Source organism: Ischnura elegans, chromosome 2 (genome assembly GCF_921293095.1).
Source record: "Ischnura elegans chromosome 2, ioIscEleg1.1, whole genome shotgun sequence".
In the NCBI taxonomy this organism is placed as follows: Eukaryota; Metazoa; Arthropoda; class Insecta; order Odonata; family Coenagrionidae; genus Ischnura; species Ischnura elegans.
The window spans coordinates 5,094,859-5,216,897 of NC_060247.1; the positions used below are offsets into that span (position 1 = coordinate 5,094,859).

A 122,039-nucleotide genomic window follows, 5' to 3' on the forward strand; every position below is an offset into this window, starting at 1 on the left:
CCATTGAAATAAAGGGTTGTAAAAATATTTTCTAAAATTATTCCTGAAAGTTTTCACCCTCTCCAAAGTACTGTGACATCACCATTGTTTGCATTCGGTACCCTAGTTGCTAACGGATCTTTCTCACGATTCTAAGATAGTTGACTGCATAGACTACTCGCTGTCGATTCCCAAGGTGGTATTTCTAGAGCCACTACCGAGGTCATTGAGAGCCTAGAGGTCAAGGGGTTTGTAATTTCTGAAATGTTTCAGATAGTAGCTGAGATTTCAAGAGTTTTTAAAATGTGGTGCTACAGAAGTATGACGAGGATCAGATGGATTGACCAAGTAAGTAATGAGGAAGTCCTAAGGAGAGTGGGAGAGAAGAGAAGCCTCATGACAACCTTAATAAGAAGACAAAACATCCTAATTGCCATATCTTGATACATGATGGACCAGTGGCATAACTAGGAACATGCGTTGGGGGAGGTCTACCCCCTTCCCCCCCAGACATTGGGGAGTTTAATTTGAAGCAGATGCAGTTATTATAAGTCAAAACTGGACAATATAGTTCATAATTTTTTGTTTCTCTGAGGCTCTGGGGGGGGGGGGGTGAACCATCCCCTCATCCCCTGCCATTGTTACGCCACCATGATGGCCTGATGAAGACAGTGATCAAGGGTCAAAGAGATGGCAAAAATGGATAAGGAAGACCTAGATTAAAATACATGGATCAGATGAAGAAAGATTTGGAAGAGAAGAAATATTATAGTGTTGAAAAGATAATGTGACAGGAGAATTGAGTGGGACAAATCTTAGAGAACAACCCTAAGCAGTGGCGGAGTGAGGGGGGGTTTTGGGGGATAAACCCCCCCAGAGCTTAGAGAAAGTTTTGAGTTTAATCCATTTTACTTAATTGTATTGATATTACTAATAGAGTGGTGTAATAATTAATAAAATATCCCTCATAAAGCCGTAAAACTCAACATTTTGAACCATTTATCTTAATATTCTGCAATTTATTAATAAAAATAAAGCGGTAGGTGCGAATTCGCACCTACCGCTTATCCTGGTGGGTATTCCATACCCCCACACACCTCGGTATTAGGTGCACCTAAATCCTCCCTAGCCTTAATTCCTAGCTGCAATTCCTAGAACAATTAGTCAAACAAATCTTAGAGTTATTCTTCAGCGGTGATAAAGCATTTTCTGCTAACATGGACTTGATGAGCTTTACCCCTGGCAAATGTTATAAAGATGGGTAAAAAGCTCTCCAAACTCCCACCAGGACAGGGACAGCCAATTTTTTTGTCAGCCAACAATATCAGGACTGATAGTGCAGGGGGCGAATTATTGTGGCTGTATGTAGCTGCAGGTCATTTATAATAGGGTGGTTTCCTATTATTTTTTTATTGCTTTAATCGAAAGATTATTACTGCTGGAGTACGTATTTCACGCTTTTAGATTTTTAAATGACAACATCTATTTTTAGCGATTAAATGAAAAGTGAAAATTTTCAAGCGCGCGAAAACGCGACGCTTAAGTATGAATGCCGGGAAATATCTCCGTACGTCGTATTTCTGGTTCCCCCTCCCGCCCGGTGAGGTGACCTTGAGGCGAGGCTTAGCGCTGATACGTCGCAGGATGCTAGCGGATAGCTGAGTACCTTGATGGATGGTAGCGCTTGGCTTAAAAAAGGTTTATTAATACCTTATCAAACGAAGAAAACTTTCCGAACTTAGCCAGTTTTAATAGGTGATTATTAAGACATGTTTCCCTGAGCTCTGCGCCTCATGCATGCATTGGTAACCTCAGACGATGTATAACTCCTATCCTCTCGTGTAGAAACTAGGTCCCTGTGACGTCATGCGGAGTGGAATCGCATGGGCGCCAATCTGGCCTTTTTCAAATGAGGATAAAATTTGACCCTTGCCATTCGTCTAAACCGGTATTTCAAAAACCAAATAATTTGTGTATTATGAATACACTAATGGTGGGTAACGAATCGCAATCAATGCCTTTCGTTTTCTTTGATGAAGGAAACTACCCTATTCTCCCTGTCAGCCCTGAAGCTAGAGGCTGATTGAGTTGTCAAAACATCCCACCCAGGGGCAATCCCGTGAGCATCTATTTGCTGGAAGCACCCAAACATGTCTTCAGTTATCTCTGGCCTGGAGGGATCAATCCCCCAAATTAACCCCAAGAAATTTTAGGGATACAGCCTTGCCCCTGCTTGATGTCACTGCGACCTAAAATCCAGAGGGGAATAACAGCGATGTCAACCCCCTCCTTCTTATCCAATGTACTCCATCCCTTACATCTTACACAAGTAGGTAAGCAGAGATGTTCCTGCCGCTATACCTACAAGAGGAAAACGTTGGCCATGCTAGGAGTAGCATAAGAATATTATAAACCTACAATCTGTACAGAACTCTGTTTTGGGGAGGAGTTGCCCTGGGGTTCTAGTCCCTCTGATTTGGGACCCAACTTAACGGGGCACCTGGCCATAATCCCTGGCCGCTGAACTAAACCCCAATCTTGGCGGGTGACTAACGTTAATTTATTGTGTTGCCTGTTTTTTAAAACAAATATTGCTTTTTATTTTAGATAATTTACTCTTCTATAAGAATAATTATTATTTTCTAGCATTGTGAAATTTATTTATAAAATCGTGATAACTAAGAATAATATGAAGCGGCTAGGAGCAAGAAATAACTCATAGAAGAATTCCAAGCCCAGAATGCATACTATGCGTAAGTAGTGTGAATTCAATGCATCTGAATATTTAATGTAGGCTAAGTTCCATTTCATAGCCCTCAACAAAGGGCCTGTTGAAGTCTCTATTGAACCCCAAAATGTCGGATGTGAAGAAAATTACTTCATCCATTATTCTCAACTGAGAAACGCATCCATAGGTGGATCTAGGGGGGGGGGCACGTGCCCCCCAAGACCCATAAAAATATGCAAGATTTTTTAATACAGTACCGTTATCATTGCATTCATTTTGTATTATGGGGTATCCTTGTGCCCCCCCTCAGAAAAAATACTGGATGAGGCCTTGCTTGTGCCCCCCCCCCAGAAAGAAATCCGCCCCTGAACACATACGTATTTGCTGCACAAAATTGCTGCACCCGCTTCATTCACCGCCAGGCTGAAGCACTAGGAAACAAACTGGCCGATCACCTCTGTCTCATTTCCCAAATTGGCCACCTATGATGTCAGCTACTTTGATTCCTCTGGGTAGGCTTTATAAGATTACTATATGAGCAATTAAAGACCTGAACCATCATTGTCAAAGGTAAGACATCATTATTTGCCATATTTCTACTTACCACTATAAGTAGAATGTAGCCAGAAATGATGGAATGCATGTTAACTTTAGTTGGGCCAAATAATTCAAAGAGAAAATGGCAAAGCAGCCTGATTTACCATCTGCCCCAAGAAAATATCGTGTTTACTGGTTGTTAAACACTTCACGAACAATATCTACTTTTAAAAGTAGACATTCAACCATTTCAGTCATTCAAAGTAGATATTACATATGCTTAACAATCATTTTATTACCCAGTCCACTTATTCTTTGGTGGAAATGAAGAGATAGCTAAGGCATTCATTTTAACTTGCTTCTCGCACGCGCAATGATCACACCGATTACACTAAAACACATCGCCAAGTTGAAATTTTACCGCCAGTTGTCTGTTATCAATACTGCTGCCACTGCTGCAATCACGGTACTGCTGGGTGATTTAGGAATGGTTTGGCAGTACTGTCAATACTGCAAGTGAATTTCGGAACGCGCCCTTGGATGCATACTGAGAGCCATAGAGTTTATATTAGTATTTCTACTTTCAGGTTGCATAATTGAAATTTAAATGAATCTTGGAATGAGCCAGACTAATTAAGAGTGTCCAAATTTTCATAAAATATTGAGTGCTGTGATTTGATGGCCCAATGAAAGGCATGTACTCAAAGCAGACATTTACCTCTCATCGATGAGCATTACACATAAGAGTTGGGGACTGTGACCCTCAATTGAATGAATGAGAAGGATGGAGAACAATCTGCTATAACCCCTTTGGCAGATATCATTTAGGTATTATTGAGAGCAAGGGAATGTGAGTACTACAGGGAACAAATTTCTCTGGAAAATAATGTGAGAATAGGAAGTTCCTGGTGCATTTAGTACTATTATTGACTCTATTGAAGCCAGTCTGCTATGTCACAGAAAGATGTCTTTGAAAGATAGTGTAATGGAAGAAGTGGTAATGGAGTAAGATTGCATAAGAGTGGAAATGGAGTGAGATGGAGCGCCATAATACTTATAAGTGGAGGGGGTCCAGGGTACTGCACAAGGCCTCCACTTGGTATGCATCCTTAGAAAACATTCCAATTTTAATACCGGATCTGACCCGCCCCCAAATGTGCCTAGGTGGTCTGGAAATGCCGTCAACGAGTGCTCTTCTTTAAAAGCCGCGCAGGAACCATTCTTAATTCTCTAAAACAACGGTGACGGAAATTTAAAGGCATGGTTGATATCTTTGTGGGCCCTTTTGTGATTATGTACATTTTCACTACCAGGAAGCTACATAAAATCACGGTTATAGTTATATTTTCGTAGTCAGTTGACACGAACTTAATTTTTAGCAATGAACGATTGAAACTTGGATTCAAATTCGCCGCGTAGCGCGGGCGTATTACGTGTATTGTTTGGGACCAAGGTCGGGGCTTTTACCGACCTTGTTTGGGACTATCGACAGCAGCGCCGCTATTTTGCGACCGGTGGGAATCAATGGAACCATGGCAGTGGAGAATCCTGTGTTGAGTATTTATGACTCTGACGGCTCTGACGCAAACAGTGAAGAGAGCCGGGGGAGGGACAGCGGTGGACGGGGAATCCTTCTGAGAGCCCTCGAGCATAGAGTGTATATTACTGATTGTCAGTGTAGAGAATTTATGACTCAGAATATGGATAGGGAGATGCATAGGTCAGAGTTGGCTCAATACTGCGAAGCGTTATAAGTATTCTAAGGATTGCCATAAAATGAGAGCGTGGAAGATTACATGAATGTAATATAGTATGCATTTCGTCTGTTATACTTTTGCTTCTCGATAAATTTTACAATTCAGACATGAATGATGTTTTTCAGCGGTGTAACTAGGGATATGCTAGGGGGTGGGATGGTGGGTGGGGGTGATGGTGGCGACCCTGGGAAATCGGCGGTTCGTGAAAATTTTTGAGAAGTGACATGCCTGGAAATACATTGTACATCATTTTGGCACTGAAATTTTCAATTTAAGCAGATGTAGTTGCTATACGTCAAAACAAGACAATAGTTATAAATATTTTTTTCTCTGAGGCTTTTGGGGAGGATCTACTCCCTCATCCCCCCATATGGGGGGGAAGGATGGAAAGAGCCTCTATGGATGGAACTATATACTTACGCCACTAATGTTTTTAACTGGAGAGATTGTAGGGTCCGTGTTGTTGATGTTGTCTTTTTCAATTCCTACGAACTTCGCGCCATTGCGCATTGTGTCTTTCAAATACTGCAGTAGAACATTCCCCACCGTTCCGTTTGCTAATAATCGCAAAAAGAAGTGTTGTTATAAGTAATGTGCGCCTCCTGTTTGATTCGTTAACTTTGGATTTATCTTTTAGTAACGGGTTTTAATTACGTAAGGATTATCGTATAACTTCCAATGAATTATCCGTCACCTGCTGATGGAGGACTTCACTCGGATTACAATTCAGATGATGAGTTTGTTGACGCTTCTGTCACTGATGAAGGAGGATACAGTTACAATGAAGCCAGTAGCCTGCGATACATTGCCCGCAGAAGTCTTGTTTCTGACGCCAATAGCACAGGTAAAGCCTGTTGGACTACTGCATCCTCTGGCAATTCAGCTGTGGAGTTGAAGGATGGAGAGCTGGCCCCCGAAGAAGTTAGATGGTTCCATAAAAGTGAAAATGATAAGAGATGGATCGAATTTAGTGGATATGATTCCTTGAGGATTGAACAAACATATCGCCAAAGTTTTTATGAACGGCAAGCTAGACTGCTTCAAGTGCTCGACAATAAGAATAGTTCGGAAGGAGACGATGTCTCCTCCGTACCCAATGGTGTCGGTAAGAATTGTAGTAAATTCAACGACGGTTCGCCGAAAGACAGCTTGCCATCTGCATCGTTGGAAAACCCGTTAGAAATCAGAACAAGTGAGATACCGAAACGTATCGGTGTTAGAGGAGGAATGTATGAAGTGGACTTGGAGTCATGGAAATGTGGTTCCATTTATTGGCCAGGTAAAGTTGATTTCATGTGTGGAAGATGAATTATTTTCATCAACATTTTGTAATGAAAAATTATGTGTTATGTAATTAAAAATTATTTATTTGTAACTCCGGATTGCAGGTGAGGAGTGCCCTATCATGCGGGGAACGTGGTTTTACGATGGAACATGGCAACCATTGGAGACTCCTTACTGCAATACGTTAGAGGCAGAGCACCTCAATCTCTTCTATGGTGACAAGTTATTGGATTCCTCGAGTGATGATCCTTCTAGGGGTAGCAAATCAGGTAAAGGAATAACCACTTGCTATTCTATGTATCATATTCGATAAACGTTTGTCACTGGTTATTATTTTGAAAGATTTCATTGTTGGAATAAAAAGTACTTCCGGGATAGCTTAGTAGAATAAATCATTGTTTTCCAAACTATTCACTTCAAAAGAACTTATGATCGTGGTACTACATAATGGAACTACATCGTTTGTTTCCTAGCAGCAAGTTTTCGTAGTTAGCATCTCCCAGGTTGTGGCTGCATACGTATTTGGTGTAGATCAAAGTTTAGCTGGCTGTCCTGCTGGAATCTTCAGGTGAGGGATGTCGGAAAAGGCTCTTTCCTTCTGCTTTATTTAGGCTGAGTCTTGGTGGTGTACTTTCTGCACTGGTGTTGTGGCCTAACCTGATGATGAATATGTTTGCTACTGAACTTGATGCTTTATTTCCATGTCAGGAAGCTTTGTCAGTTTTCATATTGATATTATTTGGTGATATATGCATGTATATTGATGGCTTGCCTAACTGTCCCTATGAGATATCTGCTTTCTCTAACCATAATTTGGGTTTTGCAAAGTTCACCAAGATTTGTACAGTTTATCCTTTATTGTTCTCTAACGTGCCCATAAAGTGACCAAAATGGCCTTAGATATGTGCACTGAGAGTAATATTCCATGGTGATGGCATACAGGCATATTTTTGTTGCCCATGTATGTCACCATCCACACCGATCATCTGTACAGCACGCATTGGTCATAAACTATTTAAAGTTTACTTCCAAGAATTAAGATGTTCAAGCGTAAGATTAAATATGGAGTAACCATCCCAGACTGAGTATATTTTGTGAGATTCATGATTTTATTTTTAGCAGACTTTGTGTCTGATACCGTGGCATGGACAGCATTTTGTTACTGGTGGCACCTATCTCTATGACCTGCACATTTTTACTGTACATAGTGTTTGCTGCAGGACTTTAATACAAAATATTGCACAATCATGGTTGACTCAAGGAGATTTTTGCCTAGACTTGGACAATATTGAGTCGAAGGGAACCATTCTGAACATCATTGTCATGAAGCCGCCAGGAGGACAAGCCAAAGAAATTGCCATGTGCTAACACTGTGTGCGCACAGAAGCGATAACATGTGCTCTTCAAGATTACACCAAATGTACTCCATCCCGAGAAAACACCTTTTTCCTAGTTTTTTTTAAGTTTATGTTTACTAATTATGTGTTGAGTATTATTTCCAGTAGCTATCTCTATCTTTCCAGGTGCTCTACACACAAAATCATTTCCAGAATTTCATGTCGAGTGGCATACGTCCAGAGAAGTTTATCTTTATAGTGAAGCTACCTCTTCAAAGCTTGTTCGAAGTGTTACTCAGAAGCTAGGATTCCAGAAGAGTAAGTTATCTTTCATCTAGTTTGTGTGAGTTTTTGAGGCTTTTCTGCTTCAGTTTACTCAAATGCTCAAAGTAAGTGCAAGTACATAGATTAGTTTTACAAATATATTCATATGCTCAGCATTCTTTCTTATTTACAAAATAGGGATTTCTCTGTATGATAATTTTATAAGTTTCGTGGATGGTTAAATTTTTAGCCCTTCACTCATTGACTTGCGCACGTTAATGGAATGTGTAACCAGGCACAAAGGTCTATTCCAAAAAGAGGAGAGTGCTGATTATTGATAGCCAATTATGTTGGAGGAGAAGTTGCATGTAGGTACTGCTTGACTCTGAATATAGTCCTCATCCAATTTTGGAGAATAAAGTGTTGAAAAAATTTTCACTTGCACTCAATCATAATCATTATGTATTTATCTTCTTAAGATTTTGTTGGTGTAAACATTGAGAGAATACGGGTTTTCAGTTTTGCAACTTTTCATATGGAGACAGTTGACATCAATTTATTGTGAGAATATTATAATGCTATTGTTATTTAAGATGTATCCTTTGTCTTCAAAATAATGGTAATTAAGTTTTTCATGAAGACATTTTAGAGAGTGTTAAAATCCCATTGCTTTTTGGAGGGCTGTTTCATATTATCTACCTCAAACTGGACTTTTGTGTGATTCATATGGAGAATCTTGATAGTTTTTGTGCCAAAAATCTGAAACACATGACATTGTGTTGAGTATGTGAAAAAGTGTAATATTGCCAACTGACTTGCCTTAAAGTCGCAATCATATTTGAAAATTGTTTCTCAAACTTTCAAAGTGTTTTTATCAGAAAGTCTTTAGTTATGTAAAACTTAATTTTTGAAAAAAGGGACCAGAGACTTTGCTTTTGGGTTTCCTAAAATTGGCAAAAAGAAAAATTGTAATTCAAAGTTTTAAAAATATATACATATTTTGGTAGAAGACTTTGATTGTGGAATCTCGTGAAAAGAGCATTTACTTTTTGCTCTTTCTCAAAGCCATCCACTTTTTATTTTGCTACAAAACAATTTTCTGTTGTGAATATGCACCATAATAATAAAAATTTATGTGTCCAAAGGCCATGTGCACATTAAGTAAGGCACATCACAATATGTACAATGGAAACAATTAGACAATATAACCAAGCATAAAGCATATGGTTGAGAACATTTCTTTATTAATTAAGTTAATTATTTATGTAGATATTCATTTACATTGTAGAATAAGTTTTCATGCAAGAAATTATAAACATTTTTTAAAATGCACAAAGTGGTGGAATGCTATGTATTTGATTGGGAAGTTTATTAAAAAGTTAAATGCCCATTTCCTAAGCTAGATTCTCTGGTCTTATCACTACCTTGATGTAGATGGTTTGAGATTAGCTGAGGCTCATACCTTTCTGTTAGCAGATTAGTGGTGCTGTGAAACCAAGTTTTATTTATGTGTGAATACACTAGTGTGATTAGGCTTTTTCCATTGTTCTACTGGGGAAGTCATGCAATTGAGACTGACTTCCCATAGAAATGTATGTATTTAAGCTGGGTGTACCCACTTTTGTAGTATAACCAAGAGGTTTGCCACTTATTGTGGATCAACTGAGATCCCCCTGTATTTATTTCTCTCATTTCATACCCATCAATCTATATACCTAATCCTCGTGTATGATGACTAATAGTGCTTCTAAAAATGCTTTATTTAATTTTGAAATTGATTATCACTATGACAATTTTGTTGAACATGTATCATTTGTCTTACAGCCACTGGTTATCGCTTGTATCGAGGGTACAAGGTTCCAGCATCTCTCACTGACCGTCCAGTAGACGTAACTCATTTAGTTTTTGTCATCCATGGTATTGGACAAAAGATGGACACTGGAAATATCATACGGAACACTACTGCGTGAGTAACTATTCTGTATATGTACTTAATTGTCAAATGCAGCATAGAAAATAATTTATGTAATGATTTTTTTGCACTTTCTGAAAAATGTATTGCTATGAGTTATTTTTTAATCTCTCTTGCATTTTCCTATAACTATCAAAAAACAAAATGTATAACGCCAAATAGATGAGAATAGGAACTAGGTGCTTATATGCTTAAAACTGGGCTTTATAGTATATAGATTAAAGTATTATGTAAGAATTTAGAAACCTCATTTGCTGTTTAAGTTTGATTGCATGAAGTCAGTACATGAATATACAATCAAACCAAAGTAGAGTCAATAAATTTGCTTTGCTGTATGAAATGATTGTTTTGATTCATGATGGTTATTTATTAAATTCCAATATCACTTTGCATATTTTAAATGAGGCACTGAAGTGCTCTCAGTAATTGAAAAGTTTGAATAAACATAGTGGCAAGTTTCTCTGGATTCTTTTTGTTGTGCATGGTATCTGCTCCCTGCTTAACTTTGTAATTCACGATAAAATTAACATTCAAGTTCAGCATTTTGATTGGTGAGTTAGTTCTTTCAGAACCAACCCAAGAAAATCATTCAGTTTGTAGATGGATTGTTTTGGTGTATGGTATTGTAAGTGCACCCAATGACTTGGCATCTTTCGTCTCATTCCACCTGCCCCATTCCCTGCCTTTCCCATCACCTCTCCCCCACCCTTCCACCCACCCTGCGAGCATTGTCGGTACATGGTCGGCAGGGGGCCTCAAGTCGCTTAGGTGTGAGGTGACTATGAGATGCCGAGCGGCAGTGAAGCACTCTCGAGAACTGGAGGGAGTGTTGGTTGTTGTGTTGTAGGGAGTAGACGAAGAAAGCGAGAAAAATTTTACTCATGTTGGCCTCTTAACTGGTTCCTTGTTGACCCCTCAATGGACCCTGTTCATCTAGCGACTTGTAGTATAATAATTTTTCATTTTACAGTTTCAGGGAATGTGTGTCTTGGTTGAAACAGAAATATTTTCCTTCCTCATCCAATCTTCGGATAGAATTTTTCCCGGTTGAGTGGCGATCATCATTGAAACTTGATGGGGGTAAGACACTGTTTTTAAAAGCCTTATCTAATGTGTCCAACTGACATCCATGTAAAAGAGTTACCTAATACCAGTAATATATTATTTTTAGTACATAGTTTTAATTGCCATAAATAATTTTTTAGTGCATAGATCAGATCATATTGAGAAAGTACCTGCATTTTTGTTGGTAGAATATATTTTATTCATCAGAATCAGAGCGTTAAATTGCAATCGAGAACAGTGAAATCAAAAAACCCCAGCCCATTATACAGTAAACTCTCGTTATTACTAAGTTCATGGGACTGAAAAACCGGACGTTTGTAATAAAAAACTTTGGCAGAGCATTTCTTTTAGGAATCATCGCAATAAAAAACATACCTTCCCAAAATTCCTTGTCTCTTCAATCTCCCGTTCTCATTGTCGCGTTGCGGAGTAGCTTCAGAGTCCGGTGAATGATGTGTGCCATTTTATTATGAAGAAATACTGTAAATCCTCAATATATAAATAAGATGCATTTCGAGGCCTTGTTCGTAAATTGATAAACTTATGCAAGGCATTGTAAAGTGTGGTTGTCCTGCATAATGCAACACTGAATTACATTTTTGCATAAACTCACGTTTGTGAGGCTTTTCGAATGCTCGTCATCTCTGCAAATCGAATGTTCATCAGGAGAAGACTTACTGTACGGGTAATGAGTGGATCACCATGATTCCACAGGAATGAAGCTTATTTTATGATGTTGCGTGCATACTAGAGATGGGTCGAAAAGAACGGAACAGCCAAAACAAACTGTTCACGGAAATGAACCGGTTCAAAAATGAGCAGTTCTCTAAAACTTCGTGTTCCCTGTTCACATCTGCACTGCACAGAGTTGGTGTCTGAACCGCAGCTTACTCCAGCAACTGCGTTGTGATTACAACAGATGGATTGGATGCATTATGTCATGCGGGGATTACTTCTTAACGAATTTAAGTATACCGGGACTAGCCACGGTGATAACTTTACGGGAGTCACCCGCAATGCACAATTGTGCGAAAAATCCACAGAGAAAAAATCATTCGCCTTGACTGGGATTCGAACCCGGATCCCTCGATTTCCGGCCGAGTGCTTTAGCCAGTTAAGCTACCGAGGCGTCATTCTTCCCTGTGGAAATTTGTGGACTATACCGGACATGGTGGTATGGACTGCCGAGCATATTATGCGACGAGCAGTCCAAATCGTGCGCATGGCGCCACAGCCGGAGAGTAAAGCCCGAACTTTGAACACAAGGGGTGTTCTCTCTTGACGAATTTAAGTATACCGGGACTAGCCACGGTGATAACTTTACGGGAGTCACCCGCAATGCACAATTGTGCGAAAAATCCACAGAGAAAAAATCATTCGCCTTGACTGGGATTCGAACCCGGATCCCTCGATTTCCGGCCGAGTGCTTTAGCCAGTTAAGCTACCGAGGCGTCATTCTTCCCTGTGGAAATTTGTGGACTATACCGGACATGGTGGTATGGACTGCCGAGCATATTATGCGACGAGCAGTCCAAATCGTGCGCATGGCGCCACAGCCGGAGAGTAAAGCCCGAACTTTGAACACAAGGGGTGTTCTCTCTTGACGAATTTAAGTATACCGGGACTAGCCACGGTGATAACTTTACGGGAGTCACCCGCAATGCACAATTGTGCGAAAAATCCACAGAGAAAAAATCATTCGCCTTGACCGGGATTCGAACCCGGATCCCTCGATTTCCGGCCGAGTGCTTTAGCCAGTTAAGCTACCGAGGCGTCATTCTTCCCTGTGGAAATTTGTGGACTATACCGGACATGGTGGTATGGACTGCCGAGCATATTATGCGACGAGCAGTCCAAATCGTGCGCATGGCGCCACAGCCGGAGAGTAAAGCCCGAACTTTGAACACAAGGGGTGTTCTCTCTTGACGAATTTAAGTATACCGGGACTAGCCACGGTGATAACTTTACGGGAGTCACCCGCAATGCACAATTGTGCGAATTGTGGAATGATTTTTTCTCTGTGGATTTTTCGCACAATTGTGCATTGCGGGTGACTCCCGTAAAGTTATCACCGTGGCTAGTCCCGGTATACTTAAATTCGTCAAGAGAGAACACCCCTTGTGTTCAAAGTTCGGGCTTTACTCTCCGGCTGTGGCGCCATGCGCACGATTTGGACTGCTCGTCGCATAATATGCTCGGCAGTCCATACCACCATGTCCGGTATAGTCCACAAATTTCCACAGGGAAGAATGACGCCTCGGTAGCTTAACTGGCTAAAGCACTCGGCCGGAAATCGAGGGATCCGGGTTCGAATCCCGGTCAAGGCGAATGATTTTTTCTCTGTGGATTTTTCGCACAATTACTTCTTAAGATATTCTGCTAGGATCTGAGTCCTTTCTTCCACGACTTTGGGTTTACATCACTGGCATCACCAGCAATTATGATGGGAGATAACTTTTTCGTGCTTCGAATTAGTATAACTAACCCTCCGAACTCTCAAAGTTCTCGTTTCTCAATCTATCACTGAAATACTCTGCTTTAGCCTTAAACATAGCCATTAGCAAAGCCTTAAGCCATAAGCCTTTCCCAGTAGTTCCCGCAGACTGAAGTGGGAAAAACCACCCGTACAAACCTTCTTCTTATTCTTCATGATCTGCATTCCTCGGGTGCTTTTTTTTTAATTGTGAAGAGCGAATAGGAAGATAAATTAACTACGCCACTCTTGTATTGCACCATTATTTTCATTTTAAGCGTGTTTTGCATATTTGGCCATGGTGTCTACCTTCAAATGCTCTCTATCCACGCAACTCATGGATGTGCAGGTATTCTGCCGTCTGCTTTCTGCTGTCCTAGGCACAAAAGAAGATCGAGCATTTTCGAATTTGTTTATGCCACAATAATTTCACCAAAATGAACTACTTATTAATTGAAGGATGGTTTACTACATGAATTTGAGACCTAGCAGTCCATGTTGTCTTCATTTCAAACAAATTGCCAGCAATTACAGAGATTAGGGACTCCGGTTGAAGGTTTTCCGGCGATGGAAACCCTCGCTATGGCGAGTGCCAACTCCAATAGGGCCTTGTAAAAATGAATTTTTTTTACATGCTAATCATATGTCAATTAACGGTGCCTCAGATACCTCTCGTAACGGTGGAGGTCTCACGATAGCCCGTACTCGCTTTAACGAGGTTCCACTGTACTATAACATGCTGCTCAAACCATCTGAAATAACAATAAGCTTTCATATACCCTAAACTTTAGCCTGATAAACAGTAATTTCTACCTGAATGATCCTGACCTTTTGCCAGGAACTGAACTGCTCTCTTTTATTTTGAATTTTTTGAACTGTTCTCTTTGGTGAATTGATCGAAGTGAACAGTTCATCAGAATGAACTGTTTAACCCACCTCTAGTGGATACTGAAGTATTCCTATTGAAGAAAGAACCACAAGACACTTTGGGCACAGTTCTCAAGGAGAACTTAAACGTAGTGCAATGATTATGACGCAGCAAAGTGTATATCCACCTGAATGCTGTGTCTTACCCATGAAACTTGGTAATAGAGTTCATTTTATAACTGCCGGGACCAGGGCTGGGGTCTATAATTCTGTTATAACTAAATATTTTGTAATAATTTTTCTTTTACTATAGATTGTACAATCCTTTTCGTTGGGACCAATCATTTACTCTGTAAGAACGAGAACTTTGTAATAAGGTTGTTCGTATTAACAAGAGTCTGCTGTAGTGGCTATTAGACCTCTGGGCTGTATGAAATGGTTTATAAACAATTGACTGAGGTTTAATTGGCTGTAATTTTTCAGTCATGATGATGAGAAAACACAAAACCTTTTTTAATTTTCCACACTTTTTTCAAACTTTTATTGTTGATACCTAGGTCACTATACGTTTAATGAAAGTGTGGAAAATTAAAAAAATTGTGTCAATCTATAAGTCTCATCATAATGTATTATGCTCTCCTATTCGAACCATGTAACCCTAGTCATGAAATTGAATATCTTTGTTAGCTTTCAAATATTTGTGAAAAATTGTGAAATGAGGAATGAAATACCTATAACTTTTTGCATTTACCAGGGATGTGATCTCGAAATACTGTAATGCTTGTTTCAGTATTGTGAAGTTCAAAAGTATTCATTTTGATTCACTTGAGGTACAAATATTTTTATATATTTGTGTAGAATTCCATATTTTAGTTGCTAAGAGCTTTTCATACCACTGCAGACATCATATTGAGGAGGCGAATCATTTCAGATACAAAGATTTTGGATAAAAGAGCTATGACATATGCTGATACGTACATTCGTTCAAAAGAGACTGTGGTAATTGACTCTCAGGATCTTAAAAACTGGTGGGTTTCATTTATGATACTCTTGGGTTTTTTTCTTCAAGTTTACTCATGCTAATACTTGGAATCACCAAAATGGACAGGGGGCAAAGGTTTGGGTACCTTTTTTAGATTCTTCCCTGCAGTGGTTATGCTATGAGTGTAAACAGTGTAATATTCATCCTTAAACGAACATAATTTCAGAGAAATCTTTGTATTGCATCATGTTCCTTTTCAATATTCACTTCCCAAGTCTTCTACTCTATATTTTCATCCCCAGCAGGTGTACCTTTATCTCATGTCCTTTTCCTGAATCTTTCGTTCACTTAAAATTTGTCAATACCTCAGATCTCTCCTTGATTCGTTCTCTAATAATCCTCTTTCTACCTTCATTATGCAGTAAAACTATGATTTTACTCATTTGGAGAGACCAAAACATGGATGCTGGAGCGTTGCTTATTTTTTATATTTTGTCGTAGGTTTTTGGGGTTGACTTGGTTTACCGGGACAGCTACAACATCTCATTATTTGGCTTGCCAAATAATGAGATCCTTAATCTAGCACTTACAGAGAGAGAGAGAGGAGGCAGCAAAGTCGGCACGTTGAGTGGAGAAGAAAAGATATGACGGATATCGCAGCAAGTCTGAATTAAAGAGTAAACAGGAAACTTAGTATGCCTTGTAAAACTAAATCTCTATCGATCTCCTTTTTATCCAATTAAATTGTTGTTAATGATAAATTTTCTTTTAATAAATGATGACATTTTTATCTGCTACGGATTCTATTGATGATACGTCAAGGGAGTCGTCAAAGAAAAGATAGATTGGTTGGGAAATCCTCATTACACTCAAAATTGTACTGACCTTTGATGCCTTGGGCATTGGCACGAGACGAACTGCAAAGGTTATTGTTGCCACTATGTTGTAGTAACAGGGGTTGCTGGCTACTAAAGGAAATATTTACTCATTCATTGAATCAAGTAATTTAAATATTATTTTTCATATTTCGTCATTAAATGATTCTATAAATCTAATGGCCGATTGATGAAAGAAAAACAACATTGGATATTCCAAAACTCATCGGAACTGCTAGTGGGCAGACCACTGCTGCGATTAATCATGACTGTTCGTTTTGGAGTGGAGATTAGCAAACATAATTAAAACATTTTCAATTGATTCAACTAGCATAAATAGAGGTACATAACTGTTTTCATATCTTAGGTTCTCAGAATATCATATTTTTTTGAATTATTAACCTGAAAATTTCTTTTTTATCATATATTAGGTTCGAAGAACAGTGCTGTAGTTATTTTAAAGGATAAACTACTGCAAACACACGGTGTAAAAAACGTCAACATATATTCGGCTCCTCTCTTCTTCCCCCGACTTTCGTTAGGGAAGGCGTGAGGGGTGCAAGGCAAAGATGGTCGCTGACCGTGAAAGCGGCCTGCCAGCAACCAGCTCGCCGTCAGTGAGTGACACGCGGCCATAGCTCGCGTAAAAGTTTTGTATTCCTGGAAAACTGTTGAGCGGATGTAAAAATGGAGCAAATTTTGTTTTTAGAGGGACAAAATTTGCTCCATAAAAATAATCTTTGATTTTATTTAGTTGCACACCCTTCTCATATATTTTATTCACAACTGCCTCTAATGCATAAATGTTTTCTAAATGACCTTCACAAATCTCTTGATGAGCATAGCAAAAACTGTAAAAATGCCACAATGAAATCCCATTCAACTTGGCACTTTCTGTTTTTGAAAGTGACTTATTGTATTCCACATCATAATTATTTTAATTTTCTTCTCAATAGAAAGAGTTTTCCACGTTTTTTTCACTTTAGAAGGTTCGATATTTCTGCAATAGTTTTACCAACAATCAATATTGTCCTTTACCGAATCTTCCTCTGCCTTTTGCTAATAATCAAGAAAATGGGCCAGCAACACAGATGTGCGTATCTGAGGACTACCATTGCTTCGTTTAGAAATGTTGATATGGGTTTTCAGGCTATAAACTTAAGGCACAAAACTAAAGGTAGGTATGGTATTTGGAGGAGGTGACTGACAGCTTAGGTCATTTGCGCCATGAGGGAAGGGTATGGAAGGAAGGGCGGAGAGAAACCCGGCGTCAGCATTAGCCTCCTCTCAACAAAAAGCTCCAAGGGGACCACGGTTTACGTCCCATCGGACGGACGGAGTGTTGCCCTTGAAATGTCCTCCACACAACATTCAAGCAGGGATCGGGCAGTCTCTGAAAATTCTCTGCCACTGCCAGGATTTGAACCCGAGCCCACGGGATGGGAGGCCAACACTCTAGCCACCACACCAACCCGATCCCCTTCCGATATTCACGCTTTCGGCGCCCTTATTTTGTTTTCTCCTCCGTATGCTTTGGATTTGCGACAATAATCAGTGATTGATAAGTTGTGTCGTGGTTGCATCTCCGAGCAAAGATGGATAGCTTTGTTCAAAGCTCATTGTAATGTGAAATGTGCCTATGTTTTGAATCAGTCGAATAAACCAAACAGTAGGCATGTGTAATTCCTTGAGAAACTGAACAATATGTTGATGTAAATGAGATCATAATTATCTTCAATACTGAGGTTGTTCTGTACATAATCAAATGACAACTGCATAAAATCAAGATTAATGGGATCTTTGGGGCTGAGGTTATGCTGTGCAAAATCAAAAAGCTGCGTAAAATCAAGAAAAGATGTGAGATGAAAGTTTTGCCATTGCAATTCCCTATGCTTCCCGGCCTGACTTGAGTGTCGCTGCATGAAAACAAGACTTGATGTAAAATCAAAGTGCATAAAATCTAAGTTTTACTGTATTCTTAAAATTGCTCAAGGAACCTTTGTTATCAGTCATGTCCACAAGTTGCTGACCAGCTTTAATGGCATGCATTAGCTTTCATTATGATTACGTCAGCAATGGGCTTGTTTGCACCTCCTCCCAGACTTGCTTTTCACCCTAAATGCTGCATCCCCACCAAATATCCCAGGTACTCATTTCATTTTTAACTCATCTCGGCACCTGAAACAAACACAATGGTCTCCTAACCCTCCTGAAGTCAGATTTTCAATAACGAGAGGCATGGAATTTTTGCATGCCTTAATAATGTGCCACACTGAAAAATTAAGTTGGTTCCAATAAAATGTTTTGTTATTTTTTCATTTAAAATTTTGTGCATTCCATGAGGAAATCCCTTTTAGTTTGTATTATTTTTGTTGGTTTCATTAGGAGTAAAATTTTTCAGCATTCTAAAGTTCAATACAAAGAAATATCTCTTTTATGCCCCCCAGTCTAAGCCCCCTGTGGTTTGCTTCTGTTCCTTCGAAGTCTTATGAGATTTCTTGATCTCCCTAATATGATGTCTATCCTTAATACAGTCGGATCCGGATTTAACGTCTTCGCATTTAACGTTTTTCCGCATTTAGCGTTTATTTTTTTGGGTCCCGATTCATTCCTTATTAGGACAATGTAAAAATTATCCGTATTTAGTGTTTCCGCATTTTGCGTTTTTCCGCATTTATGGTCGTAAAAATTTGTCCCGCTCAAGATGTTTTTGCTCGATTTAACGTTTTTTCATGACGGTTCATCCAAATCTTCGAATTTATGCTTATCAACAAGAACGGTCTCATGAAAGTTTACCTGGGCTGCTATTCTGGATGGAATAGCATTATGCTATTCTCCGTTATTGCAACCGATGTTGCTATAATATAGCGTATTGCAACGCCTATGCTATTTGGTATTCAGAACGGTTGCAATTCGTGTTTTTACTACACCGGAAGACGTAATTCTCAGAATAGCATAGGCCCGTAGCAATTCACTATTCTGAACGGCGAATTGCAACCGGTAGGCTTGCTATAATATTACGCGGTCTTCGATGCCGAGCAATTCGGTATTGCAACCAGAAAACGTGCGCATTGCGATGTCGAATTGTTTTTCTGAGGTTAAAGTAACCTAATCAAGCATTGAAAAATGGAATAATAGCCAAAAATAAAATGATATCAGCTTTATTTTAATTAAATAATAGTAGCATAAGTGATGAATATTTAACTAGTTAAGTGATTTGGTTAGGAATTAACATTCGAGCTTAATATATGAAGAACAAGCTTGCTTCATCGACAGTACGAAAACAATAACAATTAATGCAAAGAATTACTACCATTAGCCCAAATTTTACGTGTTTTATTCATATTTACAATTCATAATTTTATTTCATCACTTGACTTGCTACTAAAAATATCCTCAATGTAGGCTATCAGGTCGATTCTTGAAAAATTTCAAGCTTGTGTTAACACACTAACTCGCCAATTATATTAATAGTTATAGCTTTCAATGAAAACCATATATTACCATAATAATACCATATACTTTGATCAGCCGTTCATTTCCTCAATTGGACAGTATATACAAATACATGCAACGAGTCGAAATTGTTTTCCCCACTATTCGCTGCCTTCTACAATTAAAACTAAAAATTTACTAAATTTTAAACACGGGCAGTCGACTTGAATTACTTGCTTGAAAACAAAGGATTTCTCCGAACACCAATAAAGTTTCCGAACAAATATGATTCACCACAAACGTTTAATGGAATATCCATGCACTACATCATTAATGCAATATATATCATGTGGAATTGAATACAAATTGTTTCCTCTATAGACAAGTAAGTTATTCACACAATTAAGTTTCAGTTTATCGGCACAGTTCAGGGTCTATCAAAAATTTCAGTGAGCACATAATAAAATCAGCTGATACGAAAACAATGATAACTGACACAACAGCACTTTCCACACGATTCACTTTTTCACAGTTGTTCCATCCATCCTCAAATTCACCATCACATCCCTCTGCTTTTTCCAAATCTGCAGCTGAAATATTGATACTATTCCATCATATTACATGAAAGCACAGCGGTGACGTTGCCACCTACTTCATTTCCTAAACAGAGAATGAATTGAAATTAGGGAGTCATATAATATAAAGCTAGTATTAGAAACGAAAGCTTCTAGTTCATACAGTAAAGCTATATCGTCACGATCAAAGCAATAAAAGTTGGTACATATTTATTTTGACATGCAACGAACAGACAGACTTCGAAGCCTAAGACAATTACGAAGAAAATCAAACATATTTAGGTTTCAATGATTATTTCGCATAACATATATCTCACGATAAAGGACCGATCGGATATAGGTAAATGATTCAATATTTATGCCCGATAAATCATCATTATAACAGTAAAATTATGACCTAACCCACCTGTCTGAAGCCATTGTGATATTATCAAAACAACAACAATCAGCTGATTTCCTAAACGAGATTTTCAAAGCATATTATATAAATCCACGGTTTAATATAATTTTTAAATGCAAATTAAGCAATTATTTGTAATTGCAAGTCAATATTCCATAAAATACAGAAAAATATATAAAATATCTTCTCCCTCATTGGTTGCGCAAACTGTTCAGAAAGTTTTTCATACGGGAAGGGGCGGAGCTTCCAAATAGCTCACGCAAGGAATAGCATGCTGCTATTCCGAACAAAATTATTACTACGCTTCATTCTGAATACGGGGTCGTTGCAATAATGACCCGCAGAATAGCATATGCTATTTTTTGCAACGCTTATCCAGAATAGCAGCCCAAGAGTCGATAGAATCTACCGGGGAACGCTTCTTCAACTGCTTTCTTCCGCGAGCGCAGCGCTGCGACCTTCAACTCGCAAGCTGGGTGATTTGTCTTCTCGTAATGTTTCGCTCCGCTTCTGATCCAAAGACCAGGCACTTTTTGTATCAGATCCGATCTAATGGAGCAAAGTCATCCTTTAATAACCTCAAACTACCTTATCCTTCACTTCTTGATCTTGACTTCGATGATACGTGACGACTGATGACACGAGTTATCCTCCGAGGGCCGCTACAATAATGTTTTCTCGTACCTAATGTTTTCAATTGATGGCTTATGCCCCTTTCAACTCTACTCCCAACGGGCAGTCCATTATTAGCCCAATATTTTTCCAGTCGGCTACTTTCTCTTTTCAAAAGAGGAGGCCCAATATCAATTGCGCAGTTCACTAGAAGATTCTTTCTGTAATCCATTCCAAGGTCAGTTTCCACGGAGGAACAGCGAAAGAGCAGAGGAAGCGTTTCCCCTGTCATGACCGTGAGTTACAGCATTCTTTCCATGCGGAACAACATTATTTTACATCGTAATTTACATATCCCGGAGCCAATTTACCGACATGCGGCTGATTGATATCGATGTCGATTCAAAAATATCTATCTGGTGCTAATTAATGTCAAAAGAGAATGACAATCGGAGTTTTGACGAACTATCACGGTCCATGACTCAAAATAAATCGCTCATACTGGAAAAAAATCACCGCATACTCACGGTAGAATAGATGAGCGCGGAAAAATACGAAAATCCGGCAGGTATCCCTTGGTGGTTGACTTCGACATCATAACCCTGACGAAATTGCCTAACTCCAGAGGCACTGACAATTTTTCTGATGAAATCCAGTTTTGTTGAAGATTAAACCTTTTCACTTAACTTAAAGTTTAGCTAATCGTTATTCAAGGTCCAACCAAATTTCATTAAAAGCTGCAGAGAAACAAGGTGAGTCGGAGTCAAGGTGATCAGCGCGCCGCGTAAACAACTTCTCCTGGTTCCATTCGACCTGCATGAGGCCGCGGATATATGACAACGAATCTGGTGCCATCATCGAGTTGAATCACCATCGCCTTGTACGCATACTAGAAATAAGATTCTCCTTTTTTGGATGACCTCGAAATCCAAAATGTGCGCACGGGAGGCTTTTTAAAGGCTCATAAATCCCTCGTTTCGCCGAGGCAACAGAAAACGCTAAGTTGGTATAATTCCAGAAAATCTCCCTTTTACTAGATATTCGGTAGTTTAGATTTCGGGATTAGCGATCTTCTGCTGTCCCTTTATTTCGCTCATCTTTATAGATGCAATGACGATTTTTCGAGTACCTATACTTACACCTTTTCTTATTATATTAGAAATGCTATAGTCACCTACATGTCACTTTTACGGAAAAAAATTTAAACTTTCATCGAGACCACTGAAATGTACGTAAAATTGGAATCACTAATGTCCATAATAATATTCCGTGTGGGAATGCTTTTCAGTTGATGCATATAAAAATTTTCTTAAAATATTTCTTTAAAACAATAGGGTGGTTTCCTGTTATTTTTTTATTGCCTAAATCGAAAGATTATTACACCTGGAGTACGTATTTCACGCATTTAGATTTTTAAATGACGAAATCTATTTTTTGCGATTAAATGAAAAGTGAAAATTTTCAAGCGCGCGAAAACGCGACGCGTAAGTATGAATGCCGGGAAATCTCTCCGTGAGACTTATTTCTGGTTCCCGCTGCCCCCCTGTGAGGTGACCTTGAGGCGAGGCTTAGCGCTGATACGACGCAGGCTGCTAGCGGGTAGCTGAGTACCCTGCTGGCTGGTAGTGCTTTTCTTAAATAAGGATTATTACCTTATCAAATGAAGAAAACTTTCCGACCTTAGCCAGTTTTAATAAGTGATTATTAAGACATGTTTCCCTGAGCTCTACGCCTCATGCATGCATTGGTAACCTCAGACGATGTATAACTCCCATCTTCTCGTATAGAAACTAAGTCCCTGTGACGTCACGTGGAGTGGCATCGCATAGGCGCCAATCTGGCCCTTTTCAAATGAGGATAAAAATGGACCATTGCCATTCGTCTGAACCGCTATTTCTAATAGGAAATAATTTGTGTATTTTGAATACACTAATGGTGGGTAACGAATCGCAATCAATGCTTTTCGTTTTCTTTGATGAAGGAAACTACCCTATTGTCATCCTCTCATTACTTATTTTTACTACCCATTTTTTTTAGCTGATTCCTGAAAAGTATTATCCAACCTTCATAGGGCTGAAAACACTTAATCAATGAATTTTTTGCTGCATGCAGCACCTTTTAGTTATGTAAAATAATACTTTTTATTCATAAAAAGCCATTCCAATCATTACAGACCCTAAAACCTGAAAAAAATGGCAGGTCCGCATTTAGTGTTTTTCCGCATTTAGTGTTTTAAAGTTTGTCCCCCCTGAAAAACCTTAAATCAGGATTCTACTGTATTACTTACACTCATTGCACTTAATTGTGAACTCAAAACTGATAAATTTAGGGTTGTAAGTATGTAGGTACACTAAACCATGACAAATGATTAGCTAGTGTAGCTTTTTTCATTGCAGACGGTGTAAACATTATTGAATTTTAGGTTACAACCAACTTAAACATTCATCAATCAAAATCAAATGCAAAAATATTAATTTCGAATATTAATTGCAATTCGCTATTTTACCTTTTACATAATTGATATCTTAAATCTTGGGTGTGCTGTTATTGCTGAAGGTGATTACAAAAAATCATTGTGAAGGGGTTTAAGGCAAAATTAATTGCACCGCAGACTTTGTATGAGATCAGTGTTTACCTTTTTCCAACTTGCGCTGTTGGTATTTATTAAGCTCGGTAAAAACTGTGCATTACACTTGTAAATATTCCCCACACTTCTGGAAAAGCTATGAAAATTAAAATTTCAGAGTCTTAGGAACCTGGCCAAGTTTATTTGCATTATTCCATTATTATCTCTTTTGTTCTACCGAATGATCATGTTGTTACTGGCTTCACTAGTATTCATTTTGTGATCTCTCTGGTTTGCTGTCTCAAAATTTCATTACAGTGTGGATTTTATATTGTGATGCACTGAATTGAACCGTAATGAACCAGAGAAACTCTTTCCCAACTCCTTAGTATTGAACAATTGGATTCTCTGAGATGTTTTTACCTAGACTGCTGTCCTCACTTAAGCTATGGTTCCAAATACACTAATGTCATTGTGTAAAGCAAGCGCATCATGCTGTCTATCATCCGACGTATTGTGGCTTGCATATCTGTAAAGCTGCCTCACTACAGACATGGTTGTTGGAATTGCTTTTCCTTTTCATTTTCACATTGGATCACATCTCTGGTATTCTGCTCAGCAATTTGTATAGAGTATTTCTTTTGTCGTATTATGATTCTTATTGTTTGAGAATGTAAGCATTATGGATTTTACTGTGGTTGAAGTTGAGTGTATTAGTCACTGAAAGTGTATATTTTTCAAGGCAATAAATGCAAAGAGTGTGGGATGGATTGCCTTTCCTTGCGTGTATTGGTAATGGATTTAGGTAACTTGTGATTTATGTCTACATAAATATTAATGCTCCAAAAATATCTATTCGTCCTACTTCGCATATAATTTTATGAGTAGTTGTAATTGCAAGAGTATAATTTTATATTTTCAGACATTGTAGAAGCTATTACGCCTCATAAAATTTTGGGTCTTCGGCAAATTCTCAACGAGAGTGCCATGGATGTCATGTATTACACGAGTCCTCTCTACGGTGCTGAGGTGAGTGCCACTTTTCTTTTCTCTCTTCCCATGTCAGTTTATCTAATTCAAATTGGTATGTTTGGGAAATGATGTGCCAAGCGCATAGAAAGTGAGGCTGAGCGAGTCAATTAGTATATTTATTATTTCATTTACAGTCAGATGCTTTTGAGATATGGAAATACATATGTACTTCATTTTAGTCTATATTTTATGTGGAAATTAAAATATGGCATTGGACATAAAATCATATGACTATTAATAACTGTTTGTCTTGATAGTGATGCCATAGCCATTGAAACTACTCGACAGGGAATAAAAAAGTTTGTGGAACAGTACTTGCTTTTTGTGTCACCATGAATATTAATAAGTTGTTAATGAACTTGTACTGAATAAAAGAATTTTTCAAAACAGGAGCAGTCTTATTAAGCAGAGCCCTCACTGTAAATCACAAAAGCACCTACAAATAGCTATAAAGCTAGTTTATAAATGCCATATTATATGCATGGAATTTATCAAAATTTCATAACATTATTTGATGATAATAAATACCTTTTTCAATTTGTTTAATGCGTGGGATGAACTGAATCTGGTCTACAATCTTTCAAGGCTAAGGGGAGAAGTTCTAGCAAAATGGCAGAAACTAGTGTTTCTTTTGTTAGCATTAGCACTATTGGACACAAACAACTTCAGTTGCATCAAAAGTTTGATAATCAATAAAAAAAAACTATAAGCCAAATTATGAGATAATTCAATCCAAGGGAATAACGTATGTGTACGAAATACGTACTTTCCATTGAGGAGTAGATATTCAAATGAAATGTGCAAAGTGCTGTTATCTCTTTACCTGGACACTCTCTATAAACAACACAGTTAGGAGGAGGATCCACTCTCATAAAGGGTGTTCCCCTGTACTTTTGCGAGCTTTTGGGAGTGAGGTAGAATTTATTTTCCCTCTATGCAACTTAAGTTGCTCGTTCACTTTTTAAGTTAATGCTCGCCATGTGGACCGAAAAGATATTTTCTCATTATATAATATATATTTTCATCCTATTTTCTTCTTATGTTAATGATATTTTCTTATTTAGGTAAGGAAAGGCCTCCTTGATGAGTTGAATCGGCTATACTCCATGTTCTCCCGACACAATGAGAATTTTGAGAAGAACAACGGGAAGGTATCCGTGCTAGCCCATTCCCTTGGCTGTGTGATCCTGTATGACATAGTTACCGGATGGCCTCAGCTAGATGACATCATTGAGCCATCACGTCCTCCATCAGTAAACGCATTTGTTATTTTCTGTTTCTTTACCATATTTCGTATCCAGTTATCCATAAATAAGTGTGATATCCTCTCTTTCAGGCACTTTCTCCTGTGGAAGAAATAAATAGCAGCAAAGAGGCTGGAAGTCCAGCAGAGAAAAATTCTCCTCAGTTTGGAAAATCAAGTCTTTTGTTTGAGGTATTGATATCATTTCCTGTGTCATATGCACTGGTATTATTTAGGGATGGTCGGATCGGATACATCAGATCCAAATACCTGGAAATATTGCCGTTCACCAGATTTATTTGATCCAAAGTCGCTGAAGACATCAAATCTGGATCAGAAATTTTTTATTAAAGCTTCAGTGAATGCAATACTTCGTCTCTATCAAGTAGTTTCATGATGGCTTTTGTAATGGTTCTTCTTACAATCCTGACTCTTTTGTTATTGCAAGATGCCATGCACCTCCTTCTGCATTATTAAACCTTGGGCAAAAACCGCTATTGAAACAGAAAAAAACAATCGGCCCATCTATTGCACGCTAGGCACCAGGTGTTGTCAATATCTTTTCCCCACCTTGGGGAGAAGGAAATAGCTGGCCAGTTCACCTCATCATGGTAGGGGCCTTTTACTGGCCAAACCTTACCATGTAAGAGAAATATGTTCACCTCATCATGGTAGGGGCCTTTTACTGGCCAAACCTTACCATGTAAGAGAAATATCGTCTTCTACTACATCTGTCTCTTAATTATGGGGAACCTTAATTGGTGTCTTTCTTGCACTTAGAAGTCACAGGGAGGTGGGTATAGTAAAGGAATTGAGTTTGAGAGAATGGATTGCATGAAGGTTATCAGCTCTGAGGTTGATTGGAGTGGTCATTAGACCAAGGTGTAAGGGACACAAGAGAATGTAGATGACATTATTATAAGTGCAGGTGGGAGATCGAGGGAAAGGAAGCAGAAGTGCATGACATTTTTTTATTTTGGGTGTTGAGGTGATGAGAATAGCACTGGTTTTGCAACGGCATGGGGCAGGTGAAGATTTAAAATGGGTGGTGATTCTTGGAAGTGGTTCCGAGGATAGAGAGAGATTTGGTGGCCATCAGAAGGCTGGAGATGGGCAATTTGGGAATATTTTGCAGCGGTAAGGCTGTTGGAAGGAGAGGATTTTCTTTTGTAGGAGGTGATCTTGATATCTTGGTTGGAGAAGAGATTGGTGAAGATTTTTTTACAAAATTTTCTGGGAATTCAGGGTTATTTGTGATTCAATGGCCTTGCATGGTGAGAGAGGAAGGACGGGCTTGTCTGGTGTGTAGATGGATGACTGCTATTGGAGTTCAACACATTCAGGCTTCAATTGGTGGAAGTTAGACATACCGTATAAGCTCGTGTAAGAGACGCACCTTTTTTCCCAGATATTGCAGCCGAAAATGGGGGTGCGCCTCTTACACAAACTTCTTATCTTCCCCCCCCCCCCCCCCCTTCACCGGTTGCAAGTTCAAGGGGAACTGAGTGGCCTTGGTTTTCAGCGTGAGTCAGTCATCTGAAACCCTGGGTCAAAATCAAGCGGCAGGTAGGGGAGTTTCTCCCTTAGTGACGTATTTTTAAAATGCTCCTGTTTGAATTTTTTGCAAGCATCGCGCCGTCACGTCGGTACCCCAGAGGTGAACATTGAAAAGATCGCGCGGGGTGATTCGCTCCGGAGCGCGCGCTAAATTTATTGCCGCGAGTGGGCATCCCGCGGCATTTATACTGCATATAGTAATATTGGTGTCAAAACCTGCGGTTGAAAAAATTCGAACGAGTGTGCTCACTGTTGGACTTAATGGTGGATAGAAGAAATCCGAAATGCTTATAAGTGAAGAGCGCTGAAGGAGAGGTCGAGGGGAAGAGGGCTCCCTCCCCTCCGTATTTAAAGCTACGAGCGAAGGAGAAAGGGAAGAACACGTCCGATCTTGCATGTGACGTCGTTGCCTTTAAAGCGAAGGGGCGAAGGCACAGCAATGTGATATACGCAGTTTGCGTTGCCTGAGTTTCCAGTCCGTCTCGTCTTGTTTAAATGCGCTTATGCTACGCTTGTTTCTTCCGAAATTGTGCTGTTTGGACTATGTTGAATATAAATAGCCTTATTTTAGCTATAAATCTTTGTGTCAATCAATTAGAGCTCAAAAAACTTAAATGCTCTAAGATATACGTCGCGTTAGGTCTAATTCTTTTTAGAACCACGTGCGTGTCATACAATTGCTGAAAGATATCGAGATATCTTCGAGCTCAGAAGGCGACTCACGTAGCATTTGACCTCCAGAAACTCGGGGAATCGAACCTGGTAGACCGAAAAAGGTCAGTTGGTGGAATGGGGTAGGGATGAAACACGTTTCCATTGTTCCCCTGCAACTTGATATTTTCCTGTGGAGTCTCGGAAAGGAAAAAAACGGCAGAGGCATTAGCTGATGGAGAGCCGAGTGTAGTTCCGTTAGGCCCCTTGCACACACACCGATTTTGGACGGCCGGTAAAATATTGGCCGATATTTTACCGGCGAAGCGATGCTTGCACACACGCCGGATTTTTACCGGTCAAACGATACGTTGCTAAGTTTTTGAGCCGGCGCCGGCGATCCACAGTGACAATAGCCGGCAGCTAAACGGCATTTTACCGGTGCCGGCGTGTGGTCGGTACGTGTGCAAGCTCCAATGCTCTCCCATTGTTCACCATTGGAATGTGGACGGCCGATATTTTACCGGCCGTCCAAAATCGGTGTGTGTGCAAGGGGCCTTAAATCTACGACGTGGTTATTATCCTACGGCGCTGAGATTACCCCGATTGTTGTTCAATCTCTTGGGAAAGCTCATGCCATTTACCTGTCGTGTTTTGCCTTAAAATTTTCCACGGCTGCAATTCTATTGCAATACTCCTGCGAGAGCTTTTAAACAAAATTGTTCGTGAGTAGGACAAGCAATGTAGAGCGATGGCGTATGCAAAGAGAGGATCGGAACTCTTTCTACTCCCTCTTATGCCGCCGCAGTTATCAAAATTTCCTTTTTCAAATAGTACTGAAAGAGGACATTTCGATAACTGTCGAAATTCCAGGCATACGTTTGCAACACCGCACGATAGGACAATTTTTTCTTTACAGCTTCGATCCTCAAAATAGGGGTGCGCCTCTTACACGTGTGCGCCTCTTATACAAGCTTATACGGTATTTAAATAAATAAAAGATCATAGCACTCTTCCACAAGATTTTTCAATGCGTACAACTCGTTTAGGCTCACTGAGCCATCATCTGATACAAGACACTACGAAACATTTGAAAATCTCCTTTATACCCTTGAGAAAGGGGGAGAAGTTGGGGAGGATTGAACATCTTTGAAGAAGGGGGTGGGAACGGGTGTACAGAGTAGAGACAGTGGGAAAAGATACAACTACGGGATGTGGGGAACCCACGTTGGAAGGAGGACTCTAGTCATAACTGTAAAATAACGACACATGGGGAAGAACCATAGAAAAACGGGAGGGGGGTTGAGAAGAGTGAACAAAGGGGAGGGGGGTTAGGGTAAAAAGAGAGGCCGTATGTCTTTAGAAAGGGAGAGGAGGTAGTAGCAATGCAGGAAAAGAGGTGGGGGTGAGGAGTCCCTATTGTAGTGCAAGTATTGCTGATTGTTCATGGGCGTACCTAGCGAGGGGGCAGCTGCCCCCCCCCCCCTAGAAGCAAAAATCACAAAAGTCTTTAAGGAAAATCTGGACAGGAATTGAAACGAAGGTTTTCAACAAATTTTCTTTAAACCGACAAATAATGATATTAGTATAGGATAAGTAACTAAAATAATTTTTAAGCAAATAATTTTAGAAATAATAAAGCGCTGTAATAGTCTTATTGAAATGTTGGTTTCATTTACCTTTTCCTTGTTAAAACTGGAACAACCATAGCTTGCCCCTTCCCCCTCCTCCCCCCTAGTTTTGGTCTTGGGTACGCCCTTGAGTTTGTTTGTGAGTTTTACATGTACTGAAGTGTTGACATTTTAATTTTGTAGGTACATAAATGGAATTACACATCTAGAAATGTTATTCTGGAGGAGGATTGATGGATAGTGTGCAGAAGTCATTAAGTGCCCGAGTGAATGAGTCTCCCCCATGAGTCCAGAGAAAGAAAATGTCGTCATTGAAGCGGAGCCAGAAGTGGGCAGTAGGATAGGAAAGGATTCTTCCAGAAGGCTAAGAAATAAATTTCCATATGAATGGCTAAATATTCTTCTCATGGTGCAACCTTTGACCTGTTGATATTGTTTGTCAATACATGAGAAGGCATTGTGAGGGAGACCTAATTAAAAATCAGTGCTTGTCCAGAAAGTGCCGAAGGCAGGCAAGGTCTTTGTCATGAGGCATGGAAGTACATGAGGATGTTACGTCAATGGTGGCCATTATGTCGTCTTTGTCAACAGGAAGAGAGGAGGAATGCGATTGAGAAAATGATGAGCTTGATACATCCTCTGCCGAAGCAGTAGGAGATTGTCTTGTTCCTCCTTGCACTCTGGGTTTATGTTTGGGGAGGAAGGAAGTGTGGGTTGTCGGATGATGGCAAGTTTTCGTGTACGGACATAGGTGGATGAGGTATGTGACCGTAGCGATTCTTTTATAGGGACATTTAAGCAATAATCGAACTGATAGTGATATATTCTGCAGTGAATGGGGACAGGGAAATTGGAAGAGAGGTCTTTCATGGTAGTTGATTCGTATGTTGAGGGGAGTACCTAGTATCTACGTTCCGCCTTAGGAAAGGTGGACGAGAGACAGTGGTACTGGATGTGCACAACATTTTGAGAGTCACACGAACGTGTGGATCTCACCGTGTTGGGTATCTTTGAGTGTCAGCGATGGAAGGAGGAGAGAGGATGGAGCGAAGGGAAAGTTTTGCTGTGGCGTTTACCGCAACCCAGCGAAATGACGATATGAGATGGAGCAGCTTCGTTTGACCCAAGGGTAGGATTGGAGCAGAGGTGAGGAAGGTTGGGTGGAAGTCAAAAGTACATGGAAATATTACGCTCTAGATGGGCTGGCAAACAGTTTTGTGATAGAATTAAAAACAAATCTTTGAGTATAGTTTTGAATTTGTGAATGCCAGTAAATTATATGTTGGAAGAAGTTTATTTTTTTCAAGGTTTGAAGTTGGAGGGACCAGAAAGGATTTGTTTATTTGATACAATTACTAGAGTAGATCAAGATATCTTTTTTGATGTATAATTTAACTTTTCAAGGTAGACTTGGATTTTGGATTCAGAATTGCAAATGCAGTGACACCTAATGGTCAGTGAATATGAGATGGAGTGCTTGGTTTGTTTTGGATGATAGCTATCTTAGTGGAGTTGGAGTTTTATATTGGTCGGTTTGATGTGCACTGTTGTTTCAAAGGTGCCATTCGGGTAAGAACTATCAAGATGTTAGAAGGGTTACAAGAGAGGAGGAAGTCCAAGATGCTAGGTTGGGACAAGTCAGGAAAGTCAGGAAAGTCAGGAAATAGTCAGGAAAAAAAGTTTTGGTCAGGAAAATCAGGAAATCGTCAGGATGAGCGCCCGAAGAGTCAGGATGGATCGGATTGTGTGCCTTTTGCTGTGCCGCCGGCCACCGCACGCCGCACTGGCGGCAAGCGACAGCCGCAAGATGAGCCGAGAACGCCCGCGCCGCGCTGTCTCACCGCCTCCCTTCCCCTCGTGCTAACCCGTGCCGAACTGGGCTGCCGCCTTCACCGCCGAAGCAAGGAGTGCTGGCGTCGCTCTGCCTGCCGCTGCATGGCAAGGTTCTCGCATGTGTTCTAGCAATTCACCGCTTTACACGACGCAATTTTGATTGCGCCTTCGCACGTACGTCAGACTGCGCAATTCCGTGTACCGTGTAAAACGGCCTTTAGACACTCTTAACCCTCTCATGCATGCATGCATGCATGAAATCCTTTGGAGTAATCAAAAAATAAAATAAACATGTGACGAGTGCAAAAAGTGAAAAGGGTTGAAATTTTACATCGCTTGCTGCAGCGGTTCCAATTAGGCAAACGTTTAGCAAATAATTTAGACTATTGAAAAGGAACCAACTTCAATATTGAGCTCAGAGAGAATTCAGAAGAGTCAAAGCATTTTTAGAAAATTTCTAGAAAACATTCAGCAATGTGAGTCACTTAAAAATAACGATCATTGATTATAAAATAAATTTTGAAATTACCGATTGCTAATTCAGATGCACTATAATTGAATTCATATGCCTACTTTTAAAGCTCCTCTCGATCACCCGTCAGGTATGCTATCAGCTAAATAAAACTAAAACACATATATGCATATGCTTTTCACTAAGGATGACCATGTCATTGCAAAACGCTATTTTCTCACCATGCGTCTTGTCGTTCATTATCATGCTCTGGAAAAATTAGTTGATAATTGAGAATAGAGAAAAGTATAAAGTCTGAACGCAATGAAGATTACCAATAAATCTGGAGCAAAGTATCAATACCTGAATTAATGACTTTTGATCGGATAACCAGGCTAAAATCTCAAAAGTAAAAAGAATCCTTCACTTGGAAGAGGTTCTGATTCAATACAGTTGCAAGTACATATGACGTGAAAAGAAAAAAAATTGAAACGGTTTATCCTAATTTACCTTAGAAGTTTAGCAAGACTACCAATTTATAGCTTGTTCGAGTGAAGGAATAATTACCATAAAAAATATAGGTTTCTATCATGCGATTTACGATCTTTCCCGTGATGCCTGAGAAATATTTTTAATGCGCTAAAATATTTTTGAACTTCAATTATCACATGTTATGGGTTATTCTGCTCAGCCATTGCCTGGAAAATTGCTCTGTATTATTTAATGGCGTACAAAATAATAAAATTACAACTAGTTTTTAGTCTCACGTCTAGAAATGAGGTTGAATGATTTCTTACAATGGGGATACAGTGGAGGTCATGCCTTTCGGGTTGATGATGTAAAAACATAATTGTCTTTGCACGAATAAGTATGTTAGGTAATTTATCTCAAAAGTGGAAAAAAATCTAGCTTATCACATGTGATAGGAGCATCGCAAATCTTGTACATCACTTCTTTGGTATATATACATATTAATTTTGACCGATTCACTTTCAGCGATATTTTTTTAACGTGTGAGGGGTATTAAGAGGTTGTTGGTGCCGATTTGTATATCCATGAAATAAAAGGATTCCTAAATTCAAGTGCCCACGTGTAGTATGAGACGTTTCGTCCAGCTTTCTTCGTTTCTGACAGTTTGAGCACGTCGCCACTGTATAGCGGGAGGCCGGCATACACGGCAGTGTAACGCGCTCTTCTTCCACAAAAAGTCATTTTATCATTTGTGGACTACTGAGACCATTAACGGAGAAAGCGCAGGAAATATTGACTACATTGTGTTGAACGCATGGCGACGCAGCGTCTCAGGAACCTTAAATGAATTCTGTACTACCATACGACAATGCAATAGCAAAGTTGCATTGGGTCGTCTGTGACATAGTAGCGGCTTGGTAGGCTCATGCGCAGAAGCGAGTGAGGCAACCTTAGGCTCTAAACCTTGGCTCCACGGTCGCTCCTTTTCCGCGCCTTTCCCCCCACACCCCCCGCCATCCCACGCGCTCCCCGGGTCTACGCCCGCGGCGGGTCAACAATAACAGTGCGACGGTGACGAGTCCGGACGAGTCGGTGTGCCTGGAGAGCAGCGGAGGTTGCGTTTTCTTCATTGAAGGTAGGCTGTCACGAATATTAGCAAACTCACTGTCGTGTTATTTTATCCACTCCATTCGACTATTCATTGAAACTTAATGGTGCTGTAGTTCAAAATGAGATTGTATTATTTTCAGACCCGAATGCTGAGGCCCATTTCGTCTCTAGTCATGGTCGGGGGAAAGCAGACGTATTGGAACGAGGATTGGTCAAAGGAGCTTCATTTCAGCTGCTTCTCACCAAAGACTTCGACTGCATTAAAGCATGGATTGCCAGAAGGAAAACCAACTTCTTTCTACTGCTCGGTGTGCTGCAAGACGAATCAACTCGGCAACATGGGTCGCGGTGCCCTGACTAAACACCTGTCATCAACCCACCACAATACTGCCGTCGAGAACAAGAAGAGCTGTTACGGGATCAAGATATTTTGTTTGCCTTCCGCTAAGAAGGTAAGTGATGGTGAGTTATTTGTAAAATCTTCGGGGTTTTCTGGTTCTCTACCCCAGCCTGATTTTTGTAGGTGACTACAGCAACTCCCTCTACCTCTACATCCGCGTCGGTGAACCCCACGGCGGCGGCACCTGGTTCCTCAGCATCGGGTGGGACTGCAGAAGACCCTCGGGACGATCCCGATGACCCCACACCAGCTTCACCTGCCTGCACATGTTCATGCCCATGTGCGCGATGTACCAACGAAGTTATCGCCGTCCCGAAGACTGCTGGTTTGCAAGGTCTTAACACCTGGTTAATGAAGCAAGATACTACCAAAGCTGAGATTTTGTGGTGTATCTATTGTGTAACGAGCCATACTTCTTTGTCTTCTGGGGGCAAGGCAGTGCAGTTATTTCCCACAATGTTCCCAGATAGTATGATTGCTGCAAAAATGGAATTGGGTCGGAACAAAATCGCCTATTCACTTGTACATGGTTTAGCCCCACATTTCCATGATGTTATCACATCTAAGTTAACCAAACTGGATTTTGTGGTAGTTTTATTTGACGAGAGTCTCAATAAGTGTAGCCAGAAGACTCAAATGGATCTTGCCATTAAATTTTGGTGTGATGATCAAAATGAAACGGTGACGAAATATTATGATTCAGTGTTCCTGGGTCGCTCAAGGGCGACTGATCTCATATCGGCATACTGCACAGCAATTCCTAGAAGTGTGCAGTCTCATGTGCTTATGGTTGGCATGGATGGCCCGAATGTTAATGTCAAGTTCCTGAAAGATCTCCAGATTTATATGAAAACAGAGTTTGGTGAGGATGAGCCACTGCTGCTGCTCATGGGGTCCTGTGGTTTGCACGTAGTTCATAATTCCTTCAAAGAGGGGGTTAGTAAGTGTGGCTGGAATATTGTCATGTTTCTCAGGGCCTTATACAATATATTTAAGAATGTGCCTGCCCGTCGCAGTAAGTATACAGAGTGGACAGGCTCTACTACTTTCCCAAATAAGTATTGTGCAGTGAGGTGGTTGAATAATGCACCTGGTGCCGATAATTGCATCAAAATATTGCCAAACGTAAAAACTTTTATTGAAAAAGTGAGAACTGGACCTGAAGAGGATAAAATAAAATCTGCCGGCTTCTTGTATGTTGCAAAAGCTGTTGAAGATAAGATGTTGGGGCCTAAGTTAGCCTTCTTCTCATATGTTGCAAGACTTGTTGAGCCATTCTTGACTACTTATCAAACCAATGACCCAATGGCGCCGTTCTTGCACACGGACCTGTCGAACTTAGTGTCGAACCTGCTTAGACATTTTGTCAAGAATGATTATGTAAATCGAAAGTCAGATGTATGTAAAGTTGACATTACCAATGAAGACAATCTGATTCCTGTGAAGAACTTCAATTTTAGTTTTTCTGTAAAGGACGCTCTCAAAAAAGTACAAGTATCTACTCCAGAAATGCTGAAGTTCAAGGAGGAGTGTGTGCTCCTGCTGAAGGCTATGGTTAGTAAAATTCTTGAAAAGGCTCCCTTGAATTACAAACTCTGCAGAGCCATAACTTTTTGTGACCCAGAACTGATTTCACATTCCAAAACTGCCGTTTCTACTCGACTGAACGGCTTCTTGGAACAACTGCACAGCCGCAATTGGCTTCCTGCAAGTGAGTGCGACACTATTTTGTCTGACTTTAAGGTGCTCTGTGACAAACAAGTATTTGCTAACGCCTGTCAAGAATATGATCGTCAGAGGCAGAGACTAGATCATTTCTGGAGAGGTATCTGGGATCGTTATAAGTGCTCAGATGGTTTAGTGAAAGTGATTAAAATGGCTCTGATCATAAGCCATGGCCAAGCTTTCATCGAGCGTGGCTTCTCCATCAATAAGGAGATAATAGTAGAGAACCAATTAGATATGTCTTTGGTGGCTCAGCGCCAAGTGTACGACTCAGTCAACGCTGCTGGTGGCGTAGAAAACATAAAAATATCTGCTGAAATGATCAACAGATTTCGGCACGCGCGCTCCGAGTATGAAGAAGCAAAGAAGCAGCGCCGATCTGAGGACGCTGAGGTCGAAAAAAAAAGGACCCATGAGAAGATGATTGGAACTGAAGTTAAGGAGCTTCAAGCCAAAAAGATGAAAGTGTTAGCATCAAGCCAGAAGGAGGCTGATGCCATTGATGAAGAAATAAAAAAGTTGACTGGTACTTTCTAACTTAACAATGGAGTTTCTAACTTAGACAATTTGTGAAGTGCACTTTAAATTAATAGTGATTTTTTTGTTCACCAAGTTTTTTTTACTGTTTTGACTAATGATTAAGTCACAGTGATTGCTAGTCCAAAGTGGCCATATTTTGTTTGGAAAGTCAATATGAAAGAACTATGATAATTTGTGAAGTGTACTTAAAATGAGGAAATAGTGATTTTTTTGTTCACCTTGTTTTTTTTACTGTTTTGACTAATGATTAAGTCACAGTGATTGCTAGTCCACAGTGGCCATTTTTTGTTTGGAAAGTCACTATGAAAGAACTATTATTATGTGTGAAGTGTACTTAAAATAAGTAAATTGTGATTGTTTTGTTCACCTTGTTTTTTACGGTTTTGACTAATGATTAAGTCACAATGATTGCTAGTCCACGGTGGCCATATTTTGTTTGGAAAGTCACTATGAAAGAACTATGATAATTTGTGAAGTGTACTTAAAATAAGGAAATAGTGATTTTTTTGTTCACCTTGTTTTTTTTTTACTGTTTTGACTAATGATTAAGTCACAGTGATTGCTAGTCCACAGTGGCCATTTTTTGTTTGGAAAGTCACTATGAAAGAACTATTATTATGTGTGAAGTGTACTTAAAATAAGTAAATTGTGATTGTTTTGTTCACCTTGTTTTTTTTACTGTTTTGACTAATGATTAAGTCACAATGATTGCTAGTCCACAGTGGCCATATTTTGTTTGGAAAGTACCAAAGTACCTAACGTGTAGTACTGTACAGTAGTAACATTTCTTGTAAGTTTTTCTGATATTACAATTAAAAAATACTGAAGTGTTGCATATTTTGAGCTATTTCCTTGTATATGACCTCTTATGACATCTTTCTTCATGCGTTAAAACTTATGGCGAACGCTAGAAAAAGTCAGGATATATCAAGATTTTGGTCAGGAAAAAGTCAGGAAAAGTCAGGATGGGAGGAAATTGAGATCTTGTCCCAACCTAGAAGATGTGAATTTTGTGGAGGGGAGCTCATTTAGTGCTCTGGTGAAAGTGATGAGAGACTGTCCAAATCAGTCTGAGGATATATCATCAGTGAACCTCACACAGAGATCTAGTTTTTCTTTCTGGGTCAAGAGAAAGTCTTCACTTCTGGGCTGACTTTCCCTCATGAATTAAAAACTAGGGTGAGAGCAGAAATATAATTGATGATAGTAGCTGGTGACAAAACTACTGTAAAAATTTGAGTTGGTAGTTGTCATTTTCAAAATTTTCTGCATTATTTGACGTGGAATGACCCCTCTCTCAGTTGTAAATAACCTATTTCTTTTTCTGTCCTTGATTTCCCATACCTCTGCTTCTCATACACTTATACTCACACTTACTACTACGTTTTGTTTCATATTTCTTTTGCTTCTATGTCAATATCCCAGAGAACAGAATTTAGAGCTTTATCCATGTGAAATCTTCAGTTAATCGATTCAACAATTTTAGAGCTGTAGTGATCGTTTTTCCATTCATTATTCTGTCTGTTGTCAATCTCTTGTTACTATGTCTGCTTCTGAACAATACATATCTACTATAAGTATGTACATACTTAGCGATTAAGTTGCTGTCAAGCTACTTTACATTATAAGGCATTTCTTCTTTTAAATGTGGCACTGTCAAATGAGCTATAGGAGAGAGCTCTGTACAAAGTAAGAAATTTGCATTGTGGTTAGGAGGACCAGTTACTTTCCTTGGACCTCCCTATTCTTTGTTTTTGTTCTTCCAAAGGCTTCATTTGGGATTTGAACTGAGGACCCTTTGACCCTTCTGCAGCCAAGAGCTATACCCACTCAGCTCCCACTCATTTACACATATTTAAAACCATGTTTTCAAAATTGACGCCTAATATTTCTTTTTTTGCTTTCAGATTGACAACTTCTTTTGCCTTGGCTCTCCTCTGGCTGTGTTCCTTGCCCTTCGTTGGAAATATCCCAGAGATTCTTCATGTCAACCCGAAATCATTCCTCCGTCATTGTGCCATAGATTATTTAATATATATCATCCTTCTGATCCTGTTGCTTACAGGTTTGTTGAAGTTATTTTTCATTTGTTTTATTATTACCTACATTGAAATCAATGTGAAATTTTCCATCGGCCAGAAAAACATCAGGAATTCATATAAGTGTTTTACTGTATTTGTACAAACCTAATGTGAGGTTTTTATCACTCCTAACCCTTGCAGAAAATACATAAGACTGCCTGGCAATCGGATGCAAAAGTCTATCTAGACTTGAAAATGTTGGTTGCATAATCTGTTACAGGCTACATAACCTAATTTATGGATAACTGAATTTGCCATATGATAGCTTTGCAGCCAAAACCAACATTAAAAATAGAAGTACCATAATTAATATTATTTTCTGCTAAATTATAAAACAAAAAACATCTTTTGGCTGCTGATTCATCTGGTACTTCCAGGAGGAGCACACTACTTAATGTCCACACTACTTAATGTCCTTGGGTTTGGCTTGCAAGGGGAGACCACGAAACTTGCCCCACCTTCTTCAATGCTGTATTTTTTATGGCCTTCGGAATGGTGAACACATCCCTGAACTAGTAGTGGCTCTGTTGAATGGGCCTTAGTTTGGCTGTAATTAATTAATTTTCATGCAGTACTTTTCACAAGCCGCCTATAGTTCCATAATATCACGCCACTCAGCCGACGGGTCAGGTGGGGTAGAGGTATCATTTACGGCTACCACCCAGGGGACCAGGGTTTGGGGCTTTGTAATGGCTGTATATTTTGTTGTCTTCATTGTGATCATACGGCGTCAACTTTTTCATTAATATTAATTGCGACAAGCATAGACATGAGACTATTTTTTTATCATCATAATGGCGTTTAGGTATTTAAGCAGTGCCATTTCCAACATGGAGAAGTGAAGGCTCCACTTTCTACTCCCCTCAAAAACATACCGAAAGATTAACAGGGGACTAAAACAGTGACTTTATTCATGCAGGTAGTTGAGTGTTATAAAAAGATTGCTAGTGCTGAAATCAAAGTGACTTCAAATTTACATGGTATTAGCATTATCAAGTCTGAAATTAATATGATAGGATGATCTGTAAATTAATGAATAATTGTACATATTAATGTGTATATTGGAAAGTGTTACTACAATGTACACACAGTAGACTCTCATTAACACGAACAACTTTATAACGCAGTCCTCGTTATTACAAAATTCTCGTTATTACGAAATTGCGAATATCAGTCCCAGTCCCGGAAGTAACAAAATGAACTATATCACGAAGTTCTGCGAAAAAGCAACGGCATTTAAGTGGATATACTCTACACTGCGTAATCATCATTTATCTATGTTTAAGTTCTCTTCTTCTACTGTGCTTAAGAGCGTCGATTTTGGTTCTTTCTTCATTAGGAGACACTGTATTATGCACGCAACATCATATAACAAGCTTCATTCCTGGGTAATTATGGTTAACCACTCATTAACGCTCGTAAATTTGACGTGCAGTTAGTTCTTCCTACTCACATTGGATTTACGATTTATCAGAGGTACAAACATCCAAAAAATTCAAGTGCGCCAGAAATTTCTAATTAGGCGTCTTTGGAATTTGCCAATGCGACAAAACGTGGGGTAGAGGAAGTCGCACTTCGGACATAATCTGAACAATTTATCATTTAATCCAGTGTGAGGTCAGAAACTGTTCAGTGTTTCACATATTCTTTCTTCCCGCGGACAGCGATTTTTTTTCGGCTCCGGCTATGTTGCAGGCTAGATCGGTTTGTCACAATTGTGATTAACCTTTTCGCGCCGAGCTCCTTTACGGGAAGTTGCTTTTGGCTCTACGAAGGGTTTGAGAATTTATTTTTCGCCCCGTACAGAGTTTTTTCACGGCTTGGGACTGTGCAGGTAGTCGCTTCCTCCCCTTAATGACCTTTCCTAGCGGGGTCCCGGACCCTTTCCCCGGCAACTGGGCAAATATAATCCTCGACCCTTTTCCCCGAAGGCAGCCCATCCCGGCGTACTTTTGCGGTCAGTTTATTGTTGCCAGTGCAATTTTAATTTTTTTAATTGTTACTGTTGCATTAAATGGCGGTTCATCAATGTATTCCTTTCATTTTGCAATGCCTGTAGAACTTTTAAACGAAGATCTACGGTTATTTTTAGGGTTTTCAGCAAAACTGCGCTATATCATAGCCAAATGAGCTTTTCCGAGAATAGTGAGGTTACCATCTTCCACGTACATATTTCAGTAGGAGAATACTTACACCAATATACTCTTGGGTGTTCCAGTTGGAGGATAATAAGTTTTTCCTAGAAAAAATTAACGCTCTAATGTATCCTGAAATAAGCCCGTGAGGGGCACAGGGCAGACCACCTTAATGGATCCTGACCAGAGAACCAAGATATGAGAGTAATTACCTGGGTAAAGCAGTTCTTATTCTTGCAATGGTATGGAATGCTTCTCACAACATGTGTCTACGTAAAACATTCCCTATTGGTACATTAAATTTACGAATTTTTAGGATATGCATTAATCAGTATTTATAGCAAAATTTGTTTATAATACCTTTTTATTCAAAGGTTGGTAAGAGGTTATTAAAAATAGCCTCTGTAATGTGATTTTGGCTCACGACAAAGAACTGAGAGAATCATATTTTATTACATTATGAGGGCTTTTTTTCATAGAAGTTAAATCGGATATTCTATCGAATTTCACCGCAAATGTACACTTAGAATGTAGCTAACAGAGTAACGTATATTTTTAGATGTAAATCATTACAATATCGCTCCTATAAACTTGGTAGTAAGTTATAAAAATAACAATTAAACATCTAACCTTAGTGTCTCCAAAAATTGTTCTAGGTGATGATCAACTCCGTTAATATGAACGCTAGAATTCTGTTTAAAATTTGGAACCAATCAGCAGAACATACAGAATGTAATTCCTCGCATTGATTTTCAATAAATGCAACATGAACGTTTTTAGTTATTTTAACTTATAAACAAATAAGTGACCACGAGCACCTTCCTTGAGTTGGACACTGAGAGCCAGAATGGGCCGAGGTAATCCCCACACGGACAATAGGAAAGGGTCGGACCTCTCGCGCCGAGGGACCCTAATGGCGGTTGGGACCCACTTGGCATTCTTGACCGCGAAATCGTGAAAACACGGCCTTTGGCCTTTTGCTTCGAAAAATTCAAGCCGTGAAAAGCCGGCCTTCCTTCTTTAGCATCAGAAAATTCAGGCCGTGAAATCATGCCCTGCGTAGGGAAGAGGTTAACGCATGATTGTGATGCAGTGTTGCATTCTGAAGGATAACCACTCTCCTCGATGCCTTGTTTAGGTTTATCAACTTTCGAGCAAGGTCTCGGAATGCATCTTCCTCATATCTCGAGGGCTTGGGCATAATTTAAGCACGAGTACATATTATACACTTGACTCTGAAGATTATGAGTGTGGGAGATTGAAGAGACTAGAAATTTCGACAAAGGGTGCTTCCCATTCATGCGACTCACGCCTCGACTCTCAGAAAATCTTTTCCAATTTTGGCGTGTAATCGTTTGTTGACTTGTGTCACGACAGTCAGCGACACACATAGAATGGAACACGAAAACCGTGATGCAAGTTGACTTGTGTCGGCGTATGTCAATGAATGGAAAGCACCCAAAGTATGTTTTTTTCTTCTATCAATGATTCCTAAGAGAAACGTTCATACGAACTTTGTTATTACAAATCTCCAGTGTTTCAGTCCCATGAACTTTGTAATAACGAGAGTCTTCTGTGTATAGTAAAATGAGTGGATAAAACTTGCATAAATATATGTATTTCCAAGTACAGTGAAACCTCGATATAACGACACCCCAATGTGCACTAATAAACACTCGCTATAGCGAATTGTCGCTTTACCGGAGGTGGAGCAAATAATAGCCAATATACCTGTTGCGAACAGATATACAGGAACAGGAGTGGTGCGGGGACAGATAAACATCTATCCGATAAACGTAAGCATAAATCCAGACGAAAGGCGATGTTTTTTTTATCACTAAATTTCCTTACTCAAATAACGACTAACTATTCAAACAATTTATAAGCGCCGCACTGAATAAAAATCATGCAAAGCATTGTTTCGTCATCATTATATTTATCGAACGACAGTTTACCACATAAATTTAAGACTGAGCACTCCATTAACTTCATTTCTAACAGATCGCTAGCAATTACAGAGGTTAAGGAGTCTTCATGAAAGTCTTCCGGCGGTGAAACCCTCGCTATGGCGAGAGCCAACACCGAAAGGGTCTCGTAAAAACGAATTCTTTAACATGCTTATTATAGGGTAAATTGACGGTGCATCGGCTATCTCTCGTAATAGCGGGGGTGTCGCTATAGCCCGTACTCGCTTTAACGAGGTTCCACTGTAATGAAGATGTGGCAAGGTAATGGAAGAAAATAGCAATCATACAAAAATTTGCTGTATTTACATTTTTCTCATTGAGTTATTGGCTATTTAAAGGAAAAAATCCTATGTTATGTTAATTCAAATGTATCAACTTCAAGTTGACATTCAGACTGTTACTAGCTGCTGTAATTCTTGTTGTGCTCATGACAGCCTATGGAAGCTCCGCTTAATGCGAAAACATGTCTGACAAGAACCATGCAATGTTGGATTTTTTCATGCAAGTGTTATGGCCAATGGACTGTGGAGGAGGGCTTTTCAAACTTATTGTGGTCAAACTCTCATTGTATTCCTACTTTTGCTTCGGAGTTAATGTTATTTTATTGTATTGGTGAAGAAGAGAGATTTATTACATTGAAAGCTTAGATAATTGAAAATTGTCCTAAGTTAAATGTAATTGAATTATGAGATTCTGTTTGAATATTTAAATATTCTAAAATGCTATTTACTAATTTTAACTATTAATTTTTCTATGCAAGTTATCCTGTGAAAGTTAATTGATTGTACTTCTCTTTATTCAGGAGAGCTGTCTGCATTCAGGGCTAAGTTTTTTAGTTTTATATTATTTTATTATATTAGTATTATTATTTTTAATAACGAAACGTTATTGTACTTTTCCACACGATTTAATTAATACGACCGGTTTCGTCGCAGAGGCGACATCATCAGGTACAGAAACCGTTATAATAACCGTTATAATAACCGTTATAATCGTGTGGAAAAGTACAATAACGTTTTATTATTAACCCTCCGGAACACGCGCTGAGCCTGACAGGCTCACATTGTTGATATTTTCTTAATAGTTCTTGACAAATTCTCAATAATGCGCTTACATTTTCTCTACCTTTTCCTTACTCTTTTGGCTACGTTTTATTTGCCCAGAATATCCCGATCAACCTATCATAAGGTTGGAATATGATAATTTTGCTTCGTATGCACGCGGTGTGAGACCCTCAGGCTCAACGCGAGTGCTCACGTTACATTTTTGGTTCTCACCCTTAGCCTATTATTTTACTCTGATTGCCTGTATAGACACAATGTAGGCTGTTATGGATAACCTCTAACACTATACTCCTAGTAAAGGTTCTTTTTCTGCCAAATGGGCTTGATATTTTGAAAGTCAAAACTATTTACATGGGAGTATGTCTGAGAAGCCATTGTTGCTCGTCCTACTGTAATTACAAGCGCGCTATAGTTGACACAAAGTAAGCTACTTGTATTGATTTCACACAATGCTATAAGTTACGGCTCGTTATAATTACACCTCTTTTCGAAAAGTGTATTCACTTCGCCACTCGGCGGCCATAAAATTCGGAGGACACGGTCATTCTGACTAGAGAGTGCACAGATATTGGAGGTGCTCTTCTCGCTGAAGTTTCAACTGCGCCAGTTCCGCCACAAAACCGTGAGTGTACTGTTTCAGCATGCTGGCAGTGATTTTTTGCTTGAAAAAATTATAGAAAATACAAATACATAATAACAGCAAAGAAGACAAAAAATGTTAGGATAGCTGTTTTCATGAGATATTTGAAAAATTTGACAATCGCAAAAGTTCTTACATTATTGGTGAATACACAACTATTTATGAGAAAATTGTGAATTTTCGAGGTCTTTTCGCATTCCAGCAATAAATACCAAGTATGCCCAACAAATAAGCGATAAAAAATTTTGCCTTGCTAGGTAGTTTATACTTCGATCTTTGAAGTGTATGCTGGTAAACCACCTGATAGATCGTTTTCGGTCAACAACAGCCCTTCTGATATCGTGAAGAGTTTATGCTTCCCATCAGCAGTACTGGTAGAAATATTTGGATTTCAATTTATTTGCCAGCTTATGTTTAGTAAATGAACTCTTGAAATTCCGACTTGCCGTGATTGGAACAATTCGGAAAAATAAGCGGGAATTGCCTACTTTTTTTCGTAGAAACAAAAAAATAAGAAATCCAGTTCATTTGATTTCTCCAAGAACTGTTTTTTTGCGCTATACACTCCAAGAAAGAATAAATTTGTGTTTATGATATCAACCATGAACTATAACAAAAAAATGATGAATGTAGTGGAGATGAAAGAAAGCCAGAAATGATACCTTTTTATGACATGACAAAATCGGGAGTAGATACACTAGATCAGTTATGCATGGCATACAATGTATCAAGAAATTTGTCCTATGACAAGTATTTACGTTATGCTAAATATTGCTGTGGTAAATTCCTACATTTTTGTTTACCTCGGAAACAAAAACTTAGAAGTGAAATCTTGGAGAGCGTTATTTAGGCAGTTGTCAGCTGGGCTCGTAGATGAACACGCGTAAAGAAGGGGAACCATAAAATCGCTCCCCAAAGAGTTAGGGCTAAATATAAGACGAGCCTATCAAGACTAATAGAATAGTTTAACCAAAGGCAACTTAAAAAACAGAGAACCCAAAGTTCACTGAAATTTGAAAAATGTGTGCAGACTGTGGATACACGAAAAATATATTTACCGGGTATGTCTGCGAAAATAGTGGAAAGTGTATTTGTCTCGAGCATACACATTTATTGTATGGTGCATGCTTGCAGAATAATGATAATAGCTAATTTTGCCTTATAATATTCTTTCTGCCTTAATATTAACACTGTGTAGTGGTTTTACGAGTCAATAAATCAATAACAAGTAATGGTAATCTATTTTATATCACACTCGATATGAAGAAATAATTACATATTTTATCAGACGAAAATGGACTTGATTTTCATGAAATGGACCATTTCAACATTATTAGTAACATTTAAACAAAAGATGAGGAAAAATAATTGACTTTAATAGGTGAGGACTTGAAAAAGAAAATTGAGCCTGACAGGCTCAGCGCGAGTACTCGCGTTCCAAAAAGGGGCGCGAGTCCTGCAGGGTTAAGAATGGATTTTCACAAAGTAAAGCCAGAAACAATCGAGTTTATTATTATTTTTATTATTAATCTAATAAAATTGTTATTGCATTCAAATTCCATTGTTAATTTTAGCTTATTAATATATCATTAGTTATGATTCACGATGTAATAAATACGCCTCCTTTCCTAATCCAATTTTTCCTTTGGATTTTTCCAGAATGGAGCCCCTTCTTATTAGAGGATATGAAAGGATTGCTCCTTTGCAAATACAGCCATACAATGCTGCTGTGAAAGTGCCATACAGCAAAGTACCTCTCGAGCCATTAATATTGTTGGATCCTCGATTAGCAAAGAAGGAGGGAGATTCGGAATGTAGCAGCAACGAAGGAACTGCCCCAAACACTCCCATCAAAGGTTAGCATTTGTTTATTTCTGGATAATGGCTGTGCACTATGTATTGTATAGGCAGGGTTCCCACTCAACCGTGAAAACCTTAAAACCGTGAATTAGCCGTGAATTTCCTCTACCGTGAAAAAACCGGGAAATAGCCGTGAATCTCGTCTTAAAACCTTAAAAATCTCTCAATCTTGATAATAATACCTTACCAGAAATTTTCATCTTCGTTCGTAGCTAGCGCACTTCTATTCATTGTGGCGAGCATCGTCGCATGCGGTCGCATGGGTCAGAAAAGCGTGGGAACGAATGTTGCCTGAAGAAAAAAACATCTTTCCCCAGCGCAGGCCTTTTCTCTCCCCCTCCTGAAATATGACACCACTTCTCATCAGCTTGTTTACTTTCCTCAAATGGCTTGGTTTCCCCTCCCTCGGTCACTGCTTAGTCCCCCTTCAACCCAATTAGCTTTCCCACTGGCTGCAGCGACCACTTTCGAAACTAAATCTAGATGGCCATTGTGTCGAAAAATTTGAACGTTTATTCAACACCCTCAATCCTATGACTGGAAGACCGCTAGCCTTGACAACCTGCCATGCGCTGTGGACACTACGCTCCCTGCGTTTGAACCGGGTGACAGCGAGCTTTCGGCGTGACGTTACTAATTCTCGCGCATTGCGGTCCTGAAAACGAGAGAAGATTTCCGCTTATGGCAACACAGCATTACACGATTGTCGCATGCGTCGACCTGGAACTTGCCAGTTTTACGTCGCAACCGGAAAGTTAGTGTGGAGTTATTTACTGTCGGTGGTGATCCAGTTCCTCCGCTTTCTGCTATCTAAGGTAATGCTGTTTGTTTGTGTCGTTAAAGCCTCAATACCGTCGCGATATAAACTGCTACATAGTCTCACGAATACAAGGATCAAGAACTTTGCTATTTCCTTGATCCTTGTATTCGTGATATTATGGATTTCCACCAAGTTACGCCCTCTACGATTAATTGTGCTACATAGTCGTTCCATTTTTCCCAGAGCAACGGTAAGAAGGGAACATGATTTGCCTCTGATTAGAGAGATCGATTCAGTTTTGGTTTCAGAGTATTACAATAGCAGAGAAAAGAAGTCATTACACTGCCGCTTTCAAAAGAAAGTTATGCGGCGGAACCTCGATCTATCGTTCCCGCATTGATCGTTCGCCGTTTCTGGTCCCAAATAAAGTTCCTTATAGACAATTTAATTTTTTCCCGCATCTATCGTTCCCCGAAGTATCGTTTCTCGCATTGATCGTTTGAAGATCGCGGTTCCGACGCAGAATTTTCCCGCATCCATCGTTTGACGAAAATGAGACGAAATAAAGACAATGTGTCATTTATGGCTAATAACGACAAGCACGTAGTTGGAATCCTCTCCAAGAGATGGAACTACCATTGGGAGAAGCTCAGTGCCGTGGGAAAGTAACATTAGCGCATTTCCCAAGAACCTTTATCCCCCTCCATTCACCATTCGCCTACCCCCTTCTGACGCTTTCCTCTTCTTCAAAATAAAAACAGGTCCCAGCTCGCGCAGGGATCTTATTACGAAGACCTTAGCTTCGAAAAAATATCGAGTTACACGAGAACAATAGAAACGTGTTTCGCGCTCCCCCCTCTTCTCACCAACTGACCTTTTTCAGCCTAACTGCTTCGAAGTTCCCAGTTTATGGAGGTCAACTGCTGCATGAATCACCTATTAGCCCAAAAGGTATCTAACAATGATATTCAGTAATTGCTATTATGCTTTTATTAGATTGAAATGTTAGTAATTTGCACGTTAAAAAAAACGAGACCACACATGACGTATTTTAAGCAAGGAAATAGATGGAAAAATACGATGGTGATTTTTGGCGAAACGCGATATCCTCGTAGCTGAGCTTACGGCAGTTAATTCGGCATTTTGTTCCGAAAACATGATACCAGGTTGTTATCAGTTATCAATTTACGAGCTATACTACTACTAGTAGTCTCACTTGTCAGAGTTACTGACGAAGGGATATCTTCTCAGGATTTTTGTTTCTCCCCACTAACAATCCGAATTCATCTGATCATCTGGCGCTACGCTAATTAGAAAAGAATGGGCATCTTTAGGGTAAAAAATTTCATGGCGCAGTCCTATGGTCACGCTTCGCCCTCTGCAGTGTGCTCTGCGTACCCCCGTACGCGATAGCATCAGTTCCGAACTTTACCTCGTACGAGTGGTTCCCTACTTTCCGGGGTGGCTGGACTTCGAACCACCGAGTGTTTTCCATGTGAGTTTAATAGAGTCATTTTCACTAGTTTAATTTTAGTCGTCTTCCGACCATGGCCCCTCCGAAGAAACTATTGAGAACTTTAAGAGATGGACTGAAAATAATTGAACATGAAGAAAAGAATCCGGGCTAGATGCGCGTGAATATTGCAGAGCGCCTTGGGTTGTCCGCTAGCACATGACGGTAGGGGTGGGGGTAGAGTGAGCTACCTGGAGAAAACAAGTAGAGATATGAAGGCGAAGATCCAGGTGGGCGTGCCGCTGACGATTAACGCAACATTGTTCACGCTTTACACACTACCTCAATTGTATTAAAAATATATTCATTAGACAGGAACAATTCAAGTAATTGACTATTTTTGGCCTTCGTGATCCATCTCACAACCAGTCACTGCACCGGCGAATGCGGTTGTTTTAGGCACAACATGCACATTGCTCTCGTGAATACGTGTACTGGAAATGGTGTTTGATGGATAAGAATTTTTACATCTGACTGAAATCCATAATAGCAGTGTAAATGCCGAGTGGAGAGCAAACATTCAGAATTTTGAAAGAGATATGGGTCGAATCAACAATATGACGTATGTGTCTTGATAAAGTACTACTATTCCTGTTATTATCTAAAATATTGTTTTGAAACCTTAAATGAATTTCTTAATTACTCGCCAAAATCCTGCGTTTCCTGGGACATAGGCAATCTAGCAAAAAAATTAAGCAATGATCGTTTTTCCGCATTCATTTTATAATCGTATCGTTATTAATAAAGAAAAATTGTCCCCTAGTGGAGTTCCAAAAAAGGAGGGTAGTCTTAGAATCGTGTTCGTCTTAGATTCGTGCTAATACGGTGCATGAAATTGTTTTTCGATTTATTATGTTCTATTAACAATTTTCATAAAATATTTTCCGCTGAATAAGAAAGAATCAATTTATTATATTCTATAAACAATTTAAATAAAATATTTTCCGTTAAATAAGAAATATTGGGGTGGGGGAAATTCGGTTACTGTGCAGTAATAACAACGTGCGCAAAAAACAATCTCTCAGCGAGGAATTAAAAAAGTACCTCGAGTGTCCGGACGGAAGAAGGGCCGAAGGGTATTCGGCGTCCGGGCAAGAGCGCGGTTGGGCTGGTCCTTTAGTCGGCCCTGAATTTTGCAAACGATAGATCACGTCATAACAGATATCACTTTTCATTGCGGCGTTAACATTCACGGCGTTTTTCGCGTACGTTAATTTTCTGTTGATATACGGCCAGTGATTTTCTTATTGTTGGCTTATTAACGGACCGTGAATTCAGCAAAATTGAGACCGTGAAAACCTTAAAAAAACCGTGAAAACGTGAAAAATAACCGTGAAAACCTGGAAAAAGCCGTGAATTTCATTGTTCAGGTAGAGTGGGAACCCTGATAGGTGATTACTATCTGTTGCAAAATTCTCTCTCTGGATTTGAAGGCTATTTGCTCAAAAGTCGTCCATTTGATTTTAAAACAAGGTACATCATATTATAACCCTTTAACTTCTGCATTGACTGATGGTATGCAAACTTCAGCGGAAATACGTTATAACAAGTATTTCCTATTGTAAGAGTGTGGTGACCACAGATTTTGGCGCAAAATATTTGTGCCGTCTAAATTCAGTCATGGAAGTGTTATTGCAAATTCGAGCAGGTGGCTAGGCGAAGGGAGGAGGACAGCTTAAGGCAAGGAAAGCGAAATACGGCACACAAATATACTTTAAGGAGGAAAACAGGAAGATGGACACCTCAACGCCTGGAGTAGTCGTAACAAACACTCCACTTCCTAGAGCCCCATGTACTCCTGTAGGTGAACTAGTATGGGGATGAGACCTGGGGGTAAGGGGGGGGGGGGCAAGATTTTGAATATAAAAACCTTCAAAATCGAAGGGAAGTCAGTTGGTGTTGGGGAGTGACCGCTGGGGTGTAAACCGCGAGCAGTGGTTAAGAGGGAAAATCAGAAGTCTCCCGTCTTCTCCTGTGCCGTATTTTGCTACTCTGTTGGCAGGGGTGCCTTTTTGCCCAGGGTGCAATCCTCCTAGGACAGGCACGAGAACCTTACTAAGTCCATCCGAACGTCCGCCGTCTATCTGCCTCCGTGATCTTCGCGCATTTAGCCACCCGAAAGAGCTTCTCATGGAGACCCGAAAGTAAAGTGCCTTTTTCTCTTTTTATTACCGAGTACAGCTGGAATTAATTCATTGCCCCTGACACCCAAAGGCAAGAACCCACATGGCCAAAGGCGAGTTTGATCCCCGTCTCACGAGTGAGAATTGGGGTGGACACTACAAGGGTAGTGATGTAGCAAGTGTTCTTTTATTTGTGGTGGATGCTGCATGTGGAAAAGCATTGGGAAAGAAATCATCTGCCTGTAATGAGGACTCCTTTTGCGCTAGCCCTGTAACGATTCCATCCCACTGATTATGTCATTAGGGGTGCATAACGGTAGGGATAACCCAGTGCTGACCTTGGGCTTCAGCATGGTTGTAAGTTCATTTAAGGGGTGTGTCACCAAGGTAACCTATCATTGTGACAGGCAAATGAAACTCAATCGTCTCCTCTGCAAGTTATTGATACATACCATCATCAGCTACGCATACATCTTATTTCCCAGCCAGGGAAATGCCGCTAAGCTAAATTCTGTTGATAAGAAATTGCTCCTGAGTGCTGAGCATATTGCTGCACTGTTGCTCGCATAGTCATTAGATGAGGTTTTTACGGCAATTATTCGTGTTTTAAGAGACTCATGCCTTCTCTCTCAAACACACGCAAATGACGTGTGGTGAACCCCCTTTACATGGTGCTTGTCAGTTGGTGTTCATCCTCTGTGACTGTGGAAATGGTGCTGGACAGCCAATCCTGCCTGTGCATTCATATTTTTCTAATATGCATCATAATAAGTAGGGATGGTCTGATCGGATACCTTGGATCCAAATATCCACGGATGTTGCCCTTCACTTGATATTTCAGATCCAAATTCGTTGAAGACATCGGATCTGGATCAGAAATTTTAACCCTAGAAGGGCACACTGGGGTCCAGTGGACCCCAGGAGTTTTTTTCTTTGCTGTAACTTTTGTAATGCACAAAATATTGAAAGCTCATACCAATGTAAATTTCCTTTTATATCTTAGTAAAAGTTTCATGTGTGTGGTGAATTTTTCGACGCGCTTATTGCTTTATAATTTAATGTTGGAAATGGTCTGGGGTCCATTGGACCCCAGTGTGCACTTCATGAAATTTTTTTGAAATTGCGAAAAAAATTAACACATTTGTTTATTGCCTTTTTTGCTGCAAATACATTTGTTATAATCGTATTTATACGTTTATAGTAATTAAAATGTCATTTATCATTTTTTATCACTTTGGGATATTTGAGGACATCAACTTTTTTTGTGAAATATCTTGCAAGATGGTTTCCTCTTTTGCAAATAATTTAGGAACTTCGGAGTGAAAGACGTACGAACAAACTTCAATGGAACTGATTGTAGAGCAATAGTTTTGAACATATATTACTCATAATAGTAAACTATTCATCAAACATTGACGTTTGAAAGCATTTGGAGATCGAAAGAGAGAGCGAAATTTGGTTTCGGATCTGCCTGGATCAAAAGGAGCAGCGCGCGACGTCAAAACTCCCCGGCAAGCTTGGGAATTACTGTTGGATAGCGCTTTACGAAATAAAATAATGACGCATACAAATGAGGAAGTACAACGGCAGCGTCAAAATGTCACAATTCCTCAATCGTACCACGGTGATGTAGATGTTGAGGAGATTGAGGCTTTTTTTGGACTTCCATATTTTTCTGGGGTGCAGAAGACGTGCCACACAAATTTGTATGAACTGTGGTCAACTGAGTTTGGATCTACGTTGTATCAATGCACCATGTCTCTTCACCGATTCCTGTTTTTGCTGTCAACCTTGCGTTTTGATGATAAAAACACGAGAATGCAGCACAGAACGATCGATAAATTTGCGCAACTTCGTGAAATTTGGGAAGGGTTTGTAGATAATTGCAAGAAATGTTACACTCCTGATGAGTATTGTACAGTAGATGAACAACTTCTCGGTTTTTGAGGCCGTTGCCCCTTTCGGATATATATGAAAGGAAAGCCAGATAAATATGGCATAAAAATTGTAATGATGAATGATGCAAAAACGTTTTACATGGTAAATGCCTATCCTTACATAGGAAAAGTAGTTACCAATCCAGATGAAACTGTTCCGACATATTATGTACGGACATTGTCAACACCAATTCATGGCACGAATAGAAATATTACGTGCGACAATTGGTTCACTTCTGTTGAGCTTGTAAAGAAGATGCTATAAGATTATTCAATAACGATGGTGGGCACCATTCGTAAAAACAAGCGTCAAATTCCAGTGGATTTTACAAGAAGCTGTTGTTCAATCTTCACGAATTGCCTTTGACCCTGACATGACCCTGGTGTCTTTCACACCGAAAAGAAATAAAATAGTGCTTTTGTTGCCATCTTTTCATTCGGATGGAGCTATAAACGAAGACAATGGAAAGCCCGAGATTATTTGCATGTATAATGCCACTTAAGGAGGAACAGACACATTTGATCAACTGTGTCATGAATATACAACAGCCAGAAAAACCCTTCGATGGCCAATGCGGATTTTCTATGGCATGCTAGACCAAGCTGGTATGAACGCAATGGTTCTTTACTCTCATATTGATAGTAATGAAAAAATAAATCGGAGAAAATTTTTGAAAAACTTGGCTTTGTCACTCATCAAACCTCATTTGCATCAACGGATTTTGAAAAAAAACTTGTGTTCTTCAATCAGGAATACCATTGCGGAAATTTTAAAAATTGAAATATCAGCAATTGATATGAAATCCTGAAATCCTTCAAAGCAAAATACGATGCAGCTTCTGCCCACAGAAAAACAAGAATTATATCGTGCCGCGCTCCGATGTGTGACGAGCACCGAAGTTATCTGTGTACTACCTGTACTGGAGTGAGAAATTAACAACAAGGAATTTTTTCTAAAAATTTATATTTTACCTGTAAAATAAATAATAGTAATGTGCATTTTGGAGCAATAGGAAGTCCTAATGAAATTTGTGAAAAAAAATATAAAAAAAATACACTGGTAAATTTAGTTGTTTTCAATTGTTAAAATTAATACGTTTTATGGAAAGAAAAAATATGAAACATTTTTTTACATGAACTACACAATGTAATACTTAAGCTGTTAAAACTATTTGTCTGTACATCTAAAACATTCGTAAGAGTAAATAAAAGTAGGATTGATGACTTTCTTAAAGAATTTTTATGTCTTTAGAATGAAAAATATTGTTTTATTTTCATTTTAATATGTTTAAATAACTTATATTTACATATTTGTGTAAGAGACACTTCTATTATTGATATTTACTATATTAATAGTAAAAAAATTTCAGGGGGTTGAAATTAAAAAAATTTAAAGTTATGGGGTCCGCTGGACCCCAGTGTGCACTTTATGATTGAAAAAATAAGTGTGCACTTCTAGGGTTAAATTAATGCTTCAGTGAATGCAGCATTCTATACGAGGGAGTGGAAAGAGTTCTGGTCCTCTCTTCGCATGCGCCATCGCACAACAATGCTTGTCCTACTCATAAACCATTTTGTTTAAATTCTCCCTTAGGGGTTATGCTATAAAATTTCAGGTGTGGAAAATTTTAAGGCAGCATGTAACAGGTAAATTGTGTGACTCTCCCCAAGAGATTGAACAACCTTCGGGAGAATCTCAGTGCCATAGGATAGAAACCACGTCAAAAGTGACTACGTCGCAGATTAAAAAAAAACAACCTTGGCCCTCCATCACACTGTGCCTCTGATACTTTTTAAATTTTTTTATTATACAATTTTTAGAGTGCTGTTGGTTATGGGGAGGTGTCGGTTGGGCTCAGTGCTTGAGTAGGCGTCATTAGTGGTAGATGTCTACGGAAACTGGAAACAGAAATAAATGAAGCCCAGTATACCAGCTCAATAATCCTGATTTCTGTGGCTGTCAGGAATTAGTAATGATATGATAATGTTTTATTTGTGCAGAGATCAAGTAATACAAGAGCTTACAATGATATAGGGCACGTCAGGTTCATCAAGAGGTAACACATCAGGTTACACACAGATAACACATATGGTTAAAGAATCATTATACAATATGTACAAAGATACAATGGATACGAGATATGTCAAACTTGGTTTAGAAATTCATCAATAGAATAATAAATTTTTAGTTTCTGATATTTTAGGAGGTTGGTCTTAAAAACAGTATCACTTATTGGTGCCCTAAGCTCAACCGGCAATTTATTATAGAATTGAAGGCCCATACGGTTTGGAACAGCACCTGTATTCCTAGTGCACACATAAGAAACAAGCAGCTGATCAACTTGTCTGGTAGAATGATGGTGAACATCACGGTTCTTAACATAATGGGATAGATTTCTTTTAGTATAGACAAGTAAATGAAAAATATATACTCATGGCCCTGGTAATATATCCAGTTTTTTGAACAGGGGACGGCAAGGGGCATTACGTTTGGAAAAAGTCATTAGCTGCATGGCTCCTTTCAGAATGCTGAAAATGGACTAGGCCCCTTGCCACCAATTATTTGCCAAATTTTGATCCAAGTATAGAAAATGTTGAAATGACAAATACATTCTTTCGTACGTGATGTCCCAAGTAGTAGATTGAGGGCGAGACAAAGTGGCACATCAGGGTACATACCAGCATTATCTGAACTGAGACTAACATGAGTTCAGCCAGATGAACCCCAAAAAATTATGCTGTAGGCTATGTGGGAATAAAATTCTCCAGAGTATAGTTCCCGAAGGACTTCAACAGAAACAGTAGGTCTAATGGATCTAATTAAATGTGTAGCAGGCTGAGCTTAACTTAAAAGCTAAAGTATCTATATGCTCATCCAAACAAATTTGAAAATTGACATTAAAGCCCAGAAATTTGGTATTTTTTACCTGTGGGATCACCTTCCCATCGACTTCAATGGGAAGGACTTTACTTGCTTTATTTTTATTTGCAAAGTAAATTTAGTGAGACTTTCCTACGTTTAAATCTAGAAAATTTTGATGACACCGGGTGAGTAAAGTATGGCTCACCTGTTTACATTTATCTTTCAATTCTTCAAAAGTAGGTGCTGTGAGAGCAATTTTGATGTCATCAGCATATAATATGGGGTAGCACCATTCATGCTTTGAAAACTTTTTACAAGATCATTAATGTAGGAAATAAACAAAACTGGCCCAAGGACAGAGCCTTGAGGAACACCTCGAATTGGGATCTTACCCGGGGAAACAAATTTGCACCATTTTCCAAGAGAACATCATGTTGAGTTCTGTCTGAAAGGTAGGATTCAACCCAAGCATTAGGTACACCTCGAATACCCTTCCTGGTAAGTTTCTTGAGGAGCAATTGATGGTCCACACTGTCAAAAGCTTTTGAAAAATCGAAAAACATTGGAGCTACTTCCATTTTGTTATCTAGTGCATTAAATCACTGAATGGTAATATTTATAGTTATCAAAACCCTAGAACTTCCTTGCAAGATCACTAGAAATCAGGAAAACTTCAGCCTATAGAGGACTTGGCAATTAATGGTGGGAATGTGTTCACATTGATAGAAAAGGGATAACTGAAGGGTACCAAAAAGTTTCGACTGAAACTTGAAAGGGTTAAAAAGAGGAGTGCATAATCGTTACCCAGATGCCAGAGATTACCAATGCATGCATGAGGCACAGAGCTCAGGGAAGCATCTCTTAGTAATCACCTATTAAAATTGCCCATGGTCAGAAAGTTTCCTTCGTTTGATAGGATATTAATAGTCCTTATTTAAGCTAAGCACTACATACCTGCTAGCAGAGTACTCTACGCTACTGCCATGCTCGGCAACAAGCAGCCTTCATCTTAGCGGCGTTCATAGCCTCGCACCAAGGTGGCCTCACATAGCAGCAGCCAGACGTCACATGGGCTTTTCCCAGCATTCATACTTAGCCAGCCATCACGTTTTCACGTGCTTAAAAATTTTCACTTTTAATTTAATCGCAAATAATAGATTTCGTCATTTAAAAATCTGAAAGCGTGAAATATGTACTCCAGGAGTAATAATCTTTCGGTTTAGACAATTAAAAAAAATAGGAAACCACCCTATTATGTATATCAAGCTGGGGTTGCACCAGTGTGAGCTAGAAAAATGTCGCGACTAGGGACCCCTTCCCACTTCCCTTGGGTGCATCACGTGTTTGGGTAATGTGCCTCCAGCCACTTTGGATTGGGAGAAAGTAAATCCAGTGTTGGGTTTTCTCAACACCAATGCAAGCAGCCTGTTGTCCTTACATCAAAAGATTACCAAAACATGATTCATTCAGAGAAGCTATTGAAGAAAATATTTTCCTCCTCCTCTCTCCGCATCACAACTGCGCTTAATAACGACCGCTGAAATTATTTTATTGTTTCAAATAGTATGTTTGGTCAGTAATAAAATTTGGTATTTTAAGTCATGAATGAATTATGAAAGAATCTCGTTCAAGACCCTGGCGTGACGTCATCTTGAAGACTATGCATTGCATTGCTGGCGTGGGCACAAAATTCAAGTCCTCACCACTGCTCCATGCCAATTCTTAAGTGCGGCTTTAGGCAGTCGGTTCTTCATGCCAGTTATAAGGGCCAAGAAGTGTCAGTAACAAGGGCCTGGTACCGAAACTAACCCATCTCTAGTTGTGATTCAATTTTGAGCAGTGAGGGCTGGAACCAGTCGTCCATTTCGCTGGAGTAGAGGTTTAGGATTGTGTTTCTCTCCGTGTGTCTCATCCCCTTCGCTTGTCCTCCCCTCTTTTTGTCACCATCCTCTGAAATATTTACAATGTGACTTAGATGTGACCTTCAACTTTTTGTTTTTGCCAAATTTTGTTCAAACCATTTTTGTTATACAAATTGAGGTTCTAATGTATTTAACTATGTTTTTCTTTCTTTAAAAGCACCTACCATAGATAAGTAATAAAATACGAGATAGTATGTGGTAAATTTCAAGCCTGCCACGTTAAGGGTTGTGAAATTCATATTGATTGTCTTGCAAAACAATTCCCTTGATTGGGAATCCAGCCGTGGGCATTGTGTGCATGGAAAAGAGGGAGTTGCATGAGTAAAATATTCTGTATGTTTTTACGTTTTTTTATCTGCGCCTTTTTAGACAGGAGCCGAGGGATCTGGAACCTGGTTCGCGGGGGCCTCCGTGGAGATTCAGAGTGTGGCTCCCCGAGAAACGCAGGGCACGACTCATCTCCTCCCACCCCTGGCCTAGAACACCGAATTGACTATATACTTCGCGAGGGTAACCTAGGAGCCACATATCTTTCAGCACTGACTTCCCATACTGCCTATTGGTCAAACTATGACACTGCATACTTTATTCTCACTCATCTAATCCCAGAACTGAAAGCTGAACATTCACCACAGGAGTCAGCAGGGATAGCTGATGTGGAAAATTCTCCATGAACAGGGTGAGTAGTAGCCAAAGCAAATCAACTCCTTCAAATACCTTCTTATTTGGCTAGAGGCCTTCAAAGGGGCACACACACTATGGCACTAGCACTGGCCAGGATACGTGTAACAGATTGGCAGAAAAACCCCTTTTCCACTTATATTTATGTTGCAAACATTTCGAGGCATCCAGACTGGTATGATTACCCCTTGCCACCAATTATTTGCCAAATTTTGATCCAAGTATAGAAAATGTTGAAATGACAAATACATTCTTTTGTACGTGATGTCCCAAGTAGTAGATTGGGGGCGAGACAAACTGGCACATCAGGGTACATACCAACATTATCTGAACTGAGACTAACATGAGTTCAGCCAAACTAGGGAGTGGGACAGGGATTGACTGGACATAAATTACTTAATTCCCAATATAATGAAGGCCTCTGCCTCAGGCATGACTCATTTTGATTCTTTATGATAAATAGTTGCTGGTTGCTGGATAGTGCATGCTCAATGTTTATTTCTAGCGTCCTGTCTTTGTGTATGCACCTGTGATACTTGCATTTATAAAGCTTGTTTCTTCAGTTCTTTTCAATAAAATACATATTTGGAATGTGTATGTGCTAATGTGTCTGATAACTTTGGAAAACCTCGAGCTTTTTATCATTTATGCAGTATTGGGACTCAACATCATTTTTTAGCCCAGTAAAAATCATTTCTATTTTTAATTGACTGACAATGTGATTTTTCAATTTTTAATATTTTGGAACAAATGACCTTGAAATGAAGATTTTTTTGGGGGGAAAAAATTCATATCCAAAGAAATGTTAGCTTTTATCTAGAATGACTGCAAGCAGTCTAATGACCGTTTTTGTATTTGACACTGTAATTTAGCTCTCTTTGCCGATCCTTGGTGTAAATTTCGTCGAATAGGTATCACTTTAACGCACATGAATACTACTCAAATTTGACTCTCATATCATTAAAACAGTTTTTACTCATGATTTTACTGTTTATGTGAAGGAGAGACACATTAGCAAAACCAAGGTACATATGTTGCGTTGTAAAGAGTCACCACTAAGCCTACTAAGCTTTCTATGGGCAGAGATGAAATTCATTTAGCTGAAATTCATTGTTGCGTTCATGCATAGCAGCTGCTAACCAAGCCAGATGATGCCGCACCCCCGCTTCTCCTCTGCACAGTGGAGCTGCCCGTGAGCGCCCGGGGAATACCCTTTCGCCAACGTGTTACAACTTGCATGCCAGTCACTGTCTCGTCATTGATACTGGAGTCACTCATTCCCGTATTTCAGTCCACACCGTGGTCATCAGGTTTACCAGAACTGGTGATATTCTCCTAGATCCTCCGATATAAACTATATCTTTTGAAGAAATTCGGTGAAAACTTTTTTTATGCTCAGGTTATTAGAAGAATGAATTTTATTTCAAATGCGATAAAGATTAAACTATTTTCCTAGATTGTGGTAGTTTAAATTTTCACTGGTTGTGGCACAAAGGTGTGTGTTGTATTTTCTTCCCCGAAATTGAGGCAGTCTGTCGCTCAGAGGCATTTCTGGTGATCTTTGTCAGGGTCAAATAATCGATCATGGATATTTCCGACCACTTCGTCAACACGTTCACTTTCACGGTATCTTACATTCCCTTTGGTCGTCACTTCTTCTGATGGTTACCTTCAATATTCATCTGCTCTGCGCGTTCCATAGATATTTTCTATTACGCGCTCATTGAATGTGTTTGAATATATTTCTGGGTCGATCGGCACTCCCTAAGTCAATCTCATTCTCCCTTCACACTTGGTCTCTAGAAGATTTCGTACTAAGATGCTAAAGTTTAATCACAAACTCAGAGGATCGATAAAATGAAATGCATAACGGCACATTCCGAAAGTGTTCTCTTCTATCTCCTTGAGATTCAAATACGCATCAAATTCCACAATTTCAGTCACTTTATCGAAGCGCTGTCTCTTTTACTGTCTCGTAGTTTACCGTGGCAGTCTTGATTCATTGATTTTTCGGGTTTTCACTGTGTTTTTCAATTTCACCTGGATTCCATTAGGTGTCCTCAGAAGTGCCGATATTGGCATTTTGCATCTCCTTTGTACCAAGGTTTCTGACCTAGAAAAATCCCACATTTTTTATTTACATGTGCAAAAATTAATGTTTTTCGATGTTCCAGGAAAATTATTTCATTTTAACACTGATGTTGATGTGTGTCTCCTAAATACGTGTGTGGATGTTGTGAACATAATCAGAAAATTTGCAAAGGTGCTAAGAGAGTAAACAAATACATACCTGGAGACAGAATTTATAATGCTTCATCTTTATCCTTTTTTTATTTTTTTCTCTGATATGTTTTTAACCAAGAAAACTACAAAAAATAATGTGTTTTAAATGCTACCTGTATTTAAAACACATGACATATTATATTTGGACTATGGAAATGAGACATTTTTATTTTACAATAAAAGTTTTTTAGATGCATTTAATATTTTTTTGCAAAGTTGTATTGTTTTCATAACACTATACTTGTCAGGTAAAAATAAGGAGGGAAAACAAATGAAAGAGCACAAGAAAAGAGCGAACGGTCAATCGACAGCTGGTGGTCATTATAAGTACAGTAAAACTTTGATTTTATGTCGTTGGAGGGACCGAAATATGGGCACTGTGTAAATTCAAAGTGTGTAAAAATCAAGGGTTGGTATTTAGGAGGAGTATAGTTTTCAGGATAACACTTGCTCCTTATTTTTAGAAGGCTTAGTCATACACTTTTGTATAGTTCTGGTTTAAGCCAGATCCGGAACCAGAAAAAGTCTCTTATGTGAGGTTTTATGGTAAAAGAGCATGGAATCCTCTTCAATCGTGTCAGATATATGTTTCCCGGATTCAATTACTCATTTGGAAGCAAAAAAATGAAGCCTAATAATCTTATTTACTCACAAGCAACAGCACGGATGACGTGTTACCTTAAGAGAAACAACGTTGCATTCCTGAACAATGTTTCCCCTGGTTGAATTGACAGCATTTCTGGCACTGAGATTACTTCTGTTACCCAGGAGAAATTTCGGAATGGTGACACTAAATACTCGCAGAGAAGCTAATTTTTAAAAATATTCTCATTAAAAGCAGTTTTCAGGATATCCGTTTCACCACCTGCAGACAAACAAAGATTGGAGATTGAAGAAATGAGGTATATGAGAATAGTCATCCAAATTAACCTCATTAACAAGGAGCAAAATTTCGCCAATACATCACAAAGGCTTCACACCCTGTGGGCCTAGGTTCATGTCCTAGCAGTAGCAGAAACTTGTCAGAGATTGCCCTATCCCTACTTGAGTGTAATGTGCACCACTCTGTCCAGCAGATGGGACGTTAAGTCCTGGTCCCTTTGGAGCCTATCATTACAACCTGGCTAATGCCAACATAGGGTTCCTATCCCCCCAGCCCTTACTTCATGGCGCTAATGACCCCAGCTGTCAGTTACCTCCTTTCAAATAGCATACCATAGATAATACGGAGCACACAGGACCCGGGATATTCGGTAATTTAGATTTTTCCGGTGTTCAGATCACTTTTTTTAAGTGAGCTACATATTTAAATAACCGTGCAACTGCCGCTTCTTAACTTAACTTAACTTCTAAGCGTTTATTCTTAACTGCAACTTCCGTTAAGAATAAACGCTTGCCACCTAGCAGAGCTAAGCTAATAGCTATTCAAGTTCCAATCATGTTTCATTTAAACCCAATGACAATTAGATACAAATCGAGTCAGTTCTGATGAGTGCGCCGGGCAAGTAACTTTCCCTCGCCTCCATTCGTCCTGCAGATGTGGGGTTAGCCCATGGAATGAGCCAATGCATGCTGCTTTTACCATTGTGTTGAATCACCATTGACTTATGTCCATACTAGAAGTACGACTATCTTTTTTGAATCACCTTGGAAGCCAAAATTTTGGCATGGGAGGATTTTTAACGGCTCATTTCGCCATTATATTTGGCTGGGGCGAAGGAAAACGTAGCGTTGGCAAAATTCTAGAAAACCTTCTGCTAGGGATAGATATTCCATAGTTCATAATTCCGAATTAACGACCATCTACTGTAATTACAATAAATATATTATAAACAGCGTCGATCAATAAGTCGAATAATAAACGAAAGGTGATACTGTTAATATCTCCGGCAATCATCTGCCTTAATAACGCATACACGGCGATTGCCGTATATTTTAGGTTTCGATATCCTTCTTCAGCAAATTTGAACTAAGAGCAATATTCGCATTCGTAAAGGAGCCTGAAATATTACTGAGAGGGCACAGGGGGAAGCATTAAGTAGATTCGCGATGTTTCTAGTTTCACGCTCAACAGCGCGACGTCATTTCAACCGTTCCTGTATTCATTTTTGCAACTCATTGAGACGAATAAATAACCTAACTTCATATTGCTCCAGTCGGGATTTTCAAAACAAGTCCAAAGACAACTGCGTAAAATCAAGATTAGCGGCCTCTTTGGGGATGGGGTTATGCTGCACAAAATCAAAGAACTGCGTAAAATCAAGAAAAGATGTAAAATCGAAGTTTCACCATTGCAATTCCCTATGCTTTCCGGCCGGACTTGTGTGTCGCTGTGTAAAACGAGACTTGATGTAAAATCAAAGTGCGTAAAATCGAAGTTTTACTGTATCTGGCTTACCCCGGTCATTCTTTTGTTAAGTAACGTAGTGTTTCTTAAATCTGAGGAAATGTGAAGAAAGATCTGAGGCTTTCCCAGCGTATGATGATGATGAAGTTGTTCCTCTCCATCTCTTCCTGAGATGGAGAGCCTCACCCGGTGGGAAACCCGAAACAACTTCAACTGAGGAAATGTGCTGAAAATTGTAGGTCATACATCACAAGTCAACTCCAGAATTCTTTCACTTGTGTGTGTCTATTTTTAGGGCTATGTATCATTTTTTGCAGCCAATGTTTTTAATGCGAGTTTAGCTTTTTTTATTCTTAAATATTGCCTAATTTAATGTTTGGCTGTTAGAAAGAGTAATATGTGTTATGGCTAATTACTTTTAAATTTCTTTCATCTTTTATCATGAATAAGCTTGTAGATTTTTGTACTCTGTTTAGCACCCAAAGCTGTTTAGAAAATAACTCCGGGGTAAGTTATGAATTAGAATTTGATTTGTAACTATTATAATAAATGCATGCCTCTCTTTATTGCTATTTTAATTTTTAATGTAATAATTAATAAATTAATTTTTTAATTTAATTTTTAAGACACCAAACTTATAATTCCAGGCAAATGAAAAATATAAAAAATAATTATCGTGCAGTGAGTCTCCAACGTAAGTTTTTAATAATACATAGTATTATTGCTAAAAACTTACATTGGAGACCCACTACATGATAATCAATTTTTTTATTTTTCATTTGCCTGGAATTAAAAGTGTAGTGTCATAAAAAATAAAATATGTAAGTACTTATATATTTTTTTCTTCAAGACACTACACTTTTAATTCCAGGCAAATGGAAAATTAAAAAAAATAATAATCATGTAGTAGGTCTCCAAAGTAAGTTTTTAACAAAAATATTACTATCAAAAACGTACATCGAAGAAAAAATATAAGTACTTTATCCTGCGGCAGAAAGAAAAAAAAAAAATAACATCAGGGAGAACCGAACTTACGACTTATGTATCCGACGCTCTGTATGCTAACTGCTACACCACGGCAACTGACAAATGTGAGGGGCGTAGTTACCACTTTAAGTCCAGTTATGTAGAAAAACTTGGCTGGCAGGTGCATGAAAAACTAAAATTATTCAGGGTCCACACAATATCACATTCATGAATTTTAATTTATGGTCTGATAACCCGATTAATAGAATATATATATTAGAGATTCCTTCCAGCATTTTTATATTACTCTAAGTCGCTATTCTTGTGAAATTATGTGTTTTTCCTACGACCGTCATTTCGTCATCAGTTCATAAATGTGAATGATTTTCAAATAATGGCCATATGATGTTATTCCTACTCATATTATAGAAGTGCCAAGAATGGAAAAATTATTCTTATACATAAATCCCTTAACTCTAAAATGATGGAATAAAAGCAACATCTGCTGAAGTGCTGAAAGTTTAGCATCAGTTTTGTCATTACTCTGGATGTTTGTCGGCCTGGCCGCAAGAAACCCATAACAAGCTTACTTGATAAGCGCCTTCCTAATTATCCTTTCCCCTTACCTCATTGACTTATAATATGCTAGCTGTGTATGTTTGTGCTGATGGGAATGCCAAAAATTATTTACATGTTTACCCCAGTTGACGAGTGCGAGCGATGAGTTTTGTGTGTTTGATAGAAAGGAATTTCTGCAACGCTTGGATAGACTGGCTTTGTCATTCTTGTTTTCCGTTAGAGACGCGTGGCCAAAGCTGTGAACACTTGCAAGAAAGGTTCCCTAGGAGCAGGATTGTCCACATAACAGATTTTGCTGTTTTTTACAAAAATCAAACTGTTTAGAGAGCGGTTAAACGTAAATTATCGCCATGCATATTTTATTTAATGCAAGTGATTCATTTCTGTCTAAATTTCTTGAGTGCTCTTGGCATTCATTTGGCATAGTCAGGTTGTATTCTATTGAGTGTCGGATCTCTTAATTCTCATAATCTTCATGGAAATCTTCGGACATTCCTAACCTTAATAAATAATGCAAACAATAACTGCACCACACTTTTCATTTGAGTGACTTTATCTACAAGTTTGGCTATAATGAGTTTTTGGATGCCTTTACTCACATATATTAATTCATCATTTTGTGATTGTGCTACCTTTAGCGAAGTAGTTAGTTAAAGAGAAAATAGTTAATGGTAATTAAGTTGGTTGCATTATCCCGCGTAGTTTGGATTAATCATTCTAGTTTTATCATAGCATTTGGTCTTACAAGGGGAATACACGACGGCCGTGTATTCCCCATGTTAGCCTCATGCATTCAAGTACAAGAATGATGTGTCGATGAATTTTGTATCAATATTATAGATATTTTCTGAAGTGTTGCCGTAATTGTCTATGAAAATCAATCATTCACTAGTCATCCTTTGTACTAAACTTAATAATCATAATCAAGTTACATATTTGTGTTGATGATTATTGCAGTCATCAAGTTACGAACATATTCATGAAATTCCCCATGGATTCACTTCAATGTCTCCTTTCTCATATGAACATGCCTGTCGTATAAAATTTGATGTGCATTTCATGTCATTTTGACCAGAGGTCCAATCTAATATGAATTAATTCAATCAAGTTTCAATTAATATGGATGCCAAAAATCCATGGCAGAATGAGTGAATCCAAGTAATAATGAACAATGAAGGTAGCAGTAACTTGAATTCCTCTGGAAAGTACATAAGTATTCCACCTCGTAGTGAACCCTCCCAAAATGTAATTCCCATCCTTCAAAACCTTCTGTAATTTTTTTATCACTACGGCCTTGTGAACAATTGTCAAGTAAATAATCCTTCCTTTGTACTGTGCAACTGACACTCTAAAAGCTGTAATTTCATATGGAATACTTATGGATGTTTAGATAATTGGTGAGTGAGTACATGTGTAAAGTAAATTGTCTAGTGATCAATTCATTCCGGTGCAGTGAGATTTGTTAAGTTGAATGCCAAGGTATGGGATTATTGTTGAGGATGGCTAATGTTATTATTCTTTGATTCTTACTTCTAGCTCGCTTTAACTTCTGCAGCGATGGATTGCAGCAAGTCAGTTTTTTAAAGAGACGTTAGATAATATCAGGTTGTTTTTATAAGATTGTGAGACCATGTTAAATTGTTGAATTGTTATATTTTATAAGTGACTCTAATGTCTAATTACAGTTATATTATATCCATAGCAGTAGTTATTTCTTATAATGGAATATAATGGCTATGTTAAAGTAGATAATATTATTCATGTGGTATGGTCCTCCGTTGTCCATATTGCATTGGCATCCCTCCCCAGTTTTTGGAAGACTTGGGAATATCCATCCATATACTGACAATATACTGTCATCCATATACTGACAATACATATTGATGGCCTGCCATTTAATTATATAATCGCTGGGTTGTGATCAAATTTTTCTTCCGTACTTACATGAAATATGTAAAACCTTGTGTATTCTTGAGAGTGGTAAATTTTATAGATTTTTTCTGATATAGACAGTATTAAAAATCAATAGTTAGTTAGATAAAAAATATCTTTGTATTAATTGTGCTCCTTAGCTATGTTAACTTATCACATATCCATCCATATCTAATATCAACTAGTAGTCAGCAACTTAATATTTAAGTTCTTCTGTAATCTGGTACTTTTTGCCATGAAAAGTGGCTCTACTGCACCAAGCTAGTCGTCTCCGTTTATGTATTGCTGAAAATCTTATCATAAGGGTTTGTACAGTTGGCAGCCATAAATGGTTCACTACTAGCTAATGAGTCATTACACCATTTTTATTTTATTTGTCATTGCTAAACGTTGGTTAATGCACATTTAAATATGTATATCTTTTATTTGGAGTAAAATGACTATTTGATGTTTATCATAGTCTTTCTGACCTACGTATGTATCTGGATGCCTAATGAGCATTTTGAATATGCAATAAAAAAAGAAAGGCATGCATATAGTAAGTAAAATGCTGATCTGGCATCCCTTTGTAATCATTATAACTAAGGGTTTTTTAAATTTTTAGGAGCCATAATGCTTTCAGCTAATTAGATAATCTATGCACTTAATAATATTGTTAGGATTGGTGAGTCTTTCAATATTCTTGATGATTTTTCATGATTTAACTCTTCACGTACGAAATGTTTTTGATTTTGCTTTTCATGACTTGAAAGTATGAATTTTTTTTTGGAATGGTGTTGCCGTATATGTCTGAATGTAGTCCCCCTTGTGGTAAAAGTAAAGGGGGGGACAATATTCAAACACATTTTTTTAACTTTTCCCGAAACTGAATCCTCAAAATTAGGGTGGGGGGAATATATTCTGAGGGGGACTATATTCCGAGAAATAGGGTACGTATATGATGCATGCATGCTCAATTTTAATGCTCTCTTTTTCTGGCAGTAGCGTGAGTCTAGCGACTCATTTCTACCTTCCAAGGTCATGGCTTTGCTCCTATGTAAAATTTTAACTAAAGTAAATCTAATCAATTTAGGGAATTCTTGTCTGAATTTGGTTCTATCGCACATTACGATTATGAATGCATTATTTAGTTATTTGTAAGCTTAACGTCATTTATGTTCTATAATAGTGTAAAGATTGTTACTTATGTGTATGTCAAACTTCTCGCCATAATTATATATAATTATTTGCTAAAAGGTGTGGTAAATATGGATAGAATTTTGAATGGTATTCTGTGTTTAGGTAATTAAGGTGAGAATATTTTTTAAAATGATCGAAATCAGTGAATTTCATGTTATCAATCAATGACTAATGTATCATTCTCTTGCGCTCTATCAAAATGAATGCTTTTTTCCCTGTTCTATCATTAGTAATTACTTAAAGCCATTTACAAACACTATAGCTGTGCTATCTTCCATCGCATGTAATCGCGTGAGGCTTCATGTGGTGGAAATGCGATATGTACATCAATGATAAAATATAAGCAACACAAATGATAAATAATTTTCACACTTCTATAAATGACTCCCCTACCGACCACTGTTTTGACAACACTCTCAAGTGATTGTCAAGGTGATGAAAGGGACTCTTTCTCATGCATTTCTACCAGATTGAAGGCAGATGGAATTGGCATCAGGGGAGGGGGGACGAATGGGTCAAGGCTGATATGTGAGAGGAAACAGACAAAAAGAGGGGCGTGAGTGTAGGTCAAGTCAAGGAAGAGGAGAAATATGTACCATGGTAATCATTTGCAAATGAGGTTGTGCACCAATAGCATTTGCTAATCTGTTACCAATACCTGTAATATTTCTAACCCTGCCGTGTGAACGGCGGTGAAATATACAACAATAGCCATGAGAAAAAATTCCTATGTACCGGGAATCAAACCACGGACCTTTGGCTTTCCGGGCCAATGCGCAGACCACTACGCTATCCAGGTTCTTTAACTCCCATGGCAATTATACCGAGGCTCATGGTTAGGGGCACCGAATTTTCGCGAACCGCGAAACGCGAATTATAACGCGAAATTTCCAAGGCTGCGCGAAATTCACTTGGTTCCACGAAATTTCGCGTTTAAGCACTTTTTCTGCGAATTTGGCGCGATATTTTGTACCATTGCCGATAAAAAATACCCCGTCACTTCAAGGTCTATTTATAAACCGGTATCAAGAACCGATCGCATAAAGTAGGTGCTTTGCAACCGGCTCGGAACGTAGCGAGGATTTGAATTTGGCGCCCAAATCCGAAATGGTCTGCAGCGTATTCATGGCCAAAAAGTGAAAAAAAAGTCTTAAAAACGCATACATATATTACTTTCCGATTTTATGGCGTCCATGTTTTTTTTTCTTTTGCGAGTTGCTTGCTAACTCGCGCATTTAAAGGTTCGTCAGTTTGTCGCTCTCGCCAACATCGTAACATTCTGTAGCCGCGGCCACGTAGGCCGCTTTTAAACAATCTGACTTATCGCCTGCCGCCGTCCTCAGCACGGTGACGTTCTCTCAATTGACTATAGGCCTCTATGGATGTCTCCAAACGAGTCGAATCGCGCCGTCGACGACACGGCGCCCATTTCAATCCGGCCCGGTGATGCGCCGTCTACGAGGTGAAATATACACTATGCTACATTGAGGCCGCTTTCAGACGAAACGACCTTTCGCCGGCCGCCGTTCACGTGAAATTCAGGCGGCTTTCTGACGAGACGACTCTCTGCAACGCCGTGTGCCATGCCATGGACGGCGCCCGCGGAAAAGCGTTTCGTCTGAGAGTGGTCTTAAGATTGATTCATGTATATATACAGTAATTCTTCAACATACGAGCAAAATGCGTTTCGAGAGCCAACTCGTAATTTGATAAACCTATGCAAGGCGTCGAAAAGGGTGGTTATCCTGCATAATGCAACACCGCATTACAATTTTGCGTTAATTCATGGCCGCTCAGTTTATCCAGTGTCGCTGTACCGGCGTGTTGAGCAGTTTATTGTTTAGGTTATAAGAACTGTGACAGTGAAGCATGCAAATAAGTTGCCAATTAAAGTAACAATTTAAGCTAGCCACATCACAGAATGTATTTTGATCTGACTTACAAGTTACAACAAAAAACCTGGTGAAAGAACCAGTGGCTGCCTGATGTAATGAGACACATTGGTCGATCATGCATTCTTAACAACGTGTTATTTTACTTGGCAAATAAAATTATGGAGGCATTTTTTTACAGAGCTTTCCTGCTGATTAACATCTTTCGTGAAATTATTTTCATTCACTTCTTGAGGTTGTTCATTTAAATTTGCCATTAATTCAGATAATTAGAACTAAGTATCGAGAATCAGTGGGGGAGAGCCAGACCTGTATCTATCGAGAATTGAATTCCTTTACCCTAGTCAGCAATGCACAGTTTGGAAAAGAAAATGAATCTTCTCTTAATAGCCTCAACATAATCTGTGCAACTTTTCATGTGTGAGGTCCTGAAGCAAATAGGTTTAAAGACTAATATGAAGTTGTCATTCCTTGTATACAGTGACCCAGGGAGGAACATTATTACAGCCATGGGAAGATTATTCAACACAAGGTGTATATCGACAGCTGATGTGATGGACTTACGCACACTCGTTGCTAATGTCCCCATATTATCATTAACAGAAACTCATGAACTTCTTGGCTATTCTACTTTGAAGGATTCTGTTAGATCAGTTCAGGAAGAAGGAAAAGAATTTTCAGTACTTCCACTAATTCTTGCCCTTTAAAATGATTTTCCCCATTTTGTAGAAAATTGTGTGAAAACCCTGTGGATACCTGTGGCAAATGTAGATGCAGAAAGTGGTTTTTCCATGTATGGAAATATAAATAAAAGAACCACTGAACTTCCAAAAAATTCAGAATTAAAGTCAAGTTTGACCAATGGATCTCAATTCCAGTAAAAGAAGGATTCAGCCAATTTTAAATTCCAGAGTGTGCATAATTTCAGGTGGCATATTCCAAAAAACTTTTATAGATAGAAGCAACCCATTAGTAGATAAATACACATTTGCAAGTGTTGATATAATTTTTTTGTGTTAGACCTTAAAGACATTTGTTATCAATGTAATAAGTGAAAACCATAGGCGGATCCAGAGGGGGGGGGGGGCACAGGGGCACGTGCTCCCCCCCAGACCCTCAAAAATGTGCAAGACTGTAATATGGTCATTATCATTGCGTTGTTATTGTAATTATTGTTGAAATTATTGTTCTTGGGATAAAAAAGAATATTTATGACGAGTGAATTTTTATAACGAAACTATTTTTTGTGACGAAATGGTATTTTTTTGTGATGAAATTGAAATTTTATGACAAAATTTTAAACCGAAATTGACAGATTTTTATGACGAAATTCACAGTTTTTATTCACCGATAATCTTTGCCTCTACTCATGGTGCAAGGTGTTTGGCCCTCGTGGTCCATCGAGGACAGCAATGCAGCAATGAAAGGACTTCCAAGAAGCCACAACCGGTTGAGAGCCTCAAACCTGCGCTAAAGCCGTGCAAAGCATTATGTGTAGTATTTCCAAGTCGTATATGTAATATGTACCATGAGCCTCGGTATAATTGCCATGGGAGTTAAAGAACCTGGATAGCGTAGTGGTCTGCGCATTGGCCCGGAAAGCCAAAGGTCCGTGGTTCGCTTCCCGGTCCAGGGGAATTTTTTCTCATGGCAATTTTTGTATATTTCACCGCCGTTCACGCGGCAGGGTTAGAAATACTGTAAAAGCGTGTGTAAGAGGCGCACCCCTATTTTGAGCATCGAAGCTATGAAGAAAAAAATTTTGCGGCATTTTTTTAATACTATCGCGCGGTGTTGCAGACGTATATTCGATAACTGTCGAAATTCCAGTACGCCTTGAATTTCGACAGTACGCCTTGAATTTCGACAGTTATCGAATTTTCCTCTCTCAATATTAATTTAAAGAGGAAATTTTGATAACTGCGGCGGTAATAGCGGCATAAGAGGGAGTAGAAAGAATTCTGATCCTCTCTTCGCATACGCCGTTGCTCTACGATGCTTGTCCTATTCACGAACAATTTCGTTTAAATGCTCTCGCAGGAGTATTGCAATAGAATTGCAGCCATGGAAAATTTTAAGGCAATACACGACAGGCACAGAGCATGAACCTTCCCAAGAGCTTGGACAACAATCGGGGCAATCTCAGCACCGTAGGATAATAACCACGTCGTAGATTTAATGGAACCACCCTCGGCCCTCCATCAGCCAATGCCTCTGCCGTTTTTTTTCCTTTCCGAGACCCCACAGGAAAATAGGAAAACATCAAGTTACAGGGGAACAATGGAAACGTGTTTCATCCCTACCCCGTCTCACCAACTGACCTTGATCGATTTCTCAGTTTATGGAGGCCAAATGCTAGGTGAGTCATCTACTGAGCCCAAAGATATCTCGATAGCTTTCAATAATTGTAAGACACGCATGAGGTTACAAAAAAGAAAGAGATGTAACGCGACGCATATCTGACAGAATTTAAGTTTTTTAAGCTCTAATTGTTTGACACAAAGATTTATAGTTACAACAAGGCCACTAATATTCAAAATGGTCCAAACAGGACAATTTCGGAAGAAACAAGCGTAGCATAAGCGCATTTAAACAAGACGAGACGGACTGGAAACTTTAGGCAACGCAAACTGTGTATATCACATTGCTGCGCCTTCGCTTTGAAGGCAACGACGTCACATGCAAGATCGGACGTGTTCTTCCCGTGCTCCTTCACTCATAGCCTCCTAGCTTGAAATACGGAGGGGAGGGATTGCGCTCCTTCCCCTGGACCTCTCCTTCCGCGCTCTTCACTTATAAGTATTTCTGATTTCTTCCATCCACAATTTAGTCCAACAATGAACACACTCGTTCGAATTTTTTAAAGCGCAAGTTTTGATACCAATATAATTTTCAGTTGCAATAATCCTCATATTAGCGTCTGAAGACGATTTTTGGAAAATCAGGTCCTCAGCGTAATGGAATTTACTCGGCAAGACAGAAATTGACTATTAACCAGGTATGTCCTTCAAAATTACGCATTTCTCTACGTTTGATAAGCGATTACTATATGCAGTATAAATGCCGTGGGATGCGCACTCGTGGCAGTAAATTTAGCACGCCCCCTGTAGTGAAAAACCCTGTGCGATCTCCCATGTTCACCTCTGGGGTACCGACGTGACGGCGCGATGCTTACAAGAAAAGCAAACAGGGGCATTTTAAAAATACGTCACTAAGGGAGAAACTCCCCTGCCTGCCGCTTGTTTTTGACCTAGGGTTTCAGATGACTGACACTCACACTGGAAACCAAGGCCACTCAGTTCCCCTTAGACTTGCGACCGGTGAAGGGGAGGGGGGGAAGATAGGAAGTTTGTGTAAGAGGTGCACCCTCATTTTCGGCTGCAATTTCTGGGAAAAAAGGTGTGCCTCTTACACGCGCTTATACGGTATTACACATACCGCTTCGCCAGTCCAGGGGAATTTTTCTCACGGCAATTTTTGTATGTTACCTATACCTTTGCTCTATGGAAACCAGACAATGTCAAGGGCCTTCAAACTTGTGGTTTGCCAAATTTTAAGATTTTTATCAGTAATAAATTTCAGATTTGAAATCATGCAACCACATCTTATCAGGTTTTTTGAGAGACATTCATCAGTGGGATCATTCTGCTTAACTATTAATTCTGCCTTTGTGTTGTTTGGCTGTCTGGATAATTTTATTCAGCAGCTTTCAATTTTTCCTTTGTATCTGAGTGTGAACGCTGCATTTTTACTTAGTTGTTGAATTTAGGTTTGTGTTAATTTGCTCCCTCCAAGGAATGAGTGCAGAAGGCTTGTCGCCTATCCACCACATTGAAGTGGCGTGGTTCTTCTGGCCACTACTACATACGTATGTATTGCCATCGTGAGTGAGACAGTTGCATTGCATATACGGGATACAAGTAGACTCTTTCATTCTCACTTTTTGTCAGAAAAACCTCTCAGCCTTTGCTATCCATCCCCAAGGCGTAATGTGCTATTTCACTGCAATGTTGTGGCTTTTAGCAGAGGTCCAGGGCTTAAATGAGGTCATGCTGGATGAGCCCCTCAAGTGTTAGCCCTTACCATTGGCATCAATTTGAGTTCTAAGTGGTGCAATAGAGTGAGCTTGAGCTCTTTTTCCTTCTGCACTCTGTTATCGTATGAAACTTCTGAAAAGATTTTATGAAGGTTCTTATCATTGTCAAAATGCCTCAAGAAAATATTTCATGTAGGCTTCAAAGAATGACGTAAGGGAATGGGTAGCCCTTAAGTGTTGATGAATGTGGTAGCTGTTCATAGGTAGATAGCAATTATGTGAGTGATTTCTGTCAATGTCAATTGGGATGACCAAGAGCAGAGGTTCCTCTCTGCTGGCAGGCCACTGGAATGTGAATTTCACGTGGCAGGGTAGCGTAGCTGGGTCCTTGTCGTGGGCCTCCTTTTTCTGCAGAATGGACAATTCAGCTATGTAACTATTGAGTGAATGGCAGATATTTGGTGCTGTACCACTTATCGTAAATCATGAGCTGCTGGTTTAATGCCATGATTGTGTTTTTCATGGGAATAATGTTTAAGTAGTGATTGCCTATTTGCAGTCTTTAGTTGAGTGCGCTGGGTTGATATGTGGCCCTGGTTTCCATGTACATTTGTACATACATACATATTTATGTATTAAATGTTGTTTTTTTTCTCTCTCTCTCTCTCTCTCTCTCCTCTCTATGTTGCATGATATCATGTGTGAGAATAAGTTTTTTCCTTTTATTTCCATTAGATATTTATGCATAAGGTACCTTAACTACAACTCGGTAGTATATTATGAATCATTGTAAGCCCAAAGATCCTGAATCTTTTCATTATTTTACATATTTAGATATATTCTCGGGACTTCAGTATTCCATGCATGTGTTGGATTCAGGTTAGGGACAAGAAGGGGACCCCCACTACTGCTAAGAGGTTACCCCTCCCCCCCACTGCATGTGCATGGTGCAGCTGTATTTATGTTTATTTTTTGAAATAACACTTTTGTCGTGTATGTACACAGTCCTTATTTTTTGAATTTTTGGATTTATTTCGGGACACCCCCTCATTTTATGCCAATTGGTGTAAAAACATATCCTGTAAAATATTAATGCAATTAGATAACGGGAAGACACATCGCACTCCAAGTTGAGAAATTTTGGCATTTTTGGCTGTATTTGGGATGTGAATGGCGATAAGAAGGCGCTGGTATTTTTCAACTGATTTTCTATGGTAACCAACGATACATTGGACATTTTACATGATGTGTCTGAAATATTTTCTATTTGTGACCGGTGGTTCTCGAGATTAGGCCCCAAGAGTGAGGGCGTGCCAAACTTCATCGATATAACCTTGAATGCTATATTTGTCACTGTTTATTGCCAAAACGGGCTAGTAATTGGGCTAAGTGATTTATTCTCTATAGGTTTTGAAATATTTAAAACAGAGCAACATTAGTGTCTGAAGACTTCCCAAACTTTGTGTCCAAGACACTTTTTGAAGCAGTTGGCTATAGGTAATGCTCAAAGGGCTGGCTGTATGACTCCACAAAGGTTTTCATTTACCCATATTGAAATCTAACTGTGGGAAATAGTTAAAGTATGCTATTAATTCGTACTTAAGTCTGCAAAAATGTAACACTATTTTATTCCAACTGTTTACTGAAACTTTAAAAAATATTTATCTTGATCGAGTATCTAAAATCAGCTTGCCTGTGCCTACTGTGATAAGTGTTACGCAATCACATGACTTAAGAGGCACAATTTTTGTTGTATGCATGAGAGTAATAGACCCCATCTATGCAAGAATACCTAATCATAGAAATCACAGAGAAATGCACTTCTTGCAGCTTGCACTTGCTGGTGCTCTTTTGTATTGTGGGCCTTAAAACTTTTTAACTATGTGGTTGCCCTCATTTAATTTTACAAATCCATGGTAGAAAACAATTTCCTGTAATTTGAATGCATGAAAAATTTCTGTCAGTTAGTTATGTCCCTTTGAGTGCAGCGCATGTCAACTCGCGAGGTATGTCTGCATTGCAGAATAATGGAGTACACAATTTGTTGTTCATTTCAGAAGTCATAGTCAGTCAATTATGCACTTACTTCTGGAACACCCCTAATGATAGGTACCTTTTGTTACCCTAGGCAAAGTGACCATGCTATCTCTTCTCGTGTGCTTGAGCATGTAATGTAGTTATATAATCAAGTGCAAGTGAGTAAAATAGTTATACTTATTTATGTCATCATGAACATTTTCCTCGTCATTAATAGCTTACCTTACAACAATTTTTGTTGGGTATCGATTGTACCCTTTGGCACACATTGCAGCATGGTTATGTGTCGGCCTATATCAGATAAAGATGTAGTCTGTAGTATTCTTCATGTCATATGTTTGTGCTTCTTATCTGCATCATTGTATTATCTTGTTCATTGTTGGATGCTCAGCTTCAGTGTTGAAAAGGAAATTGCAACTTTTTCATATTTTAGTGGAAATTACTGTTTATTCAATAATTCCTTAAAATGCATGTTGCAAATAAGCTTTATCAAGAAATCTCTCCTGCTGTACAATCCTTCATGTGATTCATTGCATTCTTTATTGTGACTGTGGATAAGTCTTCTCATTATCACTCTCAAGGATGCTGATTTGTTGGGTTTATTATTCCTCACACTCATGAAATGTACTACAAGCATCATTCAATCACTCAAGGCAGTTTAATTTATTTCTGAACTTGTGTTCAAATCCCATAATTTTCTGCATGCTCAAACTACCTAATTTGATTTTGTCAGTACCTACTCATTGCCAGGTTAAGGGAAGCATTTATAAATACTATCTATATCTCTTGTTGAGGAGCTTCCCAACCCAAAGCAAGATTGCTGGCCTCATATTCACTCTGCCATACTGTGTAAAAACTTGGAAATTATAATTTTCTTCGTGAATATCATTCTTCCAGTCAAGAAATGTTTCCATTCAGAAATACAGTAAAATAGTTGTAGTTGTATCGTGAAACCTCATGTTCTTTGTGAAGGAATTTTTTTTAATTCATCTGTCATCTCTTGTAACTCCTTTTGATAGATCTTGCAGAGCCTCATCCGTAGCCCACAAATGACATCTACATCCATAGTATTCAGATCAGGCAGTCAGTCAGTCACATTTAATCATCTTCAGGGAAACAGATACGTGCTTGTAGATATCATATCATAAAAGGTAAATTATATGTTTTGTTGACTACCAAAATGTGATGGACTTTATTTGTGAGCGATTTATGGCTGTGAGTATGGACACCAAAATTCACTAATTGTGAATTGATATCGTTTAGGACAAATGTGCCTTTTGAGATGTGAGGCACTTCCAGAATGAAATTGTGGACAAGCATCATACGTATCTTGTTGTTGTTTTCAGTATGCACAATGATTGTGTAACCCTTGGCGAGTGTGAATTGGTGCTTAAAACTTATTATAAAGTGGAGTTGAGTTTTTATTGCCAGGTGTATGTGCTTGATACACTTATGCAGCAAAAATTTATCTAGTATAATTAGCTCTGCTTTCAAAACCTCAGGAATGCTGAAAAATAAAAGCAGACAACGAAATTTGGTTTATTTTCAACATCCATCTAAGGTAGTACATGAGAACATGTGTGTCCGTGCTAGTCATACAGAATCTGTTTCTGTCACCACTGACATTGTTTCAACAGTTTGCATTCACACATATCATGTCTAAATTCGCCAAAGTCCCTGCATGATGTACTTCATTCTAAGTTCTGAGAAGATTTAAAAATTTAGTCCACCACTCAGATTTCTTTAAGTATTCACCTATCATGGAATGACAAACAATTCACTAAGTCCAACAAAATCTTGAGCCATAGTATTTACTGCAATTTTAAACAAGCTAGTTGCTTCAATACCTTATGTGTATGTGTTTGGTGAAATGCAAAGATACCAAGTGCTTAACGAGGTTCATGTGATATATAATGAATAAAATGCTACCCTTCCATAGATGAATTTTCCAGAAAATCATTGTCTTAGCTAGAATTGTAAATATTTGGAAGACATACATCCTGTTTGTATATGAAAGTATTAGTGTCTTGAAAGAGAATCTCTTGGAACCAATGACAGGAGTGTATGAAATATAGATTGAGATTGGTGTTATAGGTATTTCATAGAAACACCTAGGATTTATTTGTAACCAGATTCTATGAACAAATTTTTCCCTATATATTTTTATAAATGTTTTAAGTGAAAAAAGAAGAAATGCATTGGTAGGGCCTAAGCCTTCTTGACACTACTGGATATGTATGTGGTGTGTCAGTGTCCCCTGACTGAGGCTTGGAATATGAAATGCTAACACTTCCTGCTTCCCATTTACAGCCTGTGGGAAATAGTTAATCTGCCCTAACCAGCTAGATTTTATAAATCTTTTACTTGTGATGCCAACTTATGTAAGTTTTCATTGTAGTCTTGTAGTACCTCGTATTGCTGTTCCAACCCATAATAATATGTGTTGTGTTCATTGTGTAACATTCTTCTTTTACTAGTGGTTGCTTGCTGATGAGCTAACTTGTCCAGGAATTTCATGATCTCCACATTTAATAGCAAACCCTTAGATTTATACTTCTTGTAATGCAGCCACAATTCCAGTGTGTACATTTTTTCTTTGATCATTTAAAGTGGCTAGTTTTAGATTGGTAATTTTTTACCCTTGTGGAAAGACATGGCTTTGAGTCATATGACGTTCAATGGGATAATTAGCAAAGGCAAGAAGGCATGCATTTTTTCTTAATGGAATGGAGTGGGTTTAGGAAGAATTTGGTCTTAGCGTGAGTTTTTACAAGGTGTAACTGGGTGTTACATATGGTAATGTATCCTTCTTAAATGAAAAGGTACATGTGTAATTGAGCAAAAATTTTCAGAAAGGTGTACTCATTTTGATTCTATACTCAATTCTTCATTTATTACTTTTACTGTGTATATAGAACAATGTTTTTTGACTGTATTCTTAGAACTGTTGTCATAATTGAAATTAATTTCTTGTGTAATTATTTTCAACACTAATACTCACTATTGTTTCAAATACTATGTTTTCTACTTGTTGGTCCTCCATTACTTTGGGCATTGTGTTTCAATCTGTGATGGTTCACCTTGATTCTTCAATTCTACAACTTAATTAGGTGCAAACAAATCAATTTTCATTCCTATTATAGGTACTTAAGACCATGATGTGTGTTTATGATTATTTACATGTTGCTGCTAGATAGTTAGAAGGGGAAAAATACATGAATCAGTCTAATTTGATATCATCGACTTATTTTTCAAGTTTCAGCAAATGTTTGTGACAGCATTGTTGCTTTTTTGGGATAAATCTCTCATGTAAGAAATGCTAGGTCTGTAATTGAGCATGTACTTTCTATTTTTCTGGCCATTAATGGTTTCAGAGAGTTATATCAGGGATGGTTATTTTGTAGCTGTTTAAGTATGGAGCATAAGAGAAGAATTCATTTATAACAATCAAATCAGAGTGAAAATTAGTAATCCAGGATCAGTGAAAATTTGGAATTAGGTCATCACTAATTTTAATCGTTGCATATGAAAATGTTTCTGTGGATGTGTGTAATTGGTTGTGAACCCTTGATGGGAAAGGGTATTATTATTTTCTTATTTTGAGCTGTTTGCTTACTCTCATTACCATTGATAAAGCTGTTTTGCTTAAAGAATCAAATTGGCATTGTGACCAACATATCAGTCACAAATAACTTAGTCTGTAAGAAGTGGCTCAATCATATCCGATTATCCTACCTTATTGTTGAGGTGCAATTTTGTATTTTTTCTGATGAACATTTATCAACCAGTTGTATAAATTCTTAATTATCACAATTAAATAATATTTAAATTCATTACTTGTTACTAACTGTAAAATCTAGGTATCACATTATATATATTGTGTTGACTTTACTGTGGTATACTATCTATTATCCTTTGAAACAGTGAAAATACATGCATACAATTGAAATTGTTCCTATTTTTTTAATCCTTCTAAAGGCTTTCAACCAATGACCAACTTAATCTATACCTCCTCCTTGAGTACTCCTCACTTGAGTCAATCATCGAGATAGGGTTCAGGATTAGGCTATGCCTAATTTCTGAGGGCAGACTGAGCTTAAGTAAATTCCTAGATGTTTTGGATTTTCCTTCTATTTTCCTCTTGGTTTTTAGCCGTATTTATTTTGAGCAATATATGAATGATTTATCAGTGTGGAGTCAAAAGCACCCAACATTCTCTCTACATGATATCTCAATTGAATTTCAGTGTGACAAAAGTTATCGCAGTTTATCACTGCGTTCTGTCCACTTGAAATGTGTTATTAATTAAACACTTCTTATTTGCCTATTGTGATTTAATGTGTAGAAATTGAGCGTCCTTTAGTGGCTTGGTTCATTGCCATCTTCCTTTCCTCCGTCTCTCTGGCTACAAAGTTGAGTTGAGTGTTTTTCTTCCCTTCTATCCTCCTCTAATACCTGTTTAATGATTACCTTAGCTATTACATATGCTCCCTCTGCACTAGGGTGGTGCAAAAAAAAACTCAAGTTACAAATTTCGAGTCACTGTAGCTCATTAGTTACAATACGTTAGTATGTACTAGAAAAGAAAAAAAAGGATTATTTAAATCGGATGTTGTCTTCCAATCCTGCAAAGCATCTAAGAAAATTATGTAAATGAAAATTACTACTTCTTTGGTAATATAAAAAACAAAATTTAATATTTATTTTTTTTAACACTGCAGCAAAAAATTATCGTATTCCTCTGAATATGGTCCCCCTCTGAATATAGTCCCCCCCCCCCCCCATAATTTTGAGACTTGAGTTTCGGGAAAAATTAAAAAAAATGGGTTTGAATATAGTCCCCCCCTTAACTTTCATCACAGGCATTTTTGAAAAAAAAGGGGGGACTATATTCAGACATATACGGTATTACAAATAGTATAGGTTATTATAAATATATGTACAATGTACATGTTTTAAAAAAGTTATTTCCGATCATACAAGATCATTAAAAATGCATAAAAGTTTGCAATTTAGCTGATTTTTCAGAGTTGTGTAATAATTAATTGAGGTAAATTTTAGTGAAGTTTTAGTTAGCCCTGTAGATCGAAAATAGAAGAAAACTGACCACTAGAATTGAAAGGCAAAACTGCAATTTGAAAAGGCAGCATGTCAACCCTGTTTAAACTGAAAGTGAAGATGTTGAGGTTTTAAATGAAGCAATGCTAAGTTAATCAATCAAAGTGCAATGTAGTGACCATGAAAATCATTCACTTCTGAGGTCATTCACCTGTACAAAATTAAAAGGGGAAAAGAGAAGTACTTTAAGCAATTTACAGCAAAACCATCTTGATTTAGGTGAACTATATATGTACATTGGTTATACATTGACGTAAGGGTAGACGATACCCTAGTGATAGAAATGATTGAATTGAAGTACTGTCGGACAGTTAAAGAGGATTACCATTCTCTAACAAAATAACTGGGTTCTGTGTGTGTAAGTCATGTTTCCCCAAGCTCCAGGTCTGCGAAAGAAGCTGTGGTCTCCAAATTATTTCTTATCTCTCTGATCAAGGGGTATCATTAGAATACATTAAAATCCTGATTTAACATTTTTCAGGGGAGACAAAATTTGAAACACTAAATGGGGAAAAAACTAAATGAGGACCAGCCATTTTTTTCAGGTTTTAGGGTCTAAATGATTGGAAAGGCTTACTATTAGGTAATAAATAATATATTTTTAAGACACTAAAAGGTGCCACACAATGGAGTAGCCAGGAATGTCGTTTGGGGGGGGAGGGGTCAAAACCAGGCTGTGAGGGAAAAATTAAAAAAAAAGGTTAGAGATTAGAGGGTCTTAAACTAATTTTTAACACTTTTTATGACGGAAACAACAATATTATATTTTCTTAAATGAAGAAGCAAAGTAGTTGAGTTTTCATATTTGGGTGGGGGAGAATTCCAGACCCCACCCAAATGTTCTTATCCCGCTAAGGTGGTTTCATAACAATTTTCAGGAAAGAGGTAATAAAATTGGGAAGTAAAATAAAGCAATGAGTGGATTATATTTTAAGAAAATTATAATATACATTAACTTAAGAGCATTTCCACATAGACTATCACTATGATCTTGATTCCATTTTAATTCATTTTTTAGTGATCATGATGAATTAAAAAAAACTTATTCCGTGTATAAGAGTGACATGTTGCTGACTATTTAGCAAGTCTAAAATTATATGAATATGTGTAATTCCCCAAAAACGCCTCGTCATTGTATCATTACAGACAAGTGAAATATAGAGAAAGTAGAAGATTGTTAATCTGTAATTCTTTATTCACTACGGAATATCTATTTAATGGAAGTTTATCTGGAATCTTGCCTCAGCAAATGAGGGCCAAATGAGCCGTTAAAAATCCTCACATTTTGCACATATTGGATTCCGAGATCATCCGAAATCAGTGAATCTTATTTTGAGTATGCATACAAGTTAAAGGTGATTAAAATCGATGGTAACACCTGATTTGTTGTCATATATCCATGGCCTCATGCAGGTCGAATGGAGCCAGAAAAAGTTGCTTATGCAGCGTGCTGATCACCTTGTTTCTCACCAGTTATTAATAAAACATGGTTGGACTTGGAGTAACAATTAGCTAATTCTGCACACTGAAAAGATTTAATCTTCAACAGAAATTGAGCTAATGTGAAAAATTGTCACTGCCTCTGGAGTTTGGCAATTTTGTCAGAGTTATGATGTCGAAGTCAACCACCACCTGCTGGATTTTTGTATTTTTCCATGCTCATCAATTTTACCATAATTATGAGGTGTTTTTTTCCAGTGTGAGCGATTTATTTAGAGTCATGGGCTGTGATACATTCGTCAAAACTCTGATTGCCATTCTCTTTTGACATTTAAATAGTAGCATATCTTTGAATTGACATTGATTGTTGCCATCCGCATGTTGCGAATGGGCTCCGGGATGTCTAAATACAATGTTTTTCCGCAGAGAAAAATGCTCTCACCCACCATCATGTTCTGCAAGGACGTCTTTGGGGGTGGCTTTTTACAATGTATTTCTTTATTACTTTCATTTTATATTGCAGAAAACAGTTATATATTCTCACAATTGTTCTTATACCTTAAAAAAAAACTTTTACAAATATTCAAAGCGAAATAATGAAAAGATACTTTTGCATTTGACGAGGATAGGTAATTACTTTATTACAAGGTATTTTATCTTTCTTTATGACTTTTAACGCAATGATTAGATTGTGTTTATTTAATTGGTTTTATAAGAAGGAATACAATTATTTTTCCCTTGTTGTTATTTTCATTTTTAACGTCAATTAACGCTATCGTGGTAAATTGCTTAGCTGGTTGCCTAATTTCGGACATACTCCAGGTATGTGTATTTTTATCCTCACGATAATAATAAATGCTTCCGTTCTTATACTTTTAAAGTTTCCGAGTGAATTTTATTTGCTATGATTTCATCATGGCAAAATTTGTTGCTATCCCTTTGTTTATTTGCTGCTATGCATGAAATAATAAGTATATTTGCATAAATTTTACAATAACTTCAGTAAATTCCTGGTTCCACATTGCAATTTATTTTTACTATATACATTTCATGCACAATAGCTAAACTTCCCCATCCTTATGTTCACTAGCATTTGAATTAGAGACTCCTTACTTGATTTTTTCCATAATATCCGAAATACTTAAAAGCATTCTATTTGGCATCCTCCCCAACAAAAAAATGCCTAAGAGAACAATTTCCACTAACCCATTCGCATGCCGCCGAACTCAGAGAAACTGATCTGGCCCGAGGATATATACATCCGAGGATATAAAATGGGCAATACGTGTCCTGAAGGAAATTTACTAGATGGGAATATTTAACAATAGAAGAATTTCCCCACTTTTTGGCCTTATTTTTCGTATTAGAATTACACTGAACAACAAATTTGAGGTGAAAGTGTGTAAATTGCATGATTTTGAGTTAGTTATGTTTCTTTCAGTATAAAATGATACAAAATCATCATTTTCATAAATACTTAGCTCTAGTATTTCAAAAAAAGTAATCTACATTTTTGTATAAATAACTCACTAACTAAATATGCATTCATGTTCCAAGATTCAGCATAATAAATTTTAAGTGAATAATTACTTAAATTCTTTTATGTGTTAAGCATTGATGAGTTTCAGTGCCATTCTGGAAGTACAAAAGTAAAATATTAAGAAAAAATGAAGATAATATTACATGAATGAAAATACTTTGTAAGTCTACTTTGTACCAAAAATGTGTGAAGCACAAAATGAAATATATAAATTAACTGGTCACAAATGTATATAAAGGATTACAAATGTTAAATGTCCATATGTACAGTATATACTATTACATATTTTGTTCAGAGATAAATTCAGAAGATGAGCATTTTCGCTTGGCTTGACGTTTATACACATACTCGGGAACATCCCTTATGACAGTCCAGCAGTAATCTGCTAAAATAGTAGGGCTCCACTTTCCGGCATACCTCTTCTCAAATGTGGCAATATCTTGATGAAATCGCTCCCCATGTTCATCACTTACTGCACCACAATCTTTGGGGAAGAAATCAAGATGGCTATGTAAGAAATGCATTTTCAATGACATGTTGCAACCAAGTTTTTCATAAGATGACAACATGTTATCTACAATTTCCTTATAATTTATTGCTCGAGTGTTCCCCGAAAACTGTAAACACACTGTCTTAAAACATTCCCATGCATGCTTCTCATCACCTTGTATGATTCCATCAACTGTATGGTCTCTGAAAAGCTCTCGAATCTGTGGGCCTACAAAGATGCCCTTCTTTACTTTGGCATCACTTAAGTAAGAGAATGTTTGCCTCAAATACTTAAATGCGTCACCATCTTTGTTCATTCCCTTAACAAAGTTTTTCATGAGACCCAACTTGATGTGCAAGGGCGGGAGCAGAATCTTTTTAGGGTCTACAAGAGGTTCACTCTTAATGTTCTTTATACCAGGTTGAAGAGATTTTCTGGTGGGCCATTCGTGTTTACTGTAATGAGATGCATGAGCTCTGCTATCCCATTCACAGAGAAAGCAGCAATACATATTTAGTATATCCTAACTGCATTCCAAATAGTAGTGCTACCACTTTCAAGTCACCACTGAGAGTCATTATACTTGATGGCTTCTAGTAAAATTTTCATATTTTGGTATGACTCTTTCATATGCACACTATGCCCAACTGGAATAGAAGGAAGTTTATTACCAATATGTAAAAGCACTGCTTTTAGGCTTAACATTGACGAATCAATAAAGAGTCTCCACTCATCAGGGTTGTAATTAATTCTGAGAGCCTTCATAAGACCAGTTATGTCTACACATGCCACAAGACTATCTTGCATGTTAAAAAAAGGAGTGAATTGTTGCTCTCTTCTGCGGTAAAATGAAACATTTACATTGCTTTCCAGAAAATTGCGCTGCTGCAGTCTTGATGCTAAAATCTCAGCCTTAGCTTTAGAGAGCTCCAAGTCTCTAATGAGATCGCTTAACTCATTTTGAGACAATTTTTGTGGCTCATCAGTTGATGATATATTTGGAATGAACTCTAGATCTTGTGATGTACATGGTTCAGGACAATCAGAATCCCCCTCAGAAGTAATGTCGTACTCTGTCGGTGGATCAGGTATTGGCAATCCTTCCCCATGTAGAACTGGAAGTATGGCAGATGGAATGTTAGGATAGATCACTGTGTGCTTCTTCTTCTTAGACATTCCCTTTTTGATTGGAGGAACCATGCAAAAGTAGCAGTCACTGACATGGTTAGTTGGCTCACGCCAGATCATGGGCACTGCAAAGGGCATTGAACGTCCTTTCCCATGCATCCAGTTCCTGAGGTTGCTTGCACAAGTGTTGCATATCACATGTGGAGCCCAGGGTTTATCCTGATCACCTATTTTGCACCCAAAATAACAACTGTAAGCTTTTTTAATCAATGGAGTTATTTGCTGTTTTTGTGAAGCAAATGTCACTTCTCCACACACATAGCAAAATGTGTCACTACTGTTAACACAAACTCGAGGCATTTTTGTTCACTTCAATAGCAGTCAACTTGAACAGCTGGTAGTTAATCTGGAAACAAATGTGCAAAAATTATTACATGCATTAATAAAGTCACTGAAGGAGGGAGACAAAAATATCACTAAAATTGGTATCAAAATATTTATATCCAAAATATTACACACAAGTAAGACCAGAAATAATAATATAATCCATTGTTACTAGTTACTGACTTTGAGAAACCATTGTAATATATGATTTTAAAGTTAACATAAAAATACGTGTATAATTATCTCACCATAATAACACAGTGTAAAATGAAAACTAGAGCTAATTTCGAATTTTCTTTGTGATATTCGCGATCAGCACATTAGAACGGATAGGAATTGGCTGCTTTCATTCGATTTACATTTTCATTGTTGAACAGTGTTATCCAAATCTCCCGTATCTCCAGTAATTGAAAAGCTTGATCTTTATATGACTTGCATTGCTTCAGGAGAGAGAAGTCGCTTGATCAATTCATGTCAATTCTCCAAGCCCTTCAAATCAACAAGAACCTATCTACGTTCTCTGACTCTAACACTCCTCTGGCCCACCGATTATTCAAAATTATCCCCATATAGACGCATTCAAGGAATCAATGGAAAATGTAGTGACCCGCTCACGTGACCTAAGTTTGGAAGATTCTATGGTTCCATGGAGAGCTAGGCTGGGATATAGTGATTATGTGAGGGGAAAGCGCTACTGGTACGCAATAAAGTTGTATATATTGACGGAAGCAAAGGGTTTGGCGCTGCAGGTCCTCCAACTCAGAAGTGTCTGGAAAAGGGCATTCGGAGAGGATGGTAAATAAATAATGGAGGATCATTTAGACTGAGGCTAATCCTTTTATATTGATAACTTTTATAACAGTGTAGCCAGTTCTAGATTTCATCCAAATGGGAAACCTAACTTGACGGGGACACTGAGGAGAGGCAAGAAAGTTATTCCTCTTTTGGTGCTCTGCTACAAAATAAAGAAAGGTGAGGTGGTGGAGGCCTTTCATGAGGATAAAATCGGTATCCTAAGGTGGACGGATGAGAGGGAAGTGCGGATGATCATCGCTGAATTGAGTGCAAAAAATGAACGAATCTACGAAAAAACGAGGGTGCATGCTGAGAAAGCCACATGCGGTGGTTGAACATAGCAATTACAATTGTGGCCTCTATCATTGGAATCAAATGGTATCTGACTTTCCCATGGAAAGAAAATTCATCAAATGGTACTAAAAATTGGGAATCCACCAACTGAAATCACTGTTGCTGAAACGTAATTTTTATTCAAAGAAATTTTTTGTAAAATTCCTCTCATCGACTTTCTAATTCCAGTTATAGAATCCTATATGATCTGAATCGGTACCTTCGATCCATTTGAGGCGATAAGTCATCCTAGCCTGTCTCAACCAAAACCAAGGGCTTATTAGGACATTTCCCCGATTATATGAAAAACACGATAGACAGAAAAGGCGAAAACAGAAGAGATGTAGGCAGTGCTTCAAGAAGAATGTCCACCAGGATACATCATATTATAGCCCCACCTGCCCATCTGATCCTCGATTGTGTGTTGACTGTTTCCAGAAGTATCACAAGAATTTGTGATGCAGAAAATGATTTGCCCAGCGGAAAAAAATTATTTTTTAATGTTTACCTTTTATATTTTCTATTTCAATATTTATTTAAAAAGATATTATTTTATGCAAAGTATTTAGTAACTGAAAAATTATTCTAAAAATACTGGTCAATTTTTGATTTGTAAAACAATATGTTTCATTGCAGCAATTCTTTGTTTATACAAATTTTCCCTTTCATTTATAAACCAATGTATATCATTATAAAATCTTATCCAGAGGATATCATATCGTTCATTATAATTTTTCCACCAAAGGGAGCAACACTTTTGCTGGAAATATTGGTTATACTCGCAATATTTTCTTTTGAGCAATAGAACATTTAAAATCGTATTTGAATGTATCATTTCCAGATTATAAAAATAATGTTTGCTGTATTACTATTTCCATTAGTTTTTTCCAGAAAGTGATAAAGTTTGAACGGTTTTTCGCTACAGTACTGACAAAGAGCAAAGAAATGTGGGAAACATGTAGGTGTGTTGCGGGAAGGTATCAAAAGTTTGACAGGATACTTAGAAAATTTAAATTTCAAATTTTTAACAAATGAAGGGTTATTTTTTTAAAAAAAGGGCGAAAACATGTAGCAGGCATCACAAATCATAAGATCACGTCGTTAAAATAATAATAAAAAATACAAATTTTTGCCTAAAAGTCAGCCACAGGGCATTTTCTTCAAAAAACGGTCAGCACGGAATGTGTTAAGGGATGACTTAACTCCATTAGATTGAATTTGAAACAAAAAGTGTTTGGATAAGAAGGGGAATGAAACATCATGTGAAGAAAAATAACCCGGCTCGCAAGTTGAAGGTCCCAGCACCACATTCGTGAGAGAATGCTTATGAAGAAGCATTTCTGGGTAGATTCAATTGACTCTTGCTAAAATTTCATGAGAATTTTCTTGTTGTTGATTCAAAGATTTTGATAATCATTTGAATCAACCATAGTGAAAAAACAGTAAATCGGACAAAAAAATCTTGTGCAGGAAATTTTTTATGACCATAATTGCGGAAAAACTCTGAATGCGGAAACACTAAATGAGGATAACTTTTATATTGCTTGCATAGGGAATGAATCGGGACCCCAAAAAATAAATAATAAATACGGAAAATCATTAAATGTGAAAACCTAATATCTTGATCCGAATTAGTTTGTTTTTTAGTCTGTTTAGATTTAGTTTGCTGAGATCGCACGAACGCCAACATTGGATGGAAAGGTAGCCTAGTAGACAGCTCGTGGAACATATTGGACATCTGCTGCAGTGGGCAGTTTAGATGAATTCATTGAATTTCCTTTCCGCAATCTTTTCCAGTATTCAAATGGTGAAACAAGTGGCCCAAATCTTTTCTGGGCTTACTGGGCAGCTATGCTATATGTAATCATTTTTTTTAAAGCGTTAAAAAATATACATTCAACTGTCTTCTTTTACTGCAAACAAAAAACAATTGTATTCATTTTTGTCATATTTTAAAGTGCCTTGCAGGATTGGAAGACGACAGCCACTATCAAAGACACCTTATCGACGTAATCACTAGTGGTGACTTTCCAAATGACTTAGCAAAGCGTGATCCTGTACCAATGGCACATGCTAGATGGTTTACCTTTTCAAATCGAGTTCTCCGACTTTAAATGAGTACCGAAAACACATCTGATGCTTTTAAATATTTAGTTACTTTTATTGTGAATCTTAAATGCCTGTTTGGTTTGAAATAAAATGTAGGAAGTACGCACCAACTGTCTTTGTACAGCGCAATAGTTTCTAGTCTCTCTGTACATTACTGAAGAATTTAAAAAAAGTAGTATTCCCTGTTATTGAACGGAACTCTTACTTTGTTCGCCAAGAGAACGTATTGGTGGCGATGGTTTTTGATGACAGAAGGCATATTAGAAAGCTAGTGCTAAGAAGAGCATTAAAATCCAGACGGACTAAATCAAAAGGCAAAACTATCAGAAACTTTATTACACACATACTCCCACCATGAACTTCGAAGCAACTGACTATAATTGATTGACGAAAATGTAGTCGAACTATCTACGCCTCCTCCTCTTCAGATAATTACTAACAAAGAAATAGCTTCTTTCATTGAATCAGGCGGTACACCAGATGGGGATATTAAAAACTTCCAATGTCACTCTCAAGCAGTGGAGCGGTGTGTGAAATTGTTAACGGAGGCATCCCTTAAGGTTTGTGGTCATCAATCCAGAGATGGATTTATTAAGGCTGCACTGAAATCAATGTCCATCATAACAGGCTTCACTACCAAATTGCAGTACAAATTAGTGTTCAAAAAATAAAATTTAAAAGGGAGACAACAAATGTAAATGTAGTAAATAGCATTAACCCCAGTGAAAATTTTGTATACAATTGTATACAATTTCATACAGGATTTCCTGTATAAACCTGTACACAATTGTATACAAAATGTGTACATTGTATACAAATTTGGCTTCATACAATTGTATACAGTGTATACAATTTACACATTTTCATACACTGTATACAATTGTATGAAATGTATACAATTGTATGAAATGTATACAATTGTATGAAATGTATACAATTGTATGAAATGTATACAATTGTATGAAATGTATACAACTGTATGAAATGTATACAATTGTATGAAATGTATACAAATGTATGAAACGTATACAATTGTATGAAATGTATACAATTGTATACAGTGTATGAAAATGTGTAAATTGTATACACTCTATACAATTGTATGAAGCCAAATTTGTATACAATGTACACATTTTGTATACAATTGTGTACAGTTTTATACAGGAAATCCTGTATAAAATTGTATACATTTGTATTTAGAACTTTAGCTTCCTGTGATGAACAATGTTAGCTGATGGACTCTTCAGTGAGCTGGCAATTAGATTACTCTTTTGAGTTCTTAATTTGTGTTCCCGTTGATAATTGGTGATACCTTTATCTTCTTGTTGGTGGACAATATTAGTTCATCGACTCTTCAGTGAGCTGGCAATTGAAATATTGTTCTGAGTTCTTTATGTGTGTTAACATTGATCCCAGATAGCATGCTAAACTTGCTGCAAGCTTGTCACGACATAGTTGTAAGTTTGCAGAAAGCTTGTCATGACAAGCCTGCAAGCTTGAATCAAACCGCCTTGTTATGCTTTTTCAAACATGCAGCACACTTGTCGCATCAAACTTGCAGCAAACTTGTCGCATCAAACTTGTCACATCACACCTGCTGAAAATGTGTAGTGTCACATTGCTACATACTAGGAAAACTAGTTCCACACCTACCATTTCTGTAGTGACACTTGCTGAGGAAAAACTGACTTAAAATTTCTGCTTTTAAAATGCTCTCCTAAATAATGATTAATTTAGAACAACAAAATTTAAAATTTTCCACTCTATCAATTGTTAGTCATTTCACATGCACAGAATTTGGGAGCTAAATTTATTTAATAAAATGGGCAACAAATAAATGCTGAAGAATTTATTTTTCTCATTAATTATGTACATGCTGAGGCAGCGGTGGACATACCGAAAGTAGATATCTAGTCATCGATAGTTAATCATTATTAATGAAGTGAGTGAAATACTTACAAACTGAATAGGAAACATCAAAGACAGAAACACTTTAAAAAATTTATGACCCCCTAGGCCACACATGGTAATAACTAAAATACAGAAATCTTCAAAAGGTAAAAACATATTGCTCGAATTTCATCAAAACATTCACAAGTATGCTGATTGGCTGTGAGAATGTAAAATTAAAACTTCATTCTTTTGAATTCTTGTTTAGTTATGGGAGTACAAGGTTGCGCATGGAACTTACATGGTTACATACTTATAGATCGTTACTGATGAACTTATTAAGCAAAATTATTGTCTTCATCAGCCTGATCCTCAGTCTGTTTATCCTGCCAATCCCTGAAGAGAAAATAGTAATTACTCCATGTGAAATGATATATCATGGAACATTATAGTGTATACCTATTGTAAGAGGGAATGGAAAATATGAAGAAAATGTCTGGGATGATCGAATTAGTGTGGCAGAGAAATGAGAAGCAACTACTTACTATCTTATTTTCCCGACTTTAGCCTGGTTGAGCCAATTACTCAGACACCCTTTCAGCTCCACATCTGATGCATCACGGTCGACCCTTCTGCATACACCTATAAAATTATAAAAAACATTGTTAATATCACTTAATGTAATAAGTTAAAAGTTCATTTCAATGATCAATTATTATAATAATCTTAGAATATCTTGTTGGATGCACTCACAAAAAATAACAGGACACACTGGAGTGCTATAAAATGATTTCTTAACCGAATTCTTCTGAAGTTTGCCTGTAAGGGCTTACAGCTCTGGTACATTGTCATTCTAAGACGACGCAACATATTTTGTAGAAGTGCTCATTCAACTGCTACCAAACATTGCATCTAGAGATAAAAAAGACCAAATCAATGAAGAGTTAACAGCTAATACAAGAATAATAAAAATCATGTTTTCAGCCAGAAGAAAAATTCACCAATGAAATTAACACAGTTGTCATGGTTAGTATGCACATGTAGTATGTGTGCACAAGTGCATATGAAATAACAAAAATCCAATCATACCATAATTTTTTAATATTTCATTGGACATTAATCCATACCCACTTCAAAATTATGTTGTACTTGAGTATTTTTATAGCAGTTGGAATTCCAAGCACCTACGAATGTCTGGCGAGCTCAAGATATACTTCTGAAACTTTCTTACAAATGAAACTCTTATGAAACTTTCTTACAAAAACTTAATTGTTCTTTCATTTAAAAAATCATACATTATTTGAATCAGGATGGCAGCACACAAATTATCATTATTCACTTACCACCTTTGGCTCAAATGAGGGATCTTCACTTATCCTACGGCAGAGTTTGATGAAATCCTCATCTGATGTCAATGGCAATTGGCTGAATTTCATCTCCTCCACAGCAGCACCCTTTTGCTTTGGGTCACAAGCCAATAAAGCACCTACTTTCCTCTCCAAGTGAGAAAACCCAGGTGCCATTCCTCCCATCCACATGAGGCACTGGCTATTATGTTGTTTTAATTTACTGCAGCCTGTAAATATAAAATTGTTATAAATACACTAATACCAATTGATTTGCTTACATTATACTTCCTTAGCAGACTTGGTACTTAATCATCATAAATCCTGCCTACATGCTTATCAAACAGGTGATAACCATAGATTTTAATATACCACTAATTTTTCTATCAACAAACACGAGTAATTGATTACATAACAAAAATTTTAAGGATTGCAATCTTATTGTACAGAAACAACTTAGAAACGTGTTACTTATGCCCTTGAGTGCAATATGTAATAATAAAAATATCTTTATTGTTCCATGGGTCAAACATGTGACATAGAACATTGTCAGGGAGACATAGAACAGACATAGAACATGTGACATAGAACATCAAAACATACATGTTGTCATACACTATCAGACAAGAATTCATTTACATTATAATAACCCTTAGGCTGTAAAAATTTTTTAAATTCTGTCTTAAAAACATTAATATTTGAAATATGTTTTATACTCGTAGGCAATTTGTTAAAAATAAGCGAGGCAGAGTGATGTGGACCTCTTTTGGCACATAATTGTTGTAAAATATGTATATTTTCACTCCCACGGGTCAGATAGGCATGAACCGAGGAGTTTGGTAAAAATAAGGTAGGGTTCTTTTTTACAAATAATGCACAGTAAAAAATGTACATACTTGGTAGTGTCATTATATTATATTTTAGAAATAATGGCTTTCCAGGAGACCTGATGGACACATTTGCCATAACTTTCAAGGCTCTTTTTTGCATAGAGAATGCTCTAGCAGCAGCACTTGTGTTTCCCCATAAAACTACACAATAAGCCAAGTGTATTGTCTGTTAAAATGTACTAAAGCACAAATCAATGCCTAAATTATAACGATCGGAGAGAGTTCAACTGATGGCTATGTTTAGAACAGCTTATTAATTGCTATTATTCCTCGACATATTCCAAATAGTTACTCATTTTCAAGATAAATCATTCATAAATGAGTTAATTGAGGTTGAGACTAATGTCATAAAGAACTGTTAACAAAGTGGATTCTACTGCGAGAACCCTGATATTTCAACTTTAACCGTCTGAATGGATTCTTTTCACTATGCCAGCGAAAGTAAAGACCATGCTAAATTGTAATTACCCTGAGAATAAAATAATGAGTAATCTTAAATAATTAATGGATAGTAATTGGCGGTTCATTAATCATACATAAGTATCGAATGGAAAAAAAATGTTCCATTTACTTACATTAACATGCAGCACAGCAGAGATGGGTTGATGCTGACAATGGCAACTTCTTAAATCTCTTCGTGATGCTAAAAGCCACTGTTTCCGGGAATTCAAAAACTTATTCAGGCGTTGATTCAATTGTGCATGAAACAGTATTCTTTCAATCCCTTTTTGTCAGTATTCACTACGAAGCACGGATTATTTTCTTCTTTCACAGCATACTTCAACGTATATTTGCTACTAATCAATAATTTTCATCACAGCTAAATTCGCCATCACAAAATAACGGTAACAAAAGATGGGCAAAGAAATCGATTGTACGTAATAATCGATTATTTGCTTTCGATTATTGCGATTATTGAATCGATTATGGACATCCGATTATTTTGCATAATCGATTATTTGAATATAATCGGCGGGAATAAGAAGCGTGCTCACTTGCGAGATTTTATGCGAGAAATTATTTTTTTACATTTTCACCCCTTCTATAGTTTCAGAACAACAAATGAATGCTATTTTGAAGTTAACTATTGTTTATAACAATTAACTAAGTTTAAACAAAGTTAGCAACAATGCTAATAACATTTACCAGCATTAACGATTTCTTCATACCTTACGGGTTACAAAACAGCAAATTAATAACTTATTAATCTACATTGTTCATAAGAAAATGTAAAGTTTAAATAAAGCTAGCATTTTTTAAAAATGTAACAATTTCCGCATGTTGTATGGTTGAGAAGAGTTGGCTGAGCCTTTTTGTTGATTATAACAATTACTTAAATGTAAACAAATTTAGCAACTTTTACAAAAATTAAGAATTCCCACATTTTATACGGTTGAGAAACGTGGAATGAGTGATACTCTTATTCTATTATGTTTATAACGATTACTAATGTTTAAACCAAGTTAGCAACAATTTTAGAAACATTTTCAAAATATTACAATTTCTTTAATTTAATTCGGTTAACCAACAATAAAGGAATGGTTTATTGGAACTCTTTGGTGTTTATAATAATTTCTTAAGTTTAAAAATAATTAGCAACAATTTTAACACCATTTTTTAAAGTAAAAATGCGTTACGGTGTAAAGAATAGAAAATGAGCATAGTTGTGGTGCTTTAACTCCCAAACCCAGATATTTACACATTGATGTACGCATACCTTTACATTGTATAAAATGTACAAATTTTATACAGCCTACACAACTGTATAAATTTTCATAAAATGTATAAAATTTATACAAAGTAAACATTTTATACAGCTTTATACAAATTCATACAAAATTTGCACATTGTACACATTCTGTATAAAATTGTATACATAGTATACAATTTACACATTTTATGCATTCTATACAGCTGTATACAATTGTATACTAAATGTGCACATTGTACACATTCTGTATAAAATTGTATACATTGTGTACAATTTACACATTTTATACATTCTATACAGCTGTATACAATTGTATACAAAATGTGTACATTGTATACATCCTGTATAGAAATTGTATACAAAATTTTCACTGGGGAAGCGTCGTTGGTTGGATGGAGGGAAGGGTGTGGGTGGAACTCAAAGTGCAGCCACCTCCCCCTGGTGAGTTCTGGGTTGTTTAAATATTATTAAAAGATATCTAAACAAGGGAAGAGCTGCACAATCACACACGTTTTATTTTAGACTAAAATATTACCTTAACCTGGATCCGCCCAATGTAACAAAAATGTCACACCCTGTATCGCTCCACTGTAATGACTCTTGCATCGCTCGAGCTCGGTACTTTGTTATGTTATATACTTTATTAGAAAGAGGAAGCTATGTGCTTCAATGCAGGGTAAGAATTGTCTAGTGAGAGTGAAGACCTATCCTTTAAGTACCCCTGGTACTTAGGCACCTTCCCTAGACACTAAAAATGGACGTTCGCTTTGTGTATTTAATTTTTTCATTAACAATATGCGCTACGGCGACAATTTTTGGTATGTATCAACATAATGATGCAAAATTACTAATAGTACTTTAGCATGTTTGGTATTGCTTTTCATTTCTGTAATATTCTCTGATAAATGGTACTGTGACATAAATGTCACATTGGGCGGATCCCTATACAAATCTTCTAAGTTGCAAATTATATGTTCTAGTCAGAATTTATTGCAATTTCAACGTGTTTTCCTTCACATTCTCGCCAAAAGATTTATATTTATCAATTAATCGATAAATTTGCATTTATTAACTTTTATTCCGGTAATTACGTTTGAATTAAAAATTTTTTTCTTTGTGATATCGATAGCTCAGAGATATTACACTGCGTGAAGCCAAAGAGCCCCCCAAGGAAAACGAAGACTTTGACGAAGTGTACCCAATATACCTTGAGCCGCCAGAAGCAGCAGTTGTCTCTGATGAGGACATTGCAGATGACCAGACTGGTGGACTTGTGGAAAATGGAACGGGAAGACAACCCAGGGCAAGAGTGTAGATTGTTTTGCGGCTTGATAATGATAATTCTTAAGAATTTCAAGAGAAGTCCGGAAGAATATCGGTACCAGTTACGCATAAGGAAAAGGATTCGAAGTCAACGAAGCCTAAAACACTTCTCCAACGGAAAAAAAGTAAAAAGAGAAGCAGCCAATTTGCGACGGGAAGGTCATTTTGGAAGAAATATGTTATTCTCTGAAATTGATCTTCCTGAATAGAGGGATAAAACAAGTGTAGACATTTTTGAAATAGTTTTTTCGGATGACATAATTTTTTTATAACGGAATAATCAGATAATTATGCTACGTCTATTGTTTTTTCATCTCGTAGCATCAGTAAATAGGAGATGAAAATTTCCATTGGAATTTAACTGTTATGAGGTAGTAACAGGTTTACATCCAAGTGATGCTCTTGGGAAGATTCTGGGAATATTCACAACTCAATGGTTAGCATAACGAAGGAATAGGTCCCTTGTGATAGTAGATACCTTCATTGTGCAGACAATACGATGCCTGACATGAAAGACAAATTGTGGGAAGTCAATCCGTTTTGGTGGTGGTGGTGGACTATTTTTTCTTGGCTTTTGGGTGTAGCTGTTCACAAGCGGAAATCTGGGCATTGCATGTCACAATTAAGAGTTCAGGCATGTAATAGTGCAAACGTAACCGGCTATATATCGGTGTGAAGCCAAGAAGCCACACTTCATTTTCATCAGAGGCAGGCAAAGAAGTATGTTATGATGCTAATGATCATTTAGTCCCTGTTATACTAAATAAAAGATAGCGTCGCCGTGCTGAAGAATATTTTGCTTTCGTCAACCTCACTGCATGCGATACATGAAATGTGGACAAATTTTCTTATCTGCTTACCACTCAAAATAGTATGTATTCAACTCTAAATCAATCTTTAGTTTATTTGAAACAAATTGATTCATATTTCTTTCAATTTTTTGCTATATTACACTCTCTTGTGATGTGAGAATATTTTTCAAATATGTATTTATTCGATATATTTTCCGAAATTAGGGTAATGCATTTTCAACTGTTTTACAGTGCAACCTCGATATAACGACACCCCACGGTGTACTAATAGACACTCGCTATAGCGAATTGTCGCTTTACCGGAGGTGGAGCAAATAATAGCCAATATACCTGTTGCGAACAGATATACAGGAACAGGAGTGGTGCGGCGACAGATAAACATTTACCCGATAAACGTAAGCATAAATGCAGACGAAATGCGATGTTTTTTTGCATCACTAAATTTCCTTACTCAAACAACGACTAACTATTCAAACAATTTATAAGCGCCGCACTGAATAAAAATCATGGAAAGCATTGTTTCGTCAATCATTATGCCAATGCACAACCGACGAAGCCATTTTTCTATGCACTTAATTAGTTCATTTACGTGATCATTCTATTATTTTGGTATTTTACACTGAAAATTCAAAAATTAACTGATAAAACAGTATCGCGGTTATTTAATGCCTCAAATGTTTCCATTGGTGTATGTTTATTGTTTCTGTACGTTAAGCGGCAGTGAAGTGAAATAACGCATTACATTTGTTTCTACAAGCGAAAACGGTGGAAGGTTGTATAACGTTCCCGCCTTTGAAGACTTTTTCTATCAGATAATGTAATACCTACATCATCTACGGTAAAAAGTTTGCTAAGCTTGAAAAATTATGTGATTAAAATTGCCGTTTTTGAAAAAGTTTCTTTTTGAGTGTTACGCTCGCGACGTATTTGAAGTAACACACCGAGTTTACCACGGCACTGCAAACGAGAGTTAGTTATTCTGTGAGTTCTTCCAGCTGCCACCAGGGGATGCTCGGCTACCCACGTGACAAAAGAGAGCGCCAGTACGACTCCGACCACTGACGCGAATAGTTCACCCATGTAAATCCGCAACGGAGAATAAATACGTCCATCCGGACAATTCACGCTGAGTATCATTGCTTCGTACATCCTACATCATCGCTAAGGCGCACTACCTACCTTTAGAGGTTTCATTGCAAGAAATACCTCATACTGCAAGGGTTTTGTCGGGGAGTTGTATGTAAAAAAGTTCCGTTTCGTCTATGTTATATGACGCGGGGAATACTTCTAAAGATACTTATGATCGGAGTCCTTTCTTCCACGACTTCGGGTTTACACCGCTGGCATGACCAGCAATTATGAGGGGAGATAACGCTTTGGTGTTTCGCATTAGTATAATCAACCTCCTGCACTCTTAAAATTCTCGATTCGCAATCTATCCCTGAAATATTCCGCTTTAGGCTTGGGCGTAGCCCCTTTCTCAGAAGTTCCCGCAGATTTGAATGGGCAAAACCACCCGAACAAAGCTCCTTATAACTATTCATCGTCTGCATTCCTTGGGCGCTTCTGTTTTTTTATAATTTTGCAGAGCGAATAGGAAGATAAATTAATTTCGACACTCATATTACTCCTTTATTTTTATTTTCTCGCTTAGACGTGTTAGGTGTTTTTTTGGCTATGGTGACTGCCATCAAATGCTTTCTATTCACGCAAGTCACGGGCGTGCGGGTATGCTGCCGACTGCTTTCTGCCGTCCTAGGAACAAAAGAAGATGAAGCATTCGCGAATGCTAATGCCACAATATTTTCACCAAAATTAACTACTTATTTATCGAACGACAGTTTACCACATAAATTTGAGACTGAGCACTCCATTAAATTCATTTCTAACAGATCGCTAGAAATTACAGAGGTTAAGGAGTCTTGATGAAAGTCTTCCGGCGGTGAAACCCTCGCTATGGCGAGAGCTAGCACCAAAAGGGTGTCGTAAAAACGAATTGTGTCGTAAACACGCTTATTATAGGGTCAATTGACGGTGCATCGGCTATCTCTCGTTATAGCGGGAGTGTCGCTATAGCCCGTACTCGCTTTAACGAGGTTCCACTGTACTTATTCGCCATGTAAAAAACATTATTTAAATGTACCTTCAACAAATGCATTGATTGTGTCATATTCAAGATTCCGTAATTTCATAACACTCGTGACGAAAACTTTGCTTAAATTTAATATAATTTTTATTCGTATGTATTTGAAAAGTTTATAATAAAAACATTATAAATTTAAATATACCACACAGTTGTGAAATAAAATTGAAAAAATCAAGAAAATTTAATCACTTTTAAAACATTACAATTTACATAGAAAAATTTATGAATTGCACCCAATGAAACACTGAAAATTATTGCTAAATATTCAATAATTTACTTCAAATATAAACAAAAGATTGGCAGTAGTGCACATAAATAATAATATGTGAAACATAAATGTTTTGTTAGTGTTTTTTATCATTTAAATGAAATGTGCAGCTCAAATGCGAAAAACATTTGCTTTAAATGGGGAAATATTACCTTGCACCAAAAGACAACAGATCCGCCCAATGTGACATTTATGTCACAGCCTGTATCTCGGAAACTACACAACCGATCAATGTAATATTTTCAGAACATAGTAAAAATGAGACCCCTGGCATTTCCCTAGATTATCAATTATTAATCTCAAAAAAAATATTTTGGGCGGATTCAGGTTAAGTAATTATTACACAGCTCTGAAAAATCTACTAAAATGCAAATTTTATGCATTTTTAATGATCTTGCACAATCAGAATTAACTGTTTAAAACCATGTATAAGTTTATATTAATAATAATCATGCTATATGTAATCATTTTTTGTTATAGCGTTAAAACATATACATTTAACTGTCTTCTTTTACTATTAAAAAAAATTGTATTCATTTTTATCATATTTTAAAGTGCTTGGCAGGACTGGAAGAGGACGTCCACTATTAATAGTTCTTTATTATTCTTGCAATAACGTGTCGCAACTTTTCCTACTTTATAATGACATGAAATTTGTAACTCGAGTTTTTTTGCACCGCTCTGGTCTGTACTCGGATATAGATTTTAAATGAATTGTCCCCTCATCTTTTCCTCTTTCTTTCAACTGGTAATGAACATTTCAACTTTTAAAGGAATATCTTTGGAATTGGTCGCATGATTGTGGGAGGATCTGCTCCAGAGTACATATGTACAGCAAAATTCAACTAGTATGTACGTAGAATTTTGTTTGTGTAGTGAGTGCAAAATTTTCAGAGCAGAGCCCTATAGGTGAGAGGTGAATCTAGGTTTAAGTCATTTAGAGCTCTAGAGTAAATACGGATAAAAGTGATTGTGTGCACGCGACCTGCACTGATGTGCTTGAATCCCATGAGGCTTTGTGGGGGTGATTAGCTGAATCCGACTGTACATATGTACCTACTTCGCTAGCATATTATTCTTTTTTGTTGGAAATTCCTTTGAAATAACTTTTGAATTGTGATATTGATACTCTCATTTGAACGTACCATCCATCTTATGTTTGGGGAGGGCTCTGCAGTCAGCCAGTAAATGCCTCCCTCCTTGCATTCAGTTGGGTTTACTAAAGTCACCACTTGTGATGCTCACGGCAGAGCAATCCCAATTGCACTAAGGGGAAATAAGTTATGATTGCTCTGCAATGTGTGATTATTTATCGATTTGATAACTTTTCAATGTTATTCCAATTCGTAAATTCAGAGAGCAGCTCAATTGCAATTATTGGGAAAGAATGGATGGCTCTGCTGTGGACAATTTTGAAAAGCGATAATCAAGCGAACCAAGTGGCGTTGACACAGACGAAGACGGTCTGCATTGCACATATTCAATATTTTTGACTTTGAATCGAGAGTGCAGTGTGGAGCAAATGGTGGATCCCTTGGGTCCCTTTCCTCACTTGATCTGAACATGAACTTGAAATCCACTAAACGTGTGCGAGCTCTAACCTCACCTATCCAAATCAACACCTTTACCCAAGTGTTTCTTTTTAACCAGGGTGAAATGGGTTCACGAACACGATGTCTGTCTGCCGATAGTTGAGCCTATTCCCATGGGTGCACTCCACCGAGACTGCACTTCCAGGTGTGCATATATCGAGAATTCCTCTCTCTCTCTCTCTCCTCCCTTTCTCACTTGTTCCATCTTCCTCTCCCTTTTGCTGGAGCAGCCACCCTGCTCATCGTCTGTCGTCTGTTTGTTGTGCCCCATCGTGTGTCCCATTTGGCAGTAGCACCCCCTGCCACCCTCTAGCTATTTTTTGAAGCACCCTCAACCTCTGTATCCCAAGTACGGAAATTTTTGGCTGTAAAGATATCTCTGGTTTCACGCGGCATAATATTTTCTATATATCCTTCCAACGTTTCAATGAGAGAATCGCCTCCCAAGTACCAAAAGAATGTTGAAAATGATCATTAAATTATTGCTAATCTCTTCAATTCACATAACTTCCCTTTCATTCTATCTAAAAATTCTTAGACTTCTTCTTATACTAAAAATTTAGGCGCATCATTCGATTACTTATTGAGTTACTAGCAAAATAATCTTGTGATTGAAACAAATTAATCTTAGGTACAGTCGGATTTAAAAGCATTGCAACAAATGGAGTGGCACCACTGTCGCCGCAATTTTGATGTTGAGTTTCGGTATTTTCTATTGCACCAGTGGGAGGGAAATTTGAACAACATTCCCACTTCCCGCAATATTTTTATAACAACATCATTAAAGGGAAATGTATGCGGGATATGTGCAGTGTTTAATACCACATAAACTTTGCAGCTCATGTTAGATAATAAATCTACGTCCAGAACGTCACTTTACTTCCTCTCGTAAGTTTGCCGATCCGTCGAAGTATATTGTCTTACAATAGGGTGGTTTCCTATTATTTTTTTATTGCCTAAATCGAAAGATTATTACTCCTGGAGTACGTATTTCACGCTTTTAGATTTTTAAATGACAATATCTATTTTTCGCGATTAAATGAAAAGTGAAAAATTTCAAGCGCGCGAAAACGCGACGGCTAAGTATGAATGCCGGGAAATCTCTCCGTACGTCGTATTTCTGGTTCCCCCTCCCGCCCGGTGAGGTGACCTTGAGGCGAGGCTTCGTGCTGATACGTCGCAGGCTGCTAGCGGGTAGCTGAGTACCCTGCTGGCTGGCAGCGCTTGGCTTAAATAAGGATTATTGATACCTTATCAAACGAGGAAAACTTTCCGACCTTAGCCAGTTTTAATAAGTGATTATTAAGACATGTTTCCCTGAGCTCTGTGCCTCATGCATGCATTGGTAACCTCAGACGATGCATAACTCCTATCTTCTCCTATAGAAACTAGGTCCCTGTGACGTCACGTGGAGTGGCATCGCATGGGCGCCAATCTGGTCCTTTTCAAATGAGGATAAAAATGGACCATTGCCATTCGTTTAAACCGGCATTTCTAAAACGAAATAATTTGTATATTATGAATACACTAATGGTTGGTAACGAATCTCAATTATTGCCTTTTGTTTTCTTTGATGAAGGAAACTACCCTATTAACGCTGAAGCTTTTCGATCAGCGATAGCGAACAAAACATACACATGAAATATCTGCCGCAATATCACAGCAAATTATGCCTCTGAGTGTTCAAATTCAGTTTCATTTAGTGACACTAGAAGACTGGTTCATTCCCTTTCCTAACAAAGATCGTAATGAATCCCCTTCAGAGTTAACGAGTGAGATGGAGTAGTGGTTAAGGAGAAGACATACTACGGTAGTAATCCGAAGTTGGTGTTTCGAGCCTCTCTGCAATATTTTTTTTCAGTTACATGGTATGGCAGTGACAATTTTTTAAATCCCCTTTAACGTGTATTAACTTAATTAAACACTGCTGTTATTATAAAATTTTTAATGGAGAAAATTCTCTTTTTGCTTTCTGCAGATATCATTTCATTCGTTTCAACCGAAATATCAATGCACCAATAATGTGGAAAGTATTTCAGTCAGGTAAACTGTTTCATCAAGTCCTATTTCGTATTACCCGAATATTCTATCATTTTCAATAATATGTAGACACTCACGAGACCCGCTTAACCCGGTAACGCCTGAATTAAAAATTTTCTGTGATTTTAGTGGTAATCATACGTTTTAATACGAATGAAATTCTGAGTCATTCAGTGCAAGTTTTATTCTTTTATCTCTAATAGTTTCCGAGATACAGCCTGGTACCATATGGTACCGCTAGGCGTTTAAGGGGTCAAAAAATCGAAATTTGAAAAAGTTTTCGGAAATCGCATTTTTAAGCCAAACACGTTTAATATTTATTATTTTCCGGAAAATAGATTCATTTTCATCCAAAATTACGCTAAAATATCGATAATATTCAATTAATTATTAAATATTATTGTTTATAAAATAGAAGTTATGTATAATCGACGTTGAAATTAAGAATAACATGATTTTAGCGTTTTCACTCAGTCGTTGCCGCTTATGGAAATGAACAAAGCAGTCACTGCATTGCATTTCAAGCATTCTGTTCTTATTTTACTGATTCAGTTTTCAGTAGCACACCGTCCCCGCTTGGGCTTGGATTTTATTTGTTGATTGTTCCCGTCGAACCTATCAGGGGCGCTGGAAAGAAGATAGGCCGCTGTCAGTTGAATGCGATCTTTGAGACATGAATCAATTACAAGTCTATTTCTTTAGCCAAGTACCCCATTCCAGTCGCACTTCTGGTAAATTGAGCACGTCCTTGATATTTTAGGGGATCCTTGTATCCAGCTGTGATTACACTACTGGCCATCGGAACTCTAGCTGAGTTATGTTTTTCAGGATTTCCGCATCAGCACCCATGCGTTGGGCGTCATTGCATCCAGAATCCAAGTAAAAATGGGCCACGACCATTTTGTCGCCCCCCATCTTTCCCAATTCCTTTTTCGTAAGCTTTCACATTCCTGAGTTTTACGAAGTAGCTATCTGAGCTATTGATGCACTGCACTTTCTAGACAAACCTTATTAGCTTCCCCCGCATGAATTGCTAACAGCTATGTCTTCCAAAAGAGAACAATATCGACTCATTGAAACTCAAGGACTGCTTTCCTCTGAAATATCCGCCGAATCTTTCTTTTGCCATACCCATAAAAGGGCGCATTTTCCACGTCTTATCTGATTTATCCATAGCGGTGTAATCACCGCAATGAATAAACCTACGAAGTTGTAGAAATCTTTTACGTCTCATTGTGTAATAAACAAGATTATTTCTGGCGTTTAGTGCTGCCTCACAATAGTGCCTTTTACTGGGAGTCGTTTTATGCCAACTTATAAAAAGAATTGCAACAAATATTTTCAGTACCTCATGTGTTATATTTGGGTCATAACAGTTGCAGAATTGTACACACCTATTCGACTTTAACACTTAGTGTGTAAGGACATTTTCGTCAAAGAACAGTTCAAATATACTGGTTGGGGATGCTTCATGAATCAGTGAGTTGGTAATCAGAATTACGAGAAATCCTTTCGTGCTTTACGATCTCTTCATCATCAAAAACGCGTCCTTCCTCCCTATTTTTATACCTTTTGGGTGCTTTACTGCTACGTCCAGTTTCACTACACTTTTGAAAATTCTCAGGCATTTCTTGGGATAAACTCAGCTGATTGCCCACCTTTTCGAACAACAACTTCAAATTCGGGCAAAATTGGCGTCCACTCGTTATTCCATTTTCCTCAGTCAGAAGGAAGGTATTCATCCTCTCTTTGCAGCAGTACATGCTATATTATAAGCAGTATGTGTAAGTTATTTCGGTTTTACTAGCACATGAAAGTGTGAAAAGTATCGGAGTGTGATTGAGATACGTTAGACAAAAATTAGGATTAGGCTGCTCTTGTCGAAGTGATGCCTGTCGCGTGGTCGTCTCTTGCCGCCAGCCGTCATTGAATTTTCCCCTTAGCAAGCCCCCTTATTCCCCATCATACCCCCTTCCTAATTGAGTACACGGATACTCTTCCTATTCATGTTTTTCTAAATAGGATTCAGGTATGCAATTATACCTCCCACTCCTTGAGCCCTCGTGAGGGTACGAGATTCTGAAAAAATGCGGACAATTTAGGGCCTAATGTATGTACTAGGATGACGTCCTTATAACAAAAAAATTAATTTATGTACACATTTTATATGTGTTATAACATTTAAATAACGCAAAGTTTATAGTATAAATGATGAAAAATAAATAAATGTAAAATAAATAACTGTTAGAAAACGAAAACAACATAAATGTCCGTATTTGACGACGTTCTTTGACGAAAACATGGTAGTGCAAGCGCCTAGCCGTACCATATGGTACCACCAAAATGTTTTGCATCATAACATCCCAAATATTAGGCTCACATACAAAAACCATACTTTATATGAAATGCACATGTTATAACAATCATAATTACAGAAAAACATCTTCGTATTATGAGTACATAAGACGTAAGTAAAGAAAATCGAAATGCTTGCCCTAAAAATTCCGTTTTTTTCGCATAGCTGAAAATTCTCAATTTTCAAACGGCTCTAAATACGTTAATTTCAGCTTTAAAAAAGCAAACTTTTCGGGAAAATGTAAATAAAAACTTTCTCAATATGTTTATCCTCTCAAAAATCCAAATAAATTACTCTTTCAGCATAACGCCATTAACTCCATTAATAATAAATCACAGTTAGACACCATTTTCCTGGATTTTTTCAAAGCTTTTGACTCTATCAATCATAGCCTCCTCCTCCAAAAATTAGGTGAACGATTTAATATTTCTGGTAATTTCATTGGTCTCCTAACTAGCTTCCTCAACAACCGAACTCAAAGGGTTATTCTTTCTGGCTCATCTTCTCCTTGGTCTCCTCTGACATCTGGGGTTCCTCAGGGGAGTTTCCTTGGTCCTTATCTGTTTAACTTGTATATTGATGATCTTGCCTCTTTGCTACCTTCTTCCCAAGCTCAAACTCTCCTTTATGCTGACGATTGTAAATTGTTCAAGGAAATTCAAAAACCATCTGATTGCCAAGACCTACAAGATGCCTTACGTCAGACATCGAATTGGTGTAATGTCTGGAATCTTGCATTAAACCCAGATAAATGTAGTGTGATGTCCATTTCCCTAAAGAAGATAACTCATCAATTTGACTACAGTATTTTTAATCACTCTCTGAAACGTGTATCAAAATCTAAGGACCTAGGCATTATCACTGACGATAAATTAAATTTTTCTCCGCACATGCAATCCATCAAGTCTAAAGCTATGTCCCTCTTAGGACTCCTGTTCCGTTTCACTGAAATTAAAGACCACCAAGCTCTTCGAACTTTTTTTCATCTATCATTCTTCCAATTCTTACCTACTATTGTGCCATCTGGTCTATCTCTTCACAAACCAACCTCTCATACCTGGACTGTGTCTGCAATTTCTTTGCCAATATAGTAAAAAATAGAATACCGCATTTACGCAACATGTCCACTAATGCTATTCTCTCCTCCCTCTTCATCCCTAATCTCACTATACATAGGCTCACAGCTGATTTAAAACTTATTTTATAAGATTCTCAATTCCACCATCGACTGCCCTGCATTGCTCTCTTTTATCAATTTTAAAGTTCCACCCCGCCCTACCCGTTCTCATCCCCTAATCCACATGCCCATTCCTAGACTTTCACTCACTAAACGTTCGTTTTTCTACCGCATTACTTCTGTGTTGAACTCACTCCCTCCACACATCGACCCCTTTGCACTTCCATTGAAATCCTTCATAAGCCTTTCCCTATCCTATCTGTCACCGAAGTAGTCTGTCACTGCAGTTTCTTGTTGTCCTTTTGTTTTTGTAAATGTAATTATTGTTTTCTACATGTTATATTGCGTCTTCGTCCTCTAATTTATGTATTGTTACCTGGCCACTATAAAATGGCAAGTATATGCTGTATGTAGTTATATTTCTTTAAAATAAAAAAATAAATAAAAAATAAGTGACAAAAAAGTTATGTTTAGCATTGCGCTACCGGCTGGTACCATGTGGTACCGCTAGGCGTTAACGGGTTAATTCATGTGGCCGGGTCAGTGAAAACTTGGAATGTTGGCTCGTGAAGTAACCTGCATTCTTTGTCTTCGTGGCGAGCCGACGGACATGGACGCGACTGAGCAACTGAACGTGGAGTCAAACTCCAGGAGCAACTGCCCAATCGGAATTAAGATTAGCAGATGGAATGCATTGAGGCAACTCACGTCCCCGTAGACGTTGGGCCGTCGGAGTGTTCTCTTTCGGTCTCCGTGGCAAGGTTTTTCCCATCTTTGGATTCATATTTGGACTAACCATTTACCTCCTACCAATACGTGGCTCCGTAGCTGAGTGGGTCTATACTGTGCGCTGTAACTTCATGTGAATCCTGCGAGGGATCAAGTCCGAAGTAATCAATTTTTTTTTTCATTTTTTAAACATGATATATGCAAGAGAATGCAATTTATTTTATCAACGAGGCCTTACGAGAGATCTGTGGTCCAGGTGTGGTCCTTATGTGGTGCACAGTGGAATGGAATGTCTGCCTGGTTGCACCTCCAGGATGAATCGCATTAGGGAACTCTACTGTGATACTTGTTTCCACTGCATACGGCCTTTATTTGGGGGAGAGGGTATGGGTTTTTTGGGGTAGCTACCTTACCCTACTAAGAAGTGACAATATATATATCTTGAAAGGAAAAAAAGAAAAGGTGGAAAGCCTTTTGGGATACACAGAAAGAACTTAATACTCCAATTCCTCCCCATAGTGCCCTTTCCAGGTTTCGACCACCCTCGACCCATGAACCTAAACCTCTCCCAACCGGCCACCCAATTGAAATTTTTATAGATCTGCTGCTTTCAAAAGTCTGCAACCATTCTTTCCTAAAATCTCTTCAGCCCAAACCCAACCTTTCTCAATCGGAGAACATTGCCCTCCGAAAACTCATCCACAATCCTGATATAGTCATAACCTCAGCTGATAAAGGATCCACAGTAGTTCTCCTGAACACTTCTGATTACATTAAGGAAGCTGAAAGACAACTGACTGATACCTCCTCATACACACTCATGCCTCATGACCCTAACCCCACCTTCCAGGAAAATATCAAGTCTTTTCTCAAGGAACATGCCCCACCGGAAGGCCTCTCTTCGTCTGACATCTCCATCCTTTCGCCCCCCAAACCCACATACTCCACATTTTTACATTTTGCCAAAAATACATAAACCCAACCACCCTGGCCGTCCTATTGTCTCATCTTGCAACTCACCCACGGAAAGAATATCCGCTTTCATTGACTATTACCTCCAACCACTAGTTTTGTCTCTACCATCCCATATCAAAGACACATATAACTTCCTAGACCGTCTCCAATCCACCCAAATTCCTCCTGACACCCAAATTACCATGGCCACCATAGATGTCACTTCTCTCTACACATCAATTCCTCATTCTGAAGGTCTTTCCTCCCTCCGCCACTTCCTTTCCCAACGCCCAACTCCTCATACCTCTAGCACCGACTTCCTCTTAGACCTAACTAATATCGTCCTAACGCACAATTCGTTCTCATTTAATAATAAGCATTATATACAGATCAAAGGTTGCTCAATGGGTAGTAGATTCAGTCCTCCTACGCAAACCTCTACCTAGGCCACTTTGAACAAATTTTCCTTTCCCAATATCCATTGAAACCCCTCCTTTGGCTCAGATTTATTGATGACATATTCCTCCTATGGCCACATGGTAATGATTCCCTCGAAAATTTTATTGCTACTCTCAATTCCTCATCCTCTCTTTCTTTCACCTCAACCATTTCTAATTCCCAGATTACCTTCCTTGATGTCAATATCTCTCTTGTCAACAACAAATTTCTCACCTCTGTCCGTGTAAAACCCACGAATAAGCAGCAGTACCTTCATTTCAGCAGTTGTCATCCTTCCCACACTAAACGCTCCCTTCCCTATACCCTTTCCATTCGAGGCCACCGTATCTGTAATAATCCTGATGCCTTAAATAATTTTCTTCACAACCTTCACCGTTCCCTCCTCCAGAGAGGCTACCCAGAGTCCCTCCTACGTAAAAAAAATCTCAAACACAAATGCCCCCCAGAACCGTGCAATAGAAACAAACCACGAGACCTTTCCCTCTGCACCACTTACTTTCCTGGAATACAATCCCTGCAATCTATCCTTAAAGACCTCTTCCCTATTCTAAAAAACAATAAGGCGACAGCCAATCTTTTTGCCAAACCCCCTACTGTCACATTCAGACGACCTGCAAACCTTTTAAATTTATTCCGCTCAACTAACCCCTTACAGAAGTCACCCACTACTCCCATCAGCACACCTTCGCCCTGCGGTCGTCCTAGATGTAAGACCTGCCCAATTTTTACCCCTCCTTCTATCCCCAGTCATCTCGTCTCCTACCTACCACCACCTCCTGCGGCCTCCTGTACTTCAAAAAATGTAGTTTACCTTATTCAATGCAAGCACTGTCCCCCCTTTAAATAGGCAAATCCTCAACTCCCCTTAACCTTAGAATCAATAACCACAGAACATCATGCTCTTCCTCTGACTTTGCATCCTTCCCGGTGGCGAAACATGCGGCCACTCATCAGCGTCAATTCAATGATTGCTACAATGTTTCAGTTTTAGCCTCCCTTCCCCCCACAGACCACCCACTCAAACTTAATTCTATTGAATTAAGTTACATTTGGCTATTCAAAGCATTTCTTCCTCCCGGCTTAAACATCCACCGCTAATCCCTTAATTGCCTCAACCCACTTCTTTCCCCCCCTCTTTGGACCCTACCTCCCCTCTATTTCCCCTTCCCTCAGCTATCCTTTACCCTCTACCTACAGTCTTTTACCTAACTCCGAGGAAGGTGGTAATGCCACCGAAAATTTAGTGAGTGTGAGTTTATAATCTTTTTCGTGTGTGTTCTGATACTGCCCATCCTAGGGTTTTTTATGTTAATATATATAACTAATGACTTACCATCAAAGGTGGATCTAGAGGGGGGCATGGGGGCTTGTGCCCCCCCAGATCCCCAAAAAAATGCAATATTTTTAATTCGGTCCCATTATCATTATGTTCGCTTTGTATTACGAAGTATCGTTGTGCCCCCTAGAACAATATCCTGGATACGGTCGCACTTTTGCCCCCCCCCCCCAGAAAGAAATCCTGGATCCGCCCCTGCTTACCATTATATGTATAAATACTTCAGAAAATTTCTCTATGAGGTGTATAACACAAAAATGTCCCAGGTTGGGCGCACACAGTAAAATACACACTCAAAGATGAAAAAAAATAAATTTTCAGGGCCACCTACCACCGTCCTCAAGAGTTAGGAAAGAGTTTTATTTAATGGTCTTGCACTGTGTATGCCCAACCTGGAATATTTTCATCTTGTGTGCATAAATATTGGAGGCTGACATCCCAAAGCCCCTTCCCCTCCTTCTTACTGTCTAACAGTGTTATATATTTAAAAAAAACACAATGCAAATTAGCTATGCAAATGAGGCTCTAATTTTCATGGTTGAACTGACCAGGTAGATCGCTGCTGAGTTCTCAGTCAGCCACATAGCCAGAAAGGTATGAGGAGTTTCGGTGTTATGTGGTTCGCCTGCACTGATACTCTTTTGTCATCGCTTTGGAGGTATCAGACAACGATACACTGATTACTAACTTTTCAGCTACTTAACGATGAAATAATCTTTCAGTATTATAACAATTCATTGATTACTGGAAGACATAACAATATGTAATCACATAATTTGATAATAGGGTAATTTCCTTCATCAAAGAAAACGAAAGTCAATGATTGCGATTCGTTACCCACCATTAATGTATTCATAATATAAAAATTATTTCGTTTTAGAAATACCGATTTAGACGAATGGCAATGGTCCATTTTTATCCTCATTTGAAAAGGGCCAGATTGGCGCCCATGCGATGCCACTCCACGTGACGTCACAGGGACGTAGTTTCTAAAGGAGAAGATAGGAGTGTTCGGGCCGGAACAGCCTTATGCCTTCTTTTCTTCCATTTGAATTTCCCTCTTTTCTTCTTTTTCCCGCCTGCCTTGGTTTTTTTGTTTTGTGCCGTACTTTTTTGCCTAAAGAGAGCTTGAGCAGCACCGGAAGAACCGGAAGAACGGTGCTGGCCTGCGGCACCGGTATTCATTCATTCGCTTGGGTCCGGGCGAAGACGACAGCTTTCGTTCGCCTGAGTTCAAGGCGAAGAGCGTTTATCTCGTCGAAGCTCTGACGAGAATCAAGTGGTGGACGGACGCATGGGGTGGAGAGTTCGGGCGGAAGCCAAGGTAAGGCGGGATTCCCTTCCTTATTTTCTTCCACCCCCGTCATTTCTTCCTTTCACTGTATTTAAATTTTGGTTTCCAGTCCCTCATTTCTCTTTTCTTATTATTTTCGTCGTAAATGTAAGGCTAGTTCCGGCCCTGCATGCATTGCATTTCGGGCGGAGCACAACGGCCCCGTGACGCGACATTTTTTGGTGCCGAAACCCGGGAAAGATTTGGAAATCATTAGGCTTTATTTTATTTTAATTTATTTAGTGCGTTTAGTGCAATCATGCCAGAAAGTGAAATAACCACGAGACAGAATTTCGAATCGCGTCTATCCCTTCTGCGATTCAAACGGGACCAGTTCAAGGCCACTCTTTCGGTCGCGCATGATTTGGCACGTCAGTTGAGTGAATACCAGGGGCGAGTCAGGGAGCATCCTAATTTTGGCGTATTTTCTGCCAGGTGTTCTAATCTAAAGGAAGTTTATCGTGGTTTTTTAGATGAAAATTTGGCAATTTTTGAGCACTGCAATAATTGCAATCGCGCGGACGTGTATAAGATAGATTCCGTTTTGGCAAAGGAGTTCGAGGAGAAGTATTATTTTATTTTGTCTGTTTCTGATGGATTGAGGGCGTCCACGAGCGATGTGGACGGGGAAGCCCCTGTGCAATCTCAAAAATGTAAACTCCCAGCCATTGATGTTCCGAAGTTTTCGGGGTTGTTTTCTGAATGGCCCGCTTTTCGCGATATATTTAAATCGGTGGTGCATTACCGGAATGATATATCCGCCATTGAAAAATTTTCCTATCTTAAATCTTCTCTCCAAGGTAAGGCATTGGCAATAATTGCCTCTGTGCCTTTTGGCGAAGCTCATTATCCATCCGCCTGGAGAGAATTAAACGATTTTTATGATAATCCTCGCATTCTTGGATTTTCATTTTTGGACAAAATGTTGTCGTTTCCAGAAATTTCTAGTAATCAAGCAGAGTTACAACAATTCGTGACAACGTTTGCAGAAATGTATGCGGCCTTAGGGACCCTAAATATTCCAGATTTGGGAGAATTTATTTTATTCCGCTTAGCCGCTCGAGTTTTGAATTCTGAGATATTATCCCAGTTTGAAGGATCGCTGAGTGGAAACATGTTCCCTTCTGTAACAAATCTAATTGATTTTGTAAAGAAAAGAATTAAAATTCTGCAAACATCAAGCGGATCGGTTTCTAAATTTACCTCCACGAATTCTCGAGGTAGATTTAAATTTTCTCTGCCAGTTTCAGCCAACGAAGCCTCTTCAAGGATGTCTAATTATTCAGAGAAACGTGATAATTGCCCATTGTGTTCCTCCTTGCATCCTTTATTTAAATGTCCACGTTACATTGAAATGAGTTGTAATCAACGTTCAACTTTTGTGCGTTCAAAAGGGCTGTGTCTCAATTGCCTAAGGCCGGGTCATTGGGCTCCCAAGTGTCAAGCAAGAGGTATGCGCTGTCAAAGATGTAAACGCTATCACCACACGTCTTTACATAATTCTGCCGAAGATGGGAACTCAGTCGGCGCGAATGACGCAGGAAAGGTTTCCACCGGATTGCGTGACGATAGTCAAGAGGGTATTTCCTTGTCAAAAACATCTACCACTTCATCCATGCCCCCTGCTATCATATCGTCATGCACTCGGAGTGATCGGCAGCATTCGACTATTCTAGGCACAGCGGTTGCCTTGATTCAGGCTAGTAATGGGGCGTGGGAGCGTATCAGAGTTCTAATAGATCCGGGCTCGCAGTTATCCATTATTTCGTCCTCGGCGGTAAGGCGATTATCTTTGCCCATCTCCGCTTACGAGGGCGAGCTATTTGGCTTAGCGCATGTTCCCCTGCAGCAACCCAACGGTCAGGTTTTATGCTCTTTATCTCCAAGACATACGTCATCCCCCGTATTGACCACGAGGTCGGTTGTAGTATCGGAGGTCTTAAATGAACTTCCAACAACTCCTATCCCACTCTATCTTTTCAAAAAATTTGCACATTTGCGTCTCGCAGATCCCGAGTTCGATAGACCGGCCCCCGTAGAAATGTTATTGGGCATGGATTTATTTCCTAGGATTCTTCTTGGTGGGCGGAAATCATTGTCTTACGCAAATGTGATAGCTATGAATTCTGTGTTCGGTTGGGTTATAATGGGAAGTTATCCAACCATTTCCCCCCAGAATCCTTCTCAGGTAATTTCGCTGGCTATTGGTAAGAGGGAGACACTTCTTCTCAATCAACTGAAAAGGTTTTGGGAAGTGGAAGAAGTGGAGGTCGAAATTCTACCGAGACCTGAAGACGTGCAATGCGAAGTAGGGTTTCAAAATACGCATCGGCGTATGCCTGACGGTAGATATCAAGTTATGTTGCCATTTAGGGCATGTCCTCCCACTCTGGGAGATTCTCATGGATATGCTATCACGCGCTGGATGAACACGGAGCGCAGATTGTCAAGGAACTCGCGTTTAAAAGGCGAGTACCATAAATTCATGAGCGAGTACGAGTCGCTGGGACATATGTCCAGGTCTACGAGTCCCGGATCGTATTATCTGCCCCATCATGCCGTGTTTAAGGATGCTTCTCAGTGCGGTCAAATACGTGTTGTTTTCGATGCCTCGGCGAAGACATCACTCGGTAATTCACTAAATGACGTCTTAGAAACTGGTCCCAAACTTCAAAAGGACATTTTTGACCTTTTAATTGGATTTAGGACGCATAAGGTCGCGTTTATTACCGACATTGTGAAAATGTATCGACAAATATCGTTACATCCCGACCATCGCACCTATCAACACGTTGTCTTCCGAGAGGATCCATCGTCCTCATTATTGGATTATGAATTGAATACGGTGACCTACGGAGTTGTTTCTTCACCTTTTCTAGCGATTAGAACTCTACATCAGCTCGCCAGTGATGAAGGACAAAATTTCCCGTTAGCCTCAAAGGTGCTTCTTCATGACACATATGTTGATGATATCGTCACGGGAGCGAGCTCGATTGCAGAGGCACTAAATTTGCAAAAGCAATTAATTTCCTTGCTTTTATCAGGAGGCTTTTCTCTTGGAAAATGGGCAAGCAATGCTCCGGAATTGTTAAGTCATATTCCCGAGGAGAAACGGGTATCAATTTTAAATTTTGATTCGAGCGATGTTTGCCTTTTAAAAGTTTTGGGAATGTACTGGTCACCAAAATCCGATACTTTTTCCTATCATGTCAATTTTGATACGGTGGTCAATTCAAAAGGAAAGCTGCTTTCGAACATTGCCAGAATTTTTGACCCGATTGGGGCTTTGTCTCCCGTAACATTATGGGCTAAAGTTTTGATGCAATCCCTGTGGAATGAAAAATTATCTTGGGATGATTCCCTTCCAGAAGTCATTAAGAATCAATGGGATAATTTTGTCTCGCAGAGTCAGTTGTTGCAGCAGATAAAGTTTCCTCGATATATATTTCCACGGTCTTCTTCAGAGGCGCAACTGATCGGATTCTGTGATGCATCGGAGCGCGGCTACGTTGCGGTGGTGTATATAAGAACGATCGTAGAATCAGAAATTAATGTTCATCTAGTTGCAGCTAAAAGTAAAGTTGCTCCCTTGAAAACTTTATCTATTCCAAGGCTTGAGTTAATGGGAGCGTACTTGTTATCTCAGCTTCTATCCCGTTTGTCATCTTTTTTGGACAAAAGACTTCAGATCCTCAAAATATATGCCTGGACCGATTCTCAGATTGTGTTGGCGTGGTTGCGAATGTCACCTCATTTATTAAAGACCTTTGTTGCTAACAGAATCACTAACATTACGGCTTCAATTCCCAGTTCTTCGTGGAGACATATTGAATCATCCAACAATCCAGCGGATTGTGTTTCGAGGGGAATGATGCCAAATCAGTTGCTGCTATGTGACTTATATTGGTCAGGTCCGGAATTTCTAAGGGAGGATGAATCAAAGTGGCCATCTATACCTTCGGAAAGTAAATATGCAAATGATCTACCGGAGGTTAAGATTCAAGCGCAATGGGCAGGGGCCATCCAAGATGAAAAGGGATGTTCATGTCATTGGATGAAGGCGTACTCCTGCTACTTGAAATTAATACGAATAGTTGTATTTGTGCGTAGATTCATCTCTGGTTGTAAGGGAGTGCAGCGACCATCCAATCTTCTTATTTTGGAATCTGAATGGACCGAATCTCTTAACCTCATCATAAAACTGGTTCAGAAATGTCATTTCAAGAATGTCCTCCATTCTATCTCTAGAAACAAGTGTCTTCATTCTACTTTTGCTCGTTTATCTCCTATTATTGATGATCAAGGGATCCTCAGGGTGGGCGGCAGGCTCATTAATTCTGCATTGCCTCAATCACAAAAACAACCTGTTTTGTTGCCTAAAGAGAGTCATCTCTCTAGATTGATTGTGCGACATTATCACTTTGCATCTCTGCACGGGGGACCTCGAATGGTAGAGGCATTAATAGTCAGAAAATTTTGGATTATATCTGGTAGAGCACTTGTGAGATCGGACGTAAGATTTTCTTTTTTTTTCGCTAGTTGCGCGTTAGTTTCGTTTTTAACATTCTTATTCCTTCTAATTCCCTATCCACGGCCTAACCTGAGTCCTGTAGTAAGTCTTCCAGATGGGCCTCTGGAAGTGAAGCTATAGTATCCCAAACCCAACTCTTAGGATAGGACTAAGAACGCAGCTTATTTCAGTTTTCGTTATAAAGAGGTGAATTTTTGCTAAATTCAGGTGGGCGGTATGTTCGGGCCGGAACAGCCTTATGCCTTCTTTTCTTCCATTTGATTTTCCCTCTTTTCTTCTTTTTCCCGCCTGCCTTGGTTTTTTTGTTTTGTGCCGTACTTTTTTGCCTAAAGAGGGCTTGAGCAGCACCGGAAGAACCGGAAGAACGGTGCTGGCCTGCGGCACCGGTATTCATTCATTCGCTTGGGTCCGGGCGAAGACGACAGCTTTCGTTCGCCTGAGTTCAAGGCGAAGAGCGTTTATCTCGTCGAAGCTCTGACGAGAATCAAGTGGTGGACGGACGCATGGGGTGGAGAGTTCGGGCGGAAGCCAAGGTAAGGCGGGATTCCCTTCCTTATTTTCTTCCACCCCCGTCATTTCTTCCTTTCACTGTATTTAAATTTTGGTTTCCAGTCCCTCATTTCTCTTTTCTTATTATTTTCGTCGTAAATGTAAGGCTAGTTCCGGCCCTGCATGCATTGCATTTCGGGCGGAGCACAACGGCCCCGTGACGCGACAAGGAGTTATACGTCGTCTGAGGTTACCAATGCATGCATGAGGCGCAGAGCTCAGGGAAACATGTCTTAATAATCACTTATTAAAACTGGCTAAGGTCGGAAAGTTTTCTTCATTTGATAAGGTATTAATAATCCTTATTTAAGCCAAGCGCTACCAGCCAGCAGGGTACTCAGCTACCCGCTAGCAGCCTGCGTCGTATCAGCGCTCAACTCGCCTCAAGGTCACCTCACAAGGCGGCAGCGGGAACCAAAAATACGTCACACGGAGAGATTTCCCTACATTCATACTTACGCGTCGCGTTTTCGCGCGCTAGAAAATTTTCACTTTTCATTTAATCGCGAAAAATGGATATCGTCATTTAAAAATCTGAAAGCGTGAAATACGTACTCCAGGAGTAATAATCTTTCGATTTGGGCAATGAAAAAGTAATAGGAAACCACCGTATTGGAGTGCTGGAGGGCTTGTGGTCTTCTCAGCAGATGCATTGCTGGTAGTCACCTCCAGGGGAAAAATATGGGGGATGTTTATGCCCCCAAAACACCCCTATTATGGTTATAAAAAATTAAAACGTACATAATTAAAAAAAACAAAATACTGATCAATCATTGCCAGTACTATTACACTTATTCACAAAATCACATTCATCCAATGTTATCCAATCCATTGTTAAAGCCCTACCTAACTAAATACCTGAACATGCACGCCTGAATTAATCTAACCCCCTAATATGGACTCATTGTCACGATGTCCGAAGGCCTGCCTAGTCTGAGCTATTTATAATCGACAGCATAATATAATTAATATATAACCCATATTCTCCTGTTCCAAATCTAAACTGTTGCCGGAAAAATACATTTTCCTAATCTTTTTGTGCAACAATGTCATATTATCATTAAGTACCAAAAATGAATTAACAATGCTAAAAGTTGCCTATTTGCAGACAATTGAATGAATGAAAATAATATTATGCACACAATATATGCCCACTTAAACTGCACCTTGATGGATGCTTTCTGAATATGTTCAGTTTATTCAGGTTAATTGTCAACTGACGAATGGGCCATTTCATCTCAAGTCAGGCAGATAGAGCAAAATCATGTCAGGTGACCATCACCGATTTCTCTGAAATTTATAAATGTGAAAGCAGTCTCTTTATGATGAATAATGATGACTTTATTTCAGCTCAGAACTGAACTGTTAAAAAGTTACCATCCTTTGAACATTGCAGAGTCAGGCCTCAGAGTAAAAAATGAAAAATCACATTAATGCTGATTACTAAGGAACCATGGCTTGTTAAGCGGTGGTTATTGTTTCATTTTGAAGAGAATTCATTTATGCACATTCTGGCATAACTTGTAAGTCATTTGAAGCAATAATAAACAAATAGAACTTGTTTTAACAATAAAAATTAGTCATTATTTAACAATTTATTACTAAAAAAGGCACTTTTTATTTTCTTTAAAATTTCTTTGTGGGTAGTTTAAATTTTCTGCTTTCAATTGAAAAAATAAAAAAAGGTAGTATTTTTATACTTTTGTTTTTAAGACGTCAAATTTAGGCATGTTTTAAACTCTTTTACACCAAGATTGCATACCTTCAAGGGGGAATAAAATGAAGTTTCCTCCTACTTAGCATTTATAACAATGAAAAGTTCATATCTGAATGATTGGTTATATCTATTGAGTGAAAGCAAGTTCAATCTTGTTTACTTCCATGGCATCCAATGTGTGCAAACACCCACTGCAACTGACTGGAAACTGTGAATGAGTCGCAATTTGCACTGAGTCTTTTTCAATGGCAATTCATATAAGTCTTCTACTTTGGGCCCTGTGTAATGTTTTGATGGACCACGTGGATGCATAAATGAGGCACTAATGTCATTCTCTTCTGAACAAACTGCAGTGGTTTTAGAAATTCACCAGGCTTTTCGGAAACACACAATGAAGTCATTCATGGTGAGATTTTGAGTACTGTATGTCTTTATATCTGAATTTGCTAGTGTCACAGCCTGTTTGATGGTGTGGCTTGCAGAGCAAGCTATAGTTGTCGCGTGTCTGTTAACTACCAAGACATGAAACTGTTGATCCCATGTACAGATCCCTGGATCACAGACTCCTCGATGAGCAAAGTTGCGCGTAAAAAAATCTTTTTCAAAAACTACGTCATCACTCGCACAATAACGGCTTGGGAAAATAGTACGTAAAGATAAGAAATAAACTATGTATATGTGTCCGTAATGCGGCTAACTCCTATTACAAGAAACAATTGGGCAAAGTAAATCGAAATAAGAAGAAATAGTGGAGTATCTTCAAGGAATTAACGGGAGCGAAGCAAACTTCGAATTCATGAACTTAGACAAGGAAATCGGACCTTAAATGACCCAGTTATTATTGATATTGACTTCAAGGAGGAGTGCATAAGCACATTTGAGTCTCCTAAATTGTATCCATTTGTAAAAAATAATTCAATGATTGATAATAGGGCAGTTTCCTTCATCAAAGAAAACGAAATGCACTGATTGCGATTCCTTACCCACCATGCGTGTATTCGTAATATACAAAATTATTTTGTTTCAGAAATCCCAGTTTAGACGAATGGCAATGGTCAATTCTTACCTCATTTGAAAAAGGCCAGATTGGCGCCCATGCGATTCCACTCCACGTGACGTCACAGGGACCTAGTTTCTATACGAGTATATAGGAGTTATACATTGTCTGAGATTACCAATGCATGCATGAGGCACAGAGCTCAGGGAAACATGTCTGAATAATCACCCACCTTTAAAATTACCTAAGTTTGGAAACTTTCCTTCGTTTGATAGGGCATTATTAATCCTTATTTAAGCCAAGCGCTACCTGCTAGCAGGATACTCAGCTACCTGCTAGCAGCCTGCGTCGTATCAGCGCTCAAGCCTCGCCTCCAGGTCACCTCACACGCCGATAGCTGGAACCAGAAATACGTCACACGGACTTTTCCCAGCAAACCTACTTAGCCGTCGCGTTTTCGCGCGCTTAAAAATTTTTCACATTAAATTGCCTCTGGTCGGAAAGTTTCCTTCGTTTGATAGGGTATTAATCCTTATTTAAGCCAAGCGGTACCTGCCAGCAGGGTACTCTGCTACCTGCTAGCAGCCTGCACCGTAGTGGGTAGCGGAGCTGATATCCTCGCCCCAAGGTCAACTCACACGGCGGCAGCGGGAACCAGAATGGCGTCACAAGGACTTTTCCCAGCATTCATACTTAGCCGTCGCGTTTTCGCGCGCTAATTTTCACTTTTCATTTAATCGCGAAAAATAGATATCGTCATTTAATACTCTAAAAGTCAACTATTAATTAACTACTACTTATGTCTTGAAACGCAGGTTTCGGCTCTCCGTCAGAATATTTTTTATCGTGTTCTGTTTTGTTGCTTCTCTTCATCGGTGGTAGGTAATAAAAAATATTTCCAGCTGTAAGTTTAGTAACCGTTGTTCTTCACATCCAACTGCGACTTTCAAGCAAGCTAGGTGACATATATTGTTACATTTTATTAATTGCTTATTATTTTAGTTGAATATATTTCACGTAAGTATACATCAAATGAGAAACCTGTTCATTTTTCGTTTGCTACCCGTCTTTCCCTTCCGTTTCGAAAACTACCAGCGATGATATCTTCTTTACGTAAAAAGACTCCACATTCGGTCAAAATAATACCATACCACAATTTAATACTGAAATTTTATTTACGAGGGTGGTTTGAAAAGTTCTCGGAATCACCAAGAGGTGTCAGCGCTAGTACAACGAACTTTTCACGTGATATCCATTGGACTGTTCGCTGTAAACACATACCATATCGTGGAAATAACTGTGGCGGTGACGTGGCTTTTTTGTTGCTCCCGCATAGTGATTTGCGAAGATGGAAAAAATCGAAATTCGTGCAGTGATTAAGTACTTCGTAAAAATAGGTATTTAAGCAAAGGACATTCATGCCGATTTCCAGAATACACAAGGGGACTCTGCTCCTTCATAGTCAACTGTTGCCAAGAGGACAAATGAATTTAAATTTGGTCGGGAGAGCTTAGATGATGGTCCGCGCAAAGGTCGGCCAAGAAGTGTCACTACTCCAGAATCCATTATAAAAGTGCACAAAATGGTAATGGAGGATCGCCGATTGAAAGAGGGTGGAATTGCTCTTGCTTGCTAGATGTCATATAAAAGGGTATATTATATTTTAACTGAAAAATTAGAAATGAAAAACTTATCTGCTTACATGAGTGCCGCGACTCTTGACGCTGGATCAAAAACGCATGAGAATGGACACATCGGAACAATGTTTAACCCGTTTTAGGGAAACGAACAAGTTTTTTTGAACTGGTTTCTGACCAAAAATGAAACTTGGGTCCATTAATATTCCCCAGAGACAAAAATACAGCCAAACCTGTGGAAACATGACGATTATCCACCACCAAAGAAAGCAAAGACAATTCTTTCGACTGGAAAGGTCATGACATCAGTGTTCTGGGATATGAAGGGGATTCTGTATATAGATTGTCTCCCCACTAGGCAAACAGTTTCTAGAGAATCCCATGCTAACCTCCTTGACTAATTGCAACAAAATATACACGAAAAAAAGCCAGGTTTACTAAGGAGGAAAGTCATCTTCCATCAATACAATGTGCGCCTGCACACATGTACTGTCGCCATGGCAAAATAACACGAACTATGGTATTAATTGTTGTCACTTCCGCTTTATTCACCTCATGTGCCTCAGTCAAACTTCCATCTCTTCCCAAAACTGAAATCTTTTCATGGTGGACTTGGTGGATAAAAAATGAAGAACTGATAGCCGGAGTTGACAACTATGTTGCAAGCCTAGAGAAATCTCATTTTATAGATGGGATCAAGGCACTAAAATATCGTTGGACCAATTATAGTAAAAATAAAATAAGTTTCAGTGATGTAAGAACAATTTTTCTATTCCATTCCGAGAACTTTTCAAACCACCCTCGCATTTAATTTTGTTTTATTCCCAAACCACCGAATATGTACAGCTCATATTGAGCCATTTTATATTGGATGTTCAACAAATTCTCTGGATAGGGGAAATCTACCCAGGCGGGACTCAATCCCGCGAGTTCTTGTTTGGCAGGTGAGGAATTTTCCCAGCCGCCACCAAAGTCAGCGACATGATTTTGACAAAATGCCTGCTTACACAATGACGATAGCATCGCCAGCAATTGATATAGGAAAAGGTATAAACTCAATAGGGCCTTAGCATTCACAGGCCTGTTTTTTCAGCACATGAGAGAGGAACAAGGCCCCCATAAGTTGACTTCTACTGTTTGTAATTGGCTCGCATTAGGTGTCACATATCAACTCCGGCTGCGACCCCTGTTCCAGCGACCCGTATCAAATTTCTCCTCGGAGTCGTCGAGGTCGAAGTTGGGAGGGGGGTTGCCTTTTTCTACCCCCCTTTCTCGGCCTGGAGGCGCTTCGGCTTCGGTCCCCATATCCGGCGCTGCGGCTAGAGGCTTTCGTGAGAAGTTAAATTGGGAAATTGAAACGCTACGGCGCCCCCTTAAAGTTTTTTAAGCATTATGGAAGTGTCATATGATCACAATTATAACCAATGATAACTCGAGTCTCAATATCTGGACATACCGGGGAAAATCGACAAGCCTGGCACATTTTTTCCTCACGCCCATAACGAATTTTTGAGGGGGGCTCGGGCCCCCTCAGGCCCCACGAAGTCGGCGCCACTGGGTATAATATTAGGTAAACGAGGGATAGGAAGGAAAAAAATAGGATTTTTAGATAGAATGGAAGGGAGTAGGCCTTATAGTGAATTGAAGAGGGAAGTGGTTGATGGGGAGGGAGGATCCCAGAATTCTCCTCGAGTACTCCATGGAAACCTTCCTTAATCGGTAGATTACTTTATTAATAAGCACATTATATTGAGCAAGTT

General features: G+C 38.5%; 2 protein-coding genes and 1 long non-coding RNA gene across 6 annotated transcripts; 2 read left to right on the forward strand and 1 right to left on the reverse strand.

Annotated features, from left to right (window-relative positions):
* The first annotated feature begins 5,477 nt into the window (after positions 1–5,477).
* On the forward strand, positions 5,478–79,098 carry LOC124153339 (phospholipase DDHD1-like). Of its 3 annotated transcripts, none has more exons than XM_046526444.1 (12): positions 5,478–6,280; positions 6,390–6,554; positions 7,809–7,940; positions 9,711–9,852; positions 10,829–10,938; positions 24,631–24,737; positions 25,805–25,993; positions 26,077–26,175; positions 38,260–38,417; positions 45,899–46,095; positions 57,587–57,896; positions 59,031–60,004. In XM_046526444.1, exons 1-11 carry the CDS (start codon positions 5,680–5,682, stop codon positions 57,889–57,891), a joined length of 2,205 nt encoding a protein of 734 aa, XP_046382400.1. In that variant the 5' UTR covers positions 5,478–5,679; the 3' UTR covers positions 57,892–57,896; positions 59,031–60,004. The 3 variants fall into 3 exon arrangements, with proteins under 3 accessions (XP_046382400.1, XP_046382399.1, XP_046382398.1); XM_046526443.1 differs by lacking the exon at positions 59,031–60,004 and adding an exon at positions 65,610–66,457 and having other exon boundaries at positions 5,479–6,280; XM_046526442.1 differs by lacking the exon at positions 59,031–60,004 and adding an exon at positions 76,169–79,098 and having other exon boundaries at positions 5,481–6,280.
* Positions 31,445–36,395, forward strand: LOC124153338. 2 transcript variants are annotated; one of them, XM_046526441.1, is made up of 3 exons: positions 31,445–33,712; positions 33,828–34,139; positions 34,211–36,395. In XM_046526441.1, the coding sequence occupies exons 2-3, from the start codon at positions 33,834–33,836 to the stop codon at positions 36,347–36,349; spliced, it is 2,445 nt and encodes an 814-aa protein (XP_046382397.1). In that variant the 5' UTR covers positions 31,445–33,712; positions 33,828–33,833; the 3' UTR covers positions 36,350–36,395. The 2 variants fall into 2 exon arrangements, with proteins under 2 accessions (XP_046382397.1, XP_046382396.1); XM_046526440.1 differs by having other exon boundaries at positions 31,445–34,139.
* Positions 79,099–90,320: 11,222 nt separating the features above from the next.
* On the reverse strand, positions 90,321–93,220 carry LOC124173990. Its single transcript, XR_006868819.1, has 5 exons — positions 93,188–93,220; positions 91,720–91,952; positions 91,130–91,288; positions 90,922–91,018; positions 90,321–90,772 (listed from the first exon to the last, which is right to left on the reverse strand). It is a non-coding gene; the product is annotated as an uncharacterized LOC124173990 (long non-coding RNA).
* Positions 93,221–122,039: the final 28,819 nt, after the last annotated feature.

Bases quoted from the DNA above. Each gene is read 5' to 3' on its own strand.
- LOC124153339 (XM_046526444.1), top strand. From the start codon at position 5,680: ATGAATTATCCGTCACCTGCTGATGGAGGACTTCACTCGGATTACAAT. The intron at 6,281-6,389 runs GTAAAGTTGATT...TCCGGATTGCAG, and splicing joins TGGTTCCATTTATTGGCCAG to GTGAGGAGTGCCCTATCATG. The intron at 46,096-57,586 runs GTTAGCATTTGT...GCGCCTTTTTAG, and splicing joins CCCAAACACTCCCATCAAAG to ACAGGAGCCGAGGGATCTGG.
- LOC124153338 (XM_046526440.1), top strand. From the start codon at position 33,807: ATGAGATTGTATTATTTTCAGACCCGAATGCTGAGGCCCATTTCGTCT. The intron at 34,140-34,210 runs GTAAGTGATGGT...TGATTTTTGTAG, and splicing joins GTTTGCCTTCCGCTAAGAAG to GTGACTACAGCAACTCCCTC.